This window comes from Kogia breviceps, chromosome 14, assembly GCF_026419965.1.
Source record: "Kogia breviceps isolate mKogBre1 chromosome 14, mKogBre1 haplotype 1, whole genome shotgun sequence".
Taxonomy (NCBI): Eukaryota; Metazoa; Chordata; class Mammalia; order Artiodactyla; family Physeteridae; genus Kogia; species Kogia breviceps.
In genome coordinates this window covers 55,472,284-55,594,179 of record NC_081323.1, presented here as the reverse complement: position 1 = coordinate 55,594,179, position 121,896 = coordinate 55,472,284, and the positions used below count along the sequence as shown (strand labels likewise).

The 121,896-nt window shown below is 43.6% G+C and overlaps 6 protein-coding genes across 39 annotated transcripts; 1 reads left to right on the top strand and 5 right to left on the bottom strand.

Annotated features, from left to right (window-relative positions):
* Positions 1–2,768: 2,768 nt before the first annotated feature.
* ZNF174 (zinc finger protein 174) lies at positions 2,769–24,556 on the bottom strand. 3 transcript variants are annotated; one of them, XM_059038879.2, is made up of 5 exons: positions 24,454–24,556; positions 9,045–12,205; positions 7,888–8,561; positions 6,690–6,912; positions 2,769–3,843 (listed from the first exon to the last, which is right to left on the bottom strand). In XM_059038879.2, exons 3-5 carry the CDS (start codon positions 8,293–8,295, stop codon positions 3,242–3,244), a joined length of 1,233 nt encoding a protein of 410 aa, XP_058894862.1. In that variant the 5' UTR covers positions 8,296–8,561; positions 9,045–12,205; positions 24,454–24,556; the 3' UTR covers positions 2,769–3,241. The 3 variants fall into 3 exon arrangements, with proteins under 3 accessions (XP_058894862.1, XP_066870099.1, XP_066870098.1); XM_067013998.1 differs by having other exon boundaries at positions 2,769–4,054; positions 7,888–12,205; XM_067013997.1 differs by having other exon boundaries at positions 7,888–9,768.
* Positions 9,338–22,591, top strand: ZSCAN32 (zinc finger and SCAN domain containing 32). Its single transcript, XM_059038891.2, is given in 12 exon segments — positions 9,338–9,458; positions 10,049–10,329; positions 10,865–11,415; positions 12,737–12,902; positions 15,077–15,171; positions 15,490–15,592; positions 17,916–17,925; positions 19,320–19,525; positions 19,528–19,654; positions 19,656–19,810; positions 20,921–21,656; positions 21,658–22,591. Coding segments are annotated over 10 exon segments (2,082 nt in total). The 5' UTR covers positions 9,338–9,458; positions 10,049–10,329; positions 10,865–11,052; the 3' UTR covers positions 21,779–22,591.
* A 2,204-nt stretch (positions 24,557–26,760) lies between the features above and the next one.
* Positions 26,761–91,243, bottom strand: LOC131741734 (zinc finger protein 75A-like). 31 transcript variants are annotated; one of them, XM_067014011.1, is made up of 9 exons: positions 91,200–91,243; positions 85,799–86,069; positions 84,900–84,979; positions 84,111–84,243; positions 81,994–82,189; positions 80,880–80,971; positions 80,471–80,597; positions 77,337–77,447; positions 73,992–77,157 (listed from the first exon to the last, which is right to left on the bottom strand). In XM_067014011.1, the coding sequence occupies exons 5-9, from the start codon at positions 82,088–82,090 to the stop codon at positions 76,559–76,561; spliced, it is 1,026 nt and encodes a 341-aa protein (XP_066870112.1). In that variant the 5' UTR covers positions 82,091–82,189; positions 84,111–84,243; positions 84,900–84,979; positions 85,799–86,069; positions 91,200–91,243; the 3' UTR covers positions 73,992–76,558. The 31 variants fall into 31 exon arrangements, with proteins under 31 accessions (XP_066870124.1, XP_066870126.1, XP_066870129.1 ...); XM_067014017.1 differs by having other exon boundaries at positions 80,880–80,968; positions 91,200–91,239; XM_067014003.1 differs by lacking the exons at positions 85,799–86,069; positions 91,200–91,243 and adding exons at positions 84,659–84,743; positions 85,179–85,773 and having other exon boundaries at positions 84,115–84,243.
* On the bottom strand, positions 40,589–42,125 carry OR2C1 (olfactory receptor family 2 subfamily C member 1). The gene is given in 1 exon segment (XM_059038623.2): positions 40,589–42,125. A coding segment is annotated over 1 exon segment (996 nt). The 3' UTR covers positions 40,589–41,129.
* Positions 91,244–105,411: 14,168 nt separating the features above from the next.
* On the bottom strand, positions 105,412–106,135 carry LOC136791972 (zinc finger protein 75A-like). Its single transcript, XM_067014031.1, is given in 1 exon segment — positions 105,412–106,135. A coding segment is annotated over 1 exon segment (591 nt). The 3' UTR covers positions 105,412–105,544.
* Positions 105,412–115,804, bottom strand: LOC131741727 (zinc finger protein 75D-like). Of its 2 annotated transcripts, none has more exons than XM_059038862.2 (9): positions 114,330–115,804; positions 113,168–113,686; positions 111,435–111,630; positions 110,646–110,803; positions 110,242–110,368; positions 108,666–108,817; positions 108,245–108,371; positions 106,437–106,500; positions 105,412–106,257 (listed from the first exon to the last, which is right to left on the bottom strand). In XM_059038862.2, the coding sequence occupies exons 2-9, from the start codon at positions 113,576–113,578 to the stop codon at positions 106,236–106,238; spliced, it is 1,257 nt and encodes a 418-aa protein (XP_058894845.1). In that variant the 5' UTR covers positions 113,579–113,686; positions 114,330–115,804; the 3' UTR covers positions 105,412–106,235. The 2 variants fall into 2 exon arrangements, with proteins under 2 accessions (XP_058894845.1, XP_058894847.1); XM_059038864.2 differs by having other exon boundaries at positions 106,171–106,254.
* Between the last annotated feature and the right edge of the window lie 6,092 nt (positions 115,805–121,896).

The following is a 121,896-nucleotide window of genomic DNA, read 5'->3' as shown; positions in this document are numbered from 1 at the left end:
CCCACATTTGAAGAAGTGAGTACAGACCAGCAAATGTGGCTGAGTGCCCAGGGGCCTTCTACCAGGACTTCAGACCCTCACAGGCACTCCTAACCTGGAGCTGAGCCTTACCTGTCAAAGGAAAACTGGGCTGGGGGAGGCAGCAGCATCACAGGCTTGAAAACCTTTGGGGAGTGAGTGATATTCAGAGTGGTGATTTTTTCACATTTATTCAAGGTCCACAGTTGAACAGGTACCCAAAGACATTAAGATTCAGCAATTATTAATTTCATAATCAGAAGACAGAAAACACATGCACACAGGTTCTTCAAAACATACCAAGTAAACAAAGCTCTTATTTTAAGAGAGATTTCCTGTCCCAAATCTAAGGAAAGTGGAAATCTATGTTCCTTTGCTTTTAGGAGAGATCGTCTTTGACTAACTGAATTGATTCACTAGATGGATGTGGTCAGCTGAATCACAGTCCCCGCCAAAGATGTCCACATCCTAATCCCTGGAACCTGTGAATGTTCCCTTATATGGCAAAAGGGATTTTGCAGGTGTGTTATGGATCTAGAGATGGGGAGATATCTCAGATTATCTGGGTGGGCCCAATATAATCATAAAGGTCCTCTTAGGAGGGAGGCTGGGGCTTCCCTGGTGGCACAGTGGTTGAGAGTCCGCCTGCTGGTGCAGGGGACAGGGGTTCGTGCCCCGGTCCGGGAAGATCCCACGTGCCGCGGAGCGGCTGGGCCCGTGAGCCATGGCCGCTGAGCCTGCGCGTCTGGAGCCTGTGCTCCGCAATGGGAGAGGCCACAACAGTGATATTTTGTGTACCGCAAAAAAAAAAAAAAAAAAAAAAAAGAGGGAGGCTGGAGGATCAGAGTCAGAAGAGAAGGTGATGTGATGACAGAGATTGGAGGGATGCATTTTGAAGATGGAGGGAGGGGCCACAGGCCAAGGAATGCCAGCAGCCGCTAGAAGGTGAAAAAGGCGAGGAAACAGATTCACCCCTCAGAGCTTCCAAAGGAATCAGCCCGCCTGACACCTTGACTTCTACTCAGTGAAACTGATTTCGGACCTCAGACCTCAGGAACTGTAAAAGAAGACATTTGTGTTGTTTTAAGCCACTAAGTTTGTGGTCATCTGTTACAGCACCAAGAGAAAACTAATACAGATGTAAATATAATTAGGGAAGTTACTAAGAAACAACAGTGAAACTGGCCTGGAGAAAAAAAGGTGGTAACAGAATAAGGAATCGGGAGGCTCTGACCGGTGAGAGGCAGGGGACAGGAGTGAGATAACGGGCAAGCCTAACAATAAAGATAAACTCTTCTAACATCTAACATAATTGTTGGGAAACGGACCTTGGATTAGATTCCGAAGGGCCACCAAATACCAGGAAGCAGGCCACTGGGCTCCCATTAAGTCTCTCTCTGCCCAAAAGATTAGAGGTTTTGTCCACTGCATTCAATGACTGCCACCGGGATCTCTGATTAGGCAGGAATGGGCCCCAGGGTGAAGCAGGGGCCCTCAACTCTTCAATTACTGAACACCTATTTCTCCTGGCTGGGTGTGGGCTAACTTCTAAAGCTAAAGTGATGGAAAATCAAGGTTCTGTCCTTAAAGAGCTTTTAACATATATAGCACAGTTCCCCAACCTTGGCACTACTGACATTTGGAACAGATGACTGTTTTGGGGCTGTCCTGTGCACTGCAGGATGTTTAGCTACATCCTTGGTCTGTACCTACCAGAGGCCAGGAGCTACGCTCCCTTCCCCCAAGTCATAACAACCAACGGTGTTTTCAGATGTTCCCAAATATCCTCTAGGGGGCGAATCTGCTACCAGGTTGAGCACCACTGGTGACGTCTACCTCTGCCTAGAACTTGTCAGAGGAAGAGGCTTTGCGGAGCTGGCAACTCTTGTGAGATGCGAGGGAGTGGGGGCGGCGGGTCCTAAGGGCAAAGGGAACAGTGTGTGCAAAGACCTGGGGAACAGGGCTGCCCATGTGAGCACCTGTCCCTCTGTGGTCAGAGGAACCTGAGATCCTTGGCAGGGGACACACAACAGCACAACCACAGCCCTGAGGTGGCCAGCAGTGACCTGAGGATACTGATGCTTTAGGAAGAATGCTACCTGCACCTGTTTCCTGCTTGACATAATGCACCCACCTACCAAAAGTCTTCTCTAAACTGGGAGATCGACTGGCTTGCCCAGTGTGACTAAGAATTGTATACTGATTGGGTATAATTTCCATTTTGAGAGAATGAGGGGTGGGATTAGATGATATCTCAGGCCTAGTTCTAGGACTTTAACACTTTAGATAAATACATTTTGTCATTTTTAGAAACTTCTTTGATGTATATATATCATAAAATTAATGAATGTTTCAAAGATTTTTGGTACTTGTTCTGAAATAATTCAGTTTTAGTATATTTTCATCACCCCAAGCATTTTGTTATTCTTAAAGCTACTGGCCTAAGTGAGAAAGGAAAGTAGGAAGGATTCCCTTTGCAGTCTTGCTTTTGTAGCTTTTCCTTATCACTATGGGGGTGGGGTTGCAGCAGCTGTGATTTTTCTTTTACCAAATCAAAGGTGCTTTGATATAAAAAGAACCTTTAGTGTGTGTGTATGTGTATTTATTTGGTAAAAGCACTAATACTTGGAGACCTCCTCCTCACACAAACATGTCCATACTCCCACTTCATGCGTCCTTTGTTATGAACAGCCAGGAATGACAGGAAGAATATTAGGGGATTTACATTCCAATGAACTTCTGCCTTGAAATTCCTGCAGATCACTCATCTTTATTAAAGGAGTGTGTGCAATGATAAAGATTGTCTGGTATGACAGCAAATGCATGACTATATGTAGGATTTATCCTTGAACAAATTTAGAGGATAAATAAAGCAGCAGGAGGAGATATAACATCAAGGTGTGGGGCACTTCTGCAGGATCGTCCTGATTCTCCCTCAGTAGTGACTCCCCGCTCTCCAACAGACACCTCGGTGCTCTCTGACCCAACGCCTAGACCTGCCATCTCTTCCCCCGTCATCGTACACAACACCGTGCACGATCAAGTCCCCCGTCAGCCTCTTCCCAACTGACGCCTCACCAGCCCGACGGGCACCATCACTCCTCAGGGATCTCTTGCTTTCTTCCTTGTAAGTCACGCAGACAGTCTTTGTGATTTACATGCAAGCGAGGGGAAGGAGAAATGCAAGTACCTTCTTCTGAACAGAGAGGACACAGCCCTGCTTTCAGTCTCCATGGTGGAGTCTGTGATGCTGGTGAAGGTTTGAGCTCTGACGAAAGCTTTTCCCACACTGGCTGCACTGGTAGGGCTTCTCTCCGGTGTGGATCCTCTGGTGCAGCTTCAGGGTGGACTGCCGCCCGAAGCAGTTCCCACACTCTCCGCACGTGTAGGGCCTCTCCCCTGTGTGGACTCGCTTGTGTCTTTTCAGCTCTGAATTCCATGTGAAGCTTTTCCCACAGTCATCACATTTGTAAGGTTTCTTCGCCGAGCGGGTCGGCTGGTGACCAAGACGTTGCAAACGGCTGCTCAGGTTTCTTCTGCTTCCCTTGCTTTTCTTCAGCTCTCTCAGTGGGTGGCTCTTCAGGGGGCCACTGATGTATTCCAGTTCCCTGCAATGTCTCTGGTAGTGAGCAAATAGCTTTTGAGTGTGTGGGGGGCTGACCTGCCTCCGTGACAACCGGGGCTCACTCACAGTAGCCCCTCTGGGTTCGGGGCTCTGCAGACCATTCCCTTTGGGTCTGCCCATTGACAACGTGCTTGGCTTTGTTCCTTTAGCCCCCTCCTGCTGTGGATTTTCCTTGTTGTCACTTTTCATTCTGGAGGCCTCTATAATTATAAAGAATATGTTTCATTTCTGGGCTTCGAAGAAAGAACCCAAGCAAAAGAGCTATGAGATACACAGCAAAGTTTCTCAAAGTGCTGTTCTCCACTTGGCAACTTGCATTAGACTCATCTGGGCCAGCTGTCCACCAAGCAGGCTGTCCCTGCTCCCCCAAGGCTGCTGAGTTAGAATCTCTGGGGGATGGAACCTGGAAGTCTGCAGTTAACAGGGGGAAGCTGGGGTGATTCTGATGTATACTAAAGTTAGGAAACAAGTTCTCCAACCCCTCCCTCCTTCCTACCTTTGGGGAAAGGTTTAAGAAAGGAGAAACAGGGAAAAGCAAACCCATCAGAAATTTCAACATTGCAAATATACCCTCACTTACATTGATAATGACCACCACTTTCTCTTCAAATAATGGTAAATCCAGTGAGTGTGGTATTTTCTTCCATTATGAAGTTGATAGATAGCATATGTGATTGTTAATTGGGATATGGGCCAGACATGCACCCTAATTACAGAAACTCCACAACAGTGCTATTTTCCAACAGGATTCCTTCCATGTGGAAGATCTATTCAATATGGCAGCCACTAGCCACATGTGGCTACTGAGTACTTGAAATGTGGCTTGTGTGACTGAGAAACTGAATTTTTAATTTTATTTAACTTTAATTTAAATTCAGATTTTAAAAGCAGCCCACACAATTATGGTCAACTGCTCTTCAACAAGGTTGTCATGATAATTCAATGGAGTAAAGAATAGTCTTTTCAACAAGTGGTGCTGGACAACTGAATTTCTACATACAAAAGAATGAAGTTAGACCCCGACTCACAACACATACAAAAATTAACTCAAAATGGATCAAAGACCTAAATGTTAAGAGCTAAACCTATCTCTCTTTGAACAGAACAAAGGTGTAAACCTTTGTGATGGTGGATAAGGCAATAGTATTTTCGATACATTACCAAAAGCACAAGCAAACTAAAAGATAAATTGGACCTCCTCAACATCCAAAACATTTGTGCTTCAAAGGATACTATCAAGGAAGTGAAAAGATAACCCACACAATAGGAGAAAATATTTGCAAATTATACGTAAGGGTCTGGTATCCAGATTATACAAAGAACTCTTACAACAATAAAAAGACCAACCCAGTTTAAAAATGAGCAAAGGGGACTTCCCTGGTGGTGCAGTGGTTAAGAATCCACCTGCCAATGCAGGGGACACGGGTTTGAGCCCTGGTCCAGGAAGATCCCACATGCCGTGGAGCAACTAAGCCTGTGAGCCACAACTACTGAAGCCTGCATGCCTAGAGCCCGTGCTCCACAACAAGAGAAGCCACAGCAATGAGAAGCCCAGACACTACAACGAAGAGTACCCCCCTGCTCACTGCAACTAGAGAAAGCCTGTGCACAGCAATGAAGACCCAACGCAGCCAAAACTAAATCAATAAATAAATCTTTTAAAAATGAGCAAAGGATCTGAATAGACATTTCTACAAAGAAGATACACAATTGGCCAATAGGCACATGAAAAGATGCTCAACATCATCAGTCATTAGGGAAATAGCTCAAAACCTCCATGAGATACCATTTCTTGCCTAATAGGATGGATGCAATAAAAAGGACAAAAAATAAAAAGTGTCAACAGGGATGTAGAGAAATTGGAATCCTCATAGACTGCTGGATGTAAAATGGCATAGCCACTTTGGAAAAGTCCAACCTCAAAAGGTTAAACAGTGAGTTACCATAGGACCCAGCATTTCCACTCCTGGGTGTACACCCAAGAGAAATGAAAACAGACATCCACACGAAACCTCGTACACAACTGTTAACAGCAACACTATTCATAATAGCCAACAAGTGGAAACAACCCAAGTGTCCATCAACTGATAAACAGATGAAATGTCCACAGAGTGGAATATTATTCAGCCATAAAAAGAAATGAAGTACTGACACATGCTACAACATGGATGAACCTTGAGCATGAGACTCCACCCTCTCTGGAATCAAATAAAAGGAAATGTAGACAGCATGAACATCCAGCTGCCTCTGCTGAGGCAGAAGAAGGGAGTATGTGTGGTCTACTTTCTTTAGGACCATGAAGGCCGTAGGTTATGGGACCTCAGCCAGGGCAACAGTGCTTTCCTGCTGGATACCCTAGGGTCTTCTCCATTCATGAGATTTGAGAATAATGAAATCAAAGTGTTTTGTTGAATGTAGCAAATCTTAAGGAATCTAGCTTTCTTGTAACCTTCTTCTCTAACCTGTTGACCATATCTTGTATTCACATCACCAAGACTGGCCAAAGTGTCACTTCCATTCAGTCAGAGAGACCACAGGACTGTGTAGAGCAGGGCCAGCAATTATACTGGCATTGTACCAGAGACAGATAAAGAAATGGACACAGACAATGTCACAGAAGGAGAAAGAGGCAGAACATAAAACGGAGAGGGGCTATTTTCTCTAATTAGCAGAATCTTGTTTAGGTCCCTTCTAAACATGGGACCATTCTAAGTGACGAAACTCAGCCACATCTTGAATGAAAGTTCATCAGTGGTCATATTTGGATTTGTCTTCACTATAAGTAGCTCTGAAAGGGACAGAAAAGTAGGCACTAGAATAATCCTGTGCACTGGATTCTCAAATAGTCATGAACAGAAAATGATAAAAGCACACTTTAGTAACACTACCATTCTAATTAGTGAAATTAGTTGGAGAATAAAGATCTACTATCACATACAATATTGAAAAAAGCCCAATACCTGGTCTATGGCTTTTTATAACCATGAAATGCTTTGATGGAGATAAAGGGATGATGAGAGGGAGAGAAGAGGCACGGAGTGTTTACCTGTCTCAGCCAATTTGGGGATTGGGTCCTGGAGGAGCAGGGATTTTTCCCAATGATGGGGGCTCCGCTGATCCTGAGATCCTGCCTGGGACGTCTCCTCCAGAGAGCTCTCCCTGGGATATCTACTAGGAGTTTGCAGTTGAAAGTCTGGCAGTTCCTGTTCTCCAAGCTGGGATCCAGTTTTCTCCAAGAGCACCTTCTGGCCCTCCATACAAACAGCCACCTAGGAACAAGCCCCATGCATTAGAGCACAACTCAAGGACTGTCTGAGGGCAGCGTGACCTCTCACTGCTCTGTAATGACTGTTTTTCCCTGGAAATTTCTGATAATGGCCTGGGGGTCAATCTTGAGAGAGAATGCTGAAACTCTCAAAGGAAGCAAAGGGAAGGACATGCAGAATGACCAAAAGGAGGCTGCTTCAAATCAGCCGATACTTCCTGTCCCTAAAGCTTAGGGCTTTCTCAAGGCCTGGAGTCAAAGTCATCAGAGAGCAGGCACAAATATATCAGGGTCAGCCATGACACCCACCCAGCAGGTTCCTACCCTATGCTCACTTGCCTCCCTGCTTCTGCTGGAAACAGGCCCTGTAGGATCGGGAAGCAGTAGGGTGAGGGCCATTAAATACCACCCTTACCTATAAATTGTTCTGCCCAAGGCTCTCCTGATAAGGACATCTCAGTAGTAAGAGAATTGCCCTACCCCTGTTCCCTAACTGCTTCCATTCACCAAAGCACATGATTGTTTGCTTCCTCCCTAGGTCCCTACTGCGGTCTGACTTGGGGGTGGGAATTGGAAGGAATACTAGCCAATTCAGCTGGAGTTTCCTGATCCAAAGGCAATATGCAAGACACTTCAGACAAGGTCTAATAAAGTTCCCCCAAATCAAATTCCTACTCAGTAGAATGACCCTGTCTGCTATGAATCCTGACTGTAGAAAAACTTCAAGAAGGGTCAGAGGAGATCTGTCAGCAAAGTTTCAAGAGCCTTACTTGATCCTCTACTTTCTCACTGGAATGCCTGTGGCTGGGTTTTCTGAAAACCTGTTACATCTCCCTAGGAGGGTGGGGGGAGGAGGGTTCCAAATAGAGGCCAGAAGCAACGTTTGAAATTCTGGACTCTATCTAGGGAGGGGTCCAGAAACCAAACACTAACCAGATGAAAAAGAAATCCTGGGGACCACAGAAAGTACCCTCCTTACCCACTGCTTTGGTCCCTTGGCTGCTCTGTAAAAATCTTCCACCAGGGTCACAATCTCCTTGCTGCTCATTGGACATTGATGCCTGGCCCGAGCCTGGATCTCCGGAGGCAGGATGTTCAGAAACTGCTCCAGCACCAGCAGCTCCAAAATCTGCTCCTTGGTGTGCACCTCAGGCTGCAGCCACTGACGGCAGAGCTGCCGGAGACGGGAGAGCGCCTCTTGGGGTCCAGACACCTCTTGATAACAAAACCGTCTAAAACTCTGGCGAGAGAGCTCAGGATCGGGCCAGTCTTTTTGCAGAGCGGGCTCCCGTTTTTCTTCTAGTTTTGCTATTATATGTCTCTCTTGCTTGGAGGAAGCCTGAATATGGGACTGCGAGCTCAAAGTTATCTCCATCTTAGCCGCCATTTTGGGGCTCAGGAGACAGCTTCTCTCTCCTTGCAAACAGCTCAAGCCTTCGGGATCATAGCCCTGAATACTAGAAAGATGCTAGAAACGAAGCTCCTCTGAGGATATTGGAGAGGAAAGGATGCAAACAGAGCCTCCTCATTCGCTGGACTTGATCCCAAACTCCTGAAGACAACACAGTCCCTGAGAGTGGGAAGAGTTTGTTTTTCTGCCAGCTTCTTGAACTGTCTTGCAAAGGAGAAGAGTCATAATGTCCTAAAAGGAAACTGGGGGAAATACCGCTTTTATTTCAGCGGCAAGCACAAGAGGTCTCAGAGGAAAATGCGCAACGTGACCTAATGGGCTGGCAGGAAACCCTGGGAAAAGTTCAGGCTGTCATCCAGGTAGCCTGCACCAGCTCTCTCGCATCCTCCACAACCGACCTCCTGCATCTCGCCGGGCGCTACAGGGCAAGCCCAGGCAGGCCACGACGCATGCTGGGGGTTGTGAGTTAGCGGAAACCTCCTGCTATTGAGCAAGGTACACGGAGGCGCGGCGGCTGCTCACCCCCGAGGCTCCGAGGCCCAGCCGCTCCGGCCTCCGAGGGCGCCCGGCTCCGACTCCGCGCCCCAGCTGGCCCGGGGCTTAGCGAAGCTGCAGCACTCTGGCGCGCGGCTCAACTACGTGGCCTGGTGCGAGCCAGGGGTGGCGCCTGCGACGGCAGCACCGCCGACAGCCCCTCTCCACACGCCCACCTGCAGCCGACTCACCTCTCTGGGGACCGGGGACCCAGAACCCAGGAGCCAAGGCTGGGGGCGGGGCAGAAGCCGCTCGTCGCGGACACTCCCACAGGCTGCCGCAAAACTGTGCCACGGGAGAGAGGGCCTCCTCCGCAGAGGGATTGGCTTCTCGGGGGCGTTCTCTCTCGTCTATCGGCTGCTGGGTCTGTCGACGCTGGCGAGAAAGGCGCCCCGCCGTCGCAGTGCGCTCCGGGAGTTGTAGTCCGCTGGCAAGACTCGCGAGCAAGCGCAGTGGGCGGATCCGCGCGGGGGCTCGCGGTGCTGACTTCCGGCCCGGCGGCCAAGCGAGTTTTGGGAGTCGCGAGTGAGTGCGTCCGGTGAGTGCTCCGCTCCTTGGCGGCCGGGGGCTTGCTGTGGCAGTCGTCTCAGAGGCAGTTGGGCCAGGTGAGGGCACCCCTCGCACGCTCGGCAGTCACCCTCCTGTGCCGCGGCCCCTCGCCCCGGCCCACCCGAGCCAGCCACGGCTGTCCCGATCCCTGTGCCCCACCGCGGACTCTCTCCGGCCTGTGGCCCTGCCCGTCTCACCCCCGGGGGACGGGAGCGGGAGCCCGGGGACTTGTTTCCTAGTCCACTTCAGCCACAGGACCTAACCTAGCACCGAGTGCACTGGAGTACTCAGGGCATCCTTGCCGAATGAAAAGTCAATCAGCCCGACTCCCCATTCTCATCCTGCTTTCTGCTGTGTTTGGGTTGTCTCCAGAGAGAAACACATATTTGAGAGAGGAGTATTTTAAAACTAACGATGAATGGGATATTAGGGGTCAAGAGTAGTGCAGGCTCCGCCTTTTGCATGTAACTAGGATATAGCACTCATTAAATTATTCTTCATCCAGAGAAGGTGTAGGATTTATGAAAATGTGTAAGGCAAGTACAGGTTCTAGTCCTCACCTTGCTGCTGAGAAACTATGCTCTGTGATGCTCCATTTTCGTTAAAAAGGACTTAACAGTGATGCCTTTGCTTTCTCTATCTCTAGCCCCTCCTGCCTCACTGAAATGTCAAGAGAATACAAGTGAAGGCAGTTTAAGTACTTTGGAAGAAAGGCAACCTGAATCCATGTTTTTAAAAGTAATTTCTTTACTCCTGTAAAAGAGACTCGGGCCTCTGGAGGAGAAGCAATGGAATGGAGAGTGGGACATTAACTGCAGAAAGCTCCAGTCTTACATCCACCGAATTTAGCAATTTCCAGGAAATTTGCAACTTTTTTCACCCCAACTGTATGTAAAATCCCAGAGAATTTTGACAGGCCCAGCCTATGTGAGTTGCCCATTCCTGGGGTTGGGGGAAGGGTACTGTAATGAACAGCCCCACCAGAGACAATGAAATAGAGAGGGTCCTTTTCATAAAGGGAGAAGATACTGCTGTCATAAGTGGGAATGCTGGAAAATAAAAGCAAACCAGAACAATCATTTCTCATCCTCATTGTGTGTGTGGTGGTGGTGGGAGGGAGGAGAGTGTGATAGTGATGAAGAGATTAATACTTTTCCCTCCTTAAGAAAAGGTGGCAATTGGGAGGCTGGGTCCAGGCTTATGAGGGTAGGGAGGGCAGGGATAAGACCCAGGCACGTGGGGAACACGAGAAGGAACAGCCAGACTACACTGAGGAACAGTTTGGGGAATTCATCCACAGAAATTTGGTTAGGGAGAAAACTATGTTTTTTGATATTTTTAGTACTTTGGCTCCTTGGCTTGGATTGAAGAGGGAGTAAAGGAAAAGTATAGAAATAAACCATAAGAACTAGAGTGGAGGAATATGGGATGGTTTCATGCTGTCTTTTTCGATTCTTTTCAGCCTCACTGAGCCTTTTTCAAGTGTGCGTCTGAGTCTGCATGTCTATGAAATGCTCATGTCTCTGATTCTAGAAAGACACACTTTTCACTGGTATCTAGGAGACCCGCTTCCCAGTGATAAGAAAAGAGATGGAATATGATCTGCAGGATGGAAGTGGCGACCAGTGAGCCAGTTCGTTGAAGCGAACCATGGCTGCAATAAGGAGTTCCAAGGCACACCCGTCCCCAAGCAAGGATTCCACACAGGGACAGAAATCAGCCCTGCACAACAATGGCCCTGACTATGAAGCTTCCCGCCAGCGCTTCCGGCAGTTCTGCTACCAGGAGGTAGCTAGTCCACATGAAGCTTTTAGCAAACTCTGGGAACTCTGTTGTCAGTGGCTGAGGCCTAAGACACACTCAAAAGAGCAAATCCTGGAGCTGCTGGTTTTGGAGCAGTTTCTGACCATCTTGCCAGAAAAGATCCAGAGCTGGGTGAGGGAGCAGTGTCCAGAAAATGGTGACGAAGCTGTGGCTCTGGTTGAGGATGTACAGAGAGCACCTGGGCAGCAGGTGAGAAAAGGCAGTCAGAACCTTGTGGTTTTAGTCATGAAGAAGTTGGTGTGAGGAGCACAAGAATCCAGTTACTGGAGAGGCGCTTAGCTGAGAAATGCCAGAAGCTGTCTGCTGCCCAGAAAGTATTAGCTATCCTGCCTTGGTCCTATGCCCTTGGTCTATGGGAAGAATTTCTCATTTGCTGAAATAACTTAGACATTCATATATTCACTGAATCCTTGGAGTCACTAATTAAAGTGAGATAACACTCTCCAAAACAAGGCGAGGAAAAAGACAACAATCCTTCACTCAGCAGGTCAGGAAAATTAGAGATGTTGGTGAATTTAAATCTAATCTCTCTTGCTAGAAGGTTCCTTGAAGGAGTGTGCCATGTGTTGTACACTAAACAAAGTCGTATTAGAGCCGGTCCCTGCTGCCTGAATTAAGTGGTCAGTTTGGGACAGTGATGAGTTTCACAAAATACCCACTTGTAGAGGTAAGGACTAGGTCTGAGATCCACTCAGTGTAACCTCTTGTATATTTTGGGAGAAGGGGAGTGTGAAAGGCACAGGAGAAGGAAAAGAAACATGAGGGCTTCAGTTGTGGGAGATTCTGTGGGAAGAAGGTGGCTGAAATCCAGGTCAGAAATCTGGGAGAGGCAACGAGTAATGGAGGAGTGTGGGTCAGAGGAGTGCCAGCCTGAACGTGACTGTGGCCAGAGCAGGAAGCAGCCCGCTGGCGCCCGAGTCTGCATGGCTGGATCAGATGTGCTTGTGTTTCCCAGCGAGGAGGCGGATGTGCACACCAGCTGTAGGAGGAAGAGTGGTGAAGGGGATGTCAGTGGAATTTCATAGGATTGAGAGGTTTTGACATAATTTGGAGGGGGGAGCAGTATGGTGGTGATGCATTAGAAATGGGGGAAGTTATTTTAATATCCATGGTTTGGAGACTGTTAATAATAACCAGGATGGATGGAGAAGGGCAGTGGAGCCCATGTACGAAGTTAAGAGTTTGGAGAGAGGACTTAAGCGGAGCGGGAATCCCTCTGTGCTAACAGTCATCCTGGTCCCCGTTCCCCCTTGCCATTTCTGTGTGGACCATCTCTCCCTTATTGTCCACCACCATTTCAGGATCACACTCTTACTGTGAATGAAAACAGCACAGGAATGTAAGGGTTAAAACGGCTATTTGAAAGAAACCCATCAGGGGGGTGAAGGGGAGAGCAGGAAGTGGAGGTGAGAAGCAGTAAGGGAGGTGATACCCCAGCTGCCTCTCAGTACCTCTCCTCTGTCACTTTAGACAGGAATTTGTAGTGACAGATGATGGGGTCTGTTCTCAGGTCCCGGAATCTGGGAAGGACTTGAAAATGCCCATCGAGGAGACGGCCTCCTTGGGAGCAGCCAGAGAATCACTGAGATCCCACCTGAAACAGGGGGTTCATCCAGAAGAATGGACTGTGAAGGGGTCACGGAGCTCACCCCAGAGACCGTGGGGACAGTCAGAAGGTAAGCAGAAGCCTCTGCCCTCCCCCAAGGTGTGAGGGACAATCATCTCTTGGAAATGCAGGTCTGAGCTCAAGGTGGCCCCTGGGTTCCAGATTAAATGCCTTTGAGATACATCCAAAAACCAAGTTTTCAAATTATAGCTGATGGTACTAGCACTTAAAATGTGGGTGGAGATCCTTTATGTGTTAGCTTAATTCTCTGTTATTACAATTTAATTCTATTGCTTCTGAATCAGGTGTTACTAAAGGTGAGCATAATTACCTCACCTTCTACAGAGCAGTTCTTCATGAACTTGAAGACATAACCCCCTTCCATCCAGCTTAATCTCTTCCAAAATACATTTCTCCTATTTGTTTTTCCTTTCTTCCAGTGCTTTTTAAAAAATTTGTCCTAATTTTTTAGAAAAAGGTTAATTTAAAAAAAAGAAAAAGGTTAATTAAAAATTTAATTGATCTCAAATTTATCACCTAATGTAAAATTAGCCATCTCAAGTGAATCATTCAGTTGCATCTAATACAGTCACAATGTTGTACTATCATCATCTGTCTCGTTCCAAAAGTTTCATCCTCCCCAAAATAAATGCCATGCCCATTAAGCACAGTTACTCCTCATTCTCTCTCTTTGTATTTGCCTGTTCTGAACATTTCATAGAAATAGAATCCTACAATATATGACCTTTTGTTTCTAGCCTCTCTCATTTATCATGTTTCCAGCCTACAAAGTATCACTACTTGGTTTGTTTTGGGGGCTGAGTAATATTCCATTGTGCAGACAGACCAAGGCTCTATCTTTATAAGTCTCTTTCTGTGAAGCACTTTGGCTGCATACATTTCTAGATTATCTAAAGGCCATTGCTGCCTTGTCTACGTAATTCAAAGCTGCCCTTACAGGTTTATAAGTAATTATTATAAAGCCACCTTATCTTTATGCAACTCAGATCCTAAAGAAAAGCACTGTGTCTTCATGCTGTTTAAAAAGGCAAGCTTCTGTTGATGAAATGAGAAACAGTCTTAAGAGTTTATTTGCTTTTGTATTTTTTAAGTGAAGTAAATACACTATCAATATGTTAGAAAACTTTGCCATTTAGAATTTATTTACTTTTAATCCTTGGGAACATCTGTGCTCTTTGGTGTGTGATTTCTGAGGCTTTGGGGTCTGAGTAAAGGGGGCAGGACTCACTGGGTTCCATGTTCTGCAACCTCAGCTCACCATACCTGTGGGCTGCTCCCAAGTGGTGAAACCTCCCCAGGGGTCAAGTTCCACTAATAAGTCATCAAAACATACCATTTCCTTTGTACTATTCTTGAAGATGGGGATCTGGAAAAGTATGTATTATTTTGGTCTTAAAAAAAAAAAAAAGAATCGAATTCCCATGGTATTTTTAAGAGCACTATAGGGGATTTCCCTGGTGGCGCAGTGGTTAAGAATCCACCTGCCAATGCAAGGGACACGGGTTTGAGCCCTGGTCCAGGAAGATCCCACATCCCGTGGAGCAGCTAAGCCTGTGTGCCACAACTACTGAGCCTGTGCTCTCGAGCCCGCAAGCCACAACTACTGAGCCCATGTGCCACAACTACTGAAGCCCGTGCGCCTAGAGCCTGTGCTCTACAACAAGAGAAGCCACTGCAATGAGAAGCCCACATACCACAACAAAGAGTAGCCGTCACTCACCGCAACTAGAGAAAAGCCTGCACATAGCAACAAAGACCCAGCACAGCCAAAAACTAGATAAATAAAATTTTTTTAAAAAGCATTATAGTCATTTGAGTGGTTGGGCAATGAGACATTCCCTCCCTTTGCTCCCAAGTATTCTATTAAAATTTTTTAAAAATATACTATGCACATATTTCTTTAGAATGAAAAAAACTTTTTTTAAAGCTATTATGTCAGGAGGGATCTGGTAAAAGGAAGTTCTTAACACACAGGCCATTGCCTGTGGCAGTGGTCCTGAAACTTGACTATGTATCAGACTCACCTGAGGGCGTGTTAAACAGATTCCCAGGCCTCACCCCCAGAGTTGCTGATTCATTATATCTCAGTGGGGCCCAGGAATATGCATCTCTGATGAGCTCCCAGGTGCTGCTGAGGCTGCTGGCCTGGGACCCCACTCACAACCTCTGCTCTGTGGCTGTTATGTGGAGACCGCCCTCTAACAGTGGCTGTTTCCTTCCCTACCTGGCTTACTCTGCAGGCTCCCAGGAACCTTCCTCAGAGGAGGGGTCTTAGAGACCAGGAGACAGGTGCTGTGCTCCACATAGCTGGGGCCCAGGTGAGCTATGGTGGATACCTTTTGTCTCTTTAAGTTCTCGTTTCATCTTGCACTCACTCTCAACCTAAAGTCCCTTCTTTTCTGGAGATGCTGGAAAGATTTTTATGTGGTCCATTGAGTTTCTCTTAGGTTGTTTCCTTCTTCTGTCCACTGACATCATCATATGGCTCTTTACCCATCCCGATCCTTCTCTTGGAGGCCTGACCTCTCCCTGACTTGCTTTGCCCCTGATCTGATACCCGTGGTCCTGTCTCTGCCCCACCCCAAGCTAGAGCGGTGCTATTTTATTGGTAGCAGCAGACCCTGGTGTTGTTACAGGGAGGAGCCACGTGTGAGGAAAGAGCCATATCCTTCTGTCAGGAAGGGCAGATACACGTGGGCCCTGAACAGAGGGCCCTCTACAGGGATGTTACACAGAAGAGTGACAGAAACGCCTGGCTGGGTAAGGATCCACGTTCCCTCTAGGTCCAGAGTGGATGTGTTCAGTTGTCTGGAGACAGAAGGACCAAAAGAACCCAAGAGGAAAGGAGACAGAGAGGCAGTGGGGAGCCTGTTGGGTTGGGGGAAAGACGGAACAGGAACATACTGAGCAGCTACAAGAGACACAGAGAGACGAAGACACAGAGAGGGACAGAGGGAATAGAAGGAAGGGAAAGCACGGGCTCATGACAGGGGCAGTGGAGACAGAGTGTGTGGGAGGCAGAGGATAAGTGGGGAGGGAAGACAGCAGCTAGGGAGGCACAGGCTGTGCTGGGAACAGGGGAGAGATGAGTGAACTTGTGCTCACACACACAGCTGTTAATAGATCCTGGGGAGCAGAAGAGACTGAAAGACAAGAGAATCCAACGGTGATAGTCTACTTCTATGCCCAGGCCCTTCAGGAGGCAACAAGAGCCCTTTTTCAGAGTCTTTGGGCTGATCTTTTGCCTTTTTTCAAATCAGTTTTGCCCCATCTGGGCTGCTCCTCCTCAGAGCAGCCTCCCCAACCATCAGATTCAGGGACAGATGCTCTGCAGCCTTGCTGTCTCCTCCCTGCGTTTCCACATGCAGTGTTGCTCATTCATGGTCAGAAGGACATCCTGGGCTGGAACAGAGAACACGCAGGGACCCCAGATATGCAGGGCTGCAGGGCAAGGAAAAGGCCTAAGACTTCCACAAGGGAGACTAGAGTGAAAGCCCATGAGACACCAGCAAACAGGGAAGAAGAAATCAAGGGTGAAGCACAAGAGCCAGACTCAGCAAATGGGACAGAGCCTGGCCCACCCTGGGCGGCCAAGGACACCAGGACTCTCCTGTCTGTTCTCAGCAGCCTCGTTTTATGAGAAACTCCAGGAGCACCAGCAGAGCAGCCAGCTATGCAGGGAAGTCGCTGAGTTCTTGTGTGAACGAGGTTTCCACTAGACTCTGGAGCAGCATGAACCAGTTCAGAAGCCTCTGGGCCAGTGACTGTCGAAGGAGGGGAGGCTGCAGCCAGGCACCCTGTGCTCTTCAGGAGGAGAAGGAAGCTCTGCCGGCCTCACAGTGCTCCTCCAGTTCTCCCAGGAGAGCTCGGTAGACAGGGCTGTTGAGGCCAAAGGGCCGAGCCAAGGGCCATGGAAGCGCAAAGAGGCGAGGCTCGAGGACACAGTGGGGGGCTCAGACAGCTACAAATTTGACAGGAAGCAGCCAGTCCAGGAAACGAGCTCCCACACCTACAGCCAGCTCCAGAGCCACTTGGGTGACAGCCTCTCGGCACACGTGTCCTGGTACTGTCAGCTATAAGCAAACGATGCCCCCACTTTGTGCCTTGTCTTCCAGCTGTTAATTGAGGATGGTTCCTGTTCCCTCACTGCTGGGGAATGCTGGGATGAAGGCTCTAGTGGACACCCAACATAAAGCCATTCACTTGGCCACCTGCAGGTTACACACATGGAAAAGCAATACCTAAACCATTATGTTGTCTTGGTAACCCAGGGGATTTTCTTTTGAGTTGTGAAATTGGAAAGCCAAAGCCTGGGCTGTTTCTGTGACTTAAGAAGTAAATTGTGATGTAAATTAGATAGCTAGTGGGAAGCTGCAGCATAGCACAGGGAGTTCACCTCTGTGCTGTGTGACCACCTAGAGGGGTGGGATAGGGAGGGTGGGAGGGAGGGTGACACAAGAGGGAAGAGTTATGGGAACATATGTATATGTATAACTGATTCACTTTGTTGTAAAGGAGAAACTAACACACTATTGTAAAACAGTTATACTCAAATAAAGATGTTAAAAAATAATAATAATAGTATAACAAAAGAAAAAAAATAATAATAATAAAAAATAAAGAACTGAGGCTCAGGAAGGTAAGCCAATGTATAGTAGTAGAAAATAAATTTTAACGCATGTGTATATGGAAAAAAAAAAAAAGAAGTAAATTGTGTGAGTAGGTGTTATATCTAGATTTTGTTAACTGAACATAAAAGAATGAAGCTAATGTTAGCCTGGGGAAGGAGCACTGTGTTCTCTGTGGAAGGTGGATGATGTCCTAGCTGGAGCCGCTGTGTGGATTCAGAGAGCTGTCATCTTAGTCTGGGAATCAGGTTCCATTGTAGCTGCAGGGCAGTGGGGCAGGATAAGAGTGATGGAGCATGTGGGGACAGAGGGTGAGTTGCATTTTTAATTTGGGTTGTCAGGGTAGTCCTCACTGAGAAAATGACACTAGAGTAGAGGTGTGAAGGAGAAAGGGTGAACTGTGTGGCTCTCTGGGGAGACTGTAACAGTCGGAGGGGATCACCAGTGCAAAGGCTCTGAGCCGGAGAAGCCTGGGCAAGGAGGCCAGTGTGCCTGGTGCAGATTGAGAGGGGATGAGAGTAATAAACGAGGTCAGAACCAAATCACATGGGGCAGCACTACTGAGTGAAATTGAGAGCAAGCGTTTAGAAACTTTTATAGCAATCTGACATTGCTGCACCATCTAACTGCATATTCAGTGTATTTTGAAAAACAAAAAAACCTCTGATTCTTCAGATACTTTGAGAAGCACTAACCTAGGGCCTCAGGCCCTACATAGAGGACTTTGTAAGGACTCTGGCTTTTTCTGTGTGAAATGGAGTAGCCTTGCAGGATTCTGAGCAGAGGAGTAATAGTTTTAAAAGGATCACGTTGAGAATTTCAATTTATTTGACACTTAACTCTATTTAAACATGTGTTTGTATCTCCGTTTTGTTATGGAGACCTTTGGAGGACTGTGGTCTTGAAGGCAGGGTCTATGTCATACGACAGTTGCATTTCTCAGAAAATGGCCTGGTGGCACTCACACAGGTTAGGTGAGTTGAATGAAGAGGAGGGGCCCACTTTGACAGCTGGATTGAGAGCGACTGTAGGAGGTCCAGAAGAGAGTCAAGATCAGGTAGGCGGCCACTGCAGTAATCCAGGCACGAGAAGACAGTGGCTCAGAGCAAAGTGGACTAGAGGGTGATGAGAAGAGGCTGCGTGCCCTTCAGAGCCTCATGACCAAGGTGTGATCAGAATGCATTTGCTGGGATGGCTCTAGACAAATGGAGCACTCAGCCTCCAGCCCAGATGGGCAGCCCCTGAGGGGCCTGTGCTGAGTGTTCTTGAGTAACCAGCCTTCCTGAACTGCTCTTCCCAGACCTTTACTACTTATTCTCACCTTGGGACATTACCTGCAGTAATTCAGTTTCTTGCATACACAGGGATGACAAGAGATATAAACAGATGTACAGGAGCCAGATCAGGAGGGACTCAGACATCAGAGGTGGGACTTAGCAGAAGTATCCTATCATCCGATCTTCTCTCTTGTGAATCTTTGCTTCCATCCAAGTCTTACCTGTTCACCAGGTCCTCTTATATGGCCACTTACCCTCAGAGATTCCCACCACCCTGGAGACAGATAAGCACAAGGCTTATCGTGAATCATCTCTCAGGGGAAATTAGTGGGATTCAGGATAAAGAGAAATAAAAGCAGAAGCTTTGGTAAAGACTCTACAACCCCTCCTCAGCTAGAGAGGATTTCCCTGGAAGTTGTTGTTTTAGGCACAAGCCCACAGTGAGATCTCCCCAGGAATGACAGTAGACAGTATGGCATAATTTGAGAGACTAGGATGTGGCTTCTTGGGCTGATAAAACCCTGCACTGCGGTATTGGTCCGCCCTGCTCTGATCACTGAGTTGTCTCCTGGCAGCAAGTGTGCCCTGGGGCTATGAAGAGACCACAACACTCCTGGCCATTCTCAGTAATTCTCAGTTTTATGAAAAACTCCAGACCCATCAGCAGAACAGCCAGATCTCCAGGGCCTTGGTGGAACAACTCTAGGAGCAAAGCTTTCTGCAGACCCCAGAGCAGCATCGCGCCAAGTTCAAAAGCCTGCAGTTGAGTTCCACAACATGAGGAGAGGCTATGTGCCTGAGCCTTGTATCTTTTACGAGGAAACTGATGCCCTTTCCAGCCCCTGGGCCTCTGTACCTACTATGGCAAGCAGTGCTGTTCCTGGCCAAAAGGGAAGTTGAGGCTAGAGAGCTGAGTCAGCAGAATGGAGGGCCAACAGAGGCTGGAGAAGGTACCACCGTGAATGGTGAGGACTGGGAGGAAGAGGATTTCAGGGATCGTGGCCAGGCGGTTAGGAGGGTTGGCCTGCCAGACCTGTTCCCAAACAAACGTGGTAAGACTCTTGGCTTTGACTCTTGGTCAAAGCATGGGAAAGTACACTTAGGGCCATTATCCTAGCATCACCAGAGAGCCATTCTGCTCCTGGCCTTGGCATCATCCTGATGTAGACCTGACATAGTCCAGAAAGTCTTGGTTTTCATGGTTAAGGATTATTTCCTTTGTACTTCAGAGCCCCGATTTTGCTTTGCTGGCCTCTTTTACAGGGTCCATGTCATTTTTCCCCATGGATTTGCACTTACTTTGCTTCCATAGATGGCCAGTCAGGTCTCCAGCCCAGACTCTCTCTCCTTCTCCAGCACTGACCCTCCTTTCAGATCTAAGCCTGGGCTTCCCAGATGCCTAGCAGCTTGCCTTCTTCCTGTTTGAGATGGTTAAACCCGGGGTGGCCTTTTGTTACTCTTCCCAGAAGCCAGGCCATTCAAGAACTGAGACAGATGACAAAGGGCTTGACTCCTTGCCTCATTTTGTCATTGTGTCAGAACATCCAAAAAGAGGTGCAGTAGGAGCAAAGTGGGTGGATGGAGTTTTGGGTATATTTACCTGTGATCATAGAATTTAGAGCTTAAAAAATATTACAACTGGAAAATAAAACTTAGGTTTTTAATAAGCAGAAGACTGAATCACATGAGAATTCCAATTAGTTTTTCTTCTTAAAGGTAGTTTAGTTGTAATTCTTTCCTCATTCCATTGTTTTCCTGCTCCACAGTCTGATGTATTTCTTTTTTGTTTTTTAAAATTTATTTATTTATTTATTTATATCTGCGTTGGGTCTTTGTTGCTGCACACAGGCTCTCTCTAGTTGTGGCGAGCAGGGGCTACTCTTCATTGTGGTGCACAGGCTTCTCATTGCATTACTTGTTGCAGAGCACAGGCTCTAGGCGCACGGGCTTCAGTAGCTGTGGCACGCGGGCTCAGTAGTTGTGGCTCGTGGGCTCTAGAGCGCAGGCTCAGTAGTTGTGGCACAAAGGCTTAGTTGTTCCGTGGCATGTGGGATCTTACTGGACCAGGGATCAAACCCATGTCCCCTGCACTGGCAGGCGTATTCCTAACCACTGCACCACCAGGGAAGTCCCGACAGTCTGATGTATTTCTGTTCTTGCAGGTATTGAGATCAAGAGCGGGATTACAAAAGAGAATTGGAAATGGGATGATACAGAGGAAGCAGAAATGAACAAGCCTTTTCAGAGAAATTCCAGTGAAGTCTTTTGGCACTCTGAGCTAAAAAGAGGCTGGGCGGGTGTTCCAGTGTCAAGAAGACAACCAAGATGTTCTCCAGGAGAGAGTGAGGAGAAACCCCCATCCCAGAAGAGGATGAGTCACCAGAGACTTCGTACTGGGGAAAAGGCCTGTACACATTTCCTGTGTGGGAGAAACTGCTCTCAGAGTTCTCCCTCTCACCACCAGCCAGTCCCCAAAGTGGAAAAAGCTTCTAAATGTCACGAATGTGGGAAAAGCTTTAGCCGAAGTTCTTATCTTGTTCGACACCAGAGAATCCACACAGGAGAGAAGCCTCACAAGTGCAGTGAGTGTGGGAAAGGCTTCAGTGAGCGCTCCAACCTCACTGCCCACCTGAGAACTCACACAGGGGAGAGACCCTACCAGTGTGGGGAATGTGGGAAAAGCTTCAACCAGAGCTCCAGCCTCATTGTCCACCAGAGGACCCACACGGGGGAGAAGCCTTATCAGTGCACTGTCTGTGCAAAGAGATTCAACAACAGCTCCCAGTTCAGCGCTCACCGGCGAGTCCACACTGGGGAGAGCCCATACAAGTGTGGGCAGTGTGGGAAAAGCTTCAACAACAGCTCCCACTTGAGTGCCCACCAGAAAACCCACACGGGAAAAGCCTTACCAGTGCTCTCAGTGTGAGAAAATCTTCACTAAGAACCGTGCCCTCATCCACCATCAGGGGGTGCACACAGAAGAAGTTCCCATATCCCAGGAAGGAAGGCATGTGCTATGAGTGTGGAAGAAACCCGACGGGTCAATTCCTTACATCAACACGTGTTTCTCGGTGCTTCCTTCTGCTTGTAGAGAGTTCTACTGGGCAATCCCCAGCTTAGCTAGAGGTTTATTGACAACCAGATCTTAAGAACCACGTCCAGCAAGAGGAATCAGGGTAAGAATGCTGAACTCTTTCTGGCTCTGCCTGGGACTCCTGGGTCCTGTCTCATTGTCGATTTCAATTCTGTTTGAAGGGAACAAGGCTACAGGATCCATAAGTCCTGCCAGGAAACCTGGGTATGACTGTTCCCAACAGAGAATGGGGGCGCTAGTGGCCTCAGCAGTGTTTCTGGGCCACATTAGAGAAGAAATTCTCCACCCTCATGGGAGGCATATCTAGAAGTTAACAGCCTGGATGTATACTAAACCAACAACTGACCTCTGGCACCTAGTGTTAGGTACTACTGCTAACTTCAGAGCAGATCACTACTTTGTAATCCAGCCACCACCAAAGAAAGAACAAATGAAAGGAAGGAGAGGTTAAGCCACTGGGCAGTATTAAATCTGTTTCCCTTGGTGACATAATCTCAGAGCAAGGGTAACATCTAGGTTAATCTTTGTAAGATTCCTCATTTTACCATCACCTCCACCCTAGTTCCTGGTTTACTGTCTCTTACAGTTAACACCTTCTACAAGCTTATAACCATTACCACTTATGTTGACAATAAAGGTGTTTCTCCCTCTACTTCTTTGGCCTTTGGTTGTAATTTTCTCCATTAGAAACTTTATTCTCATGCAGAAGCCTGCACGGTCCTCAAGAGGATCCAAGGGTAGAACCTGCTTCAGGACAGTAGGACATGCAGAGAAGGAATAAGGGGCAGGAAATGGGGAGAGAAGGAATACAGTTGGGTTGGGGAGTAAGGAAAACACAGGGGCTGCAGGCGGCTCTGACTACAGGTGAAAAGAAGGGTGGGTGTGAAAAGCATGAAGAGCCAAAATTAAAGCTTACTGATCCAGAACAAGGCATAGATGTTTAAGCTTTTGTGAAATCTCTATGATAAAATATGATGAAAGATGGATAAGTTGTCCATGGTTCTTGATCTGTGCATGCAAGTTGTCAGTACCTTGCCTAAGCTTTGTTGAAAAGCAAGTGTCATGGTCTCTGCTTTAAGCCTTCTTGAGGAATTACAGATGAGCAAAGGAGAATGTATACTCTACCTCAAAGCCAAAAAAAATTTTTTTTTAATTTAGAAAAGGAGAAGCAAAGGCAGGACAGAAAAGTATACTTCATTGTTTCCTCAGCTTGAGTCTCGCTTGGCCCATCCCACAGTTCTCTGCATACACAGTACCTGAACGTGGCCCAGTGGACAAGCTATGCAGGCCAGCTCCCAGAGTCACATACTTACCTCTGCTCTACAGAGAGGGGGGAAAAAATGATACCTTAGGAAAGCTCAGGCAAAGGCAAAGAGATGGGCTTGAATGTGACCTGTTGGGGGACAGCCTGACTTCACTAGAGACCATGGTGGGGAAGAGGGGGACAGCCCGGGGTGGATCAACTACTGAAGGGCTTTGTACACCAGCTCAAAGAAGCTGGCTTTGACAAGTGAGGAGAGCCAGTGGAAGTCAATGGAATCACTAAGGAAGCGCAGGTACCCAGGCCTCACAGGCAGGCTCCTCCCACTCCTGGGTCTGTGGTAACCAGGGAAACTGGGATGCAACTGTTGAACTCCTTGCATTCTTAGATTGCCTCCACCATCCAAATTGCTTTATCCTCTAGTCCTCTGGGCAGGAGAACGAACACAGAGTACTAGAGCGCCCAGCCCTTGCCTGTCAGCCTCTTGGGAGGGTCTGGAGCAGACAGTAAGAACTGGAGAATACATCCAGTTATTCATTCATTCAGGAAACATTTGATTGCCTATAAAGTACCAGGTATTACACAGAAGCCAAATACAAAGCAGTGAACGAAACACTGTATCTTCCTTCCAGAACCAGCCTTTCTGGACCCCCTCAGAAATACAGCACAAGTCAGGCAGCACACCCAGCCCCTAAGCCCCAAGATCTGAATTCCAGCTCTGCAGGGCCACTCTTCTAAGTTCCGAGTTCTGATAAACCCAACCTTTCCCCCTACTCCCTGTGTGGTCACTGCTTCCTACAGTTACCACCTCTGTTACCTTAGTGTCTACGTCCCACTGACAAATCAGCCTGATCACTGCACCAACCACTTGAGAATAAATTTGAAGTAGGCTGTACAAAAGGCAACACCCCCAAGTCTATCCATTTCCTCTGACGTGTAACTTATACTCCTGGTTTGCTTCAGCCCTTCAGATATCCATTGAAGAGCCAGTTTTCCCCTGTACGTTTAATACTGGGGCTCTCCATATAGTGTCTGTACATCCCTTCCTCACTGAAACATTTTAAGTCATTGATACAATTTTTCAATTGACAGCATGCCTTTTTTCCAAGGGCTGCTAACCACTTGCCACAGACAGGATCAAATAAATATTCTCACAACCCAGAGAAGTAGCGCAAAGCCTGCATACCATTCCCTTTCCACACATCTGCTGTGGTTCCTCAGCCTAAGGTGGCTGATGGGTGGTCACAGCCAAAGCCAGAGCTGGGCCCCTCAGGCCTCCTACACGACTTCCTTTCCTCTTACCACCACCTGTCTGCCTCTCCTGTGAGGGACTGCCTTACCGGTCAGTTTGGGAACAGCCAGGGACTCCTGGGGTCCCGGATGAGACTGTGCCCATGTCATCGCTGACATCATCACAGGTGAATCCTCGCTTTCACCATCATCAGCTCCAGCCTCCTCACAGTCCTGCTGCTCGTCCTCGGCTCGGCTTCTGGGTAGAGACAAAGAGAAGGACTGAGTGCAGGTCACAGGACACTAGCAATTAACCTGGCTACTTCCTGTGATATGGAAGTTAGCCTGAAGGTTTTTGAACTTGTGCCACCCTGTTCTGGCATCTGGAGAAAGCTGTGGTCCTGAAGCTGCTCGGGCATTCCCTCTACACTTGGCCATTCTAATGGCAGTTCTGGAGTTTTCAATAAATTGGGGATTTACTGAGATTTGCAAGTAAAGTCTGGGTTTCCTGGTAGCCCCAATGCACACCTGATATCATAGGTTTAAAGTGACTTGCATAGTGATTAAAGTGAAAGAGCTGGATTTTGAACCTGGGTCAGATCAATTTCAAAACCTTTAATTTTTCACTCTCTCACTCTCAACACTCTTTCTGGCTAACAATTTCTGTGAAACCTCCAAACACAGACCTTATACTACATGTTCATGCCACCACGGCAGCCTTCTGGCAGGGGCTGTAGGCCCAGCCTCCTGGGGAGGAGGAAGGCACAGTTGAGGTTTCATGTCACACCCATTACCAGCAACTACCTCCTGGGCATGGTGTCGTGCCTGGTACAAGATTTTTTTTAAGAGCTAGTTATTACACAGTATCGATTAGACATGGTTCCTAAGAAACTTTAACAGCCAAAGTGAGAAAAAGCAAAAAGAGACCCATTAAAAAAAAAAGGAGCCAATCAGAGATCTCACTTGTTATACAGGGTGATCAAAATGAACCCCTTCCATCGAGGCACAGTACATGTGGCTGGGCAGACCAGAAGAGAGTTAGGACCCCAGTGCCGCACCTGACAGTGGCAGAGTCTTAAGGGTCTAAACTAAGATCTGGCCCTCTGCCTTGTATGGCAGCAGGTCACCATGTAAGACCCTAGACCTGATTCATACATGACCCTTCTAAGAGCTATCATGGAATGAAGTTTTCTGGAGGGAGAACCAGAGGGAATGACAAAGCCTCTATATGGAATCTGAGCTGCCTCAGAACCACAACTGCGTCCCAAATCACTAGCTTCCTGCTCCCAACTGTGGTCATGACAGAACGATAAGGTCACGTCTCTGATGGATGGCACAGGCACAGACAACCTCTCATTCCTGGATTCTTCCTGCCTCTCCCCTTTCCAGCCTGAGACTCTGTTCTTCAAATAGGTGGGTTGTTCTTTAAGGCCCCAGTGTCTGAGCATAGCTCTGCCTCGTCTCTTGGGAAAGCCCCTGAGGATGGGCTTCATGGTCTCCAATAGAAGCCCGGTAACTGCCTCCCCAGCCATAACCCCGGTTGCTGGCTCTTCTTGGAGCACAAACACCATCACCTGGAAATAAACCCCATCAATGGACACCCTACCTCCCCCGCCAAAGATCATCATATGGGCCCAGGGAGGAAAAGTATAGGAATGGAGATTCCTGCAAAGCCAGAGTTAGAAACTTGATTGAGGAATATGATGTGTGTGGCTGAGCAGAACAGGAGAGAGCACTTCTGAGTCCTGTGTGCTCAGGGCAGTTCTGGGAGGTCTGGGGCAGCCCCTGCCCAGGGCCCCACAGCACTGTTATATCTTGCAGCACTACTCTACTATCAGTCCTCAGTAGGTCCCAGTCTGGCCCTCTCCTGACCAGAAATCCACTTCTGTTTATCTGTTTTGTGAAAGGTGTGACCCAGACACTGAGGACGTAACCAAAGTTCCCACAGCTAGCTGAGCGTTACAATCCCTCTGTCTTACAACAGCCATGTCAAGAACCAGAAGATTCTCGTTTACAGAGCTGGCTCAGGTCATTATAACCTGCAGACGAGAAAGTCTGAGTTCTACAGGGACAAATACTTCCCTTCCTTTATTCTTGGCAGCTGAGACCTACTGAAAGCTCGGTGATTGATGAGGGTCCAAACTCTCTCTCCACCCACCCTCCTTCCTTCAAAGGGGAAAGAAAATCTGTTCTTAAAATCTGTTCTTAAAAGCTGGCATGGACACCAATCAGAAAAACAAACAAGTGCTTGATAAGCAGCAGCTAAATCAAGTTTCTCCACCTTGTTCCAACTGCCTGTCCCCTAACCCAGGCCCCCTCCAACCTGATCCCATTTCTCTTTCCTTACTCCCCTTCTCACCATTGCCTTCGTCTCCTGGGTTCTCACTCTAAATGCTGCACCAAGGTCACTGCCTTCTCGGCGCTTCCTGGATGATGCACCCTCACCCAGGCTTGGATATTCCTATGCAGAAAGGAAGACGTGTTGGGAATTGCTTCAGCTCCAGAATCTTCTCGTTGAATGTAGTTTGGGCTGCAGCCATCATAAGCACAGCTCCCAGATCTGGCTGAAAGCTTGTGAGTGAGGCCCAGCAGTTGCCAATAACATGAGAGTCTAAAGAGCTGGTGGGAGACCTCCAACTTGCCAACCTCTCTGAGATGTCAGGACCTGCCATCAGCCACCTGAGAGAATGTGAGTAATGAAGACGAATTCAACTGAGGCTCATGTGTTCTCAAATGCAGTTCCTACAATGTGGAGAATCACTTCCAGCTAGGCCTTTCCAATAAGAACTTCATTTCTACTTCACTTTGCTAAGTTTGGGTGAGAAGGTATAGATTTTTTTTCTCCCATTCAAGTCAGACAGTGTTACCTAATGGAAATCTCACAGACTTTGACTGTCAGGTGGATCCAGTTTCCAGTGCCAGCTTAACTCCTCATTAACTGATGTGGGGCAAAATACTCAACTTCTCTAAGCTTCTTTTTCTCATCTAAGCATAACTATACCAATCCTGCAGCATAGAGAAAAAGATTAGAAATGCTATTTGTAAAGCATCTGGCCAGTGCTTGGCACTTACAAGATGCAGAGGAAATGGTCTGTGGTGATAATAACAGAAGCTCTATCTTACAGGAACTTCTTTATAGCATATCTCACTACTTGACATATATTTATTGGTTTCATGTCTGCCATCCCTGTAAGAATGTAAGGTTCTTGGAGAGCAGGTAATTTGTTTTGTTCATTGCTGAATCACAGCACCTTGAATAGTGTCTCATGCAAAATAAATATTTTGCAAAGGAATGAAAGAGTGAAAAAAGACAAGAAAGTCTGGGTCTTTAGACCTGACTGACTGCTTAAAGTACTTAAGCATTGTAAAGTATATGAAAGGAGGCGAAGACTGGTCTCTGGCTGAGATGTCTCTGAGATCTGTCTCCCCTTCGTTTCCACTTCTATCGCTCTAGGGTTGCATTTCTGAACTTCAGCACTATTTTTGTTTGTTTTAAAGCTCAGGGGTTTTTTTTTTTTGGCCGCGCTGCGCGGCATGCAGGATCTTAGTTCCCCGACCAGGGATTGAACCCGTGACCCCTGCAGTGGAAGTGTGGAGTCCTAACTGCTGGACCTCCAGGGAATTCCCTTGAACTTCAGCACTACAGTATTGACATTTGGGGCCAGACAGGTCTTTGTTGTCTGTGTGGGTCGAGGTGGGGGGTTGGGGGGAGTGTCCTATGCACTATAGGATGTTTAGCTGCACCCCTTGTATCCACCCACTAGATGTCAGGAGCACCCGTCTAGTCATGACAAGAGTACTCCAGATTTTGCCAAATATCTTTGGGGGGTCAAAATCTTCCCTGGTTGAGAACCCCTGGTCAGGGACACATCATTAGGCCAGGCTGGTACAAGAGTCTTCCATCTGTCTACATGATCTTCCTACAGAGCAGATCTGGATTTCTTGACCTTCTACAAATCTAATTCAATTGTGTAAACTGCTCTGCTCAAAAGCCTTCAAGACTTCCTAATACCATTGAAATAAGCCAAGATCTCCTAACTCGCAAAGGCTCTCCCTGGCATTCTAGATCTAACTTACTCCTCCAGTCTCACTGCGCACTCGCACTCTCCTACACATGGTCTACAATCCAGCACAGGTGAACTGGTCCCACATCATGGAACAGGCTCTCTGCTTTCCATAGTGTCTTTGCTCTCTAACCTTTTCCCAAGACCTGATTTCATTCTTTCCAGAGAAACTGAACACCAGGGGCTGCCAATCTCCATTCCTCCCAAGCTAGGGAGGAAGGGCACCTAAACCTAGAAATTAGAAATACGGTAAATTTTATGTTCTCAATGAGTGGAGTCCATCAAAGAAGACAAAAAACCCACTGGAAGAGGATTGGTAGCAGCACCATCACCACCTTCTTGACGCTTCCTTGACGCTCTGAACTACTCGGCCCTGTCTGTAACTCTTTCTCAGGGCGCCTTCTCTTACTGCACCTAACACCAGAACTTGTTTCTGCGAGTTTATCTACTCCACAGTTTGGGAGCTCTCTGAGTGCAAGGAGCATGTTTGAGCTATGTTCGTGTCCTCACCGCCCAACACAAGGGCGCACAAGGACGCGATAGGGCTTCGGTGAACCAGTGTTTTATTCGCGTAAAGCACAAGGGTAAAAGGCTCTGAGCCCTTCAAAGCACACTTCACGGGGAAAGAGAGCGGGCAGGAGCCCCAAAGAGCGACAAGTCCCGTACACCAGCCTACCATGTTCCCAGGCCTCTCCAAACAGAGGGAGGAGGCACCAGCTCACGGCCACTGAGAGTCTTCCCGTCACACGACCCAGGACATCATGAGAGCCTCGGGGAGAGGGCGGAGCCGCGGAGCTCCAGCCCGCCCCGCCGCGAAAAGCCAGCCTCAAACGCGCGACTCACCCACCTGGTCAAATTTCCCAGAGAGCGCGGCTGCCGCGGGGCAGGCCGGGACTTCCAGAAAGCCTGACGGATGCGCAAGGGCTAAGCCGGAAAACAGCGCCGCAGGATACGCACAGCCCTCCCCAGCTGGTTCCGCTCCGCCGCTAATTGACAGCAGTCTTCCCCAATGAGGAGATGGGTTCCTCGTTTGCGTCATAACCTGGACCAATAACGCTGTTCGAAAACCTGGGGCCTTGGATCTGGACGTTTGTTAATCCCTCCTATTGGTTACTGCTGCTGTTCTGCTTGACAGGAGCTTCCGCTTCTCTTACTTCGAAGGGTCTTTGTACCAGGCTTACCCGGACTCATACCCTACTTACAGATGTGACAATGATAGTATCAAAAATACGTAACGCTTACTATACGTTTGGCACAGTTTATACACGTACACAGTAACTTATCCTCACACCAATCCTATGAAGCCAATACTATTACCGTCCTCCAGACGAGAAAACTGTGACAGAGTTTAAGTGACTGTCTAATCATAGAAGTAGGACTAGAACTCGCTTCTCACCCAATGCTTTTCTTCCCTCTGTTTTAATTTTTTCATATTCCACAAGTATCGCAAAACATTCTCATTTAAAAATGAAGCCTCTCGTCCCTTAACTCCCAAGTTACACTCCCTCTCCAGAGGAAATAACTGTCATTAGTATGTATGTCTTGTGGGACCTTAATCCGTAATTTTGTCTACTTAGTTTATCTTCCAAGTTTTTCTGTTTCAATATATCAACCTCATCTTTATTTTTTAAAAAACTCCTGTGTTGGGCTTCCCTGGTGGCGCAGTGGTTGAGAATCCGCCTGCCGATGCAGGGGACACGGGTTCGTGCCCCGGTCTGGGAAGATCCCACATGCCGCGGAGCGGCTGGGCCCGTGAGCCATGGCCGCTGAGCCTGCGCATCCGGAGCCTGTGCTCCGCAAGGGAGAGGCCACAACAGTGAGGCCCGCATACCACAAAAAAAAAAAAAAAAAAAAAAAAAAAAAAAAAAAAAAAAAAAAAAAAAAAAAAACACCTCCTGTGTTTGGCATTTACCATTATGTGTTCAATCTTCAATCATTTCCCTTTTGATGGACATTCAAATACTTTTCTAATTTTCGTGTGTGTGTGTGTGTGTGTGTGTGTGTGTGTGTGTGTGTGTGATTCTGGATTGGGATATTCTGGATATATTCTGAAGAGGGAGCCCATGGGTTGGGATAAGAGTGTGTGGGAAAGAACAGTGGAGGCTTCTCTCTGCCTTTATTCTGGCCCCACTTCATCAATCCATCATTTATAAACAATCTGGTTGCACAGTGAGAGTAGTACTCCATCAGGATATAAATGGAGAGAGCTGGGATGTGATATAGACTGATAAACCTCCTTCGGGTAAGTATTCCATCTCTGATTAAGTACAACACTGAGCAGTTTTCTCTAAGCACTGTCACATGCACTATCTACTTTGATCCTTACATTGTTTCCGCCATCTACTATATTCACATTTCAGATGATGAAACAGAGCGCTAGAGAGGGTTGATAAAACATAAGCCTGGAACATCTTGATGTGGCAGAAAGCAAGGAAATGCTCAAGGAATATGGGGACAAGTCAAAAAACACAAAAGCCAGTTTGAATGGACTCCCAGTGATTAAACAAGGGACAACAATATAATGATATTAAAAAGTTATAAACCATAGAATAGAATAGGAAACATTGATTCTGTAAGATATAAATAAAAGATTAAATTGAGTTTCATTAGTATCGGGATATTTAAGTAGTTTCAAAGTATTTCTCTGTAAAATGCTTATTAATTACAAAGTAGGAAATAATGGAAAAGCCTAGCAGACACCACCTTCATTTAGTGATCCAAGTAACATCACTAGTAATGGGAGACATTAAAATTTACACCACCTGTCTTAGTCTGCTTAGGCTGCCATAATAAATACCATAGACTGAGTGATTTAAACAATAGGAATTAATTTTCTCACAATTATGGAGCCTGGAAACCCAAGATTAAGGTTCTGGCAGGATTCAGTTTCTGGTGAGGGCTCGTTCCTGGCTTGCAGAAGGCTGCTTTGTCCACAGTTGGCCTTTCCTTTGACTATGTGTGGAGAGAGAAAGATCTCCCTCTCCTTCTTCTCTCTGTAGTTCACCAATCCCATCAGATGAGGGGTGCACCCTTATGATACCACTTAACCCTAATTACCTCCTAAAGGCTCTATGTTCAAATACAATTAATTACATTGGGATTTAGGGTTTCAGTATATGAATTTTCAGGTGGGGTACAAATTCAGTCCATAGCACCACCTGATAGCATACGATGAGAAGAATGCAACATCATGTGTGTGGAATTCCTGACAAAGATGAACTGAATCTAACTATGAGGAAAAAAACTGAAATTGAGTTATGTTCTACTAAATAACTGGATGACCTTTTAAAGTTTCAGGGTCACGAAAGTCAAGAAAAGACAGAGGAACAATTTCAGACTGACAGGGACTAAGGAGACATGACAACTACATGCAACATGTAATTTTGAACAGAATCCTTTTGCTATGAAATACATTATTGGGACAACTGGCAAAAGCTAAATGGGGTCTCAGGATTACATAATATAATGTATTGATGTTCATTTAGTAATTTTGATGGCTACATGGTGGTCCTGTAGGAGAAGGTCCTTGTTTGTTAGTGATACACAGTAAAATATTTGGGGAAGACAGAGTATCATGCTGTCAACTTACTCTCAAATGGTCCAGGGAGAGAAAGTCCTTTATATCATGCTTCCAACTTTTCTGTAAGTTTCTGATTATTACAAAAAGAAAAATAATTTGGAAAAGGCACAAACTTTAGAGTCAAGAGTACTTGGGTTTGATTCCCAGACCTACCACTGTCTGCTGGGAGCATATTTCCTCTTGTGCTCCAATGTCCTCATCTTAAAATGAGGATGGTATAGGTTGTTGTGAGGATTAAAGGAGTTGATCCTATAAAGGGTTTAGATTGTTACATAGCCCAGGATAAGTACTCAGTAAAGTTGATGTGCTCTATTCATCTATATAGTCAAATAAACTGGACTTTTCCACCCAATCGTTAATGGAGCGTCTAATTTAGCATTCACATACTAGAGCATAAGCTCACCAAGCCAAAGGCACTTTCCAACTCTTATTTCTCACCATCTCCTTTATTCCAACATCTCCTAACCACGCCATGTAATTGAACCTGAAGGCTGTGAAGACAGAAAAAGGACCGACTCCCTTCACTGACAGGTTCAAATTTTAGTCATTGCACTCACTTTGCTAGGATACAGGGCAAAGTGGGACTTGGTCAGACTTTGTGAAAGGCTCTAAGAGATGGGCTCTTAAATTCACTTAAATCCACTGACCACACTAGCATATTCAAATTCTCTACATTTATGTTTTACTAAGGTTGGTGAACCTTCTATAGTTCTTGGTATATCTTTGGTTTTTCATTTTTTTGAATTTCCAACTGAATAAGACACAAAACATATTTTTTCTTCTGAAACCCTAGAAATGGAACATCAAAGTCCTTAATAACAAGGAGCTTCCCTCACATTTAATGGCTTTTTCCAAATTTTTGACTTTGTTTCACGCACACTACTGAGAATGGAAAACAAATATGTGTACACTTTGATGATGGCGTATGTGATCCCCATGATGCATTTATGTCCCAAGCTTTTTCTCCTCCCTCTAATTCTCTGTCTTACTATGCCCCTAACTGCAAGTTAGATTCAAAACGTCCTGTACTTTCCGTAGGGAGGCTCTGCAAAACTCTGAAGTGTTTGAAGAACACCTGTCTATTTTCTTCCTATTTTCCCCCAAGTAATTTTGCAATTTAAACGAATTAGCTAGGGGATATCTCCTTGGAAAGTACAGTTCTCATATTAATCAACTGGCATTCTGTTGTGTATATCAACGTAGGAGCTTGGTCATTGTGATTCTACCTCCTGAGAACTTCATCTAATCTGAGAGTGCTGATCAATAAAACTTTTGAGCCTGCAAGACTCTGGACTTTGATGAACTCACCAAGATTATGCTGCTAGGTGGCTAGTCCTGGAGACATACTTCAGTATTACTGTGTAAGGAACTGAGACAATAGATCATGGTTCTGATCTAAAACTAGAAAAACAAATTCAGGTTGGGACAATATAATTAGATGTCTTTGGGGAGGCATTATGCAAATGTGGAAAGAGGGGAAACATCATTGTTTGTTCAGCATTGTCCAAGTGACAGGATGACCCCAAAATGGCAAATATGAAAATGGTTCATTTGACATTTTTAGTTCCTAGTGTGAAAAAGGGAGATTCATGAGGCTTGTTAATTAATGCAACTCACTAAGTTCATTCATTGAGCATGTACTACGTATGAGGCATGTGTTTAGGTGTTATGAAGGACACAAGACTCTTTAGAAAGTAGCCCTAAAATCATTGATCATCTTTTCTCTGGTAATGTAGTTGCCAAGTAACTTTCTCATATTAACCCAGCTTCTCTCCCTGGGAAAAGAACATATGAACTGCACTGGCAAGTGTGGATTCCCTTGGCAATTCTAGTGATGTGAAGAATCACGTACTGGCATTCTAATTCCAATACCTGAGTTCTTTGGTAAGTCATGGTGTGCTGGACTGATTGCTGAATTTTAGAAACTTTAGGGGTGAAAGACTAGATCATGAGGCAGAGGAGATGCTTTACAAATGGATGATCTTTCCTGGGCTCTTAAACTTGCTTAAGGAATCTCAGAGCATTCCATAATCCACTGACCATACTAGTATATCCAAATACTGGTAGCAAATCTGATGGCTGGGACTTTGGTGAAGAAATGATTTAATTAATTAATTAATTAATTAGTTTTTTTGGCCGCGTGGCATGCGGGATCTTAGTTCCCCAACCAGGGATCAAACCCGCACCCCCTGCAGTGGAAGAGTGGAGTCTCAACCACTGGACCGCCAGGGAAGTCCCAGTGAGAAAATAATTTAAATAAAACTATTTAATTGAAAGAAAAATGGTCTTGGTAATTCCCCAGCAGTTCAGTGGTTAGGACTCCAGCCTACCACTGCAGGGGGCAGTGGTTCGATCCCTGGTCGAGAAACTAAGATCCCACAAGCTGGAGGGCACGGCCAAAAAGAAAAGAAAAGAAAAATGGTCTTCTTACCATTTCTTTTTTTTGAATTTTATTTTATTTATTTTTTTATACAGCAGGTTCTTATTAGTTATCCATTTTGTACATATTAGTGTATACATGTCAATCCCAATCTCTCAATTCATCACACCACCACGACCCACCCCCCACTGCCACTTTCCCCCCTTGGTGTCCATATGTTTGTTCTCTGCATCTGGGTCTCAATTTCTGCCCTGCAAACCAGTTCATCTGTACCATTTTTCTAGGTTCCACATATGTGCGTTAATATACGATATTTGTTTTTCTCTTTCTGACTTACTTCACTCTGTATGAAAGTCACAAGGTCTATCCACGTTTCTACAAATGACCTGATTTCATTCTTTTTATGGCTGAGTAATATTCCATTGTATATATGTACCACATCTTCTTTATCCATTCATCTGTCGATGGGCATTTAGGTTGCTTCCATGTCCTGGGTATTGTAGATAGCGCTGCAATGAACATTGGGTGCATGTGTCTTTTTGAATTATGGTTTTCTCTGGGTATATACCCAGTAGTGTGATTGCTGGGTCATATGGTAATTCTTAGTTTTTTAAGGAACCTCCATACTGTTCTCCATAGTGGCTGTATCAATTTACATTCCCACCAACAGTGCAACAGGGTTCCCGTTTCTCCACACCCTCTCCAGCATTTGTTGTTTGCAGATTTTCTGATGATGCCCATTCTAACTGGTGTGAGGCGATACCTCATTGTAGTTTTGATTTGCATTTATCTAATAATTAGTGATGTTGAGCAGCTTTTCATGTGTTTCTTGGCCATCTGTATGTCTTCTTGGAGAAATGTCTATTTAGGTCTTCTGCCCATTTTTGGATTGAGTTGTTTGCTTTTTAAATGTTGAGCTGCATGAGCTGTTTACATATTTTGGAGACTAATCCTTTGTCCATTGATTTGTTTGCAAATATTTTCTCCCATTCTGAGTGTTGTCTTTTCGTCTTGTTTGTAGTTTCCTTTGCTGTGCAAAAACTTTTAAGTTTCATAAGGTCCCATTTGTTTATTTTTGTTTTTATTTCCATCACTCTAGGAGGTGGATCAAAAAAGACCTTGCCGTGATTTATGTCAAAGAGTGTTCTTCCTATGTTTTCCTCTAAGAGTTTTATAGTGTCCGTTCTTACATTTAGGTCTCTAATCCATTTTGAGTGTATTTTTGTGTACGCTGTTAGGGAGTGTTCTAATTCCATTCTTTTACATGTAGCTGTCCAGTTCTCCCAGCACCACTTATTGAAGAGACTGTCTTTTCTCCATTGTATATCCTTGCCTCCCTTGTCATAGATTAGTTGACCATAGGTGCGTGGGTTTATCTCTGGGCTTTCTATCCTGTTCCATTGATCTATATTTCTGTTTTTGTGCCAGTACCATATTGTCTTGATTATTGTAGTTTTGTACTATAGTCTGAAATCCGGGAGCCTGATTCCTCCAGCTCCGTTTTTTTCCCTCAAGACTGCATTGGCTATTCAGGGTCTTTTGTGTCTCCAAACAAATTTTAAGATTTTTTTTTCTAGTTCTGTAAAAAATACCATCGGTAATTTGATAGGGATTGCATTGAATCTGTAGATTGCTTTGGGTAGTATAGTCATTTTCACAATATTCATTCTTCCAATCCAAGAACATGGTATATCTCTCCATCTTTTGGTATCATCTTTACTTTCTTTCATCAGTGTCTTATAGTTTTCTGCATAGAGGTCTTCTGTCTCCTTAGGTAGGTTTATTCCTAGGGATTTTATTCTTTTTTTGCAATGGTAAATGGGAGTGTTTCCTTAATTTCTCTTTCAGATTTTTCATCATTAGTGTATAGGAATGCAAGAGATTTCTGTGCATTAATTTTGTATCCTGCAACTTTACCATATTCATTGATTAGCTCTAGTAGTTTTCTGGTGGCATTTTTAGGATTCTCTATGTATAGAATCATGTCATCTGTAAACAGTGACAGTTTTAATTCTTCTTTTCCAATTTGTATTCCTTTTATTTCTTTTTCTTCTCTGATTGCTGTGGCTAGGACTTCCAAAACTATACTGAATAATAGTGGTGAGAGTGGACATCCTTGCCTTGTTCCTGATATTAGAGGAAATGCTTTCATTTTTAACCATTGGGAATGATGTTTGCTGTGGGTTTGTTGTATATGCCCTTTATTATATTGAGATAGGTTCCCTCTATGCCCACTTTCTTGAGAGTTTTTATCATAAATGGGTGTTGAATTTTATCAAAAGCTTTTTCTGCATCTATTGAGATGATTATATGATTTTTCTTCTTCAATTTGTTAATATGGTATCACATAGATTGATTTGTGTATATTGAAGAATCCTTGCATCTCTGCGATAAATCCCATTAGATCACAGTGTATGATCCTTTTAATGTGTTGTTGGATTCTGTTTGCTAGTATTTTGTTGAGGATTTTTGCATCTATATTCATCAGTGATATTGGTCTGTAATTTTCTTTTTTTGTAGTATCTTTGTCTGGTTTTGGTATCAGGGTGATGGTGGCTTCATAGAATGAGTTTGGGAGTGTTCCTTCCTCTGCAATTTTTTGGAAGAGTTTGAGAAGGATGAGTGTTAGCTCTTCTCTAAATGTTTGATAGAATTCACCTGTGAAGCCATCTGGTCCTGGACTTTTGTGTGTTGGAAGATTTTTAATCACAGTTTCAATTTCATTACTTGTGATTGGTCTGTTCGTATTTTCTATTTCTTCCTGGTTCAGTCTTGGAAGGTTATACCTTTCTAAGAATTTGTCCATTTCTTCCAGGTTGTCCATTTTATTGGCATAGAGTTGCTTATACTAGTCTCTTAGGATGCTTTGTATTTCTGCGGTGTCTGTTGTAACTTCTCCTTTTTCATTTCTAATTTTAATGATTTGAGTACTCTCCCTCTTTTTCTTGATGAGTCTGGCTAATGGTTTATCAATTTTTTTTACCTTCTCAGAGAACCAGCTTTTAGTTTTATTGATCTTTGCTATTGTTTTATTTGTTTCTATTTCATTTATTTCTGCTCTGATCTTTATGATTTCTTTCCTTCTACTAACTTTGGGTTTTGTTTGTTCTTCTTTCTCTAGTTCCTTTAGGTATAAGGTTAGATTGTTTATGTGAGATGTTTGTTGTTTCTTGAGGTAGGATTGTATTGCTATTAACTTCCCTCTTAGAATTGCTTTTGCTGCATCCCATAGGTTTTGGATCGCAGTGTTTTCATTGTCATTTGTCTCTAAGTATTTTTTGATTTCCTCTTTGATTTCTTCAGTGATCTCTTGGTTATTTAGTAAAGTATTGTTTAGTCTCCATGTGTTTGTGTTTTTTGCTTTTTTCCCCTGTAACTGATTTCTAATCTCATAGTGTTGTGGTCAGAAAAGATGCTTAATATGATTTCAATTTTCTTAAATTTACTGAGGCTTGATTTGTGACCCAAGATGTGATCTATCCTAGAGAATGTTCTGTGCGCATTTGGAAAGAAAGTGTAATCTGCGGTTTTTGGATGGAATGTCCTATATCAATTAAATCTATCTGGTCTATCGTGTCAATTAAAGCTTGTGTTTCCTTATTAATTTTCTGTTTGGATGATCTGTCTATTGGTGTAAGTGAGGTGTTAAAGTCCCCCACTATTATTGTGTTACTGTTTATTTCCTATTTTATAGCTGTTAGTAGTTGCCTTATGTATTGAGGTGCTCCTATGTTGGGTGCATATATATTTATAATTGTTGTATCTTCTTGGATTGATCCCTTGATCATTATGTAGTGTCCTTCCTTGTCTCTTGTAACTTTCTTTCTTTCTTTCTTTCTTTCTTTCTTTCTTTCTTTCTTTCTTTCTTTCTTTCTTTCTTTCTTTCTTTCTTTCTTTCTTTCTTTCTTTCTTTCTTTCTTTCTTTCTTTCTTTTGCTGTACGCAGGCCTCTCACTGCTGGTCTTCTCCCATTGCGGAGCACAGGCTCCGGACGCGCAGGCTCAGCACCCATGGCTCACGGGCCCAGCTGCTCCGCGGCATGTGGGATCCTCCTGGACCGGGGCATGAACCCATGTCCCCTGCACTGGCAGGCAGACTCTCAACCACTGCGCCACCAGGGAAGCCCACATTCTTTATTTTAAAGTCTATTTTATCCAATATGAGTATTGCTACTCCAGCTTTCTTTTGATTTCCATTTGCATGGAATATCTTTTTCCATCCTCACACTTTCAGTCTGTATGTGTCCCTAGGCCTGAAGTGGGTCTCTTGTAGACAGCATATATATGGGTCTTGCTTTTGTATCCATTCAGCAAGCCTGTGTGTTTTGGTTGGAGCATTTAATCCATTCACGTTTAAGGTAATTATCAATATGTATGTTCTGGGTTTGTTTTTGTAGGCCCTTTTCTTCTCTTGTGTTTCCCACTTAGAGAAGTTCCTTTAGCATTTGTTGTAGAGCTGGTTTGGTGGTGTTGAATTCTCTTAGCTTTTGGTTGTCTGTAAAGCTTTTGATTTCTCCATCGAATATGAATGAGATCCTTGCCGGTTAGAGTAATCTTGGTTGTAGGTTCTTCCCTTTCATCACTTTAAATATGTCATGCCACTCCCTTCTGGCTTGTAGAGTTTCTGCTGAGAAATCAGCTGTTAACCTTATGGGAGTTCCCTTGTATGTTATTTGTCGGTTTTCCCTTGCTGCTTTCAATAATTTTTCTCTGTCTTTAATTTTTGCCAACGTGATTACTATGTGTCTCGGCATGTTTCCTTGGGTTTATCCTGTATGGGACTCTCTGCACCTCCTGGACTTGGGTGGCTATTTCCTTTCCCATGTTAGGGAAGTTTTCGACTATAATCTCTTGAAATATTTTCTCAGGTCCTTTCTCTCTCTATTCTCCTTCTGGGACCCCTATAATGTGAATGTTTCTGCGTTTAATGTTGTCCCAGAGGTCTCTTAGGCTGTCTTCATTTCTTTTTATTCTTTTTTCTTTATTCTGTTCTGCAGCAGTGAATTCCACCATTCTGTGTTCCAGGTCACTTATCCGTTCTTCTGCCTCAGTTATTCTGCTATTGATTCCTTCTAGTGTAGTTTTCATTTCAGTTATTGTATTGTTCATCTCTGTTATTTTGTTCTTTAATTATTCTAGGTCTTTGTTAAACATTTCTTGCATCTTCTCAATCTTTGCCTCCATTCTTTTTCTGAGGTCCTGGATCATCTTCACTATCATTATTCTGAATTATTTTTCTGGAAGGTTGCCTATCTCCACTTTATTTAGTTGTTTTTCTGGGGTTTGTCTTGTTCCTTCACTGGTACATAGCCCTCTGCCTTTTCATCTTGTCTATCTTTCTGTGAATGTGGTTTTTGTTCCACAGGCTGCAGGATTGTTGTTCTTCTTGCTTCTGCTGTCTGCCCTCTGGTGGATGAGGCTCTCTAAGAGGCTTGTACAACTTTCCTGATGGGAGCGACTGATGGTGGGTAGAACTGGCTGTTGCTCTGGTGGCAGAGCTCAGTAAAACTTTAATCCACTTGTCCGCTGATGGGTGGGGCTGGGTTCCCTCCCTGTTGGTTGTTCGGCCTGAGATGCCCCAACCCTGGAGCCTACCCTGGCTTTTTTGTGGGGCTAGTGTCAGACTCTGGGAGGGCTCATGCCAAGAAGTACTTCCCAGAACTTCTGCTGCCAGTGTCCTTGTCCACACTGTGAGACCCCCACCCCTGCCTCTGCAGGAGACCCTCCAACACTAGCAAGTAGGTCTAGTTCAGTCTCCTATGGGGGGGTCACTGCTCCTTCCCCTGGGACCCGATGTGCACACTACTTTGTGTGTGCTCTCCAAGAGTGGAGTTTCTGTTTCCCCCAGTCCTGTCAAAATCCTACAGTCAGATCCTGCTCGCCTTCAAAGTCTGATCCTCTGGGAATTCCTTCTCCTGTTGCCAGACCCCCAGGTTGGAAGCCTGACGTGGGGCTCAGAACCTTCACTCCAGTGGGTGTACTTCTGTGGTATAAGTGTTCTCCCGTTTGTGAGTCACCCACCCAGAAGTTATGGAATTTGATTTTATTGTGCCCCTCTTACTGTCTCATTGTGGCTTCTCCTTTGTCTTTGGATGTGGGGTATCTTTTTTGGTGAGTTGCAGTGTCTTCCTGTTGATGATTGTTCAGCAGTTAGTTGTGATTCCGATGCTCTCGCAAGAGGGAGTGAGAGCACGTCCTTCTACTCCGTCATGTTGAACCAATCTCTTTCCTATCATTTCTCATTCAACATTGGATAAGGCGAAAGGGAAAATGGAATGTAGACATAAAGGAGAGGTTAAACAAGATGACAGAGGGACATATGGCTGGGAAGTGTGGGTAGATAGACTGAAATATTAAGAAAAGACAAAGAGAGATAGACAAAGATGATGGATGGATAGGGTGCAAAGATGAATTCTTGGGTTTTCAACTGGGGCTAACAAAACCTGGCTTGATTTTATGGAATTATATAAGATACTGCCAAGTGGAGGTGCTTTCTTTAGAAAAGTACAGAATTCTCTAAAGATACAATAATACATATGTGATATTTATTACATGTAATAAAATGTGGACAGCAGTGACAGTGAGCTAAGTCTGTACTAAGTCAACAACCTCTGAGCCATTGATGACACATCTGCCCTGTTATCTGTGGTCCACAGTAGGATATTTAGTAAAGAAGTGTAAAACATTAGAAATAACATTAACCAGGTACCAACAGCTTAGTGCTGTCAAGAACATGCTTGTACTGCTGTCAGTACTCCTCATGTTCACCTGGCCAGAGAGAATGAGAAAAAACTTGTAGAGATGAAGAGGTGGTAAATGATAGAGTTTTCCCTTCCTTCAGCTGACTTCCCCAGCAGCCTCCTCAGCGCTCCCTTCACCTCCTTGTTCCTCAGAGTGTAAATTAGAGGATTCACCATGGGTGTGACCACAGAGTAGAAGAGGGAAATGAATTTGTCCTGGTTGCTGGTCTTAGCTGGAAGCAGATACCCATAGATAGCTGAGCCATAAAAGAGGCGCACCACCACCAGATGAGAGAGGCAGGTGTTCAAGGTCTTTCTCTGTCCCTTGGCCGAGTGGATCTTCAGCACTGCCTGAGCTATGTAGCAGTAGCAGATCAGGATGATGCTTAATGGGACAGTGGTGAAGAAGGTGCAGACAACGTTGAGCACAGCCTCATTGAGACTTGTGTCTCCACAGGCTAGTTTGATCATGGCGGGCACCTCACACAGGAAGCTGTCCACCCTCTGGTACCCTCACAAAGGGAGCTACAGAGTGAATGTTGACTGGACCACAGAGTTGCCCAAGCCACCCAACCAGGCAATGGCAGCCAGCAGCCAGAAGATCCGGGGGTTCATGATGGTGGTGTAGTGCAGGGGCCAGCACACCGCAACATAGCAGTCAAATGCCATCACCACCAGCAGGATGCACTCAGTAGCCCCTAGCCAGAGGAAAACATTGAGTTGGGTCACACATCTACCAGAGCTGATGGTCTTGTCTGATCCCCACAAGATGATCAGCATTTGGGGGACTGAGCTAGTAGTAAAAGCAAGATCCAGGGAGGAGAGGTTGCTGAGGAAGAAGTACATGGGTGTGTGAAGACGGGCATCCAGGCTGCAAAGCAGGATCATGGTTGAGTTCCCAACGAGGGTCAACAAGTAGGAGAAGAGGATGACTACAAAAAAGATTATCTCTAGCTGGGGATGGTCAGATACACCCATCAGAATAAATCTCTCCAAGGAGCTTCTGTTGGCCCTTTCCATCACTGGTTGCCTTCAGTCACTTGAGGAATCTGTCCAGGGACAACCAGGAGTAAAGCAAGTGAAGAAGAAGCTACTGGATTAGGTGGATCTGCATCAGTGCAGGTCTGATGTCGCCGGCCTTCGTAGTTAAGTACCAATTTAAATTTTATGATTGCAAGGTTTCATTGCAATCCCCAGACACTGTCAGTCCCACAATGAATGGAAACTTTATTCCATCTGAATATCAAACATGAGCTATCACAAAAATGAAGGAAGTGCCTCACGAAGAACAAAAAGATCAGGGTCTTCAGTTCAACACAGTGATGACCCAAGAAATTCATCTTTGCACCCTGTCCATCCATCATCTTTGGTCATGATGAAGGAGTGTGAACTCTTTCAGTCCAAAAGGGTAGAAGGAGTTGACCATTGGAATTAAATGTGGAAATTCTCAAAAAATACTAATTTCCCCAGCTAAGGTTTTGGTATACTCAGGGGAAGGGTATTTGGAAAAATTTGGAAAAATTCCAAATTTGGAATGTTTGGAATTCCAACATTTGGAAAACTTCCCCAAATATTTCTGATAAATTTCTCCCGTTCTCTTCTATATCCCTCCCCTCCCAAGTGAAAACTCCTGGTCTAGAAAGATGAAGTTTGAGGGAGAAGGTGATGAGTCTATACAATCATGAAAAGAATGGGAAGCATGAATATAGACATATTCATCAAATACAGAAGATACAAATACGTGAGTTAAAAGGGGGTAAATGTAGAACAGAACAAAACTTCATGTAAGCCCAAGTAGTGTAGGTGGAACAGGCTAAAGATAGAAACAGGGTCTACCCCAAAAGGAGTTAAATCAGTTACAGGATACCCATAATTAGAAAAGGAAAATAGAAGATTTCAGAGGGGATCCCCGAAAGTTTGAGGTATATGACCACTATGCCCACCTCTAAACCATGAAGTAATTCTTAACATCTCATAAACAAAAATTACCTCTTGTTAATAATGGGCCAATTACCATCTCCCTTCTTTGGGCAAGACCTAGCCTTTACTGAAGATCACGAAACAAAGCCCATCCCCCTTCTTTGGCTAATAAATGAAAGGATCTGAGAAGAAAACAAAAATAGTCTTGGGTCAGCTGTCCTCATCTGGACGCTGAAGACTGGGAGTAAATGCTCTGCTCTTCCTCTGAATCATGACATGTCCCACAGGAACCCTGGCTTGCCACGCCCAAAGAGCAGGCTTGATGGGAGTTTCTACTCAAGGGAAGTGTGCACGTGTGCTTATCTGGTTCTGGTGCTCCAGACAGGGACCACTTGGCTACACCTCTTGGCTGAAGACCCTGAGAACTGTCCTTTTCATCAATAAGTAGCAAAAATACTGGAGATCCTAATGCTAGATCCCATCCAGATGTCAGGCAGGAAATCTCTTCTAATTGTCTGTTTCTTTAGGTCAACAAGGTATCCTGCTTTTGAGTCAGGGATGATAAAGATTTCAGAGCACTTTTCAACCCTCCTTCATACCTCTATCTAATACCTTAAGAAGAGGTGACTGCTTAGGGCTTCCCTGGTGGCACAGTGGTTAAGAATCCACCTGCCAATGCTGGGGACACGGGTTCGAGCCCTGGTCTGGGAAGATCCCACATGCCGCGGAGCAACTAAGGCCATGCACCACAACTACTGATCCTGCACTCTAGAGCCCGCGAGCCACAACTAGTGAAGCCCGCGCGCCTAGAGCCCGTGCTCTGCAACAAGAGAAGCCACCACAATGAGAAGCCCGCGCCACAACGGAAGAGTAGCCCCCACTCGCCGCAACTAGAGAAAGCCTACACAGCAACAAAGCCCCAGTGAAGCCAAAAATAAATAAATAAAATTAATTAATTAAAAAAGAAGAAGAGGTGACTGCTTATTCTTTTCATTTAGGACTTAAGGGAGCTGAGGAACTGAGGTACCAATCTGGTAGCTCATATTTCTGTTCTTCCTGGTATCCATCTCACTACCTCCTCTTAGAAGTGCTTGTCCTCTTGTACCCCTAGGGGAAAGAAACACAGACAGACATGGCCCATCTTCTTCCATAAGTTGTCTGGTCTCTGGGTGGCTGATGCTTTGTGTCTGCTCAGCTGGGGACTCTTTCGGTCCCCACTCTATGCATACCAGTCAGTACAGAAAAAGGAAAGGGTATATAGTAGGAGGCTGTTGACCCCAGGCGCTCAGAAAGTTCAGGAGGGAATACCATACCAGCTAGATGCTTGGTCTGATCTTGACAAAATCCCCAAGCAATCATGAATGTAACTTCAAGTTTGAATTCAGCAACTTGACTGCTCTTCAGGGTGTTTTCCACCCTTAAAGGGTCTCTCCACTTGGTTCCTAGCTCTCTTGTAATCTGGACTGTTAAATTGATCAGGAAGAGGAGCCTATAAAGGACAATACTGAACTCAGAGGATGTGTCATGTATGGTGCAATTTAGGAGCACCCAGATGGAGTTTGTTTGGCTACAGAAAGAATTTTAGGAATCACTCATGTATGCATAGATGGTTCCCATCTTGGCCTGTCTGTAAATTTGTTTTGAACTTTCAGGATATTGAGAAGAGCAGACAAGACTTGCTTCTTAAAGATAATCCTGGGTGTGGTAATTGCCCACCTTTGCCCAGATTTCTGCCCATTCCTCCCCTAAATTTTACCACAATTCTCAATTGGCCACTCGTGGATTAGCCACAGCAAATACGGAATTTGGAGTTGGCTTTCTCCTATCATGGAAACTGCTCCTGAGCTGTCAGCACTCCCCATATGTGGGTGCAAGTTCTCAGAATTCAAGCCTTGCTTTAATATTAGCCTGAGTAATAAAAGAAAGGGGAATCATAAAAAATAAAAACAAATAAATAAACCTAATCCTGAATTCCTGATTCTGGCAGAAAAGTTTTTATATATGTTTTATTTTAAAATATTTCATTTATGTGGGAGACAGTTGACAGTGATATTCCTGAGAGCTCAGTTTGTGCCTATCTTGCATCTAAGGTCTAAGTTAACCTTTTCATGATGACTTGGTCAGAATTGGAGATAAGGTTTTCAGTGTGAACATTGTGGCAGTATGGCAGGCAAGAGCCACATAACAGAACAAAATTTGTCTAGAAGGTTGAAGTCTAAGGTGGACTTCAGGTATTTGATGGGGTGAACAGGAGTTCTACCCCCGAATCTTAGAATTCAAGAATTAGAGATGTGGGAGTTTGAATCTTAAAAGAGGTAAACATAGGATCAATAAAAGAAAAAGTGACATAGTTCATAGTAAATCTATGGAAATTATTACTCCTAAGAGCAGCACAGTTGAAAAAATATATTAAAATTTAAGATTCATAAAGGGAAGTGAAGGGAATCTACGATGTCTGAAGGGACCTCTACATTTGATGTTTGCGTCAGGGAATCCAACCAAGCTCTCTTAAATTGATTTCTGATGCTACTGTTGGAAAAAGAATTCTGGATGCATGGACTATCAGGCTGTCTAAGGGGGTAATTCTAATGAGCATATGATTTTATAAAATTAAAAGAAGGCTAAATGCATGGCAGTACATCAAATACATATAAAAATTTACCGCCAAAAACTCAGACTGGAAAAGGCTGGATAAGCATGGTGTTCCATCGAGGGTACATTTCTGTGCAAGCTGAGGGCAGTTTGCAGCGGGTCTCCTAAGGGAAAACCGGAGAGAGGAGCACTCGACGTTAGGTCCAGGAAGCTTTCTGCCCTGTCTTGCCTAGGAAGTTCCTTATTGGAGGGTCTTACATTTTTTTTTAAGATTTTTTTTTGTTGCTGTTGTGGACCATTTTAAAAGTCTTTATTGAATCTGTTACAATATTGCTTCTGCTTTATGTTTTTGGTTTTTTGGCCGCGAGGCATGTAGAATCTTAGCCCCCCGACCAGGGATCGAACCCAGACCCCCTGCACTGGGAGGCAAAATCTTAACCACTGGACAGCCAGGAAGTCCCCTGTCAGACATTTTTTAAAAGACATGGAGCATGTGCAGATTTTCAGAGAAGAGGGATAAGGAGGAAATAGGTTCTATGGAAAATGGCCAAGGTGTTAGCTCATTTAAGAAGTGATTAAAGAATGTCTTTGCTATATGGTGTGATTTCAAAGATGCCTGCTTGCAGCACCGCTGCTCACCTTACCGAGGAAAAGCAAAAACAGGCTTAAATTAAAAGCAAGAGAAATTGTGATTATACATTCTGAGATTTTGGCATGATAAAATATTGGCAAGAGAAAAAGGAATTAGAGACTTCGTGTTTAGACATTTGCCTGACCAAGGGCACTGGGCTGTCCCTAAGTCTGCTATGACCCTTTTCTGTTGGAGTATTCTGTTCCTAGGACTTGAATGTGCACACAAAAGTGTCTTTGGGGGGGGGGTCAGGATAAAAATTTTCCAGCTTCTCTCCTAGACATTCTAGAGATGACTTTTATTCAATACAAGTTCTTAATTTGTAGTTTTACAATTCCCCTGTGCAGCTTAAATATTTTTCCTTCCTATCTCTTCTCTTAGCTGATAGAGAAGGTTACAAATGTGCTTGGGGCCCTAATACCATATCACCTCCAACTTTTCCCAGGTAGGAAGAATCCAAAATCAGCCCCTGTAAAAGGCTGTTTCACACGCTCTCTCTTCTCTGATCCCCATGACTGCTCTTTCCTTCTCTACCTTTTTCCCTCTTTGCCTCTCTTTCCCATACCCTGGATTCTCCATTAATAAATGTCTACAGATTTTCTATGGAAACATACCTTTGGCTTCAAGATTCCACCTGAATCTGTCACACTGTCACCAGTACTTGGTGGATCAAGTAGGAGAGAGAGTGTGGAATTAGGATGGTGGCTGTGCTCTGTGGCTGCTCCCCTGCCCTCGAGCTGAGAGCACAGGCTTTTAACCTTGGGGTTGGCCCTGGCCCTCTGAGGAGTGCTGGCTCTGCCACCTGGAAGCCAGGCTCGCTCTGGCTCATTCTGCAGGACCCAAGAGGGGATCTCTGTCCCCCACAGGCAATTAGCACAAAGCACTCGCACGGCTGGAACACAGGAAAAAGGCTGTCCCCGAAGAACTGACTGGTTCTTTCACATGAATTCCATCCTCAAACACAGATTACTAATTGAAAGAGCAATAAGAATAACTGCATTCCTTAAATAATTACTAATTATATAATTTTATCCTTTCCAAGGTACTTTCACAGGATCTAGCTTAGTTGTTAAAATGCTTTCTATGGCAGGTGGTCTTATCCCCACTTGGTAGACAAGTAAACCAAGCATAAAGTGAGAATAAAATGACTTGCTTTGTGTTAAACAGTGTTCGTTTTCTCACGAGGCATAAACAGACCATTCTATGTAGAGGAAGTTAGTATTTTTTTGAAGTATAGTTGATTTACATATATTTTTGAAGTACAGTTGATTTACATATAGCCGATATTATGTTAGTTTCAGGTGTACAATATAGTGGTTCAGTATTTTTTATAGATTATAGTCCATTTAAAGTTATTACAAAATATTGGCTGTATTTCCCGTGCTGTACGATATATGCTTTTTGCTTATTTATTTTCTTTTATTTTTTTAACATCTTTATTGGAGTATAATTGCTTTACAATGGTGTGTTAGTTTCTGCTTTATAACAAAGTGAATCAGTTATACATATACATATGTTCCCATATCTCTTCCCTCTTGCGTCTGCCTCCCTCCCACCCTCCCTATCCCACCCCTCTAGGTGGTCACAAACCACCGAGCTGATCTCCCTGTGCTATGCGGCTGCTTCCCACTAGCTATCTATTTTACGTTTGGTAGTAGATATATGTCCATGCCCCTCTCTCACTTTGTCACAGCTTACCCTTCCCCCGCCCCATATCCTCAAGTCCATTCTCTAGTATGTCTGTGTCTTTTTTTAAGTTATCTTGTTTTTTTTGTTTTTATTTGTTTTTGGCTGCATTGGGTCTCCATTGCTGCGCACGGGTTTTCTCTAGTTGCAGCAAGTGCGGACTACTCTTCATTGCGGTGCGCGGGCTTCTCATTGCGGTGGCTTCTCTTTGTTGTGGAACACAGGCTCTAGGTGCACGGGCTTCAGTCGTTGTGGCACATGGGCCTAGCTGCTCCATGGCATGTGGGATCTTCCCGGACCAGGGCGCGAACCTGTATCCCCTGTACTGTCAGGCAGATTCTTAACCACTGAGCCACCAGGGAAGTCCCACTTATTTATTTTATACATAGTCGTTTGTATCTCTTAATTCCCTACCCCTATCTTGCCCCTTCCCCGTCCTTAGCCCCACAGGTAACCACTAGTTTGTTCTCTATATCAGTGAGTCTGTTTCTATTTTCATATATTCATTTATTTTATTTTTTAGATACCACATCTAAGTGATTTGTCTTTGTCTGATTTATTTCACCAAGCATAATACCCTCTAGGTCCATCCACGTTGTTGCAAGTGGCAGAATTTCATTCTATTTTATGTCTGAGTAATATGGCATTGTAAAAATATACCACATCTTCTTTATGTATTCATCTGTTAATGTACACTTAGGTTGCTTCTGTATCATGGCCATTGTAAATAACGCTGCTGTGAACATTGGGGTGCAAGTATATCTTCAAATTAATGTTTTCATTTTCTTCAGATATATACCTATGAGTGGAATTGCTGGATCATATGGTAATTCTATTTTTAGTTTTTTGAGGAACCTCCATACTGTTTTCCATAGTTGCTGCATCAATTTACATTTCCACCAACAATGTAGTAGAGTTCCCTTTTCTCCACATCTTCACCAACATTTGTTATTTGTACACTTTAAAAAAAAAATTTGGCTGCTCTGCGTGACTTGTGGGATCTTAATTCCCCAACCAGGGACTGAACCCGTGCCCTCAGCAGTGGTTTCTGGACCGCCAGGGGATTCCCTGTAGACTTTTTTTTACAATAGCCATTCTGACAGGTATGAGGTGCTCACACCTATCTCATTGTACTTTGGATTTGCATTTCTCTGATGATTAGCAATGTTGAGCATTGCTAATGTCGGCTATGTGTATATCAAATTTTAAAAAATGTCTAATCATGTCTTCTGCCCATTTATAAAATAAATTTTTTTCTTTTAATTTATTTTTGGCGGCATTGGGTCTTCGTTGCTATGCACAGGCCTTCTCTAGTTGCGGCGAGCAGGGTCTAGTCTTTGTTGTGGTGTGCGGGCTTCTCATTGCGGTGACTTCTCTTGTTGCAGAGCACGGGCTCCAGGCATGCGGACTTCAGTAGTTGTGGCATGCAGGCTCAGTAGGTGTGGCTCTCAGGCTCTAGAGCACAGGCTCAGTAGTTGTGGTGCACGGGCTTAGTTGCTCTGCGCCATGTGGGATCTTCCTGGACCAGGACTTGAACCTGTGTCCCCTGCATTGGCAGTCAGATTCTTAACCGCTGCGCCACGAGGGAAGACCTCTTCTGCCCATTTTTATTTTTATTTATTTATTTATTTTTATTTTTAATTTTTTTGTGTGGTATGCGGGCCTCTCATTGCTGTGGCCTCTCCCATTGCAGAGCACAGGCTCCGGACGCGCAGGCTCAGCGGCCATGGCTCACGGGCCCAGTGGCTCTGCGGCATGTGGGATCCTCCCGGACCGGGGCATGAACCCGTGTCCCCTGCGTCGGCAGGCGGACTCTCAACCACTGCGCCACCAGGGAAGCCCTGCCCATTTAAAAATTAGGTTGATTTTTAAAAATTTAGATGTATGAGTTGTTTATATATTTTGGACATTAACTCCTTATTGGTCATATAATTTGAAAATATTTTCTCCCATTCAGTAGGTTGTCTTTTCATTTTTTCAATGGTTTCCTTTGCTGTGCAAAAGCTTTTGTTTAATTAGGTGCCACTTATTTATTTTTGCTTTTGTTACCTTTGCCTTAGGAGACAAATTTAAAAAAAAAATACTGCCATGATTTATGTCAAAGAGTGTTCTGCCTATGTTCTCTTCTGGGAGTTTTATGGTTTCAGGTCTTACATTTAAGTCTTTAATCCACTTTGAGTTCATTTTTGTAAATGGTTTGAGAAAATGTTCTAATGTCTTTTTTTACATGTAGCAGTCCAGTTTTCCCAGCACCACTTATTGGAGAAACTGTTTTTTCTCCATTGTATATTCTTGCCTCCTTTGTCATAGATTAACTGACCATCAGTGCTTGGATTTATTTCTGAGCTACTTTGTTCCATTGATCTATGTGTTTTTGTGCCAGTACCATGCCATTCTAATTACTGTAGCTTTTTAGTAGAGTCTGAACCCAGGGAGTGTTGTACTTCCAGCTTTGTTCATTAATCTCAAGATTGCTTTGGCAATTTGGGGTCTTTTGTGGTTCCACATAAATTTCAGGATTATATGTTTCAGTTCTGTGAAAGATGTCATGGGTATTTTGACAGGGACTGCAATAGGGTAGATTGCTTTGGGTAGTATGGACATTTTTTTTTTTTTTTTTTTTTTTTTTGTGGTACGCAGGCCTCTCACTGCTGTGGCCTCTCCAGTTGCGGAGCACAGGCTCCGGACGCGCAGGCTCAGCAGCCATGGCTCACTGGCCCAGCCGCTCCGTGGCATGTGGGATCCTCCCGGACCGGGGCACGAACCCACGTCCCCTGCATCAGCAGGCGGACTCTCAACCACTGCGCCACCAGGGAAGCCCAGTATGGACATTTTTTTAAGAAGATGTTGGGGGTAGGAGTTTATTAATTAATTTATTTATTTTTGCTGTGTTGGATCTTCGTTTCTGTGCAAGGGCTTTCTCTAGTTGTGGCAAGCGGGGGCCACTCTTCGTTGTGGTGCGTGGGCCTCTCACTATCACGGCCTCTCTTGTTGCGGAGCACAGGCTCCAGACATGCACACTCAGTAGTTGTGGCTCACAGGCCTAGTTGTTCTGCGGCATGTGGGATCCTCCCAGACCAGCGCTCAAACCCATGTCCCCTGCATTAGCAAGCAGATTCTCAACCACTGCGCCACCAGGGAAGCCCAGTATGGACATTTTAACAATATTATTTCTTCCAATCCATGAACACAGGATGTCTTTCCATTTTTTTGTATCATCTTCAATTTCCTTCATCCTTATTTTATAGTTTTCAGAGTATAGGTCTTTCACCTCCTTGGTTAAGTTTATTCCTAGGTCTTTTATTCTTTTTGATGAGGAAGTTAGTATTTTTGACTCATCATCTGGGAGATGTTGTCTTTGAGTGTTTTATTTGTGCGGGGAATAGAGAAAAGGGGATTCCCACTACCTCTGGCCTTAACATAAGAGGATAAGAGGCTTGAAACTTAAGACACTCATACCATTCTGTGTGAAGAGGAATCACCTACAAATGATGCTGAATAAACATGTAAAATGTGACTGGCAACCTGATTAGGTCATTCGATGTTTTTGTTTTTTGTTTTTGTTTTGTTTTTTTGCGGTACGCGGGCCTCTCACTGTTGTGGCCTCTCCCGTTGCGGAGCACAGGCTCTGGACGCACAGGCTCAGCGGCCATGGCTCATGGGCGCAGCTGCTCCGCGGCATGTGGGGTCTTCCCGAACGGGGGCACAAACCCGTGTCCCCTGCATCGGCAGGCAGACTCTCAACCACTGTGCCACCATGGAAGCCCCCGCTAGGTCATTAGATGTCATGTAAGATAAATTATTCCCGAAACTGCTGACTTAGAAACCACCTCATTCAATGAACAGTCGCTAAGGGTGGACAGTATCCCAGGTGCTGGTGGGGTACAGGGGTGAGCAAGCTGAGCCTGGCCCCTGCCCAGTGGAGCTCCCTGCCCCGTAGGCCTGTCTCCAACAAGTCTCTCGCACTCGTAAGCACTGTGGGCTGCTTGTTCTGTGTGCCAGATGCTCTGTTCAGTAGTTTACATTACCACGATGACCATACTACTTACTGGTCAGAGATAGTAGATAATTGTCCAGGGCACGTGGAATAGTTAGTAAATGGCAGAGCTGCTTAAACTATGCCTATTTGACTATAAAGTCCACAATCACAAAAAACTGGAGAATCTCAATGTCCATCAGTGGGGAATTCAGTAAATATGTCACCTTGGAATACTGTACCAAATGTGATCATAGGTCTCAGTAAGACTTCTCTTTTGTTAATTTAACTTAATATTACTTTATTTACTTTTCCACTTTATTACCAATCCCACTCTCATTCCCCTCCACTCTCTTAGGCACCTCCTCTGTCTCATATGTTTGACATATACGTGTTTGGGTATGTATTGAATCCTTGTAGAACATGTAATGTTGTTTTATATATGTAAAGGTTTTATTTAAATTTGCATCAATGTTGTTGTGCTATACCTCCTGTTCTGCTTACATTTTAACTCCTTTTTTTCCCACAGTGTTATTACTTATGTTTTAAAAGATATATCCATGTTGTTTAGTGTTTGCAATGCTGAATATGCATCTATCATCTTTTATTTGTACATTCCACTAGGGATGAATGTATAGCTTGTCTTAATTTCCCACAACCACAGACAATGCTGCAGTGAACATTTGTGTACAGGTCCCTTTATGGACCTGCATGAGACTCTACTGTATGCACATATGTGTACACACACACACACACACACTCATCCATGATTGAGAATGCTGGGGAATAGGGATATATATACATAAGCACTACCAGACTCTTTCAAAGGTTTGTAGCAGTATACCACTCCCAACAGCTATAAATGAAGGGTTCTGATTCCGCGCCCCCCTGCCCAAGCCTAGTTAACACCTACTACAATCAAATTTTCTAATTTACGCTAATCTGATGGGTATAAAATGGTATTGCAGATTAATTTGCTTTTAATTTAAAGTGATTACTGGTGAGATTGGACATTTTAAATATTTATTTATTTATTTATTTTTGGCTGCATTGGGTCTTCGTTGCTGTGTGCGGTCTTTTCTCTAGTTGCAGTGAGCAGGGGCTACTCTTCATTGCAGTGTGCGGGCTTCTCATTTCAGTGGCTTCTCTTGTTGTGGAGCATGGGCTCTAGGTACACGGGCTTCACTAGTTGTGGAACGCAGGCTCAGTAGTTGTGGCTTGTGCGCTCTAGAGCTCAGGCTCAGTAGTTGTGCTGCATGGGCTTAGTTGCTCCGCGGCATGTAGGATCTTCCCAGACTAGGGCTTGAACCCGTATCTCCTGCATTGGCAGGCGGATTCTTAACCACTGCACCACCAGGGAAGCCCGAGATTGGACATTTTTAAATAAATGTGTTGGCTATTTTTATTTCTCCTTCTAAAACTTCCTTTTCATATCCTCTGCCCGTTTTTATTTTAGTTTTTCTGTGGTTTTCTGATTTGCAGTAGATCCTAGAATAGTCTAGATAAATTTTGCCAGGTATATACACTGTAAATATTTCCCCCTAGTTTAGTCTATGCTAACCTCTGAACAGAAATCTTAAATTTTTATATAATCCAATTAATACATTATCTGCCTTAAAGTTGATTTGTGTGTTTAAGATTTTTAAGAAGTTCTTCCCAATCCCAAATTTACAAATATATTTCATTTCAATTTCTTCATATAGTTTTATTTTTCATATGTAAGTTTTTAATTCTCTGGAGTTCATTATTGTATATGGTATGAGATAGTGATCCAAATTAATTATTTTATAAGAAAATAGGCTGTTTATTTTTCCTTCACAAAAAGCAAGTTCAGAAATAGACAATCAGGGACTTCCCTGGTGGTCCAGTGGTTAAGAATCCACCTCCCAATGCAGGGGACACAGGTTCGATCCCTGGTCGGGAAACTAAGATCCCACAGGCCGAGGGGTAACTAAGCCCGAGCACTCTAGAGCCTGCACACCAAAACTAGAGAGAAGCCCGTCTGCAGCAACAAAGATCCCACACGCTGCAACTAAGACTTGACACAGCCAAATAGATAAATAAATAAATAAAAAAGAAATAGACAATCAGGATCTAGCATGGCAGCAGCTCAACAATCACCAGTGCAGGTTCCTTGTGCCTTTTTGTTCCTCCATTCTTTTCTTTTTAAGATTTTTTTTGATGTGTACCATTTTTAAAAAATTAATTATTTATTTTTGGCTGTGTTGGGTCTTCTTTGCTGTGCCCAAGCTTTCTGTAGTTGCAGCGAGTGGGGGCTACTCTTTGTTGCGGTGCGCGGGCTTCTCATTGTCGTGGCTTCTCTAGTTGTGGAGCATGGGCTCTAGGAGCGTGGGCTGCAGTAGTTGTGGCATGCGGGCTCAGTAGCTGTGGCTCGCAGGCTCTAGAGTGCAGACTCAGTAGTCGTGGCGCATGGGCTCAACTGCCCCTCGGCATGTGGGATCTTCCCGGACCAGGGTTCAAACCCGTGTCCCCTGCATTGGCAGGCAGATTCTTAACCACTGCGCCACCAGGGAAGCCCTATGTGGACCATTTTGTAAGTCTTCATTGAATTTATTATGTTTTATGTTTTGGCTTTTGGCCACAAGGCATGTTGGACCTTAGCTCCCTGACCAGGGATCAAACCTGCATGCCCTGCACTGGAAGGCAAAGTCTTAACCACTGGACTGCCAGGGAAGTCCCTGTTCCACCATTCTTTTTTTTTTTTAAAGAAAGTTGCCTTATTATTTTTCAATTTTTAAAAATTATTTATTATTTATTTTCGGCTGCGCCAGGTCTTAGTTGCAGCACCGGATCTTTGTTGCAGCATGCGGGATCTTTTAGTTGCGGCATGTGGACTTCTCAGTTGCGGCATGCATGCGGGACCTAGTTACCCGATCAGGGATTGAACCCGGGCCCCCTGAATTAGGAGCGCGGAGTCTTACCCACTGGACTACCTGGGAATTCCCCCTGTTCCACCATTCTTAACAGTGGCGTCTATCCTCAAGTCCACCTGTGGTCTAAGATGGTGGTAGGTGCTCTAGCCACATGTCCACATTCTTGCACGGAAGGTAGAAGGAGATATTTGCACCTAGTTTGGGAAGCTATCCTAGAAGTCCCACCAGATATCTTCCCCGTACATGTCATGAATGAGGATTCAGTTATATAACTACACCTAATTGCATAGGAGGCTGGAAAATGTAGTTTTTAGCTGATCACAATTATTATATCACATCACATTACATCATGTCAGGCGGTCCCCATAATACAAGTGTTGTATTAGTAAGAAAGAAATGGAGAGGAGGTATTGAGCAGCCAAGCAATAGCCCCTGCCCCAAGAAGAATGATTAACTTCTTTTGTAATAGACTTCTGTATTGTTTGGCTAAATACAATAAGAATGTATTTCTTTACAATTAGAAAAATCAATTAGGGAAAGTTTTGAGTGCCTTTTAAATTTTTATTGAGATAAAATTCACATAACAAAATTCATAATTTTAACCATTTAAAATGTTCAATCCTGTGGTTTATAGTATATTCACAAGGTTGTTGAATCATTACCTCTGTCTACTTCCAAAATATTTTCATCATCCCCAAAGAAAACCCTCTACCCATTTAGTAGTTACTCCTCATTATCCCTTGTCCCATCCTCTGACAACCACTAATCTCCTTTCTGTCTCTGTGGATTTCCCTATTCCAGATATTTCATATATATGGAATCATATGTGACCTTTTGGGCCTGACTTCCTTTACTTAGCATAATATTTTCAAGCTTCATCCCTGTTGTACTAAATTCCTTTTTATGAATTGATAATATCCCATTATATGGATATACTATATTTTGTTCCTCCATTCATCAGTTGCTGAATACTTGGGTGGTTTAAACCTTTTGGCTATTGTGAACAATGTTCCTATGAACATTCACTTGCAAGTTTTTGTTTGAAAGCATGTTTTCAATTCTTTCAAGGATATACGTAGGAGTGGAATTATTGGTTCATATCATAATTCTATGTTTAACTTTTTGAGGAACTGCCAAACTGTTTTCCACAGAGGCTGTATCATTTTATATTCCCACCAGCAACGTAGAGGGTTCCAATTTTTCTACATCTTTACCAATTATTGTTGTCCCTTTTAAAAAACATTATAGCAGTTCTAGGGGGTGAGATATATTTCTCTTTGTGGTTTTGATTTACATTTCCCCAATGACTAGTGATGTTGAGCATCATTTCATGTGCAATTGAATTGTCTTTTCACTTTTTAAATAGTACCCTTTGAAGTACAAAAGTTGTTTATTTTGATGAGTCCAGTTTATCTATATTTTCTTTTTGCTTTTTTTTCTGGTGTCATATCTAAGAATCCACTACCAAATCCAAGGTCATGAGGATTTACCCATATGTTTTCTATTAAGACGTATACTTTTAGCTCTTACATTTAGGTCTTTTATTCATTTTGAGTTAATTTTTGTATATAGTGTGAGGTAAGGCTGCAATTTGATTCTTTTGCATGTCCATACCCATTTTTCTCGGTACCATTTGTTGACAGTACTATTCTTTCCACATTGAATGGTCTTACCATCCTTGTCAAAAATCAATTGACCATAGATGTATGGGTTTATTCCTGAACTCTCAGTTCTATTCAGCTGATCTATATATCTATCTCTGTGGGTTTTTTAAATTATTTATTTATTTATTTATTTATTTATTTATTTATTTATTTATTTATTTTAGGCTGTACTGAGTCCTACCTGCAGCACATGGGATCCTCACTTCGGCATATTTAGTTGAGGCATGCAGGATCCTTTTAGTTGCGGCATGCAAACTCGTGGTTGTAGCATGCAAACTCGTAGTTGTGGCATGCATGTGGGACCGAGCTCCCCAACCAGGGATCAAACCTGGGGTCTCCTGCATTGGGTGTGCAGATTCCTTCTCACTGGACCACCAAGGAAGTCCTATCTCTGTGTTTTGATTACTATATCTTTGTAGGAATTTTTGAAACTGGGAAATGTGAGTTCCCCCAACTTTGTTCTTCTTTTTCAAGATTGTTTTGGCTATTCAGGGTTTGCAATTCCATATTAATTTTAGTATCAGCTTTTCCATTTCTGTAAAGGACACATTTGGAACTTTGACAGGGATTGCATTGAATCTGTAGATCCCTTTGGAAAGTATGGCCATCTTAATAATATTAACTCTTCCAATCCATGAACATGGGATGTCTTTCTATTCATTTTGGTCTTCTTTAATTTCTTTCAGCAATGTTTTATACTTGTTTGTATACAAGTATTGTATCTTCTTGGTCAAATTCATTCCTAAATATTTTATTCTTTTTGATAATATTATAAATGAAATTGTTTTCTTAAATTTCCTTTTCAAATTGTTCCTTGCTAATATATAGAACCACAGATGATTTTTATGTCTTGATATTGAACTGTACAACTTGGCTGAATTTATCAACTCTAATACTTGGGTATTTGTTGATTCGTTACGATTTTCTCTATATAAGATCATCTCACCTGTGAATAGAGATATTTTTTCATCTTCCTTTCCAATTTGCATGTCTTTTATTTATTTTTATTGCCTAATTGCTCTGTCTAGAACTTCCAGTAAAATGTTGAATTGAAGTGATCAAAGTGAGCATCTTCTCATCTTATTGATCTTAAGGGGAATGCTTTCAGTCTTCCACCATTAAGTAATTAAGTCTTCCACGATGTTACCTGTGGGTTTTTTAATAAATGCCCCTTACCATGTTGTGGAAGTACCTTTCTACTTCTAGCCTGATGAGTGTTTTTTTAATCAGAAAGGATGTAAGATTTTGTCAAAGGTTTTTCTGCATCAATTGAGATGATCATTTGATTTTGGTCCTTTATTCCACTAATGTGCTATATTACATTGACTGATTTTCATATACTGAACCACTATTTTTTTCCTGGAATAAATTCCACCGGTCATGATGTATGATCATTGTAATAAGCTGCTGAATTCAGTTTTCTGGTATTTTATTGAGGATTTTTACATTTACATTCACATGGCATATTAATCTGTAGTCTTGTGATGTCTTTGTCTGGCTTTGTTATCACAGGAGTGCTGACCTCATAGAATGAGTTCAGAAGCAGTTCTTCCTCTTCTATTTTTGGAATAGTCTGAGAAGGTTTGGTGTTAATTTTTCTTTAACTGTTTGGTAGAATTTACCAGTGAAGTAATTGGGTCCTGGTCTTTTGTTTCTTAGGAGGTTTTTGACTACTGACTAATTCTTTTTATTCTTTTTCTTTAGGTCTATTTACATTTCTGTTTCTTCTTGAGTCAGTTTTTATAGTTTTGTGTTTCTAAGAATTTTTCCATTTCATCTAGGTTACTAATTTGTTGGTGTACAGTTGTTCATAGTATTCTCTTATAATCCTTTTCATTTCTATAAAAGCAGTAGGAATGTCCTCACTTTCACTTCTGATTTTAGTAATTTGTGATTTCTCTCTTTCTCTCTTGGTCAGTTCAGCTAAGTTTAGTCAATATTTTTAATCTTTTCAATGAACCAGTTTTAGTGTGTTTGATTCTCTATTGTTTTTCTATTCTCTATTTCATTCCACTTCATTTCTCTATTTCTATTCCCTATTCCATTCTAATCTTAATTATTTCCTTCCTTTGGCTGCTGTTGCATTTAGTTTGCTCTTTCCTTAAAACAGAAAATTATTGCTTTGAGATATTTCTTATTTTTAATATAGGGATTTACAGCCATAAATTTCCCTTTGAGTATTACTATTGCTGCATCCCTTAAGTTTTGGCATGTTGTATTTTTTTCTTCATTCATCTCAAAATATTTCATAATTTCCCTTATGATGTCTTCTTTGACCTACTGGTCATTTAAGAGTGTGTTAATTAATTTCTCGTATTTGTGAATTTGCCAGCTTTCTTTTTGTTATTTATTTCTAGTTCTATTCCATGCGGTCAGAGAAGATACCTTATATGATTTGAATCTTTTAAAATTTACTAAGTCTTATTTCATTGCCTACTATATGGTCTATCCTGGAGAATGTCCATGTGCACTTGAGAAGAATGTGTACTGTTGTTGGGCAGGGTGTTCTATATATAACTGTTATGTCTAGCTGGTTTATAATGTTGTTGAAGAACTCAGTTTGTTTTTTTGATCTTCGGTCTAGCTGTTCTATGTATTATTAAAAGTAAGGTTTTGGGGCTTCCCTGGTGGTGCAGTGGTTAAGAATCCGCCTGCCAGTGCAGGGGACATGGGTTTGAGCCCTGGTCCGGGAAGATCCCACATGCCGCAGAGCAACTAAGCCCATGCGCCACAACTACTGGGCCTGCGCTCTGGAGACTGCGAGCCACAACTACTGAGCCCATGTGCCACAACTACTGAAGCCCGCGTGCCTAGTGCCCGTGCTCCACAACAAGAGAAGCCACTGCAATGAGAAGCCTCCGCATTGCAACAAAGAGTAGCCCCTGCTTGCCACAACTAGAGAAAGCCCGCGCGCAGCAACAAAGACCCAACACAGCCATAAATAAATAAATAAATAAACAAACAAACTGTAAAATGGCCGAAGGACTCGAAGAGACATTTCTCTAAAGAAGATAAATGGTCAACAAGCACATGAAAAGATGCTCAACATCATTAGTCACTGGGGAAATGCAGACCCAAAGCATAATTAAATACCACTTTATACTCATTTAGATGGCTATAATAATAATACAAATAGAAAAATAGCTAGTGTTAGCAAGAAGGTAGAAAAAAGGAGCCCCTGAACATGTCTGGTAAGAATGCACAGGCATACTTTGGAGGTATTGAGGGTTCAGTTCCAGACCACTGCAACAAAGCAAACACTGTGGGAATTCCCTGGCAGTCCAGTGGTTAAGACTCTGTGGTCTCACTGCTTAGGGCCTGGGTTCAATCCCTCGTCAGCGAACTAATATCCCACAAGGCACACAGTGCAGCCAAAAAACAAAAAAAGCAAACGTCGCAATAAAGTGACAATTTTTTTGTTTTGTTTTCTCAGAGCATATAAAAGTTATAGTTACACTATACTGCAATTTATTAAGTATGCAATAGCATTATGTCTACATAATGCCAAAACTATTACAATAGTAACATCAAAAATCACTGGGGCTTCCCTGGTGGCGCAGTGGTTGAGAGTCCGCCTGCCGATGCAGGGGATACAGGTTCGTGCCCCGGTCCGGGAAGATCCCACATGCCGCGGAGCGGCTGGGCCCGTGAGCCATGGCCGCTGGGCCTGTGTGTCCGGAGCCTGTGCTCCGCAACGGGAGAGGCGGGGAAGTGAGAGGTCCGCGTACCACAAACAAACAAACAAACCAAAAAAATCACTGATCACAGATCACCATAACAAATATAATAATGAAAAAGTTTGAAATATTGTGAGAATTAGCAAAATGTTACACAGAGACAAAAAGTGAGAAAATGCTGTTGGAATAATGGTGCTGCTAGACTTGCTGACGCAGGGTTGCCACAAACATTCAATTTGTAAAAATACATTATCTGTGAAGGGCAATAAAAGTGCACTAAAATGAGGTATGCCTATAAAATATTTCAGGCCCGATAGGTAAGTCTGTTCCTCAAAAATTAAACATAAAACGACCATATGACCGCACAGTACCACTTCTGGGTATACTGTATGACAACAGAGCTGAAAACAGGTACTCAAAACAAATACTTGTACTTGCATGTATGCATCAGGGCTATCACAATAGCCAAAAAGTAGAAACAACTTAAATGTCCATCAACAGATGAATGTATAAACAAATTGTAATGAATCAATAATACTGAATATTATTCAGCCAAAAAAGGAATGAAGTACTGATTGAAATATGCTGCAAGGTGGGTCAACTTAAAAAGCATTAAACTATTGAAAGAAAGTCAGGCCCAACATGTCACATACTGTAAGATTCCATTTATATTAAATATTCAAGTTAGATAAATCCAGAGGGACAAAAAGCAGGTTTGTGATTTGCCAGGCACTATAGGAAAACAAGAAAGAGGAGTAACTGCCTAGTGGATATGGGGCTTTCTTTGGGTGTGATGAAAATATTTTGGAACTAGATAGAAGTAGTAGTTGCACAAAGTTATGAATGTACTAAGTGCCACTCAATTGTTTACTTTAAAATGGTTAATTCTGTTTTATGTGATTGTAACCTCATTAAATATTTGCCTATTTAAAATCAACCTGCCATATTTATGTGGGTCTATTTCTGGACTCTTTATTCTATGCCATTGATCTGTGTATCTGTCCCTTTACCAATATCACACTCTTTTGATTAACATAGCTTTAGAGAAAGTCTTATAATCAAGTAACGTGATTTCTTCAATTTTTTTCTTATTTTTCAAAACTGTTTAGGCTATTCTAGTTCTTTTATCTTTCCACATTGCATTAAAACTATTGATCGATCAATCAGGGGAGAATTGACATTTTTACTACTTTGAGTCTTTCCAATTTATGAACATGGTATGTCTTTCCATTTATTTAGGACATCTTTGACTTATTTCACCAGTGATTTATAGTTTTCAGCACACACAACCTCTACATGATTTGTTAGATTTATAACTATTTCTTTTTTTGAAGGTATTGTAAATTACATTGTTTCCAATATACAGAAATAGAATTTGTTTTGTTTATTGACCTTGCATCTTGTGATCTTACTAAATTTACTTATTTTAGAGATTTTGGCAGGGTCTTAGAATTTTCTACATTGACAATTATGTCATCAGTGAACAGGAACAGTTTTGTTTTTTCTTTTCAATCTGGATGTTTTTTATTTCCCTTTCTTTCATTATTGCACTGGTCAAACCTTCCAGTACAATCCTAAACACGAGTGGCAGGACTGGGTATTCTTGTCTTGTTGCTTATCTCAGAGGGAAAGCATTCAATCTTTGATAACTAAGTATGATATGAGCTATAGAGGTTTTAAAATAGACGCTCTTTTACAGGTTGAAGAAGTTCCATTCTATTCCTAGTTTCCTGGGAGTTTTTGTCATAAGTAAATGTTGTATTTTGCCTCCATCTTCACCACAGTGCTCACTTCCAGGTTTCTAGTTGTGCTGAGCCGAGGTAAAGGGATATCAGAGAACATAAATTGTAAACTCACCATCAGTTCAGTGGTACTTTGAACTCTGGTGTTCTTCTCCAAATCACCAATTGTTGTTAATGCTTTGACGTTCTCAAATAGCTGCTCCATACATTCTATCCAGGTTTTAGAGTTGTTTTCTATGTGAGAGAAAAGGTGAAGCATGCTTACTTCATCTTATCCAGAGCTGGAACCCCAATACTTAGTTTTTCTTGTGCCTTTCCAACATCTATACATTTTCTTTCTTTTCCTGTATTACTGGTTCTCCACTCTGATACCTAACCCCTGCCTCCACCGAGGTCTTCCCAAATTAGTTTACTTCTTTTCAAAGGCTTTACTTAATCTTTTTTCTTGTCCACACTCTTCTTCCCTGTCCCACCTGCTACTGTTAGTTACCTGGAAGCCAACTTGTCACTCTCTGCTTTAATCCCTTCTTAATCAGGTTTTCAAAATTGAGATATGACACATATCATAAAATTCACCATTTTGAAATATTTAATTCAGTAGTTTTATTACCATACTTAAATTTCATCATCACTATTTAATTCCAGAACATTTTCATCACCCCAAAAGAAACACTGTATCTTTAGCAGTCAACCTCCACCCCCTGCAGCTTCCAGTCCCTGGAAACCACTAATCCACTTTCTGTCTCTATAGATTTGTCTGTTCTGGATATTTCATACAACATGTGACCTTTTGTGTCTGACTCCTTTCACTTAGAATGTTTTCAACGTTCATCTATGTTGTAGCATTTTGTAGCATATATCAGAATTTCCTTTCCTTTTATTGCTAAACAACATTCCATTGTATGGATATACCACATTTTATTTATCCATTTATTAGTTGATGGACGTTTGGGTTGTTTCTAGTTTGGGGCTATTGTGAATAATGCTGCTATGTACATTCATATATAAGTTTTTTGTGGACACAAGTTTTCTATTCTCTTGGGTCTATATGTAGCAGTGGAATTGCTGGGACAAATGATAATTCGATGTTTAACTTTTGAAGTTAGTGCCAAAGTGTTTTCTACAGTGGCTGAACAATTTAAATTCCCACCAGCAGTGTATGAGGGTTCTAATTTCTCCACATCCTCAATAACACGTTCTTATCTATTATCCACATGCTAGTGGATAGTATCTCATTGTGGTTTTGATTTCCATTTCCATGATGGCTAATGAAGTTGAGTGCCTTTTTATGTGCTGACTGGCCATTTGTATATCTTACTGTGAGAAACGTCTATTCAAATCCTTTGCCCTTTTCAATATTAAATTCTCTACTACTGAGTTTCTTTCATGTAGTGTTAAATAATGCTGCTTGAGATGAAGTTCCTGACCACTTGGGGGTTGATGGTTGTGAAAAGTTGAGACATAGACCAAAAAACCCAAAAACCAAAAACAAACAAACCCTTTTAGCAACTAGAATTGCTTATATACCAAAGTGCCTAAATCTTCATAGGTGTTTTCTTTGTGTCTGAATGTATCTAGACTTCTTGTCTCCACCTTTAATGCTCTAATCATGTCATTCATAAGAATTTTAAAACTTAAAATAAAAATATCAAAGATACTCTCCAAATGTGAATGCTAAAGTCCACTCTAAAAAAAGTAGACAGCCTAAGTCAATTCAAACACATCTATTTTATAAATTAATATTAAGGTATGTAAGACAGTAGAGTTGTGTTTTTCCTATTCTATTTTGGGGAAGCTGCAGTTGGTCTTGAAGATAAGGCAGAGTGGGAAACTGACCATGGAAAGCCAATCTGCCAAACAAATGAATGATACAAATATTATACAACATGTAAAGAGGGCTTCCCTGGTGGCGCAGTGGTTGAGAATCTGCCTGCCGATGCAGGGGACACGGGTTCGTGCCCCGGTCCGGGAAGATCCCACATGCCGCGGAGCAGCTGGGCCCGTGAGCCATGGCCGCTGAGCCTGCGCGTCCGGAGCCTGTGCTCCGCAACGGGAGAGGCCATAACAGTGAGAGGCCCGCGTACCACACACACACACAAAAAAAAACATGTAAAGAAACCTAGAAAATGCCTACTTTATCCCCAACCTAGCATTCTTTAGAAGCAAAAACACAAAACCAAAAATGCTTGTGAACATAAAATCCCAGCACCTAAAACAATGCCTGGCATGTATAAAGTGCCCAATAAACATCTGCCCAATGTTGAATGAATACATGAACATTTACACTGCATATCGCTCCAAAAGTTTTAGGGAGCAAACATCCGCAGGCAGAAATAGAACCAGTTTTTGGCAGAAGGTTAATGTGTCAATTTGGGAACTGCAGGTGATAAACACTAGTTTATGGCACCAGGAATACTGGTTACAAGTAACACTTGGTTTGTTAAGTCAATTTTTATAAATGTTAAATTACAGCAAGTATTAATTGGCCATAAAATGATCTTTCAAAGCATTTTGCACCACATTTCTTGACTATCAGAGCACTGGGTGTTGAAATACAGAGTAACTACTTTAGAATAACTCCAGAAAGAGAATCAAGGGAAGGAGTGGACACCAACCAAGGAAAAGGAGAGAAAATTCCTCATGAAGAGGAAGTATGGTGCCAAATGGGGAAGGAAATAGAAAAGGAGTATTAAATTTCCACATCATTTTTCATCTTAGCGGTTACCAAAATGCTATAGTTAAATGCTAATAAAAAGAAATACCAGGACTTCCCTGGTGTCACAGTGGTTAAGAACCCGCCTGCCAATGCAGGGTACACGGGTTCGAGCCCTGCTCCGGGAAGATCTCACATGCCGTGGAGTAACTAAACCCCTGCACCACAACTACTGAGCCTGCGCTCTAGAGCCTGTGAGCCACAACTACTGAGCCTGTGTGCCACAACTACTGAAGCCCGCGTGCCTAGAACCCATGCCCAGCAGCAAGAGAAGTCACCGCAATGAGAAGCCCGAGAACTGCAACGAAGAGTAGTCCCTGCTCGCTGCAACTAGAGAAAGCCTGCGTGCAGCAACGAAGACCCAACGCAACCAAAAATAAATAAATGAAATAATAATAAAAATAAAATAATAAAAATAAATAAATAAAATAAATTTGTTTAAAAGAAAAAGAAAGAAATACCATCAAATAGGAATGGTTAGAAGATGGCTCAGGATTAGGCATAAGATTAGAGGGAATTATAACAAATTCTAATGTTTTTAGTATTCATTTACACATAATTTCAATTTTTAAAAAGAGAGAAAAACAAAGTAGGTAAATGAGGGTCACTTTGAGCTCCAGGGGAAATGTCCTATATGAACATGTTAGAGAGTAATTACTAGTATTATTTTGTTCTTTAGTGGCTTCCAGGAAACCAACAATTAACTTGCCACTGAACTCTTAATGAGCGAATCACTCTGGGGCGTGTTAAAAGTTAGCAGTCCACCATGCAGTTTCAACTTACTAATAAGTTGCTCTGGTGATCATTACAGGCATCTAGTATTCCTTCTGGAGCACCCTCATTATTATTTTTTTAACATCTTTATTGGAGTATAATTGCTTTACAATTGTGTGTTAGTCTCTGCTGTAAAACAAAGTGAATCAGATATACATATACATATATCCCCATATCTCTTCCCTCTTGCGTCTCCCTCCCACCCTCCCTATCCCACCCCTCTAGGTGGACACAAAGCACCGAGCTGATCTCCCTGTGCTACACGGCTGCTTCTCACTAACTATTTTACATTTGGTAGTGTATATATGTCCATGCCACTCTCTCACTTCATCCCAGCTTACCCTTCCCCCTCCCCGTGTCCTCAAGTCTATTCTCTATGTCTGCATCTTTATTCCTGTCCTGCCCTGCCCCTAGGTTCTTCAGAACTTTTTTTTTTTTTTTTTAGATTCCACATATATGTGTTAGCGTACAGTATTTGTTTTTCTCTTTCTGACTTACTTCACTCTGTATGACAGTCTCTAGGTCCATCCACCTCACTACAAATAACTCAATTTCATTTCTTGGAGCACCCTCATTATGAAGCATTCGGGTTGCCTGCTGTTCTCATAAATGAATACCCCCTGGCGGGGGGTGGGGAGATCAAGAGGGTCCTCTTACAAAGTCATCTTGAGAAGTTGTTGGTCAAGTTCTGGTTGACCTTTAAGGGAGGGAAAGGCAGCTCCCACATTCTTAATTAAGCTTGCCTCTTGTGGGAGAGAAGGCTTCTGTTGAGTGGGAATTCTTTCTCAAAGACAGATTAGGGTATGATTGTCAAGATGTATTTCTCTCTTTTAAATGGCACTACTTATGTATGAAATGACATAACATCTGAGATTTGCTTTAAAATACTCCAAAAGAAACAAAATAAAAACAAAAACTGCAGAGGTTAAATGAAACAAAATAGGTAAAATGTTGATAATTGTTGACACCTACATAGGGTTCATTACATTATTATTCTCTACTCACTCCTAGAAACCGGGATCAGAAACCTCACAGGTCTCCAAATTGAGTCAGGGTTGTTAGGAAGGAGGAAAGGAAAAACGGATGCTAAGAGGCAACCAACAAATGTCTACTACACGCCCCACCTGTTAAAACTTCCAGTATAATAGAATAGAGGATATTGAATGATAGCTTCTAAAACTGTAACATAGATAGTTGTGAAGCTATAATCAGAGATCAGGGACCTGGACAGTCCGTAGAGATGAAAGGTTACCTTAATGAAAGATCATGCAGTGTCTGGGGTGGAGGGGAATAGTGGTGAGGAATTCTATGAAGCAAACATTACCCTAATACCAAAAACCAAAATAAAGACATTACTAATATCTCTCATGAACACAGATTCCAAACTCCTCAACAAAATATTAACAAATCAAATTCAACAATGTATAATAAGAGTTATACAGTGGGATTTATTCCAGGAATGCAAGACTGGTTCAATATTCAAAAATTAATGTCAGGACTTCCCTCGTGGCTCAGTGGTGAGGAATCCGCCTGCTGGTGCAGGGGATGCTGGTTCGAGCCCTGGTCCGGGAAGATCCCACATGCTGCGGAGCAACTGAGCCCATGCGCCACAACTACTGAGCCTGAACCCTGGAGCCCGTGTGCCTAGAGCCTGTGCTCTACAACAAGAGAAGCACACGCACTGCAACAAAGAGTGACCCCTGCTTGCCGCAACTAGAGAAAGCCTGCACACAGCAACGAAGACCCAATGAAGCCAAAATTAATTAAGAACATACAAAATTAATTAATGTAATCCATCACATCAACAGGCTAAAGAATAAAAATCAATACTGTCAAGATGGTAATTCTTCCCAACTTGATCTATAGATTCAATGGAATCCCAATAAGAATCCCAGCAAAGGCTTCCCTGGTGGCACAGTGGTTAAGAATCCGCCTGCCAATGCAGGGAACACGGGTTCGAGCTCTGGTCTGGGAAGATCCCACATGCTGCGGAGCAACTAAGCCCGTGTGCCACAACTACTGAGCCCGTGTGCCACAACTACTGAAGCCTGCACGCTCTACAGCCTGTGCTCTGCAACAAGAGAAGCCACCTCAATGAGAATCCCGCGCACTGCAATGAAGAGTAGCCCCTGCTCGTTGCAACTAGAGAAAGCCTGCGCACAGCAACGAAGACCCAACGCAGCCAAAAATAAATAAATTTATTTTTTTTTAAATCCCAGCGAGTTATTTTCTGGATATTGACAAATTCATTTTTAAATATATATGGAGAGGCACAAGACCCAGAATAGCCACCATGATATTGAAGGAGAAGAAAAAAGCTAGAGGACTGACATTACTTAACACTGACTTACTGTAAAGCTACAATAATCAAGACAGTGTGGTGTAGGTGAAAAAATAGACAGATAGATCAATGGAACAGAATAGAGAGCTCAGAAATAGACCGACATAAATATGGACAACTGACTGTTGACAAAAGGGCAAAGGCAATAAAATGGAGGAAAGACAGTCTTTTTAACAAATGGTGCTAGAACAATTGGACATACACATGCAAAAAAAAATCTAGATGCAGATTTTACACCCCTCACAAAAGTAATTCAAAATGGATTCTAGATCTAAATGTAAACCAAAATAATAAAACTCCAGAAGATAAAACATAGGAGAAAACCTACATGACTTTGGGTTTGGTGATGACTTTATACAGTAGATACAACACTAAAGGCATGCTCCAGGAAAGAAACGATTGATAAGTTGGACATCATTAAAATTAAAAACTTTTGCTCTGCAAAGACACTGTCAAAAGAATAAGACAAACCACAGACTGGGAGAAAACTTTTGCAAAATAATTATCTGATAAAGGAATTTTATATAACTTATGCAAAGAACTCTTAAAATTCAACAATAAGAAAATGATCAACTTGATTACGAAAGGGGCAGAAGATATGAACAGACATTTCACCGAACAATGTACACAGATGGTAAAAAAACATATGAAAAGATGCTCCACATCATGTCATTAGGGAATTGTAAATTAAAGCAATGAGACACCACTATACAACTATCAGAATGGTGAAATTCCAAAAACACTGACAACTACAAATACTCATAAGAATATGGAAAAACAGAAACTCTCATTCATTACTGATGGGAATGCAAAATGGCACAGCTTTTCCTGTTATTCTTCTGCAAATCCCAGACCACTTTGTGCCTGCAAATGGTTAGAGGACAAACTGTTTCCAGGTCCCAGATGGTGTACAGGACAAGAAATAATTTGGGAGGGCATAGCATCCAGGTTAATTCCAAGGGATTAGCCAAAGAGAAAACAGGGTTCTTTCTGAGAAAAAGAGACCATACTTTAGAAGGGATTTCTGTCACTTGTGGAGACAGGTGAGGCATCATGATTTAGTTGAGAGTGATGATACTTCCTGAGATGTCCGTGCCCTGGTCTCTCCTTTTCCTCCTTCTAAGACAGTGAGGGCTGATATGAGGGTCAGGATGGTGGTGGAATGGAGCCCAGGCAGGCTGTCTCAGACAGCCTAAGGAGAAGAATGGCTAATAAGCAATCAGTCAGGAGCCCTGACTCCCAAATCCTGCTCCCAAACATACATGGACAAAAATTTACTTTCTTCCTAGAACTCTTGTGGTATCTAAACTGGGAACCAGGAAATCTCAATTCTCTCCCTGCATCTTCTGCAACACATCTTAAGGCAACCACTTCCTGAAATTTGTCTTATATACCTGATGTCTCAAGTGGGACTGATGGTCCCTGTTCTTCAACCCTCCTGGGGAGTAGATGAGCTTTGAAGTTGAAAGATCTTATACTGGGTTATCAGCTTTGTAAAAGTGAAGTGCCATTTTCCAAACCCTTGTGTGTAAAACACTCGTTGCATAGCAGACACTGGAAGCTATTGAGAATGTTATTGCTAAAACGTTTGGATCTTCTACTAGATACAGAAGATGCCAAACACAATTGCTTGCATTGACCTTCGAGAAACAAATTCTTTGGCTGGGGCCCTTGCAAGAGAGAAGTCTCCAAGTTCTCTCCTAGAAAGAGAATGCACGGGTACTAGTTCTACTCTGCCCGCAATATCTAACCATGGGACCTGAAGCTTCACCTTCCTAATGTTTAATGGTGATGCCTGTCCCACTACCCAAGAGGCTGTGTGGTGTAGAGGAAAGGGCATTTAATTGTGAGTCAGGTGGTGTGGGATCTAATTTTTTTCCACTAATTCAGATATTCTCTCAAGTTTCCACAATGGTGAAAGGATTAACTAGGTCAGTGTTTCCCAAACTGGTATTCCACAAAACTATCTGAGAGACGGATGTTAGGTGTGAATGTCACACACCCACCACCACCACCACCACGATCAAATAAGGCTGGCAATCACTGCATGCTTATATTCCTCTCCTTTGACCCGGAGTTTACACTGTACATTTAATTTTTTAAAATAAATTTACCTATCTATTTATTTCTTTATGGCTGCGTTGGGTCTTCGTTGCTGTGCCTGGGCTTTCTTTAGTTGCATGGAGCAGGGGTTACTCTTCCTTGTGGTGCGCGGGCTTCTCATTGCGGTGGTTTCTCCTGTTGTGGAGCATGGGCTCTAGGCACGCGGGCTCAGGAGTTGTAGTATGAGGGCTCTAGAGCGCAGGCTCAGTAGTTGTCGCACACAGGCTTAGTTGCTCAGTGGCATGTGGGATCTTCTTGGACCAGGGCTCAAACACGTGTCCCCTGCACTGGCAGGCAGATTCTTAACCACTGTGCCACTAGGGAAGCCCTACACTGTACATTTAAACAAACACTGAGAAGTCCTCCTAAAACAAAACATTGACTTTAACCCACTGTCCCCAGATTTACTTGGGTGCATAATACTTTTTTCAAGGAATAGCTCTGCATATCTCACATTGTTCTCTACCTACGTTTGGTACCCACTGACAGAACAGATTTCCAAGGCCCCTTCCAGGTCCTTCTATACACCTCGGTGTTGAGAGTCTTTGGGAAGAGATGTGTTGAGTGCCTGCAAGACCCCTAGGTCTGCGTGGTCATTCAGGCCCTTGCTAATGGCAAGTGTTGGAGAGCAGACATGGTGGGGGTGGATGCTGAGAGGACAGGCAACCCGAGTGGAGGTGCTTTCCTTGGGGTGCACATGGAATCCAGTCTTCCTATTCCAGGGTGAAGTTCCCTGAGCTCCAAGCTAGAGCATTCATTCAGATAGAATGATAGCCTTAGACATTCCAACATCCCCAACATAGGAATCCTCTGTGCATTCCTTCAGAGGGCCTGCATGCTCTTCTCTTACAACTCTCCTGATAAAGAACAAGACCAGGACTCATGGCCTTCACACATTTGTCAAGCACTCAATACCTAAAGAAAGGAGAACACTGGGCCAGGGGGTAACCAAAGCTAATGTTCAAGTGGCTATGGCAGTTTTTTTCTGTTTGATATAAGTGGACCCTTGAAGAACATGGGTTTGAACTGCAAGGCTCCACTTACATGTGGACTTTTCTCAATAAATAGGTACCACAGCACATGATCCATGGTTGGTTGAAGCTGCAGATGCAGAACCACAGATGCAGAGGGCCAACTGTAAAGTTATACACGGATTTTCAACTGTGTAGGAGTTGGCGCAACTAACCTACCCTGCTTGTTGTTGAAGAATCAACTGTATTTTCATCCTTGTATTTATGTCAGTTTTGTGCCCAACATTGAAGTCTACACAAGACAGACAAAGTCCCTGCCCTCCTGATGCTTATATTCTAATGAGCTAAGACAGACAAAGGCAAGCAAACAAACCAGATAACTCTGCCTTGTGATACTTCCTATGAAGGGAATAAACACAATGCTCAGAATGGTTAAGTGCAGACATGACTGACTGACTGGTGTAAGAGTGACGGTCAAGGGAAGACAGAGCCCTTGTGCAAGCTTGGATTTCAAACTGTGGGAGCTGTGGAGAGATCCAAGAGGAGGATACTGCAGAAGTGCCTGTAAACTCAAAGAAGAGTAAGACTGGAAATATGAGCTCCTCCTTTAAGGAGGATGAATAGCTTTGATGTTGGGTAATGCTTACTCAACAGGAAGTTACAAGAAGGAAACATTAAAACACATTTCCATAACTCCTCTGTGTGAGAAACTATTGTTCCTTAAGCTACTAACATTTTTAAAAAGATTGTTCTGAAGCTTAAAATATCTAACTCTTCTCTTTGTGAACATTAAAGATCCTCCACTTTTTCATTTTTTCACGCTTTGAAACTGTTCTGTTTGTACAAGGCATGGACAAATGCTTAGTGTGAAAATCATGATGCTGGAAATATTATATTCATTGGTTAAAAAAATTCAACAGAAAGATTTCTTACCAAGTTTTTCCTTGAAGGTTCACGGTATTCAAATACTATAAACCTGGGCTTCCCTGGTGGCGCAGTGGTTGAGAATCCGCCTGCCGATGCAGGGGACACGGGTTCGTGCCCCGGTCTGGGAAGATCCCACATGCCGCGGAGCGGCTGGGCCCGTGAGCCATGGCCGCTGAGCCTGAGCGTCCGGAGCCTGTGCTCCACAACGGGAGAGGCCACAACAGTGAGGCCCGCATACCACAAAAAAAAAAAAAAAAAAAAAAAAACTATAAACCTTATTTTTGTATTAGTGCTTAGATCTGTGCAAATTCAAGATTCATAATCCTACTGTGGTGGAAATGAAAAGTGATTCTAATAGTTTTCCTAAATCCGAAACTGAGTGAAAGACAAGAGCTTGCTTGCATAATTCCTCTCACAAGAGCCAGATGGGAGAACTGCTTTAAGTGAAGTGAAGGCATTATCAGATATGGATGACTTATACAGAAGGAAAGCCTTATAGACGCTTGACTGTGGAAAGAACTTCAGTACAGCCCAGTACCCTTGTCCACTGGAGAATTCACACAAAGAAACCCTACACATACATCGGGTTCGGAAGATGCTTTAAACAGTGCTCCAGCCTTGCTCTCCATTGAACCCACACAAGGAAGAAACTATAAAAGTGACAAGTGTGGAATAAATTCGGCAATAAAATGTTCATGTACTTGTTTGGAAAGAACCCTAGAAACATAATGTGGGTAAAGCTTCAGCACTTCCTACTCAGGGCACTTCAGAGACTACAGGAGAGAACCCACAGAAAGCGTTAGGAGGCCTTCAGCAAATAATCCACTGTCAGCACTAGAGGGAAAGCTCCTGAGAGAAAAGTAATGGGCAGCCTTGATCCATTACACGTGAGTGGGAACAAGCCAGGAAGTGCACAAGATGCTCAGTAAACACTTGTCTGTGGAGTGGTTCAACAAATGTCTGGAAAATCCTTTATGGTGTTCAAAGCTTTCTATTATCCCAATTGTCCAGCCAGATAGAAAAGGCTGCTTAGCATTCTTCCTCTAAAGATCTCCAGCGCAATTAAACACTGTTCTCAGTTTCAAAAGCTGATCAAAACCCTAGCAGTTTGTTTTATCCAAGCTCTCCTCCTGTACTTCCCCTCCAGTTAAAAGATAGTTGAGATTCTCAAGATCAGCTTGAGGTTACAGTCAGCTTAATGGAGAGAACTCTGGGTATACAATGGTCCCAGGACCGTGGCCACTGGGACCCGTGCAGAGAAGCGGTCGAGGATTTGGAGACTAGGCTAGGTCAGTGATCCAATTCTCAGAACCAACCTTGGAGCCACTATAAGTCTGTTAACTGGACACACAAAGCACCTTGTGGTTTATCCTAGAAATCATCTGATTATGCAGGTCATATTAGTGAGAACTTTAACACTGTTTGAGGCTGAACCTAGGGTTGTGTCTGATTTCATTTTTAAACGAAGCCTCACAGTTTTAGTTTTACCTTGTTGTTTCAGTAATCAGCTCTCATCACTGTGATGTGGTATAGAAATGCCTTCTTCCAACCTGAATACATCCAAGCCAAATTCCAAAACATGCATAGTAGTAAAACACTGTGCTGATTAGTGGCTCAGCTAGAACTTTCCCACTGGAAGTTTCTCATTCCCCAGCTGGAGTGCCCTGCTCCTGTTTTCCTGTCCAAGCTTCTTCCCAACTGTTACCTTTCAGCCCAGGAAAAGAAGCCACCTTCCTCTTTACAACAATCTGGGAAAACTTGGTGATCTCCGTCCCGTTTTCTGAGGCACAATTCACAGAAGGTACAACAGAGCTATTTACCAAACGATTCCTTTAAGTCCTTTAAGTCTACTGCACTCACTTAGGAATGGAAAGAAACCCCTAACCTCTCCCTAGCCCACTGATCGACAGAAGCCTTTCTTGTGCATGTGGGGCTGTGGAGCAGTGGAACAGAGGGCGGACAAAGACAACGAAATGGAATAAGGCCAGAGAGAGGGACAGATGGTTGCCTCGTCCATTTCAACAACTGACCTCTACAGGATTTGTCCCCGGTAAGCAAGCAAGCAGTCTGTCTTTCCCATCACCTACAGTCTTAAAAGCTCCTAAGTGTTCCCATCAGTGTTACACCAGCTCAGTGGAGCGTCTAGAGGAAACTAGATCTCTTCCAAGGATCAAAGACCAGGTGGAATGACAAAGTTTCCTGAGCTCTAGAATAGACGGTCTTACTGACAGGCCAGGTTATGCTGCAGAAACACATAGCACCAACATCCCATTGATTTAACACAACGAAACTTTATTTCTCATTCCTACAGTCCATTATAGGTCTGGGAGACTCTCCAGAACAGATACCCCTCCCCAATGTGGGGGGCTCAGCATTCCAGACTGTTCTGATCTTGTGACCCTTATGTGCTTATATGACTGAGGCAGGAAAAGACAGCACTAGAGAGTCCTGCAGCAACAAACAAATGCTTCAGCCAAGAAGGGAAAGTTTTGCTCACACCCATTGCTCAAAACTATCTCAGGATGCTGTCTAAATGCAAGGAGAAAAAAGTCTAACCACTCCCTTCTTATTGTTCACTAGGATACAAGCTCCATAAGGATATGCATTTTGTCTCCTTGTGCACTACTATATCCTTAGTTTAAAAGACTACCTGGGCACATAATAGGCCCTCATTAGATTGAATGAATGAATGTAGTGTCAGCAAGAAATCCACATGTATATCTTGGGAGAAGAAACAGAGTCCCAGGGGTGTAAGGCTGAGACTGCTGGGTAAGATCTATGCAGACCAGAGCTTCAGAGCTGGCCGAGCTTAAGAAATAAGCACACTGGTATACTGGTACAGTTCATCTTGGAGAAGAAAACAAAATCCTGCTGACAGCGGCAGACCAAAACCTCAGGTGACTTACACCATAAAGCACTGAAGCCAAGGACCAAATCAACCGAGCAAACCACCACCACGAGTGCTCAGCTCCTGGAAGGAGCTGCAACAACCACAAATGCATCTGCTCCTTTAATGTAGTCAGTCCACCCAACATACCACTAGGGACCAGGGGAAAGGGAAGGACATGCACACTGACTGAGACCCTGCTATTTCCCAGGCTGTTAGGTGCTTTTCCTTCATCAACCCCTCTAATCCCAAAAGAACCCTGAGTTGAGTGTTATCTCTATTTCATATGGAAACTGGAGATTTAAGAGTGTTTCAGTAACCAATCAAGAAACAGGAATGTTTTACAAGCTAGAAATAGAAATAGATACAATACAATGTCATCCAGGCTGGCTGGGCAGGGACAACATACAGGTCAGTCCTGCTAATCCTGTCCTCAGGCCTGACTGATGCAGCTGAAGTGACAGCCAACAGACCCACTAGCTATGGGGTCTTAACAAGCCTCTGGATCTCTTTGAACCTAACTTCCCTTTTTATAAGAGATTTGTAAATTTAACCTCTTTCCTAATACTACCTGAAAGCTCTAACAGGAACACATCTGAATCACTGTTGTAGGTGTTATAAGAAAATCCACAGCCCATAGAGATTTTTGGCATTCTATGCTATGCTGGAGAAAACAGAAACTGGAAGACCCTGCCTGTTTAACAGTTTACAGTGTAAGTCAACCAAGGCAGATGCAGGTTCACCTATCCTTGCCTACCACTCAACATCAGTTCCCAAACCTTTCCTTTTGGGAACTTGGTCTCCCGCTCACTGAATTCCCAGAGCACCACTCCCAGTGACCCACAGGGATCCTCCCTACTGCATACACTCCAGTTCCCAGACAAACATAACTTTCTTGTTGATCTTAGTAACAAACAAAAGCCAAGTTAAAATAGAAACAGACAAAACCTGAGAAGTTGATCCTGAATTCCCATTAATTTCCATGAGCTTCAGAAAATTGCTCATGTTTATGGCTATTTTATCCTATTGGCATTGTGAGGTAAGGAGTCCAGTTAATTGCAGAAAATTCTTTTCAGCTAAAATATACCGAATGGCTAAAAATTCCAACCCATGTCCACATGATCTCATTAGAGATATTCTTTTTTTGAACACCACAAATGAGAGGCAATGATAGTGCATTATTAGTTCACCTGGCAGATTCTCTAACAGTGAAGTAAACGATTTCATCACAGTAAAAATTGTGCTAACAGGACTCAAGAGATATAGTTGCTAAAATGTTCAAGAAGGAACTCAGAACCAGGTCAACTTTGTGAACACTGTCCAATGACAAAACAGAGTAAGAAAATCCAATTTGGTTCTTGGAAAACTTTATATTCATTTCTACCTCATGAGACTACTGAAATTCCTTAAGTCTGCTAACTGGAAGACAATGGTATGCAATGAAACATGTATATTACTGCTTTTTGTTTTGGAAGACCATGCTACAAATGTTTCTATCATATGTGCTTAAGAGTGGCTGGGGAGGTCACTCTGTGACCACAGAAGACTGATGATTCATGACTGCATCTGCTATTTTGAATCTGATCTTGCTATTTTGCCAGGTACAATCCCAAAACAGCTTTTTCCTTTACTCAGAATATTCTTAGAACACTTTTTTTGCTAAGGAATTCAGTGAAAGTTCTAAGTAAAAACAGTAAGTAGTACAACGATTAACGTTTCCCCTCCAGAGTCAACCCTGATTTCTTTCTGTGAAACATGACATTTACATCTCCAAATTTTCCACTGGTGAAAAATTCTTCATGCTTCTTAATTTTGCATTTTTTCATAAACTTTAGGATCAAGCGCCACCTGGTATATGTCTATAGACTAAGGACACTGAACAAGCTTTCCTTCACTGGCGTCAAGGTTTCTGGTGTCAAAGTCTTGAGCACTTACTGAAGCTTCTCCTGCATGTGCTACAGGTGGGTTCTCCGGTGTTTAATAAGGTGGGAATTTTGACTGAATTTTTTTCCACACTGATGACATGTAAAGGGCTTCTCTCCAGTGTGAGTTCTTTGGTGTGTGTGGAGATGTGAATTTTGACTGAAGCTTTTCCCACACCATGAGCATTTATATGGCTTTACTCCTTGGTGTGTTGTTAAGTGCTTATTAAGATCTGACCTCCATCTAAACCTCTTATCACACTGTTCACATTTATATGGTTTCTCTTCAGTGTGAATTCTTTGGTGCTTAATAAGGTCAGAGCTAACTCTGAAGCTTTTCCCACATTCCTGACATTTAAAAGGCTTCTCTCCTGCACGTTCTTTCTTGTGAAGCTCGATAAGTTTCAGCAGCTCTTCTTCCCACCAGTTTGAAAATTTTTTTCTTTCCTTCACTGGAAAATCTTGGTGCCATTTCCCCACCCTATGCATATCACCATGATTTTCTTTGCCCATTGTTTTCTGATGAACATTCACACTGGCTTTTTTTGATACTATGTCTCCTGGTGCTTGTATTTCTAAGTCAGAAAAACATATAGGGTGATGATTTTCAGTGTCATTTTTCATCTTTATCTCTGTTGGAATAAACATAAGAATCAGCCAACTGTATGTCAGAGCAAGAAAACCATGGGAATAGAAAAAAACACAATATTCACTGATTTAAAAAAAAATAGGGAAGTAGAATCTTAAAATGTTAAGCCCTTGTAAAGGTTCCTACCAACGCACATTTCTCCTCTTCCCATGGTATATTTACCTGAAAACAGCTCTCCGGGACTGTCTTTGAACACTGGGGATCCTTGAACCCATGGCTCTTCCCCTTGCTCTAAGCAGCAGTTCACTTTAGTTTTGGGGAGCACAAATAATGCTGTGAAATAAAAAACTGAGGTCAGTGACTGGACTAACAATGGTTCACTAATCCAGAATACTTCAGGAAGAGCAAAAGATACTTTAACAGTTTCTTATCCTGAACGGTTAAATGGAGAGTCTCATATCCAATATTAAGTTTACACTATACTGCATTTGTGAGTGGGTATGTAAAGACTGGGAAATAAACCTAAGCTAGATCTATGAAAAGGGTATGCAAATTCATTGTGTGTTCCCCATCTTCTGAAACCAATACTCCATATTCAACTAAGCTGTAACCAAACTCCAGAGGCTACAGGAAATACAGGCTGGTCCTATTGCCTCTTTAGGAAGACTCATATTGTAGTCATAAGGCCAGGTGTAGGGGAGTCAATGTGAAGGTCAGTGGGCTGGGTATCATAAACACAAGTGATTCCTGTTATATTACTGCAAGTTTCAATTGAGCTCTCAGGTACCAGTGGACCAGGAAAGATTTCTACCACTCCTATAGCTCACTGGTTCACAGCCAGGTGGAGGAAACAGACCAGAATTACTTAGTGGACTTTCCTTAAATCATATTGCCAAGTATGGAAAGCATTCATCACTCAGTCACTCAATACATATGTGCTGAGTGGCTATGGTGCACCAGGCACCCTCTATGTGCTAGGGATACAGTGGTGAATAAGCCAAGCCCCCTGATCTCACAGCGCTTATCTTCTAGTGCAGAGTAAGACAGTCTAACGTCAATAAACACGCAAATAAAATATCAGGAAGTGATAAATGTTTTGAAGAAAACTAAAGCAGGGTAAGAGAACATTTAAGATTTTGCTTCTGTGAAGCTATTGTAGATAAGGCTATGTGAAAAGCCTCTCTTAGAAAGTGATATTTGAGGGACTTCCTTGGTGGTCCAGTGGTTAAAACCCATGCTCCCAATGTAGTGGGTCCGGGTTCGATCCGTGGTTGGGGAGCTAAGATGCCGCAACTAACAGTTCGCATGATGCAACTAAAAATCCCACGTGCTGCAACTAAAGATCCAGAGTGCCAAAACTAAGACCCGGTACAGCCACATAAATATATATATATTTTAAAAAGTGATATTTTGAGCAGAACCCTAAACTGAGAGTTTTGTCATATGGCAGAAAAGTGTGCCAGGCACAGGGAAGGGGAAAGAAATGAGCACACCAAGCCCATGAAACAGCAAGATGAGCAATGTGAATAAAGAGGCCACAGCAAGGGCACGAGTGGCAGGAGATGACAGCAGGGAGATGAGGAGGGGCCAGATCATGGAGGAAGTCTTGGTAAGGAATTTGGTTCTTATAATGAATGTGATGAGAAGTTATCATAAGGTTTTTAAGTAGAAAATGGCATCATCTGATTAGGTTTGGTTTTTTTTGGCCACACCCTGCAGCTTCCAGGATCTTAGTTCCCCAACCAGGGATTGAACCCACACCCTTGGCACTGAAAGTACAAAGTCCTAACCACTGGACCACCAGGGAATTCCCCGTGATTAGGGTTTTTTTTGTTTTTGTTTTTCTTTTAATAACTTTATTTTATTTATTTATTTTTGGCTGTGTTGGGTCTTCGTTGCTGTACACAGGCTTTCTCTAGTTGCGGTGAGCAAGCAGGGGCTATTTGTTGCAGTGTGTGGGCTTCTCATTGTGACGTCTTCTCTTGTTGCAGAGCACAGGCTCTAGGCGAGTGGGCTTCAGTAGTTGTGGCACGCAGTCTCAGTAGTTGTGGTGCACGGGCTTAGTTGCTCTGCAGCATGTGGGATCTTCCTGGAGCAGGCTCAAACTTGTGTCCCCTGCATTGGCAGGCGGATTCTTAACCACTGCGCCACCAGGGAAGCCCCCCATTATTAGGTTTTTAAAAGACTCTGGCTGCTGTGTGGAAAACTGATTGTGGGAGGGCAGGAGTGGTGGCAGTTAGAAAGTACTGAGGTGAACCTTGTGGCTGAGACGAGGATGCTAACAGCACAAGAGACTGAGACATGATTTGATTCAAGCTACACTGTGAGGGTGGAGCCAAGCTGATTAGCAATGACCTAGTAGTGGGGTAGGATGGCAAGATCACGGTAAAGAATGATCCATAGGTTTTCTGGCCTGAAATATTGGGTGAATGGTAGTGTCCTTTAGGGAGACAGGAAAGAGAAAAGCAAAGCAAATTTGGAGCAAAGGGAACAAAAATTATGGATAAGGAATGAGCATGTGAACTTGGCAAAAGCTCCCAGGTGACCAGGTTACACCTTTTCCCTGCCGAACCACTATCTGAGAATCAAAAAGCAACTGGTAAATATATGTGTATATAAAAAAGGAAAAAAAAAAAGCAACTGGAACAGAGACTCTCTCACAAAGAAAGCCAAGAACATCACAGATTACTCAACTCCTATGCAAAGGGAAGGGCAAAGGACTTCCCTGGTGGTTTAGTGGTCAAGAAGCCACCTTCCAACGCAGCAGACGGGGGTTCAACCCCTGGTCAGGGAACTAAAATCCCACATGCCGTGGGGCAATGAAGCCCGCACCACAACTACTGAGCCTGTGCGCTCTAGAGCCTTTGTGCCACTACTAGAGAGAAGCCCGCATGCCGCAACGAAACATCTCGCATGCCACATCGAAGATCTCGCATGCCACAACTAAGTTCTGATGCAGCCAAATAAATAAATTATTTTTTAAAAAAAAGATTCAGGACTTCCCTGGTGGCGCAGTGGTTAAGAATCTGCTTGCCAGTGCAGGGGACACACGTTCGAGCCCTGGTCCAGGAAGATCCCACATGCCGTGGAGCAACTAAGCCCATGCGCCACAACTACTAAGCCTGCACTCTAGAGCCCGTGAGCCACAACTACTGAAGCCCACGTGCCTAGGGCCTGTGATCTGCAATGAGAAGTCACTGCAATGAGAAGCCCATGCACCACAACAAAGAGTAGTCCCTGCTCGCCGCAACTAGAGAAAGCCCGCGTGCAGCATCGAAGACCCAATACAGCCAAAAAGACAAATTAAAAAAAAATTTTTTTTAAACATTCAATGAAGGGAAGAGGAGAATCTTTACCTAGAGAGATGACAGTCTCATAGTTTTCTTGCATTACATCATTGTAGAGGGCCTTCTGAGTAGGATCCAGTAACTCCCATTCTTCCTGGGAAAAATATATGGCCACTTCTTCAAATGTCAACAAGCTCTACAAAGACAAGAGGCTTTAGCTCAGTATTTGCCACTTCAAAAGCAGCCCAACCATATGACCCATGATTTGTATGTTAGGCCAGGAACTAAAGGAACAGCACATGATACTTTTTAAAGTGAGGAGGCAGAAATGGAAGAAGCAAGGGATCAGCAAACAGTCTGGGAGGTGTCCAGTTCCCCAGGGGGATCATCTGCGTAGACGCCTCTGAGCATGTGCTGGGCAGTGTAGGTCAAGGACAGCAGGGAGAGGCAGCCCTAAGAAGCTGGAAAGCACACTCACCTGGGACTCAGGCAAGATGAGCTCAGGTGCCACTGGCCAGTCTTTGGTGTTTGTCTGTTCAGGAAAGGCTAGGATCCGGTAAGCAGGCACTGCTGTGGGTGAAAGACAGCAGAGGTAATTTCTCTCACTTCTGTTTCTGAACGTGGTAGGCTCTTTTCTAAAATACAGAAGACCCCAATTTTTTTAGTATTGATGAGATACCTTTACAAGTATGTGTGCTGGACTTCCCTGGTGGAGCAGCGGTTAAGAATCCATCCGCCAGCCAATGCAGGGGACATGGGTTCGAGCCCTGGTCCAGGAAGATCCCACATGCCATGGAGCAACTAAGCCGGTGAGCCCCAACTACTGAGTCTGCACTCTAGAGCCCAAGAGCCACAACTACTTAAGCCTGCGCGCCTAGAGCCCATGCTCTGGAACAAGAGAAGCCACCGCAATGAGAAGCCTGCGCACCACAAGGAAGAGTAGCCCTCGCTTACCGCAACTAGAGAAAGCCCACATGCAGCAACGAAGACCCAACACAGCCAAAAATAAATAAATACATAAATTTATTTATTTTTTTAAAAAAGTGTGTGTGCTGCTCAGAAATGCCTCTCTCATTATAAATGAAAACCATGAAACTACCAGCCTCTAAAACAGGTTCCCTAGTTTTCATGAGCAAATGAATGAAAGGAAAAAATTTTTATTACCCTCTTGTGACATAAATTGAAAACAAAATACTCAGGGAATTCAATGTACAGTAAGAGATGTAGTTTTTTTGTTTTTTTATCATTTATTACTTTTTTTCTGGTACAAATAGTGTTCACATTCTGCTACTAACCACCCATCCTGATCACAATTCCTTCCATATTTTCAGCATGAGGTGAGACTGACCCTCTCTGCTTTTCTAAAAACAGAATTCCTGATGTTATTACCAGGGTTCTGTGGTTTGGAGATTTCTGAATCTTAGGCCAACCCACACCTGGTCGGCTCCACCATAACCTGGGGGGCATCCTAATTGCTAACGTGGCTGCATTAGCAGATCCATAGGACAAGCAAAAAAATGGTAACAACATTCTGGCTTAACAAATTACTATCGCAGCTCCCAGGAGAAGGAAAGTAACGTGAAGCTCCTTACCCCACCCACATACGGGGTTCGTTTCTTTGTGGGTATTCCTGATCAGCAGCTCTTGTAGACTTAGATGTGTATTCCAAAATTCTTCATCCTGGGACATGCCCTCTTGCTGGGCCTCTGCTGGCTTCAGCGTGAAGCTTAGGGCCTCTGCTGTTTCACCCAAGAGCACTGCCTCCTTTCCCAGCTCATGGTCTGCAACCTAGAAATAATGCCCGTCCTTGTTACCATGGAACTTACTTTTGGTTTGGGAGTTGGTGGGAGAGGGAGGAAAAAGCAGAGTGCAAACTGTGGGAAGAAGGAGACACTAAAGGAAATGTCACAAAGACTTAAAAGAGATACGGGATCACCAATTTTCCACAAGAACTATACACAAAATATAGGAAAATTGGCAGAAGAGGAAAAAAGGTGTGGTTACTGCCAGCCCTCCAAGACAGCAGCCCCCACCCTCTGCATCCAGCCCAGCTCAGACCACTAACAGGGTTGCACAGGCCACCTGTTCTCATGCTGCCTTGATAGACTTTCTCTCCCAACTTAGATTCTTGCCTTAGTGGTTTCCTGTCCTCTCTCTCAAAAGATTAAGGAATTGAATTTAAAAGTTGTCCTGTCAACCAGATTTTCCACATGGCCAGGGAAGAGTCTCACAGAGGATTGGGATGAAATGGAGAAAAAAGTGGAAAGAAAGAGCCAGGGCTCTGGGCTTCCCTGATGGCGCAGTGGTTAAGAATCCACCTGCCAATACAGGGGACACGGATTTGAGCCCTGGTCCAGTATGATCCCACATGCCAAAGAGCAACGAAGCCCGTGCGACACAACTACTGAGGCTGGGCTCTAGAGCCCAATAGCCACAACTACTGAAGCCCGCGTGCCTAAAGCCCGTGCTCCGCAACAAGAGAAGCCATCGCAATGAGAAGCCCGCGCGCCGCAACAAAGAGTAGCTCCCGCTCACCGCAACTAGAGAAAGCCCACACACAGCAACAAAGACCCGATGCTGCCAAAAGTAAATTAAAAAAATTAAAAAAAAAGAGGGTCAGAGCTCCAACCTATCCCCAAATGATTTCGACACAAAACGTGTGCCCTCCCGGTATTCTCAGTAGGCCTGTGAAGCCAGCTGGTATGCCGCCACCTGCCCAAGGGCATGCCCTGGATCCCTGCTCACATCAGAGCCAAGGAACAACCACTGACGTAGGGCACTGGAGGCCCTTGTCTACGGTACAGAGGACCCTATCCCTCACGCTCTTTCTTTTCTCAGCTACTCTGTTGCGATTTCCAAATCTTTCTTTCCCTGTTTTCTTTCTACTTTTTCTCTTCTTGGACAGTCTTCCTCTAGTTGTTTGGTTTCTCCTTCTCTTTCGTATCTTCACTCTTCTTTGGTCTCTAGGAATTCCTCCTTTTTTGGATCTGTCCCTTCCTCTCCAACTCCTTATTGCCTTGTTTGTTTCTAAGAACTTGAGGCCCATCTCCTTCACCAAGCCAGACTAGGCTCATTACCCTCAACACACCCTGGCTCCAAAGAGGGCCCAAAGCAACTCTCTCCCTAAGGCCAGCGAAGTCTGCCGGGATCTCTGAAACCTGTGGACTGTCTATGGCTGTGGATCTGTGCTTTCACGTCCTGCTTTACATGTCCTAAAGGAACAACAGAACTGAGACCTAATTCATCTTATTTCCCAATTAACTGCCCCAATACATCTACCTTCACCTTGTTTCACTGCACACATGAAGAATCTTTCTTCTCACCCCATTTTTCATTTGACCAGATTCCCTCTGTAAGTGTTCTACCAGGGCCACAGCCTCCTCGATACTCTGCAGATGGTGCTTCTTTATGCAGGTCTGGGTGTCCCTGGGCAGAATGGTCAGGAACTGCTCTAGGACCACAAGTTCCAAGATCTGCGCTTCTGACTGAATCTCTGGCCTCAGCCACCATGGGCTTAATTTCTGAAGCTGGTCAACAGCCTCCCTGGGTCCAGCTGCATCATGACAGAGGAAGCTCTAGAAGTGCTGGTGAGACCTCTCGGGACTGAGACTGTCCATTTGGGGGGCATATTTCTTATGCTGACTGGAGCTCTCTGTCCCAGGTCCCTTGGTCTCCCACAGAGTCCTGATCTGAGGGTTCAAGTACTTACCCACCTTCAGATCTACTGTCATCATTCTGATCTAGGAACAATTTGGCTCCTGTGTTGGACACACCACCAGCACCATCTTTGACAACTGAGGCCCAGTCTGGTCTGGAACAAAACCAATAGAAGGTTCTTCTTTCTAAGGCATTAAAGTGAGGGAAAATAAAGTGCATGTCAATAAGAAAGTCATAGGAACTTTACTACTTGTTACTTATTATAAGAGAAAAATAAACTTTAAAAATCAACTGCCGAGCCCTTGTTTCTCTCCTTTTCTTTCTACTATTCAACGGAATACAGCACGACTTATTGAAGACAAATGTAAATAAATTACTTTGCCTTAAAAAAAATAATAATCAGGAGAGGTTGGTGGGTGAAAAAACTAGTACCCACTGGCTCCAAGGAGTTTGGGGATTATCCAAAGATTTAATTGATGCACTTCCTATGCCATCCTCTCCGTGTAAAGGAAAGATCAGGAGAAGAATATTCTGAGTTTCTCTTAAATTTCAACATATCGTCCTAGTCTGTCTTCAGTAAGAGGGTACAACTTCTATGACCTTTGTTCTTTTGGGAAGATGAAAGACTTCACTTCCTGGACCATTTGAGGTGCTCCTTTGCATTGTATGTAAACTGGCAGGAGAGCTGAAACAATGAGACCAGAGTGGAAGAACAGTAATTCAGAAAAATGGAGCCTTATTCTTCTCAAAAGCATCCCCCAATTAAGTAACTAGTTGCTCTACATTCATCTTGGCATTTCTTTGTAAGATATATAAAGAGCACCATGCAAAAGATTAATACCTGAATTTTTAATTTTAATTACTTGACTTCGAAAAAATTACAGCTGATCCTTGTTCACAAAATGTTTATCCAAAAGTCAACTGGAAAAAAAGGACAGCATGTTAGTTGGTGATGATTACATTCAGCTGCTACATTTCTCCAGGGCTCATTTAGACTTCTAAGCGAGGCTGAGGAGAGCCTCGTGAGCCTCACTTTCCCTGACGTGATCCAGCGGAAAGGGCACCGAAATTCTGCCCAGGAAACCACGGTGTTCACAAACGGCCGGCTCCCGATGCCCACCTGGCTCTAAGGAGCAGGGACACTTCCCAGGCTTTCGCATCAGAGGAAGCTGATCTCTCTGAGGCTGGACTTCCCGTTTCTCCCACAGTAACATCAGCCAGTAAAGGAAACGCCGGCGGAGGCGGGAAAGTGGACACGACCGCCCGGGCGCGCCTGCGGGCAATATCCGAGCGGGCTCCAGCCGCGCGGCCCCGGGCGCCACCCGCACAAACGTTGGAGAGAGCGGCTTCACGAGCTTGACGGCAGGCCTCGCCCGAGACAGTCCTGCCGCCCGGTTCGGAAACACCCCCGGCTGCCTTGCAGCGGCCGGCGTCTCTCGGGGGCTCCGGAGCCTGCGCCGAAGCGGAAGCCGCTTCTAGGTTACCTCAGATGGCTTGGCTTCGTGGAGGCCGCTCCCTCCTCCCGGGGCTCTACCACAAATCGCCGTCGGTCCGGCCACCGCTCTAAGGAGGACAGCTCCCCGCCCCGCGCCACTCAGAGGTGGGTTCCGAGGCTCAGGCCCGGAACCACTTAGGTTCGCCGGGCCCAGAAAGCCCGCCCGGGGTAGTTCCTGCGCCGCAGGCTTACCCACCCCGACCCCTAGCCCTCACTCCATCTAACCGGAAGGGGAAGTGACGTACTTGCGGGGAGAGGCTCCTCGCAGATCAATGCGTCTTCACCGCCGCGAGCTGGGTTTACCTGGCGGCGAGAGTTGATGTCACGGAGTCTCAGGCCCGCGGAGTCTGAGGGCCCTGCACGGTCGCAGCCCTCTCGCGGCCATTATTTCCTTCGTCGCTGTGCTTGGCTGGCGACTGGTAACCCGGAGTCCCACCAGGTGACGTCCCCGCCCCTGCCAGTGCCCGAGCTGTCCTCCCGCCTCTTGTCACAGCCTCCTCCGGTACCTGGTGTTGACTTAAAACAATAAAATAGCCAGTTATTTTATCAGCAAAATGAGTTAATTTGGGGACAATAAAGAGTTGCAATTTGGAATATGCAAATCCTGGCAGCCATAAGCAAGTCTGGAGAACATGCTTCTTTTACACAGGAGACCTGAGGAGTTAGGAGCGACTGTTGTAATCTAAGAATCCACTGGAGGAAAATGGGAGTGTAGTGGCTTGTCATTGGCTGAATTTTGACAGTCTCTCATTGGCTCACCTGTTGCTGGGTCAGGAGAAAATCTTCCTCCTGGTGGGTAGTAAAAGTAACCTGTTGCTAATGCAATTGATGTCTAGTGGTTGGGCGTGAGATCTCCTCCTTTGAGCTCTGATTCCACTTTAAATGAGGTACCGTTTACAATTTTCACAAAGGCAGTTTCGTCTAACTAATCTGGCTTGTGATAGGTGTGACCCCAGACACTCACATGCAACCAAAGTCCCTACAGCTGGCTGAGCACGGCAATCTCTCTGTCTTACAACAGGCGTGTCAACAACCAGAAGATTCTCACTAATTAGAGAAATTAGAGAAATGCAAATGCAAATCAAAACTACCTCACACCGTCAGAATGGCCATCATTAAAAAGTCTACAAATAACAAATACTGGAGAGGGTGTGGAGAAAAAAGAACCCTCCTACACTGTTGGTGGGAATGTAAGTCGGTGCGGCCACTATGGAACAGTGTGGAGGTTCCTCAGAAAACTAAAAACAGAATTACTATATGGTCCAGCAATCCCACTCCTGCACATATACCTGGACAAAACTATAATTCAAAAAGATACATGCACTCCTCTGTTCATAGCAGCACTATTCACAATAGCCAACACATGTAAACAACCTAAATGTCCATCAATAGATGAATGGATAAAGAAGATGTGCTATATATATACAATGGAATACTACTCAACCATAAAAAAGAATGAAATAACATGGATGCAACCAGACATTATCATACTAAGTGAAGTCAGACAGAAAGATAAATACCATATGATATCACTTATATGTAGAATCTAAAATATGGCATAAAGGAACTTTTCTACAAAACAGAAGCAGACTCACAGACATAGAGAACAGGCTTGTGGGTGCCAAGGGGAAGCAGGCTGGGGGAGGGAAGGACTGGGAGTTTGGGATTAGCAGATATAATCTATTATATATAAGATGAATAAGTAACAAGGTCCTACTGTATAGCACAGGGAACTATATTCAATATCCTGTGATAAACCATAATGGAAAAGAATATTGTAAAAAAAGAATATATATGTGTATAACTGAGTCACTTTGCTGTGCAGCACAAATGGACACAACATTGTAAATCAATTTCAATTTAAAAAAACCAGAAAATTCTTGTTTACAGAACTGGCTCAGTACTTACAACATGCAGAGGAGAAATCTTGTGTTCTACAGGGACAAATACCTCCCTTCCTTTATTCTTGGCAGACAAGACCTACTGAAAATTCTCTACCCACCCTCCTTCCTTCAGTGGGGAAAGAAAATGTTTCTTAAAAGTTGCCATGGACACCAATGAGAAAAGCAAACAAGTACTTAAGAAGCAGTAATTAAATCAAGTTTCTCCACCTTGTTTCAACTGCCTGTCCCCTTACCCAGGCCCTCTCCAATCTGATTTCCATTCTCTTTCCATACTCCCCTTCCCACCATTGCATTCGTCTCCTCGGTTCTCACTCTAAATGCTGCACCAAGGTCACTGCCTTCTCAATGCTTCCTGGATGATGTGCCCTCACCCAGGCTTGGATCTCCCTGTGCAGAATGATCAGGAATTGCTTCAGCTCCAGGATCCTATACTTGAATGCAGCTTGGGCTGCAACGATCATGAGCAGAGCTCCCAGAGCTGGCTGACATCTTGTGAGTGAGGCCCAGCAGTTGCTGATAATGGGAGAGTCTGAAGAGCTGGTGGGAGATCTCCAAGTTGCCAACCTCTCTGAGAGGTCAGAATCTGCCATCAGCCACCTGAGAGAATATGAGCAATAATGGGGAATTCAAATTGAACTGAGGTTGATCTTTGGCCCAAAATTCAATCCCTACAATGTGGGGATAATCAACCTGGCATATGAGACAGGAAATGGAAGTTGTTACCTGTTACCTAATGGAAATTGCACAAACTTCGACCATCAGGTGGATCCAGTTTCCAGTCCCAGCTGAACTCCACACTAACTGATGTGAGGCAAAATATTCAACCTCTCTTAGCCTCTTTTTCTCATCTGAGCATAACAATACCTACAATGCAGCACAGAGAAAAAGATTAGAAATGCTATTTGTATAGCATCTGGCCCAGTGCTTCGCACTTAGAAGGTGCAGAGTAAATCGTCTGGGGTGGTGTAAGAGAAGGTCCATCTTACAGGAATTTCAAGCATATCTCACTACTTAACATATATTAATTTGTTTAATGTCTGTCATCCCCACAAAAATGTAAGGTTCTTGGAGAGCAGGTAATTTGTTTTATTGTTGAATCACAGCTCCTCGAGAAGTGTCTGGTCCTAAAATAAATATTTAGCAAATGAATGGGTGAAAAAAGACAAGGAAGACTGGGGTCTTCAGACCTCATTAATTGCCTGAGTGTCCAGTACTTAAGCATTATAAACAGTATGAAAGGAGACGAAGACTGGTCTCTAGCTTAGATGTCTCTGAGATCTGTCTCCCCTTCGTTTCCACTCCTATAGCTCTAGAGTGGGATTTCTGAACTTCAGAACTATTGACATTTGGGGCCGGACAGGTCTTTGTTGTCTGTGTGCGTGGGTGGCTATCCTATACACTGTAGGATGTTTAGCTGTACCCCTGGCCTCCACCCACTAGATGTCAGGAGCACCCACCAGTCCCAACAACAAGACTGACTCCAGACTTTGCCAAATGTATTTGGGTGGCAATCGGCCCCGATTGAGAACACCTGGTCTAGGCACGTATCATTAGGCCAGGCTGGTAGATGAGTCTCCCATCTGTTCACCTGGTCTTTGTACAGAGCAGATCTGGACTTCTTGACTTTCTAATAATCTAATTGCTCAAAAGCCTTTAAGACTTCCTAATGCCACTGAAATAAGCCAAGATCTCCTAACTCGCAAGGCTCTCCCTAGCATTCAAGGCCCAACCTACCCTCCAGCCTCATTGCACACTCTCCTATACACAGTCTACAAACCAGCACAGGTGAACTGGTCCCACATCCTGGAACAGGCTCTGTGCCTTCCAGCCTTAGTGCCTTTTCCCAAGGCCTGATTCATCCTTTCCATAGAAAGTGAACACTAGCAGTACCAGTTTGCATTCCTTCCAATCAAAGGAGAAAGGGCAACTTTGTTTAGAAATTAGACATGTGAAAATAAGGAAAAACTTTCAAGGAGTGCACCATCAGAGAAGGCAAGAAACCCAGAGAATGAGGACTGGTAACACCACCACTATCACCTTCTCGGAGCTCCTAACACTTTGAACTTCTCAGTCCCGTCTTTAACTCTCTCTCAGCGTGCCTTCTCTTACTGAAAATGAGTCCCCCTAAAACTGAGTTTCCCTATTGAGTTTATGATTAATCACTCTACCCAAAACTTTTATTACCTTTCTTGTACCCTCTGACCTCAGTTTGTAATAGGGGTGGGGCGGGAGCACAGCCATTAGTGCAAGGCTGTTAGTGGCCTTGCTATACTAATGGTCAGCATCATGGTAGTCCCGGTGGTGGCACTCTCCCTGGGTTGCATTCCACAGGACCTGACCCCTGTTTGCAGGGCCTGAGGAGCCTGAGGGCCAGCTAGGTCCTGGGTGCCTTGCTCCCTCAGTGATGATGGTTGGGCAGGGTCTGGGGACCTGGCCTGGAGGGCGCCTCCAGCTGAGATCTGCCTCTGCAGCTGGGCCTGGGCACTGGCGGGAGGACACAGGCTGTGGGTGCTGGATGAATGCTCCCCAGCAGGGTAACCGGCCCGCACAGGGACCCTCTCCTCTTAGCCAGAGCCTAGAGTGAAAGTTGATCCTTGGGACCTTGAACAAGTAAAATGAGGGGTAATGATTTAGCTTTGCTTATGGGATTTGTTAAGTGTTAGTGAGGCCAAACAATTCAAAAATGTCGGAGTTTGGAGCAGAGAAAGGTTTACTGCAGGGTCATGCAAGGAGACGGGTGACTCATGCCTTGAGGAACCTCCAACTCCTCAAAGGCTTTCAGCAAAGCCCTTTAACAAGAAAGGTGAGGGAAGGGCGTGGTTAGTTGTCAACTTCTTGGTGTCAATCCTTTGTTCTTAATGTCCACGTCGGTCAGGTCACAGGTTCCAGCCACAGCATCTTCAAGTGGCCTTTCATGCCAGTGGAAGGTCTCCCTAATTCACGGTCCAAGCGTCGCCATCTCCCCAGCCTAAAGGTCTACCTGTCAGTGCGCCTGCCCGGCCAGAAACACACCAGACTCGCCCAAAGCCAGAAGCTGCAAAGTGTGTGCGCACCTGACTCTGCCGCAGCCTTCCCCTTCAGTCCCCCTCCTCTGGCACCACTATGCCAGGCCTGGCGCCACGAATGCTCCGGAAGGGGGCGAGAGCGCAAACGTCGGCCACATCCCGGGGACTGCGACCTAGAGAGACTGCCACCGCGGGGACCACTGCGGCGCTGACCATTGGTGGAGCGGGACCTCTAAGGCCTAGCGCGCCTCGCCGCCCCTGTTACACTGCAAACACTTGCTATCAGCGTTTGGCTTTCTGCACCGCAGGCACACAGCCCTTGCTCAGTTACACTACCCCAACTAACACCAGAACTTGTTTCTGCGGGTTTATCTACTCCACAGTTTGGGAGCTCTCTCTGAGCGCAAGGAGCATGTCTCAGCTGTCTTCGTGTCCCCACTGCCCAGCACAAGGACGCAATAAGCCCTCCGTGAACCAGTGTAAAACACAAAGGTAAGAGGCTCAGGGCCTTTGAAAGCACACTTCACGGTGACACTGAGCGGACAGGGTGAAGGGCACAGGCCCCGCACACCAGGTACCTCGCCCCTACAACCTCCCCAAACGAAAGGAGGATGTTCCGGTTCACAGCCACTGACAAACTTCCCGTCACGGGACCCGGGACAAGACAAGAACCTCAGAGAGGCCGCGGAGTTAGGGCCCGCCCCCCAGGAAAACCCTACCTCAAACACACCACTCACCCGCCAGTCTGTCTTTTCCTGTGCATGCGGCCGGAAGCTGCCGCGGGGCGAGCCGGGACTTCCAGAAGGCCTGACGCATGCGCAAGGGCTAAGCCGGAAAACAGCGCCTCCGGACACGGAGGCGGTGAGCTACAGGACAGCCCTCCCCGCCATGGTTCCGCCCTCCGCTAATCGGCAGCAGTGTTCCCCAATGAGAAGACGGGATCCTCCTTGCGTCATAACCTGGACCACTGAAGTTGTTCCAGAGCCCAGGGCCTTAGATCTGGGCGTTTGTTGATACCTCCTACAGGTTATTGCTGTTCTGCTTGATAGGCGCTTCCGCTTCTCTTTTTTTCGAAGGGTCTTTGCACCAGCACCACCTGGGCTCATGTTTGCAGATGTGACAACGACAGCAGTGCTACCGAGAAGCACTGCTCTTCCTTTGCTTCTTCCCACAATCAGACTCTGCTATGTTCCTCTCTCTCTTTCCTGTCAATGTAGCCATCCAGTTAACCTGCCCTCTAAGAAGGGAGGCAGCAAGAACGGTCATATACCTTAGAATGGTCATAACACTAGGACGCTAGAGACTTGAGCACCCTGGTGTACTCTGCAGATAGTCAGTTGTGGTAGCCAGTGGATCTCTCTAGTACTTCGTTACATCATCTATAAAATAAATATAATAGCTGGCAGGAACAATGTAAGGCTCAAGATAGATAATGTATGTGCCAGTGCTTAGAGAAAACTGCTCAGTGTTATCACTGATACTGGAAGTTCTATAGCAAGTACGTAGACAAGAAAGAATAAAACGCTTTCAAATAGGAAAGGAAGAAATAAATCTTTCTCTATTCAGAGGTGACATGAGCCTACATATAGAAAACCCCAGGGACTTCCCTGGCAATGCACTGGTTAGGTCTCCACGCTCTCACTGTCAAGGGTCGGGGTTTGATCCCTGGTGGGGGAACTAAGATCCTGCATGCTGCTCTGTGGGGCAAAAAAGCAAAACAAAACAAAACAAAACAAAAAACGGAATTCATATAAAAACTACTAAAGATAGTAAACAAATTCAGTAAGTTGCAGGACAAGATCAATATAGAAAATCAGTTGTGTGTCTGTACACCAGCAATGAACAATATGAAAGGGAAATAAAAATATTCCATTTACAATAGCATCCAAAAGAATAAAGTACCTGGGTACAAATTTAACCAAGGGAATGAAAGACTTGTACGTTGAAAACTATAAAACATTGTTAAAATAAAGAAGACATATATAAAAGGAAAGACACCTCGTGTTCAAGGATTGGAAGACTTAACATTGTTAATATTGCAATTCTTCCAAAGTGACCTACAGATTCAATGAAATCCATATCAAAATTTCAATAATCTTTTACAATATAAATTAATATGGGATTGCAAGGGACCCTTGATTAACCAAAACAGTCTTGAAAAAGAGAATAAAATTTGAGGAGAAACTCAATTTCAAAAAATAATACAAATCTATAGTAATAAAAATAATGTGGCACTGACATAAGGACAGATATACAGACAACCAGAATAGAATTAAAACTCCAAAAATAAACCAATATATCTATGGCCAAACAATTTTCAATATAGGCTACAAGAACATTCCAAGCAGGAAAGAATAGTCTCAACAAATGGTGCTGGCACAAGTGGATAGCCATATGCAAAAGAAACAAGTTGGACCCCTACCTCACACCAAACACAAAAATTCATGAGGGACTGCTTTGGAGGTTCAGTGGGTAAGGATATGTGCTTCCACTGCAGGGGCACGGGTTCAATCCCTGTTTGGGGAACTAAGATCCCACATGCTGTGCAGCAAGTCCAAAAAAAAAAAAAATCATGAAAATGGATCCACGACCTAAATATAAAAGCTAAAACTATAAAATTTCCAAAGAAAATATATGAGAAAATCTTTATGAAATTGGATTTGATAATGGCTTTAAAAAATTTTTTTAGGGCTTCCCTGGTGGCGCAGTGGTTGAGAGTCCGCCTACCGATGCAGGGGACGCGGGTTCGTGCCCCGGTCCGGGAGGATCTCACGTATCGCAGAGCAGCTGGGCCCGTGAGCCATGGCCGCTGGGCCTGCGCGTCCGGAGCCTGTGCTCTGCAACGGGAGAGGCCACAGCAGTGAGAGGCCCACGTACCGCAGGAAAAAAAAAAAAAATTTAGTTTGGGCTGTGTTGGGTCTTCACTGCTGTGTGCAGGCTTTCTCTAGTTGCGGTGAGTGGGGGCCACTCTTCGTTGCGGCGCACGGGCTTCTCATTGTAGTGGCTTCTCTTGTTGCGGAACATGGGCTCTAGGAACGCGGGCTTCAGTAGTTGTGGCACGTGGGCTCAGTAGCTGTGGCTTGCGGGCTCTAGAGCACAGGCTCAGTAGTTGTGGCACACGGGCTTAGTTGCTCCGTGGCATGTGGGATCTTCCCGGACCGGGGCTTGAACACAGGTCCCCGGCACTGGCAGACAGATTTTTAACCACTGCACCACCAGGGAAGTCCGATAATGGTTTTTTATATATGACACCAAAAGCAAAAACAACAAAAGAAAAAATAGATAAATTGGACATCACTAAAATGTAAATATTTTGTGTATCAAAGGACATTATCAGAAAAGTGAAAAGAAAATGTGTAAAAGGGTGGGGAATACTTACAAATCATACACAGGATAAGGGTTTAATATCCAGAATATATAAAGAATTCCTACAACTCAAAAGCAAAAAGACAAACAACCCAATTTTTAAATGGCCAAAAGACTTGAATAGGCATTTCTCCAAAGAAGAGAAATGGCCAAGAAGAATCTGAAAAGATGCTCAACATCATTAGTCATTAGGAAAATGCTAATCAAAACCACAATAAAATATCACTTCACACTCATTTAGATGGCAAAAATAATAATAAAACAGAAAATAACAAGTGTTGTCAAGGATGTAGAGTTATTGGATACTCTGTACATGGCTGGTGGGAATGTAAAACAGTTCAGCAACTATAGAAAGGTTTGACTGTTCTTCAAAAATTAAACATAGAATTACCACATGAGGGCTTCCCTGGTGGTGCAGTGGTTGGGAATCTGCCTGCCAACGCAGGGGACACGAGTTCGAGCCTTGGTCTGGGAATATCCCACATGCCGCGGAGCAACTAAGCCCGTGAGCCACAACTACTGAGCCTGCGCGTCTGGAGCCTGTGCTCCGCAACAAGAGAGGCCACGATAGTGAGTGGCCCCCGCTCTCCGCAACTGGAGAAAGCCCTCACACAGCAACGAAGACCCAACAGTCAAAAATAAATAAATTAATTTAAAGAAAAAAAAGAATTACCACATGACCCTACAGTTCCACTTCTGGGTATAAACACAACAGAGCTGGAAACAGGTACCCCCCCCCAAAATACTTGTATATGCATGTTTACAGAGGAACTATCACAGTACCCCCAAACTACAAACAACTTAGATGTCCATCAACAGATTAATGGATAAACAAATTGTAATAAATCAATACTATTGAATATTATTCAGCCAAAAAAGGAATGAAGTGCTGATTGATACATGTTATAATGTGGATGAATTTCAAAAGCATTATGCTAGTGAAAGAAATTCAGGCCCAATAATAAATGTATGATACCACTTATATTAAATATTCAGAATAGATAAATTGGGACAAAAAGCAGGTTTGTAATTTTCCAGGCACTGTGGGGAAATGGATATGGGGAGTAACTGCCTAATAGAGATGGGGTTTTTCGGGAGGGATGTGATGAAAATATTTTGGAACTAGATAGACGTGTACAACATTGTGAATGTACTCAGTGTTAATTGTTCACTTTAAAATGGTTAATTTTATTTTATGTAATTGTCATCTCATTTATAAATTGCATATGATGGGAATTCCCTGGTGGTCCAATGGTTAGGACTCTGTGCTTTCACTGCCGGGGCCCAGGTTCAATGCATGCTTGGGGAACTACGATCCTGCAAGCAGGGCAGTGCAGCAAAAAAAAAAAAAAAAAAAAAAAAAAAAAAAAAAAAAATTGCGTATAAAAATTAACTTGCTGTATTTATGTGGTCTACTTCTGGACTTTTTATGCTATGCCATTGATCTGTGGGTATATCCCTTTACCAAGACCACACTCTTTTTTCTTAACATTTATTTATTTTTTTGGCTGCACAGGGTCTTACTTGAGGCACACAGGACTTTCGTTGCCATGTGATCCTCACTGAGGCATGCAGGATATAATTTCCTGACCGGGGATCGAACTCAGGCCCCCTGCATTGGGAGCATGGAGTCTTAGCCACTGGACCACCAGGGAAGTCCCCAAGACCACACTCTTTTGATTAATGTACCTTTAGAGAAAGTCTTATAATCAAATGTTGTAATTCCTTCAAAATTTTTTCTTAGTTTTCAAAACTATTTAGGCTATTATAATTAATTTATCTTTCCACATTGCATTAAATCTATTGATCAGTCTGGGGAATTGATATCTTTACTATGTTGAGTCTTTCCAAACTATGAACATGGTATGTCTTCCCATTTACTTAGGACTTCTTTCACTTAGTTCACCAGTGGTTTATAGTTCTCTGCATACATATCCTGTACATGTTTTATTAGATTTATAACTATTTCATTTTTTGAAGCTATTGTAAATTATATTGTTTCCAGTGTATAGAAATGGAATTTGTTTTGTTGACTTTGTATCCTGTGATCTTACTAAATTTACTTATTCTAGAAAATTTGGTAGCATCTTAGGATTTTCCACAATAAAAATCATGTCATCTGAGTAAACAGTTTTGTTTTCCTTTCAAATCTGCATGTTTTGTATTTCCTTTTCTTTCATTATTGGACTGGCCAAGCCTTACAGTACGATGCTAAACAGGAGTGGCAGGAGTGAGTATTCTTGTTCTGTTCCTTATCTCAGAGGGAAAGCATTCGGTCTTTGACAATTAAATGTGATATGAAATATAGGTTTTTAAAATATAGATACTCTTTCGGAGTTCCCTGGTGAACTAGTGATTAGGATTTGGTGCTTTCACTGCCGTGGCCTGGGTTCAATCCCTGGTCAGGGAACTGAGATCCCACAAGCCACAAATTGCAACCAAAATAAAAATAAATTAATTAACTTAAAGGAACAGGTGCTCTTTAACATGTTGAAGAAGTTCCATTCTACTTCTAGTTTTCTTAGAATTTTTGTCATAAGTAAATGTTGTATTTTGTCTCCATCTTCGCTACAGTGCTCACTTCCAGGTTTCTAGTTGTGCTACGTTGAGGTAAAGGAATATCAGAGAATATAACTTGTAAACTCACCATTATGCAAGCCACAACTACTAAGCCCGTGTGCCACAACTACTGAAGACTGTGCGCCTAGAGCCTGTACTCCACAACAGGAGAAGCCACTGCAATGAGAAGCCCACACACTACAACAAAGAGTAGCCCCCGTTCGCTGCAACTAGAGAAAAGCCCGCGTGCAGCAACAAAGGCCCAACATAAACAAAAATTAATTAAAAAAAAATCCTATATAAACTCAGCATCAGTTCAGTGGTACTTTGAATTCTACTGTTGTTCTCCAAATCACCTGCTGCTATTGACGCTTTGAAGTTCTCAAATAGCTGCTCCATGCATTCTATCCAGGTTTCAGACTTGTTTTCTATGTGAGAGAAAAGGTGAAGCATGCTTACTCCAACTTACCCAGAGCTGGAACCCCCAAACTGATAGTTTTTCTCGCGCCTTTCCCATATTTATACATTTTCTTTCTTTTCCTGTATTGCTGGTTCTCCACTCTGCCACCTAACCCCTGCCTCCATAAAAGTCTTCCTAAATTAGTTTACTCCTTTTCAAAGCTTTTACGTAATCTTTCATTTTTTCTTGTCCACAGTCTTCTTCCCTGTCCCACCTGCTACTATTAGTTACCTGGAAGCCTACTTGTTTGTTTGTTTGTTTGTTTATTTTCTTTTTGGCTGCACTGAGTTTTCGTTGCCGCCCGCGGGCTTTCTCTAGTTGCAGCAAGCAGTGTTACTCTTTGTTCCAGAACACTTTCATCACCCCAAAAGAAACCCTGTATCTTTAGTAGTCAACCTCCACCCCCTGATGCTTCCAGTCCCTGGAAAACACTAATCCACTTTGTCTCTATAGATTTTTCTATTCTGGATATTTCATACAACATGCCACAACCACGTGCCACAACTACTGAAGCCCGCGCGCCTAGAGCCTGTGCTCTGCAGTAAGAGAAGCCACCCCAATGAGAAGCCCGTGCACGGCAGCAAAGAGTAGTCTCCGCTCACTGCACTAGAGGAAGCCTGCGTGCAGCAACGAAGACCCAGTGCAGACAAAAATAAAATAAAATAAATTTATATATAAAAAAAGATAAGATGGAGTGGGAAACTGACCATGGAAAGCCAAACTGCCAAATAAATGAATAACAAAAATATACAAACTGTTTAAATGATGTACAGGAGCCTAGAGAATGCCCACTTCATCCTCAGTCCAGCTTTATTTATTTATTTATTTAGGTTTGGATGTGCTGCGCAGTTTGTGGGAATCCCCGACCAGGGATGGAATCCTGTGCCCCCCTTCAGTGGAAGCGTGGCGTCCTAACCACTGGACCACGAGGGAAGGTTCTTCCCCCTCCCCCCAGCATTCCTTAGAAGCAAAAAAGCTAAGTGAAAATCTCAGCACCTAAAACAATGCCTAGCACGTAGAAAGTGCCCAATAAACATTTGCCCAATGTTGAATGAATAAATGAACATTCCCAGTGCATATCTCTCCAAAAGTTTTAGGAAGCAAACATCCGCAGGTAGAGATAAAGACGGAATCAGTTTTTGACAGCAGCTTAATGTGTCAATTTGGGAACTGCAGGTGATAAACTCTAGTTATGGCACCAGGAATACTGGTTGCAAACACACTTTGTTGATTAAGTCGATATTTATAAATGATAAATAAAGTATGGTAAGTTAAATGGGCCATAAAGGGATCTTTCAAAGCAGGTTATACCACACTTCTAGACTATTAGAGCACTGGGTATTGAAGCACAGAATAATTACCTTAGAATAACACCAGAAGAGGATCAAGGCAAGGGGTGGACACCAACCAAAAAAAAGAGAAAATTCCTCATGAAGAGGACAAGTATGGTGCCAAATGAGGAAGGAAATACAAAAGGAGTATTAAATTTTCACTTCATTTTCATCTTAGCAGTTAGTTAAATGCGATGGGTGGTTAACAAAAAGAAATATGATCAAGCAGGAATGCTTAGAGGGAAGTGAATAACAATAAATTGTAATTTTTTAGTATTCATTTACACATTATTTCAAAAATATAAAGATGAAAACCAATGAAAGTAGGTAAATGAGGACCCTTTGAGCTCCTGGGGAAATGTCCTATATGAACATGTTAGAGAGTACTTACTATTATTATTTTGTTCTTTAGTGGCTTCCAGAAAACCAACAATTAACTACTGCCACTGAACTCTTACTGCGTGAATCACTCTGATGCTTGTTAAAAGTTAGCAGTTGATCATGTAGTTTCAGCTTACTAATAAGTTGGTCTGATCATTACAGGCATCTAGTATTCCTTCTGGATCACCCTCGTTATGAGGCATTTGGATTGCCTGTTGTTCTCATAAATGAATACCCCAGCGGGGAGACCAAGAGGGTCCTCTTACAAAGTCACCTTGAGAAGTTGTTGGTCAAGTTCTGGTTGCCCTCTGAGGGAGGGAAAGGAAGCTCCCACGTTCTCAATTAAGGTTGCCTCTTGTGGAGAGAAGCCCTCCACAAGAGGGAGAATTCTTCTTTGAGAATTCTTTCTCAAATATGGTTTGGGGCAGAGACTGTCAAGAATTGTTTATCTCTTATAAATGAAACTATTTATGCATGAAATGTCATAATGTCTGAGATTGGCTTTAAACATTCTAAAACAACCAACCCACTCTCCCCAAGCAAAATAAAAAACAAAAAGCTGGAGTCCCTCCCATCAGGAAACTTACGCAACCCTCTTAGATGGCCTCATCCATCAGAGGGCAAACAGCAGAAGCAAGACGAACTACAATCCTGCAGCCTGTGGAACAAAAAGCACATTCACAGAAAGATAAACAAGATGAAAAGGCAGACGGCTATGTACCAGATGAAGGAACAAGATAAAACCCCAGAAAAACAACTAAATGAAGTGGAGATAGGCAAAAAAGAACTCAGAATAATGATAGTGAAGATGATCCAGGACCTCGGAAAAAGAATGAAGGCAAAGATCAAGAAGATGCAAGAAATGTTTAACAAAGATCTAGAAGAATTAAAGAACAAACAAACAGAGATGAATAATACAATAACTGAAATGAAAACGACACTAGAAGGAATCAATAGCAGAATAACTGAGGCAGAAGAACGGATAAGTGACCTGGAACACAGAATGGTGGAATTCACTGCTGCAGAACAGAATAAAGAAAAAAACGAATGAAAAGAAATGAAGACAGCCTAAGAGACCTCTGGGATAACATTAAACGCAGAAACATTCATATTATAGGAGTCCCATAAGGAGAAGAGAGATAGAAAGGGCCCGAGAAAATATTTGAAGAGATTATAGTCGAAAACTTCCCTAACATGGGAAAGGAAATAGCCACCCAAGTCCAGGAGGCGCAGCGAATCCCATAAAAGATAAATCCAAGGAGAAACATGCTGAGACACATAGTAATCAAATTGGCAAAAATTAAAGACACAGAAAAATTACTGAAAGCAGCAAGGGAAAACCGACAAATAACATACAAGGGAACTCCCATAAGGTTAACAGCTGATTTCTCAGCAGAAACTCTACAAGCCAGAAGGGAGTGGCATGATATACTTAAAGTGATGAAAGGGAAGAATCTACAACAAAGATTGCTCTACCTGGCAAGGATCTCATTCAGATTCGATGGAGAAATCAAAGCCTTTACAGACAAGCAAAAGCTAAGAGAATTCAGCACCACCAAACCAGCTCTACAACAAATGCTAAAGGAACTTCTCTAAGTGGGAAACACAAGAGAAGAAAAGGACCTACAAAAACAAACCCCAAACAAATAAGAAAATGGTCACAGGAACATACATATCGATAATTACCTTAAACATGAATGGATTAAATGCTCCAACCAAAAGACACAGGCTTGCTGAATGGATACAAAAACAAGATCCATATATATGCTGTCTACAAGGGACCCACTTCAGACCTAGGGACACATACAGACTGAAAGTGAGGGGATGGAAAAAGATATTCCATGGAAATCAAAAGAAAGCTGGAGTAGCAATACTCATATCAGATAAAATAGACTTTAAAATAAAGAATGTTACAAGAGACAAGGAAGGACACTACATAATGATCAAGGGTTCAATCCAAGAAGAAGATATAACAATTATAAATATATATGCACCCAACATAGGAGCACCTCAATACATAAGGCAACTACTAACAGCTATAAGAGGAAATCGACAGTAACACAACCATAGTGGGGGACTTTAACACCTCACTTACACCAATGGACAGATCATCCAAACAGAAAATAAATACGGAAAAGAAGCTTTAAATGACACAATAGACCAGATAGATTTCATTGATATTTATAGGACATTCCATCCAAAAACAGCAGATTACACTTTCTTCTCAAGTGCACATGGAACATTCTCCAGGATAGATCACATCTTGGGTCACAAATCAAGCCTCAGTAAATTTAAGAAAATTGAAATCATATCAAGCATCTTTTCTGACCACAACGTTATGAGATTAGAAATCAATTACAGGGAAAAAAACGTAAAAAACACAAACACATGGAGGCTAAACAATATGTTACTAAATAACCAAGAGATCACTGAAGAAATCAAAGAAGAAATCAAAAAATACCTAGAGACAAATGACAATGAAAACATGATGATCCAAAACCTATGGGATGCAGCATAAGCAGTTCTAAGAGGGAAGTTTACAGCTATACAAGCCTACTTCATGAAACAAGAAAAATCTCAAATAAACAATCTAACCTTACACCTAAAGGAACTAGAGAAAGAAGAACAAACAAAACCCATAGTAGAAGGAAAGAAATCATAAAGACCAGAGCAGAAATAAATGAAATAGAAACAAATAAAACAATAGCAAAGATCAATAAAACTAAAAGCTGGTTCTCTGAGAAGGTAAAAAAAATTGATAAACCATTAGCCAGACTCATCAAGAAAAAGAGGGAGAGTACTCAAATCATTAAAATTAGAAATGAAAAAGGAGAAGTTACAACAGACACCGCAGAAATACAAAGCATCCTAAGAGACTAGTACAAGCAACTCTATGCCAATAAAATGGACAACCTGGAAGAAATGGACAAATTCTTAGAAAGGTATAACCTTCCAAGACTGAACCAGGAAGAAATAGAAAATACGAACAGACCAATCACAAGTAATGAAATTGAAACTGTGATTAAAAATCTTCCAACACACAAAAGTCCAGGACCAGATGGCTTCTCAGGTGAATTCTATCAAACATTTAGAGAAGAGCTAACACCCATCCTTCTCCAACTCTTCCAAAAAATTGCAGAGGAAGGAACATTCCCACACTCATTCTATGAGGCCACCATCACCCTGATACCAAAACCAGACAAAAATACTACAAAAAAAGAAAATTACAGATCATTATCACTGATGAATATAGATGCAAAAATCCTCAACAAAATACTAGCAAACAGAATTCAACAACATATTGAAAGGATCGTACACCATGATCAAGTGAGATTTATCGCAGGGATGCAAGAATTGTTCAACATATGCAAATCAATCAATGTGACACACCAAATTATCAAATTGATGATTAAAAACCATATGATCATCTCAATAGATGCAGGAAAAAAAAACTGGAGGGGATTAATGACAAAATTGTTAAAGCCTATATAGGGACTTGTCATATTACTTTCTCCATTTTAAATATGTTGATAATTTCTGTAATGAGTTTTTTAAAAATTAATTAATTCATTAATATTTGGCTGCACTGCTGCTCACAGGCTTTCTCTAGTTGCAGCGAGCGGGGGCTACTCTTTGTTGTGATGCGCAAGCTTGTCATTGCAGTAGCTTCTCTTGTTGCAGAGCACGGGCTCTAGGCACGCTGGCTTCAGTAGTTGTGGCGCTCACGCTTAGCTGCTCCACGGCATGTGGGATCTTCCCCAACCAGGGCTTGAACCCGTGTCCCCTGCGTTGGCAGGTGGATTCTTAACCACTGCGCAACCAGGGAAGCCCCATAATGAAAGCTTTTAAATAGGTATATATAAGAACATTGTTCCTCTCCTACATATATTATCTTAAATCAGGTATTGTTCTACGTATTAGAATGATTTCTGTTACAATGAACAGAAAACCCAATCACTCTGGTTTAAACAATAAGAGGAAACGTATAGATTTATGTCGCTACAAAGTCCTGGGCAATTCTAGGTGTCAGGTGATTCTTGATCCTACCACTCAGTGGTGTCTCTAAAACCTGAGTATTTATCACTCTGCTCTGCCTTCTATGGTGTTAGTTTCATCCTAAGGTTCACATCTCTCCTATTTCAAGAAGACTGTCAACATCTACTGGGTTACATATGTCATCCAACAAGTGCTGGATCTGTTCTAGCATTTCCAACAAGACAGGCCAGGTTATGCTGCAGAACACACAGCACCAACATTCCAGTGATTTAACGCAACAAAAGTTTATTTCTTATTCCTACAAAATCCATTATAGGTCTGGGAGACTCTCTGGAACAGATACTCCTCCCCAATGTGGGGGGCTCGGCATTGCAGACTGTTCTGACTTGTGACCCCTCTCTATGTGCTTTTATGACTGAGGCAGGAAAAGACAGCACGAGAGTCCTGCACCAAAAAATAAATGCTTAAGCTGAGAAGTGAGAGTTCTGCATACAACCCACTGCTCAAAACTATCTCAGGATCCTGTCTAAATGCAAGGAGAAAAAAGTCTAACCACTCCCTTCTTATTGTTCACTAGGATACAAGCTCCATGAGGATATGCATTTTGTCTCCTTGTCCACTACTATATCCTTAGTTTAAAAGACTACCTGGGCACATAATATGCCTTCATTAAGTTGAATGAATGAATGTAGTGTCAGCAAGAAATCCACATGTATATCTTGGGAGAAGAAACAGAGTCCCAGGGGTGTAAGGCTGAGACTGCTGGGTAAGATCTATGCAGACCAGAGCTTCAGAGCTGGCCGAGGTTTAAGAAATAAGCACACTGGTATACTGGTACAGTTCATCTTAGAGAAGAAAACGAAATCCTGCTGACAGTGGCAGACCAAAACCTCAGGTGACTTACACCATAAAGCACTGAAGCCAAGGACCAAATCAACCGAGCAAACCACCACCACGAGTGCTCAGCTCCTGGAAGGAGCTGCAACAACCACAAATGCATCTGCTCCTTTAATGTAGTCAGTCCACCCAACATACCACTAGGGACCAGGGGAAAGGGAAGGACATGCACACTGACTGAGACCCTGCTATTTCCCAGGCTGTTAGGTGCTTTTCCTTCATCAACCCCTCTAATCCCCAAAAGAACCCTGAGTTGAGTGTTATCTCTATTTCATATGGAAACTGGAGATTTAAGAGTGTTTCAGTAACCAATCAAGAAACAGGAATGTTTTACAAGCTAGAAATAGAAATAGATACAATACAATGTCATCCAGGCTGGCTGGGCAGAGACAACATACAGGTCAGTCCTGCTAATCCTGTCCTCAGGCCTGACTGATGCAGCTAAGTGACAGCCAACAGACCCACTAGCTATGGGGTCTTAACAAGCCTCTGGATCTCTTATTTCCTTGTTTAACTCCTTTCCTGATTACACCTAAATGCTCTATCAGGAACACGCCTGCATCACTGTTGTAGATAAAAGGTGGAGCTACAAGAAAATCCACAGTCTACAGAGATTTTCAGCAATCTATCAAATGTGTACACTAAGGCTGTTACATGATATGATGGAGAAAACAGAAGGATGACCCTTTCTGTTTAACAGTTACAGTGTAAGTCAACCAACATAGATGTGTATTTGTCCATCCTTGCCTACCACTCAGCATCCTCTCCCAAATCTTTGCTTTTGGGAACTGGTCTCCTGCTCACTGGATTCCCAGAGTAACATACCCTGTGACCCACAGGATCCTGGTACAGTAAACACTCTAGTTCCCAGACAAATATAACCCTCTCCTTGTTCTTAATGACATACAAAAGCCAAGTCAAAATGCAAACAGATAAAAACCTGAGGTGATCCTGAATTGCCATTAATTTCCATTTAGACCTTGGAAAAGTGCTCATTTTCATGGCTGTTTTATCCTATTGATATTGTGTTGTAAGTAAACAGTCTAGTTTCTTTTACTCGAGAAAATTATTCTTTACATGGCTAAAGATTCCAACCCGTTTCCATATTATCTCCTTAGAGGTGTTCTCCCTTTTCCATCCAACACCAGACAGGCATACAATAGTGATTAGTTCACCTGGACAGATCCCCTATTGGTGAAGTAAATATAATTTCATCACAGTAAAAACTGTACTAATAGTATTCAAGAGCTGAACTTGCTAAAAAGTTAAAAAAGGAACTCAAACAATGTCCAAATTTGTGAACAGTATCCGATGATGGGACAGTTAAGAAAATCCAATTTGGTTCTTCAAAAATTTTACATTAGAATTCATTTCTGCCCATGAGATTATTGAAATTGGTAAACCTGGAAGACAATGGTATGCAATTAAACATCATATTATTGCTTTGTTTTGGAAGACTATGCTACAAAAGTTTCTAACATGTATGTTTAAGAGTGGCTGGGGAAATCAATGCAAACCAACAATATTCACCTCTGTGACCACAGAAGAATTCATGGCTACATCCACCATTTGAAGCTGAATTTGCTATTTTGCCAAATACAATCCCAAAACAGCTTTTCTCTTTACTCTGAATGTTCTTAGAACACCTCTCCTGCTAAGGAATTCCCTGAAAGGTTTTTTTTGTTTGTTTGTTTGTTTTTTCGGTACGCGGGCCTCTCTCTGCTGTGGCCTCTCCCGTTGCAGAGCACAGGCTCCGGACGCACAGGCTCAGCGGCCATGGCTCATGGGCCCAGCCGCTCCACGGCATGTGGGATCTTCCCGGACTGGGGCACGAACCCGTGTCCCCTGCATCGGCAGGCGGACTCTCAACCACTGCGCCACCAGGGAAGCCCTCCCTGAAAGTTTTTAGTAAAAACAGCAAGTAGTACAACTACTAACACATTCCCTGAAGACTCAACCTTGATTCCTTCTGTGAAACATGTTTATTTCCCAAAGTTTCCTAATGAAAAATTCCACTGATGAAAAATTCTTCATGCTTCATAATTTTGTACTTTTCATAACTTTAAGGTCAAGCTCCACTTGGTGAATTTCTTCAGACTGAGGACACTGAACAAGCTTCCCTTTACTGGTGGAGTTTCTGGTGCCTAAGAAGGCTTGAGCGTCTGCTGAAGTTTCTCCTGCATGTGCTACAGGTATAAGGCTGCTCACCTGTGTGAGTTCTCCGGTGTTTAATAAGGTGGGAATTTTGACTGAATTTTTTTCCACATTCATGACATGTAAAGGGCTTCTCTCCAGTGTGAGTTCTTTGGTGTGTGTGGAGATTTGTATTTTGACTGAAGCTTTTCCCACACCATGAGCATTTATATGGTTTTATTCCTTGGTGTGTTGTTAAGTGCTTATTAAGATCTGAACTCCACCTAAACCTCTTATCACACTGCTGACATTTATACGGTTTCTCTTCAGTGTGAATTCTTTGGTGCTTAATAAGGTCAGAGCTAACTCTGAAGCTTTTCCCACATTCCTGGCATTTAAAAGGCTTCTCTCCTGCACGTTCTTTTTTGTGAAGGTCCATAAGTTTCAGCAGCTCTTGTTTCCAGGTTGAAAGTTTCTTTTTTTTCTTCACTGGAAAATCTCGGTGCCATTTCCCCACCCTATGCATATCACCATGATTTTCTTTGCCCATTGTTTTCTGGGGGACTTTCAATCTGGCCTTTTTTGATGCTATATCTACTGGTGTTTGTATTTCTAAGTCAGAAAGACATAGAGGCTGAAGATTTTCAGTGTCATTTTTGAGCTTTAGCCCTGCTGGAATAAACATAAGAAACAGCTGACTATATGACAGAGCAAGAAAGCCACAGTAATGAAGAGAAAAACTGGATGAACACTAATTTTTTAAAAAACCAGATAAGCAGAAGTGTAAAATGTTAAGCCCTTGTAAAAGTTCCTATTAAGGCACATTTCCTTTCTTCCCATGGTGTACTTACCTGTAGGCAGCTCTCCAGAATTGTCCTTGAACTCCAGGGATCTTTGAACCCACGGCTCTTCCCCCTGCTCTAGACAGGAGATCACTTTAGGTTTGGGGAGCACAAATAATGCTGTGAAATGGAAAAACTGAGGTCAAGGATTGGTAACAACAACAGTCCACTAATTCCAGACTATTTCAGGAAGAGCAAAGGATACTTTAACAGTTTGCAACACCAAATGGTTAAATGGATAGACTCATATCTGGTATCAGGTTCATAATATACTTCATTTGTGGGTGGATATGCAAAGTAGAGACTGAGAAATAAACCTAAGCCAGACCAATGAAAAGGATATAGGGCATGGGAATCCAGTGCATGATCCCCATCTTCTGCTACCAAGAATACCCCATATTCTACTAAGATAAGACCAAACTGCAAAGGCCGTAGGAAATATACCTGGTCCTATTACATCTTTAGGAAGACTCATACTGGATAAGGCCAGGTCTAGGGGAGTCAATGTGAAGGTCAGTGGGCTGGGTATCATAAACACAAGTGATTCCTGTTATACTACAGCAACTTTCAATTTAGCTCTCAGGTACCAAACACTGGACCAGGAAAGATTTCTACCATTCCCATAGCTCACTGGTTCACAGCCAGGTGGAGGAAACAGACCAGAATTACTTAGTGGACTTTCTCTAAATCATATTGCCAAGTATGGAAAGTATTCATCACTCAGTCATTCAACACATATGTACTGAGTGGCTATGGTGCACCAGATACCCTCTATGTGCTAAGGATACAGTGGTGAATAAGCCAAGCCCCCTGATCTCACAGAGCTTATCTTTTAGTGCAGAGTGAGACAATCTAACATTAATAAAAAAGCAAATAAAATGTCAAGAAGTGATAAATGTTTTGAAGAAAACTAAAGCAGGGTAAGAGAACATTTAAGATTCTGCTTCTGTGAAGATATTTTAGATAAGACTGTAAGAAAAGGCTCTTTTAGAAAGTGATATCTGAGCAGAACCCTAAAATGAGAATTTTACCATGTGGCAGAAACGTGGGCCAGGCAGAGGGAACGGGAAAGAAATGAGCACATCAAGTCCATGAAACAGCAAGATGAGCAGTATGAACAAAGAGGCCAGAGCAAGGGCAAGAGTGGCAGGAGACGACAGCAAGCTGGTGAGGAGGGGCCAGATTTTGGAGGGTCCTGAGAGCCTTGGTAAGGAATTTGGATTTATTCTGAACCTTATGAGAAGTTACTGCAAGGTTTTGAAGCAGAAAATGTCATGATCTGATCAGGTTTTTAAAAGACTCTGGCTGCCTTGTAGAAAACAGACTGAGAGGGCAGAAGTGGTGGCAGTGGGTGCCAGTTAGAAAGTACTGAGGTGGACCTTGATAGAGATGTTGCTGGCTGAGACCAGGATGCTAACACAAGAAGCTGAGACATGATCAGACTCAGGCTACACTGTGAAGGTGGAGCCAAGAGTGATGTGTTAGACTTAGTGGGGTATTATGGCAAGATTAAGGTACAGGATGACTGGATGTTTCTTGCTCTGAGCAAGTGGATGAGTGGGTATTCCTTTTACCGAGATGATAAGGGCAAGGTGTAGGGGCAAGTTTGGAGGGAAGAAGAGATCAAGAATTCCAAATAGTGTAAGAAATGTGTACTTGGAAAAAGCTCCCTGGTGATCTTTTCCCTGCCTACACCATCTAGTTGAGAACCAGTCAGCTACTAGAACAGAGACTCCCTCACAGGGGTGCATTCTCAGTACACCAACAACAGGATAGTTTAGTCCACTCCTGTGCAAATGGAAGGGGAGAATCTTTACCTAGAGAGATGACAGTGTCATAGTTTTCTTGCATTACATCATTGTAGAGGGCCTTCTGAGTGGGATCCAGTAACTCCCATTCTTCCTTGGAAAAATACATGGCCACTTCTTCAAATGTCAACAAGCTCTAAAGAAGAGAATGGGCTTTAGCTCAGTACTTGCCACTACAGAAGTAGCCCAACCTTCTGAGCCATCAACTGCATGGTAAGCCAGTCACTAAAGGAACTAACAGCACATGAATTTTTTTTAAGTGGGAAGGCAGAAAGGAAGTAGTAGGCAAGGGATCAGCAAATAGCCTGGAAGGTGCCCCAGTTCCTGAGGGGGATCATCTGGGTTAACACACCTCTGTGCACCTGCTGGGCAGTGTGGGTCAAGGGCAGCAGGAAGAGGTAGCCCTAAGAAGCTGGAAAGCACAGCTCACCTGGGACTCAGGCAAGACGAGCTCAGGTGCCACTGTCCAGTCTTTGGCATTTGTCTGCTCAGGAAAGGCTACGATCTGGTGAGCAGGCACTGCTGTGGAAGAGTGAGAGGAAATTTCTCTCCCTTCTGTCTTTGAACATCCTAGGCTCAGTTCTGAAATATAGAAGATCCTGATCTTTCAGTAGAAATGGAACACTTTACAAGTGTTATGTGGTACCTAGAAGTGGCTATCTCATTTTAAACAAGAATCAAGCATCTACTAGCCCCTAAGATGGGTTTCCCAGTTGACTCTCTTCAGTTTTCATGAGTGAAGTAAATAAAAGGAAGTCTTGTTTTTTTCCTTACATGACATGAATTCTCCTGAGTTGGACAAAAATTAGAGGTGTTGGAAAATGTAGTAATGAGTCCAGTGTGCCAAGTAAAGGAAATGCAAAGGTAGAAATGAGCTTGGTGAGTTCAAGAAACAGCAAGAAGTGTTTCCCTGGTAGCGCAGTGGTTAGGAATAAGCCTGCCAATGTAGGGGACATGGGTTTCAGCCCTGGTACAGGAAGATCTGACATGCCATGGAGCAACTAAGCCCACGCGCCACAACTACTGAGCCTGTGCTCTAGAGCCCGCGAGCCACAACTACTGAGTCCATGCACCACAACTACTGAAGCCCGCGGGCCTAGAGCCTGTGCTCCGCAACGAGAAGACACTGCAATGAGAAGCCTGCGCACTGCAGCGAAGAGCAGCCCCCGCTCGCAGCAACTAGAGAAAGCCTGCATGCAGCAATGAAGATCCAACGCAGCCAAAAAACAAATAAATAAATAAATTTATATATTTTAAAAAAGAAACAGCAGGAAGACCAGTGTGGCTAAAGAGGACTGAGCAGGGCAGGAGTGGCAGGAGATGAGGGCAGGAAGGTGAGGAGGGGCCAGAAGTTGGGGGGTCCTGGGTGCCTCTACAAGGAGTTTGGATTCATTCTGAATGTGTGAAAAGTCACAGTAAGGTTTTGATGCAGAGAAATGTCCTGATATGACCCAGTTTTTAAAAGATTCTGGCTGTGCTGTGTGGAAAACAGCCTGCGGGAGGGGAGGAATGGTGGCAGGGGGTGCCAGATAGAAAGTACTGAGCTGGACCTTGTTAGAGATGCCACTGGCTTACACCACAATGCTAAAGCACAGCAGACTGAGACTTGGTTGGACTCAGGCTACACAGTGAAGATAGAGTCAAGAGGGCTAGCGATGCAGTAGTACTACTGGGGTATGATAAGATCGGTGTAAAGGATGACCAAGTTTTCTGGGCTAAAATATTGGGTGAATGGTGGTGTCCTTTGTGGAGATGGGAAAGTTAAGTGAAGAGCAATTTGGAGGGACAGAAGGCAGGAAGGATCAAGATTTAGGATAAGGAATGATCACGTGCACTAGGAAAAAGCTCCCTGGTGATCTGGATATACCTTTTCCCTGCCCACACCATCTAGTTGAGAACCAGTAGGCTAGTAGAACAGACACTCTCTCACAGGGGTACATTCTCAGTATGCCAACAACAGGACAGATTACTCCATTCCTATGCAAAGGGAAGGGGAGAATCTTTACCTAGAGAGATGACAGTCTCATAGTTTTCTTGCATTACATCATTGTAGAGGGCCCTCTGAGTGGGATCCAGTAACTCCCATTCTTCCTTGGAAAAATACATGGCCACTTCTTCAAATGTCAACAAGCTCTAGAGAAGAAAATGGGCTTTAGCTCAGTACTTGCCACTTCAAAAGCAGCCCAACCTTCTGAGCCATCAACTGCATGGTAAGCCAGTCACTAAAGGAATTAACAGCATTTGATTTTTAAAAAGTGAGACGGCAGAAAGGAAGGAGGCAAGGGATCAACAAACAAGTGCCCCAAATCGTGGGGAACATCTGGACTAACAGCACTGAACACCTGCTGGGGAGCACGGGTCAAGGGCAGCAGGGAAAGGCAGCCCTAAGAAGCTGGAAAGCACAGCTCACCTGGGACTCAGTCAAGATGAGCTCAGGTGCCACTGTCCAGTCTTTGGTGTTTGTCTGCTCAGGAAAGGCTAGGATCTGGTGAGCAGACACCGCTGTGGGTGAAGGAGAGCCACAGGAAATCTCTCTCGCTTCTGTTTCTGAATATCCTAGGCTCATTTCTAAAATACAGAAGACCTTGAGTTTTTCAGTATTGATGAGACACCTTTACAAGTGTATGGTGCCCAGAAATGGCCTTCTCCTGTTAATGAGAACCAAGTGTCTACCAGCCTCTAAACAGATTCCCCAGTTTTCATGAGCAAAATTAACAAAAGGAAAAACTTTTTATTTTCCTCTCATGACACAAATTGTTCACAGTTAGACAAAGCTTAAACATATTTGAAAATGACGTACTCAGGAACTCCAGTATACAGTAGGAGATTTTAATCATTTATTACTTCTTTCTTGGTACACAATTTTCTTCACATTCCACCACTGACAACCCATTTCTGATCCCAATTCCTTCTGTATTTTATGAGGACAAGGTGGGCCCGACCCTCTCCACTTTTCTAAAAAACTGAGTTCCCAGTGTTACTAACAGGGTTCTGTGGTTTGGAGATTTCTGTATCTTAGGCCAACCCACACCTTCACCCACACCTGGTCTGCTCTACCATAACCTGGGGGGCATCCTAATTGCTAACGTGGCTGCATTAGTAGATCCACAGGGCAGGGCAACCAGAAAGTGTTCACACGTTTTGGCTTAAATTACTATCACAGGTCCCAAGAGAAGGAAAGTAACATGAGGCTCCTTACCCCTCTCACGTACAGGCTCAGTTTCTTTGTGGGTATTCCTGATCAGCAACTCTTGTAGATTCTGGTGCGTATTCCAAAATTCTTCATCCTGGGACATGCTCACTTGCTGGGCCTCTGTTGGCTTCAGCGTGAAGCCTAGGGCCTCTGCTGTTTCACCCAAGAGCACTGCCTCCTTTCCCAGCTCATGGTCTGCAACCTAGAAATAATGCCCGTCCTTGTTACCATGGAACTTACTTTTGGTTTAGGAGTTGGTGGGAGAGGGAGGAAAAAGCAGAGTGCAAACTGTGGGAAGAAGGAGACACTAAAGGAAATGTCACAAAGACTTAAAAGAGATACGGGATCACCAATTTTCCACAAGAACTATACACAAAATATAGGAAAATTGGCAGAAGAGGAAAAAAGGTGTGGTTACTGCCAGCCCTCCAAGACAGCAGCCCCCACCCTCTGCATCCAGCCCAGCTCAGACCACTAACAGGGTTGCACAGGCCACCTGTTCTCATGCTGCCTTGATAGACTTTCTCTCCCAACTTAGATTCTTGCCTTAGTGGTTTCCTGTCCTCTCTCTCAAAAGATTAAGGAATTGAATTTAAAAGTTGTCCTGTCAACCAGATTTTCCACATGGCCAGGGAAGAGTCTCACAGAGGATTGGGATGAAATGGAGAAAAAAGTGGAAGGAAAGAGCCAGGGCTCTGGGCTTCCCTGATGGCGCAGTGGTTAAGAATCCGCCTGCCAATGCAGGGGACACGGATTTGAGCCCTGGTCCAGTACGATCCCACATGCCAAAGAGCAACGAAGCCCGTGCGACACAACTACTGAGGCTGGGCTCTAGAGCCCAATAGCCACAACTACTGAAGCCCGCGTGCCTAAAGCCCGTGCTCCGCAACAAGAGAAGCCATCGCAATGAGAAGCCCGCGCGCCGCAACAAAGAGTAGCTCCCGCTCACCGCAACTAGAGAAAGCCCACACACAGCAACAAAGACCCGATGCTGCCAAAAGTAAATTAAAAAAATTTAAAAAAAAGAGGGTCAGAGCTCCAACCTATCCCCAAATGATTTCGACACAAAACGTGTGCCCTCCCGGTATTCTCAGTAGGCCTGTGAAGCCAGCTGGTATGCCGCCACCTGCCCAAGGGCATGCCCTGGATCCCTGCTCACAGCAGAGCCAAGGAACAACCACTGACATAGGGCACTGGAGGCCCTTGTCTACGGTACAGAGGACACTATCCCTCACGCTCTTTCTTTTCTCAGCTACTCTGTTGCGATTTCCAAATCTTTCTTTCCCTGTTTTCTTTCTACTTTTTCTCTTCCTGGACAGTCTTCCTCTAGTTGTTTGGTTTCTCCTTCTCTTTCGTATCTTCACTCTTCTTTGGTCTCTAGGAATTCCTCCTTTTTTGGATCTGTCCCTTCCTCTCCAACTCCTTATTGCCTTTTGTTTGTTTCTAAGAACTTGAGGCCCATCTCCTTCGCCAAGCCAGACTAGGCTCATTACCCTCAACACACCCTGGCTCCAAAGAGGGCCAAAAGCAACTCTCTCCCTAAGGCCAGGGAAGCCTCTCTCAGGATCTCTGAATTGTATGCACTGACTATGGCTGTGGATCTGTGCTTTCGCATCCTGCTTTACATGTCCTAAAGGGACAACAGAAGTTACCTATTTCACTTTATTTCTCAATTAATTGCCCCAATACATCCACCATCACCCTATTTCACTGTACACAACAGGAATCTTTCTTCTCACCCCATTCCTCATTTGACCAGATTCCCTCTGCAAGTGTTCTACCAGGACCACAGCCTCCTCAATGCTCTGTAGATGGTGCTTCTTTATGCGGGTCTGGGTGTCCCTGGGCAGAATGGACAGGAACTGCTCTAGCACCACAAGTTCCAAGATCTGCTCTTTTGAATGAATCTCTGGCCTCAGCCACCGACGGCATAATTCCAGAAGCTGGTCAACAGCTTCCCGGGGTCCAGCTGCTTCATGATAGAGGAAGCTCCGGAAGTGCTGGTGAGACCTCTCAGGACTGAGACTGTCTGTTTGGGGGGCATATTTCTTAATGTGACTGGAGCTCCCTGTCACAGGTCCCTTGGTATCCCACAGAGTCCTGATCTGAGGGTTCAAGTACTCAGCCACCTTCAGATCTACTGTCATCATTCTTCTCGAGGAACAATTCTGGTCCTGTATTGGACACACCTCCAGCACTACCTCTGACAACTGAGGCCCAGTCTGGTCTGGAACAAAATCAATAAAAGGATCTTCTTCCTAAGGCATTGAGGGCAGAAAAAAGTGCATGTCAGTAAGAAAGTCACATGAACTTTACTACTTCTTACTTATTATGAGAGAAACATGAACTTTAAAAATCAACTGCCAGGCCCTTGTTTCTCTCCTTTTCTATTATTCAGCTGAATACAGCACAGCTTATTAAAGACAAATGCCAATAAATCACTTTGCCTTAAAAAAAATAATAATCAGGAAAGGTTGGTGGGTGAAAAAACTAGTACCCACTGGCTCCAAGGAGTTTGGGGATTATCCAGAGATTTAATTGATGCACTTCTTACGCCATCCTCTCCGTGTAAGGGAAAGATCAGGAGAATATTCTGAGTTTCTCTTAAATTTCAATATATCGTCCTAGTCTGTCTTCAGTAAGAGGGCACAACTTCTATGACCTTTATCCTTTTGGGAAGATGGAAGCCTTCACTTCCTGGACCATTTGAGGTACTCCTTTTTATTGTATGAAAACTGGCAGGAGAGGTGAAACAATGAGACCAGAGTAGAAGAAAAGTAATTCAGAAAAATGGAGCCTTATTCTTCTCAAAAGCATCCCCCAATTAAGTAACTAGCTGGTCTACATTTGTCTTGGCATCTTTGCAAGACATATAAAGTGAACCATGCAAAAGATGTATACCTGTATATTTTTCCTTTCCTTTCCAAATTCACTTATGTATGTATGTATGGCTGTGTTGAGTCTTCACTGCTGCGCATGGGCTTTCTCTAGTTGCAACGACTGGGGCCACACCCCATTACGGAGCATAGACTCTAGGCGCTCCGGCTTCAGTAGTTGTGGCTCGCGGGTTCAGTAGTTGTGGCTAAGGGCCCCAGAGCACAGGCTCAGCAGTTGTGGCCCATGCGCTTAGCTGCTCTGCCGCACATTGGATCCTCCTGGACGAGTGCTAGAACTGTGTCCCCTGCATTAGCAGGCTGATTCCCAACCACTGCGCCACGAGGTAAGTCCTGTACATTTATTTTTAATTTCTCCTTACTTGACCTAGGAAAAATTACAGCTGATCCTTGTTTACAAAATGTTTATCCAAATGTCAATTGAAAAAAAAAAATAAGAGACAGCATGTTAGTTGGTGATGATTACATGCTGCTGCTACATTTCTCCAGGGCTCATTTAGACCTCTAAGCGAGGCTGAGGAGAGCCTCGTGAGCCTCACTTTCCCTGAGGTGATCCAGCGGAAAGGGCACCGAAATTCTGCCCAGGAAACCACGGTGTTCACAAACGGCCGGCTCACGACGGCTCTGAGGTGCTGGGGACACTTCCCAGGCTTTTGCATCAGAGGAAGCTGATCTGACTGAGGCTGGACCGCCCGTTTCTCCCGCAGTAACATCAGCCAGTAAAGGAAACGCCGGCGGAGGCGGGAAAGTGAACACGACCGCCCGGGCGCGCCCGCGAGCACTGTACCTGCGGGCAGTGTCCGAGCGGGCTCCCGCCGGGCGGCCCTGGGCGCCACCCGCACAAACGTTGGAGAGAGCGGCCTCACGAGCCTGACGGCGGGCCTCGCCCCAGACAGTCCTGTCGCCCGGCTCGGAAACACCACCGGCCGCTGTGCAGCGGCCTCGAGCAGCGGCCGGCGTCTCTCGGGGGCTCCCGAGCTGGCGCCGAAGCGGAAGCCACTTCTAGGTTACCTCGGACGGCTTGGCTTCGTGGAGGCCGCTCCGTCTTCCCGGGGCTCTAACCACAAGTCGCCGCCGGCCCGGCCACCGCTCTAAGGAGGACAGCTCCCAGCCACGCGCCACTCAGGGGCGGGCACCCGAGGCCCGGGGGTTGGGGATTGAAGGCCAGGTACTATTTAGAACCCCCTGGCCCCCTACCCCACCTGAAATCCTCCCTGCGCAGCTACCCGCGCTCCAACCGGAGGCAGAAGTGACGCACTTCCGGGGAGGACCCATTCAGCCCCGGCTGGGTCCGTGAGCGCCGCCGCTGCCGGCCGCGCTGGGCGACCGGCCTTCTGCCCGGGTTCAGCCCTGGCGGCAAGAAAGAGTTAAGGCCACCGAGTCTCCAGGCCCGCCCAGCCTAGAGGGCCCTGCGCGCGGCTTGGCGCCCTTGTGTCGCCGTCTCGCGTCTTAGCTCTGTGGGGCGCGTGCGTCCAGGTCGTTCCTGTGTCGTGTTCGGCCTGCCGGCGGAGCCTGGTGACCCGGGCCCCGCCCTGAGAGTCACCGTTCCCTTCCGTGCGCTGGGCCCCCGGCCTTACCGCGGCTCAGCCGGCTCTGCCGGAGCTGCCGGCCAGGGCCTTATCGCAGCCTCCTACAGTACGAGGCCGTTTTGTCCCGGTCAGGATCGACGGCCCCTGAGGGGTGTGTACTCATTTCTGGGCCGTGCGTGCACACACGATTCTGTTTTTTCTTGTGAGGTAGGTTTTTACTTGTGAAATAGGTTCCTTTTGTAGATCTCCTTGACAGAGAATTGAGAGCTAAGGAGTGACTTGATCGAGGTCACATAATTCACCAGTGGCAGGTCCTCCAGTGGAATTTAGGGCCCCTTTGTCCTGTCTTCCTGCTTTTCCCACCACAACGTGCTCCCTGGAGCATGGGAACCTTCTTTCATCTTGTCCTATAGTGTCTGGTAGAGTTGCCTGGGTAAGGTAGGCATTCCATATTTACTGAATCATATTTATAAGAATCTGAGTATTTCGGTTGTTGGCTTCCAGTATTTCCAGTTGTCAGTGTTTTCATAGTGTCAGCCTATACTAGGCAAGGGATTATTTATTAAGTCTACTATGTGTAGCCAGTGTTACAGAGTCGATAGGATAGAGCCTTTGATTCAAGGGATCTGGCAAAAGGACTGAGGCAATTTCACAAATAGCAACACAAGGTAGGAAAGGGTAAGACATAAGCTGAATGCCGTGGGAATTACAAGGAAATGAAAGTCGATTTGGGGGTTGGGGAAAATTATAAAAATCCTTGAGGGATTTGCCCGCAGCAGGGAGTGGGGCCACATTCCAGGCAGAGGGTAAGGTAAGAGCAAAGCCTTGAAAGCTTCAGTAAGCTTTCAGCCTTGAAAGCTGTAGTACTTTTTTTTTACTAAATGTAATTCGGGTACATTTAGAGAAAGAGTTAGAGTTAGAAAATAAGTGGATCTACTATGGAGCGCTTGGAATAGAAGTGAAGAGATTGCATTTAATAAAGTAAATAAAGAGCATCATTTGCGGGTTTTTGAGGGAGCTTCTTTCCAGGGCAGTTCATCTGGAGGTGAGTTTAAGGTGGGAACAAAAATGGAAAACCATTACCAGGTCATTATGCTATTTTTGCTTTTAGGTAGACTGGTGTTACACTTCTCTGAGGCATAGATCTTGATCCTTTTTGAGGGGGAGAAAAGGATTAAGCAGAGGTGATAATAATAAGCATCTGATGGGAATTCCCTGGCGGTCCAGTGATTAGGGCTCTGTGCTTCCACTTCAGGGAGCACCGGTTCTGTCCCTGGCTGGGGAACTAAGATCCCACAAGCTGTGCAGTGCAGCCAAAAAAAAAAAAAAAAAAACGCATCTGCCTAAGTCGCTTGAATATATTTCAAAGCAGGTTCATTTTCTCTTAGAATCTCAGGTTGGGACTTAGTTTCTTCAAAAGTAACTACTGCTTCCACAACCTAAGTGTCCATCGACAGATGAATGGATAAAGAAGATGTGGCACATATATACAATGGAATATTACTCAGCCATAAAAAGAAACAAAATTGATTTATTTGTAGTGAGGTGGATGGACCTAGAGACTGTCATACAGAGTGAAGTAAGTCAGAAAGAGAAAAATAAATACCGTATGCTAACACATTTATATGGAATCTTAAAAAAAAAAGCAATGGTTCTGAAGAACCTACTGGCAGGACAGGAATAAAGATGCAGATAATGGACTTGACATGGGGAGGGCGAAGGGTAAGCTAGGATGAAGTGAGAGAGTGGCATGGACTTATATAAACTACAAAATGTAAAATAGATAGCTAGTGGGAAGCAGCGCATAGCTCAGGGAGAAGGGAGATCAACTTGGTGCTTTGTGATCACCTAAAGGGGTGGGATAGGGAGGGTGGGAGAGAGACACAAGAGGGAGGAGATATGGGGATATATGTATATGTATAACTGATTCACTTTGTTATAAAGCAGAAACTAACACCATTGTAAAGCAATTATACTCCAATAAAGATGTTAAAAATAAATAAATAAATAAAAATAAAATTAGACTATGCAGGAATAAAGAATTATATGTGATTAAAAAATAGTAACTACTGATTTCAGTCAGAACCAGTGGGCAGTAAAGCTCTTAGCATTGAGATCCTCATCATCTGGACCAAGGCTGAGCATATAATTGGAACTTGAACTGAATAAATAGAGTTCTGCCAGCGGTGCCCCTGAATTGGCAGGCCTGATTCGTAACATAGGTAGGGAGCTGGTTAGTGAACAAGGGGAGAAGAAAGTGGGAAAAGAGACCCAATGAAAGGAAGAAGAGGAAGCAAGGTGAATTGTGAATGAGGGTCACTGATGATTGTCATCATTTAAAGTTTGGTGCCATAGTTCATTACCCTTGCTGTGGAGCCCACAAAAGTCCCCTGAGTCTTTCCTTTTGATTTCACCTTTCCCTGCCTGGGCACAGTTTGAGAAATAATGAATGTCTAGCTGGAAAGCAATGAAAGCAAACACATGCAGTTTATTTTGAGATACCACACAACTGCCATAGTGGGCTGAATGGTTTTGCTGGGTGACTGGCTGCTTTAATGGTGCTGCTACTGGCTAACAAACACTTTCTTTTTCCTTTTTCCATTTATAATAGTAATTGCCTTAGTTAGAGCTGCCTCTTTTAAAGGTTGCTTGATCCTAGCCCGTCATTGGCTCCATACCTATTAACTATCCTACTTTCATGAACCTCTTAGTACTTTGTAAAGCAGTTGACATTTCTTGCAACAAATGTTAGAGGAAAACTAATGGTCTGGACCCTTCTGGGTTTCTAGGTGAGAGGCTTTTGAGAATTCTGTGTATTTGAGAAATGAATGAAAGTCAGTGGGGCTCTGCCCTAAAGGAGAGGAAAAATAACTGAAATACCACTTTTCTCATTTCTCTGACATACTTTTCTTTCTTCATAGCACTTGGAATGGATAAAAGTGGCAGCTTTTGTTACTTCCCATGAGGTTGTGTATCTGGAATGAGAACCATGAAATTAATCTAGAGTAGGACATTTCTACAGACATGGAATGGCACTGGGTGGCACCAGGAGGACTTGAAAGGAATATTTGAGGGCGCAGAGCTATAGAAGAGTTTGCTAACAGAAGTACTTATGGGAAACAAGTAATCAGAATCACCAATAGAGAAACCTTTAAAATTTCTTCAAGCAATGGAAGAATTGAGTCTTAGGTCAAATTAAGTAAAATCTATAATGAAGAGAAATCAGATAAAGTCTCAAATATAAAAAGTATGTTACTTAACACTAAGTGTAAATTTAGGAAAACAATCATAAGGACAGATCTTTTTAATACTTTTTTAACTACTGTAAAATTTTTATAGAACTTTTGGACTCATCTCTAAGAATTGCCATGATTCTGAAACTTTGATAATATCCCAAATATGGAACAGTTCAGTGGAAAATAACACTTGAGAATATACCAGATGTACACAAGGAAGAAGATTTGAGAGTGGAAAAGTGCCAGTAACAAATACATTATTTATATACTTACAGATTACCTTGGTAAACATATGAAACACTCAAGTTAAAGCTTAGTCTTTGAGAATGCTCTATTGAATGCAGTAAAAGTTGGATTTCATTCATATGGACAACAGAACCTACTAACTTTCTTCTTCACCGAAAGATACAACTGTTCCCAAATTCCAACTCTCTAGACATCCCACTGTCAGGGTAGCTTGGAGTATTTATCCAGGTGAATGGACTGCTGCCCAGTGAACACTACATGCAGAGCAATATGAGCACCATTTTCCTTTCTGGCAGTGAGGTTAAATCAGCTTGTTTTGGAAGAGGAGAAGCCACACTGCATCTCTGTTACACAGTATTATTCTGTCCTTGCCTTTAAGGCTTACACACTCCCTTGTGAAGCCCCACTTTTTATTGAGATTTATCTTACCTGAGTTTGTCCCTCTTGTGAGCACATCTCACCTCCTCTCTTCCTTTTGTGTCTTTTCCTGTATTCAGTTAGGAAGAATATGCAGGTATTCCTGTTATTCCTGACTGGTGCTGCTGCATCTGTCAAGGGAGAGAAGAAAAAGCATTCAGAAGGGGGGTTCTGAAGACGGACCATCCATGTCTTGCAGGAGCAACAACTAGACCGGACCTTGCAGTGGCAACTTTCTGAGTTCAGACCTTTACCTCTAGACTAGCACTTCAACCATGAGCCCTTATCCTTTTTAGCCCATTACCCTTCAGTATAAATTCCTATGCCTTCTGGGGGGCATTGTGCTAGTTGGGGGGATGGGGAGTTGTTTCGTTTTTAATTTTTTTTTCCAATTCAGTAATGCTTTTTCCTTTTTACCCCCGTTGATTGCCTGAAACCAAATTCAGTATGAATAAGAGAGGGAAATATACGACACTGAATTTGGAGGAGAAAATGAAGGTTCTAAGTAGGATTGAAGCGGGACGATCTCTTAAAAGTGTAATGGATGAATTTGGAATCAGTAAATCAACATTTTATGACATTAAAAAGAACAAGAAATTGATTTTGGACTTTGTACTGAAGCAGGACATGCCATTAGTAGGGGCCGAGAAGAGAAAGAGAACAACAGGAGCCAAATATGGTGATGTGGATGATGCAGTCTACATGTGGTACCAACAGAAACGCTCAGCTGGTGTCCCTGTGAGAGGCGTGGAGCTTCAGGCTGCTGCCGAGAGATTTGCACAGTGTTTTGGGCGAACAGACTTCAAAGCTAGCACTGGTTGGCTTTTTAGATTTCGAAATAGGCATGCAATTGGGAACCGAAAAGTATGTGGGGAACAAGTCCTACGTTCAGCTTCAGAAAATGTTGAGCCGTTTCGACAAAAACTGTCCATGCTTATCAAAGAGGAGAAACTGTGTCTTGCTCAGCTGTACAGTGGGGATGAGACTGACCTCTTTTGGAAGTCAATGCCAGAAAATACTCAGGCAAGCAGAAAAGATATCTGCCTGCCAGGTAGGAAAATAAACAAAGAACAGTTGTCTGCTCTTTTATGTGCAAATGCAGATGGTACTCATAAGTTAAAGTCAATCATTATTGGAAAATCAAAGCTGCCCAGAAGTGTAAAAGAGGACACATGCACATTACCTGTGATATACAAACCTAGTAAAGATGTTTGGTTCACCAGAGAATCGTTTTCAGAATGGTTTTTTCAAAACTTTGTTCCTGAGGTCAAGCACTTTCAAGTTAATGTTCTAAGATTCCATGAGGAGGATGTCAGGGCCTTGTTACTTCTGGACAATTCTCCAGTTCACCCTTCCACTGAATCACTAACCAGTGAGGATGGTCGAATAAAATGCATGTTCTTTCCCCATGACACTTCAACCTTGATTCAACCAATGAATCAGGGTGTGATCTTGAGCTGCAAACGACTTTATAGGTGGAAGCAACTTGAGGAGAGTCTTGTAATTTTTGAAGAAAGTGATGATGAGCAAGATAAAGGAGAAAAAGGAGTTTCCAAGATTAAAATCTACAACATAAAAAGTGCAATTTTTAACTGGGCAAAGAGTTGGGATGAAGTAAAACAAATAACCATAGCAAATGCATGGGAAAATCTTCTTTACAAAAAGGAACCTGAATATGATCTTCAAGGCTTAGAAGATGGGGATTATAGAGAAATTCTTGAGAAATGTGGGGAGTTGGAAACCAAGCTGGATGACGATAGGGTGTGGTTAAATGGGGATGAAGAAAAGGGCAGCCCCCCGAAAATAAAAGGTGGAATTACAAAGGAAGTTGTTCAGAAAGCGGGAGCTGAGGAGCAGACTGCTGAATTTAAGTTATCTGCTGTAAGAAAGAGTTTGGACTACCTTCTTGACTTTGTTGATGCAACACCTGAGTTTCAAAGGTTCCATTTTACACTGAAAGAGATGCAACAAGAAATAATCAAGAAGCAGTTCCAGAGTAGAATCCATTCTAGAATTGGTAGCTTTTTGAAACGTAGGCCTCATAATATTAAGGATTCCTTCAATATGCCTTCAACTTCTGGTTGTAGTAATTAGATATTGTGTTTAAAGATTTCTGCAGTTATGTAATGATACATGAATTAGACTT

Coding starts and splice junctions, on each gene's coding strand:
- LOC131741734 (XM_067013999.1), bottom strand. CDS start 85,272: ATGTTACTGTGGGAGAAACGGGAAGTCCAGCCTCAGAGAGATCAGCTT. Junction 84,244..85,178: donor TCCCTGCTCCTTAGAGCCAG/GTGGGCATCGGG, acceptor TTAATGCCTTAG/AAAGAAGAACCTTCTATTGG. Junction 81,037..84,110: donor GACAGTAGATCTGAAGGTGG/GTAAGTACTTGA, acceptor TCTGTATTTTAG/AAAAGAGCCTACCACGTTCA.
- LOC131741727 (XM_059038862.2), bottom strand. CDS start 113,578: ATGATGACAGTAGATCTGAAGGTGGCTGAGTACTTGAACCCTCAGATC. Junction 106,501..108,244: donor TGACACTGTCATCTCTCTAG/GTAAAGATTCTC, acceptor TGTCTAGAGCAG/GGGGAAGAGCCGTGGGTTCA. Junction 106,258..106,436: donor TTCTGGAGAGCTGCCTACAG/GTAAGTACACCA, acceptor TGTTTATTCCAG/CAGGGCTAAAGCTCAAAAAT.
- ZNF174 (XM_059038879.2), bottom strand. CDS start 8,295: ATGGCGGCTAAGATGGAGATAACTTTGAGCTCGCAGTCCCATATTCAG. Junction 6,913..7,887: donor CCAAGGGACCAAAGCAGTGG/GTAAGGAGGGTA, acceptor GCTTGTTCCTAG/GTGGCTGTTTGTATGGAGGG. Junction 3,844..6,689: donor CCCCAAATTGGCTGAGACAG/GTAAACACTCCG, acceptor TTATAATTATAG/AGGCCTCCAGAATGAAAAGT.